Genomic DNA, 112,508 nt, shown 5'->3' on the forward strand with positions numbered 1-112,508 from the left:
AGGGGTTTAGTGCTCACTGAGCAGGCCCTTGCTTCGACTAGTGGTGCAGATGGTGGCGCTGTTGGTGAGGAGCAGGTAGGTAGCTGGGTAACAGTTAGAAGGGGAAACGGGCAATAGGAAGAGGCAAGCCAGTTCTGAGCTGACTCATCCCAATAGATTTGCCATATTGAGTGAAGATATTGGGAGTTTCAGGGCAGAAAATGGCAAGGCTGGGGGAGACTGATTCCTCTAGCCGTCAGGGGAATAGCATTCCCCCAGCACAGAGGGGACTCTGGATGCTCAGATACAAAGAAAGATTGTGGTGGTAGGGGACTCCATTATTAGGAAGGTAGATAGGGCAATCTGTTGCCGTGACCGCATGAACTGAACAGTTTGTTGCCTCCCAGGTGCTCGGGTTCGGCACATTGTGGATCGGTTAGACCGATTTGTTGGGAGGGGCTGGGATTGACCCGGCGGTCTTGGTACATGTTGGCACCAATGACAAAGTTTGAGAAAGATGGAGGGTCCTAAAGAATGATTTTAGGGATCTAGGCCAAGAGCTTAAGGCAAGGACCTCCAAGGTAGTATTTTCTGAAATACTACCAGTGCCATGCGCTACCCTAGGGAGACAGTCCGAGATTAGGAAGGTTAATGCAAGGCTAAGAAAGTGGTGTAGGAAGGAGGGTTTGGGTTTTTAGAGCACTGGGATACAAGGTGGTATGGAGGTAGAATGGGGGCAAGTGCGAGTTTGACAAGCAGTGAGACACAGAGTAAACAAAGATAATACTAGAAAACTTCTAAAGACTAAACTAAGTTGGCGCAGGAAGGAAGGAGAAGATAAGATAATAGTACAGGCTGAAAAAAACCTTAAATGCATGCTTGCTAATGCAAGAAGCCTAGGACGAACCAGGGGAGCGTTGATACCTTAAAAAGAAATAAAATACATAGTGCAACACTGTAGCAATATGAATCAAATGGAGCTCCCAAAAGAGCACCTCTACTATTAAAATATAACAGACTAGAGGGCCACGGATGGAGGCTATATGGAGGAGGTGTAATCTCAAAGAAGAGAGACACACACGGAGCCCAGGTAAAATCTCACAATTTATCCAAACACAAAAAGTGGAGGCTTACAAGATCCCAATGGGATAACAGCATAGGATGTTGGTGATCGCAATATCACATAACGGCGTCTCTGCTGCTTCAAACCGCCAAGGTGCATCACAGCCTGGAGCCGGCACGTCACTTCCGGTCTTGGAGCCGATACGTCACTTCCGGTGTCGCCGCCGGTTGGAAAATGACTTCACGGGATTCCAGGCAATCTCTCCCTCTCAATCGTAGGGTCACGCTCTACGCGTTTCGCCGTTCTAAATGACGGCTTCGTCAGGAGTAGCAGTGACCTGTTACAGGTGTCCTTATATACCCATAGAACTATCAATACCCTCTCCTCCTATAGGGTAATTGATACAACATCCCTAATTCGTGGGCAGATGAACTAAATGCCTCAACAAGCCGGGATATATACATATTTAAACATTTATAACAATTTATTTATACATTCATAATAAAAAAAGTTTTAATAAAATGGATAAATCAACAAATATAAAAAGATTCTCCTTTGTATTCATAAGGAACGAATCACAAATGGAAAAATAGAAAAATAATTCACATTAGTTCTATCACATACATAAATCGCTTGATTCTGTCCTAATCTTATTGGCTTTCTACAATACATAAGGGACGGCAATAGATGAATCTTGAAAATATGAGACAAAGAAAATTTGATTAAGAGACAACATAAGATCAAATTTCAAAGTCCTCATGTATAAACACACATGACAATGGACCATATTCTTAAAAAGCTCTTGGCCATATCTATGAAACCAGTATGTAAACAATAATATTCTATCAGACACAGGCCGGATCACAAAAATGGATTCAAGTCAAAGTAAAAATACCCAAAAACATGTGAAAAGTAACAAATGCATATTCCCATAAAAAAATCATATAAACATTAATATGTAAAAAATATGTAAAAGTCATTAAAGAAAAACACCTAACTCAAAATCCACATTCAGGCCTTGAGGCACTAAGGTTTTTAAAGAAAAAATCCAAAAACTCTCTCTTTTTCAGTGCGACATTCCTGTCCCCACCTCTCCAGTGGGGCAGTACGTGTTCACAGCAGGCCGACGGGGAGACGATGACGACGCTGGAACGCATGCGCAGAAGAGGATCGTGATGTCACTGGAACGCAAAGACCGGAAATGGACAAAGAAACCGGAAATAGACTCTCATGGACTATTATGACTATGCATGAAGGTAGCACTGATCAGGGGAAGCGGATTGGGAGTAGCTGGGGTGATTATTTAACTGTTTTCACTTGTTATATTAATGTTAGAGGGTATATATACTAGGTAGATCCTCATTTGAGTATGCCTAATCACTTGAAAAAGACCTGTTGGTCGAAACGTCGTGTGGCACAATAAATTCATTTATCTTGAAATCCGTGGAGCGCTGGATCTCTCTTTTTTCCTCAGTGTACTTTGGAATTTGCTTGGCAGGTACTTCCTTGAACCAGCAGCACCGTTAAACTGTATGTATTTATTTATATTGTGGTGTGCAGCCTTAAACACCCTTTACAGCAGTACGTGTTCCAGCACTGTGAACCTAAGGCCTGAAGTGTCACCCTGATGTTTTGAAATGAAATGGTGTGATAAAAAGTGCGTTATGACACCTCTTCTCACATTACCAATGTGTTCCAGAATACGTTTTTTTACCGGCCGAGTGGTCTGGCCTACATATTGTAGCCCACATGGGCATTGTATAAGGTAAACCACGTATTCTGTCCTACACGTAATGTGTTGTTTTAAATGAAACCTCTCTTTTGTAATATTTGACTGGAATTCAAATTTGTCATCAGATCTATGTCTACATGCTAAGCATGTTGTACAGCCAAAAAAATACCTTAATTTGAGGTAACCATCTGTTCCCCTCTTTGGAGAACTTTTTGCAAAGCACTGGGTGCTAATGTATTCTTCAGTGAATTAGCTTTTTTGAAAATGACCGTTGGTTGTTCAGGAACTATTTCACCCAAAATTGAGTCACTTTGTACAATGTGCCAGTGTTTACGTATGATTTTAACTATTTTGTCAGATTGTCTATTAAAGTTTGTTAGAAAAGAAAAGTCAAAGTTTTTATTCGTCTTAACCTTTTCTGAGTCCCTCAGGAGATCTTTCCTTTCTAGAAACCCTACTCTCTCTACTGCATCCTGAATAGTCTTTTCCTCATACTTTTTTTCCCTAAATCTGTCCTGCAAAAAGAGAGATTGTTTATGGAAAACGTTGGTATTAGAACAATTCCTCCTAACCCTACGTAGTTGACCATATGGCACATTTTGTAGCCATTTTGGGTGATGACAACTTGAGGGTGTGATATAATTGTTTATGTCAACATATTTAAAGAAAGTCTGTGTACTAATTGCTCCGTCTTCTATGAGAACAGTCAGGTCCAGGAAATTAACTCTTTCCCGACTGTACTCACAGTGGAATTTGAGATTAAGCAAATTATCATTTAGACAGTGAATAAATCTTACTAGACTTTCCTCATCCCCTCTCCAGATGAAAAATATATCATCAATGTATCTTCGCCACAGGCACAAGTCCACACCCAGCTCTGCAACAGACCAAATGTGGTCTTCCTCCCATGAACCCATGAGAAGATTTGCATAGCTGGGTGCAAACTTTGTGCCCATGGCGGTGCCACACTTCTGGAGGAAGTATACTCCTTCGAACAAAAAATAGTTATGCTCTAGGATGAACCTTATCCCATCTAGGATAAAATTTGCCTGTTCATGAGGCATATCATAATCTTTTGACAGAGCTCTGTCTATAGCGTCATGTCCATCTTTGTGGCTGATACATGTATAAAGGGAAGTTATATCACATGTTGCAAGAAACCACCCTTCTTCCCAAGCTTGACTATCCAAAACACGTAGGATATCAGTCGTATCATTCAAGTATGATGGAAGTTTTTTCACATATTTTTGCAGGTAGATATCTATATATGCGGATAGATTGGACGTCAGGGAATCAATACCCGCTATTATGGGTCTTCCTGGGGGGTTAACTAAACTCTTGTGGAGTTTTGGAATTTAATAAAAGATGGGTCTAATTGGATGTTCTCTATACAAAAAATTGTACTCCCTCTCATTTATTACTCCATCCAATTTCCCTTTATCTAACAATTTCTTTAACTTGCACAGAAAATCTGAAGTTGGATCTTTTTTCAAAGGTGTATACGTTTGTTTATCACGTAAGATCCGATATGCCTCAGTGATATAGTCCTCCCTATTAATAATCGCGACTTCTCCCCCCTTATCAGCCTGTTTTATAATGGAACGGAACCAGGGGAGCGTCAATACCTGAAAAAATACATACAAACTACCATAGTGTATACTGTATATAAAGCAACATATAAACGGTAGGGCTCCAAGGAGCAACAGAGTGCTGGATTAAGGAATATAGTCCATAAACAGCATATAATTAGGGAGAATAATATCCCAGAAGAGAGACAACAGAGCCAAGAATAAAAAAGCCAAATCAAATTTATCCGGAAATGGTAAAATTCAAGGCTTACAAGATACCAGATTCAAACAGGCGTGGGTAACAGGTTTAAAGATGGAACGCCGAGTCGCGACCTCGTGGACCTCCTGCACGTCTGACTTCTCCACCGGTATCTCCTGTACTGCAGACTGGATGCCGATACGTCACTTCCGGGTTTCACGGAACAGTTGGCGCCAACGGAACATCAGCTGGAGACTGTCTCCCTCAGGATGGCACGTTGAGGGTTACGCTCTACGCGTTTCGCCGTATAGGGTAGACGGCTTCGTCAGGAGTTTATATATAATTTGTTTTATTTTAATTGATTGTTTATTTCACTGTTATTTGCACATAGGTATAGTGTTTGAGCGCCATCTAGTGTCCTTTATATGTAAATTCTGTTTTATAACTACACTGCTATCTTTTTGAAGGGTTTTGAGGGCTTCTCTTTCGCTTTTACTTAGGTTACTGCTACCTGCAAAAATATGTGAATAAACTTCCATCGTACTTGATAGATACGACTGATATCCTACGTGTTTTGGATAGTCAAGCTTGGGAAGAAGGGTGGTTTCTTGCAACATGTGATATAACTTCCCTTTATACATGTATCAGCCACAAAGATGGACATGACGCTATAGACAGAGCTCTGTCAAAAGATTATGATATGCCTCATGAACAGGCGAAATTTATCCTAGATGGGATAAGGTTCATCCTACAGCATAACTATTTTTTGTTCGAAGGAGTATACTACCTCCAGAAGTGTGGCACCGCCATGGGCACAAAGTTTGCACCCAGCTATGCAAATCTTCTCATGGGTTCATGGGAGGAAGACCACATTTGGTCCGTTGCAGAGCTGAGTGTGGACTTGTGCCTGTGGCGAAGATACATTGATGATATATTTTTCATCTGGAGAGGGGATGAGGAAAGTCTAGTAAGATTTATTCACTATCTAAATGATAATTTGCTTAATCTCAAATTCAACTGTGAGTACAGTCGGGAAAGAGTTAATTTCCTGGACCTGACTGTACTCATAGAAGACGGAGCAATTAGTACACAGACTTTCTTTAAAGATGTTGACATAAACAATTATATCATACCCTCAAGTTGTCATCACCCAAAATGGCTACAAAATGTGCCATATGGTCAACTACGTAGGGTTAGGAGGAATTGTTCTAATACCAACGTTTTCCATAAACAATCTCTCTTTTTGCAGGACAGATTTAGGGAAAAAAAGTATGAGGAAAAGACTATTCAGGATGCAGTAGAGAGAGTAGGGTTTCTAGAAAGGAAAGATCTCCTGAGGGACTCAGAAAAGGTTAAGACGAATAAAAACTTTGACTTTTCTTTTCTAACAAACTTTAATAGACAATCTGACAAAATAGTTAAAATCATACGTAAACACTGGCACATTGTACAAAGTGACTCAATTTTGGGTGAAATAGTTCCTGAACAACCAACGGTCATTTTCAAAAAAGCTAATTCACTGAAGAATACATTAGCACCCAGTGCTTTGCAAAAAGTCTCCAAAGAGGGGAACAGATGGTTACCTCAAATTAAGGTTTTTTTTGGCTGTACAACATGCTTAGCATGTAGACATATATCTGATGACAAATTTGGATTCCAGTCAAATATTACAAAATAGTGGTTTCATATAAAACAACACATTACGTGTAGGACAGAATATGTGGTTTACCTTATACAATGCCCATGTGGGCTACAATATGTAGGCCAGACCACTCGGCCGGTAAAAACACGTATTCTGGAACACATTGGTAATGTGAGAAGAGGTGTCATAACACACTTTTTATCACACCATTTCATTTCAAAACTTCAGGCCTTAGGTTCACAGTGCTGGAACACGTACGGCCCCACTGGAGAGGTGGGGACAGGAATGTCGCACTGAAAAAGAGAGAGTTTTTGGATTTTTTCTTTAAAAACCTTAGTGCCTCAAGGCCTGAATGTGGATTTTGAGTTAGGTGTTTTTCTTTAATGACTTTTACATATTTTTTACATATTAATGTTTATATGATTTTTTTATGGGAATATGCATTTGTTACTTTTCACATGTTTTTGGGTATTTTTACTTTGACTTGAATCCATTTTTGTGATCCGGCCTGTGTCTGATAGAATATTATTGTTTACATACTGGTTTCATAGATATGGCCAAGAGCTTTTTAAGAATATGGTCCATTGTCATGTGTGTTTATACATGAGGACTTTGAAATTTGATCTTATGTTGTCTCTTAATCAAATTTTCTTTGTCTCATATTTTCAAGATTCATCTATCGCCGTCCCTTATGTATTGTAGAAAGCCAATAAGATTAGGACAGAATCAAGCGATTTATGTATGTGATAGAACTAATGTGAATTATTTTTCTATTTTTCTATTTGTGATTCGTTCCTTATGAATACAAAGGAGAATCTTTTTATATTTGTTGATTTATCCATTTTATTAAAACTTTTTTATTATGAATGTATAAATAAATTGTTATAAATGTTTAAATATGTATATATCCCGGCTTGTTGAGGCATTTAGTTCATCTGCCCACGAATTAGGGATGTTGTATCAATTACCCTATAGGAGGAGAGGGTATTGATAGTTCTATGGGTATATAAGGACACCTGTAACAGGTCACTGCTACTCCTGACGAAGCGGTCATTTAGAACGGCGAAACACGTAGAGCGTGACCCTACGATTGAGAGGGAGAGATTGCCTGGAATCCCGTGAAGTCATTTTCCAACCGGCGGCGACACCGGAAGTGACGTATCGGCTCCAAGACCGGAAGTGACGTGTCGGCTCCAGGCTGTGATGCACCTTGGCGGTTTGAAGCAGCAGAGACGCTGTTATGTGATATTGCGATCACCAACGTCCTATGCTGTTATCCCATTGGGATCTTGTAAGCCTCCACTTTTTATTGTGTTTGGATAAATTGTGAGATTTTACCTGGGCTCCGTGTGTGTCTCTCTTCTTTGAGATTACACCTCCTCCATATAGCCTCCATCCGTGGCCCTCTAGTCTGTTATATTTTAATAGTAGAGGTGCTCTTTTGGGAGCTCCATTTGATTCATATTGCTACAGTGTTGCACTATGTATTTTATTTCTTTTTAAGGTATCAACGCTCCCCTGGTTCTTCCTTGTCTTTGTTCGTGTGGACCTTGAAACAGTCCTTCCAAGGGTTTGAGTTTTTATTTGTTCCTTTTTTTGCATATGATTTCATTTGCATTTTCTTTCACATTATGTTTGTTTATAATTTATTAGTATACACTTGCACTATGTTTAGTTGATAAGATATTGAGCACCATCTAGTGTGTTTGCTGTAATGCAAGAAGCCTGACATATAAAATGGGGGAGATTGAATTAATAGCTACAAGGGAGCATTATGATATAATAGGCATTACTGAAACATGGTGGGATGAAACTCATGACTGGGCAGTTAATTTAGAGGGTTATTCCCTTTTTTGGAAGGATTGAGCAAATAGAAAAGGAGGTGGTGTATGCTTATGTTAAACCGGCTCTAAATACCTATTATAAGGGAAGATGTTTATGAAGGGAATGATGAAAATGTAGAGACCTTGTGGATTTAAATTAGCAGCGGAGGTAAAAGTATAAAGAAAATGTTTGTACAGATGTGCTATAAACCACCAAATATCTGTGAGATTGAGGAAGCGAAAATACTTTTGCAAATGGAGAAGGCATCAAAACTAGGTCATGTTTGCATAATGGGTGATTTTAATTATCTAGACATAGACTGGGGCAATGAGATTAGCATTACAACCAAAGGAAACAGGTTTTTGGGGATGCTTAAAGACAACTATATGACCCAAATTATTGAGGAACCAACCAGGAGAGGGGCAATAATGGATTTGGTAATATCAAACAATGTAGAAGTAATAGCAAATATTAAAGTCCTGGAACATTTGGGAAATAGTGATCGTAACATGGTCTCTTTTGAAATAAATTATCAAAAAACAGATTACTTGGGTTCAACAAAGACCTTAAACTTTAGAAAGGCAGATTTTAATAAATTGCGGACTAATCTACAAGCAATACATTGGAATTATGTTTTTGCAGGGAAAAATGTAGAAGATAAATGGGCAGTCTTTAAAATATTGTTGGTAAAGCACACTTATCAGTGTATATCCTTGGGAAATAAATATAAAAGAAATAAGTCAAAACCAATGTGGCTAAATAAACAGGTAGGGGAGGAAATGGAAAAGAAGAGGCAGGCGTTTAGATTCTTTAAGTCAGAAGGGACGGAGGGATCGTATCAGAATTAAAAGGAATGTAACAAAAATTGCAAAAGGGGAATCAAATGAGCAAGAATGGATAATGAAAAAATGATTGCAATAGAAAGTAATACCAAATTATTGGCAGTCAGATTACTTCCTGGATCAATATTCTTCCCATGTTTACTTATTTGGTGTATATCTATATACTTTTGCTTTCTAAAAAGATGTCCAACCTTTTTTGAACATATCTGTTGCATCTGCCATCACAGTCTCCATGGGTAATGAATTCCACATTTTAACTGTCCTTACTGTAAAGAACCCTTTCCTTTTGTTGCTGGTAAAATCTCCTTTCCTCCAACCTAAAGGAATGACCCTATGTCGTTTGTACTGCATTTGGGATAGTTCTTTTGAAAGCTCCTTGTATTGTACCTGAATATATTTGTATATATAGTTATCATATTCCCTCTTAGACGCCTCTTTTCTAATGTAAATAAATCTAGTTTAGCTAGCCTCTCCTCATAAGTTAGAATGTCCATACCCTTCATTAATTTGGTGGCTCTTCTCTGCACTCTCTCTAGTTCCATAATGTCTTTTGTAAGGCATGGTGCCCAAAACTGTACTTTATATTCATTGTGTGGTCTTACTAATGCTTTATAGAGGGGCATAATTATGTTTACTTCCCTTCCACCCATTCCCCGTTGAAGGCAAGCTAAGATGGAGAAGGAGTGACTCCATGATTAAAGACACTGACTCTGGCACTGAGTTTGAAGCAGGGGAACCTGGTTCAGTTCCCGGTGTCGACTCCCTGTGACCTTGGGCAAGTCACTTTATCTTCCTGTGCTTCAGGCACCATAAAACATAGATTGTAAGCTCCACGGGGCAGGGACTGTGTCTGGAAAATGTCTCTGTAAAACACTATGTAAAACTAGCAGTGCTATACAAGAACAAACCATTAATATTATTGTTATAAGATCTTGTTTGCCTATGCAGCGACTGCATGAGTTTGGACACTATTGCTAAGCCTGCTGTCTACAAGCACTCCTAAATCCTTCTCCATCAAGGAGTCTTCTCATTTATCCCCTTTATTTGTGTTACCTGTTCTTATTTCCCAAATGCATAACCTTACATGTATCTGTATTAAACCTCATCCAGTCTATCTAAGTCCTTCTGGAGAAAAATTACAACATGTTCTGATGTTATAACCTTACACATTTAGTATCAGCAACATAGACTTTGCTCTCTATGTCAACCTCAAGGTCATTAATAAGTTAAAAAGCAGGGGGCCCAGTACCGATCCCTGTGGCACTCCACTCACAACTTTAGCCCAACCTGAAAACGTTCCATTTACGTCAAGTCTCTGTTGTCTATCCTTCAACCAGTTTACAATTCGCCCAATTTGCTTTATTTTGTACACTAACATCTTGTGTGGAACCGTATCAAAAGCCTTTGCAAGATCTAAGTAGACCACATCAACTGCATTACCCTGGTCTAAATTCATACTTGCCACCTCAAAGAAACTAATAAGGTTAGTTTGGCACAACTTATCCTTAATAAATACATGCTGGCTATTACTAATAATTTTGTTTCCCCATTATTCCTGAATATTATGCCGTGCTAAACCTTCAAGGATCTTCCCTACTATTGATGTCAGGCTTACGGGTCTGTAATTCCCCATTTCTGATCTAGCTCCCTATAAAAATATAGGCACCATGTCTGCTTTATGCCAATCTTGTGGCACTGAGCCTGTGGAAGTGGAATCCTTGAATATTAATTAATGAAAGTGATGGATGGGAGGGAGAGGAGGAGGAGGGGAAGGGATTAAGTTGGTTTCATTGACTCTCTATGGAGCCTTTTGCAAGACTTGGGGCTCCATAGAGAGCTGGATTGTTGATCTGTTTCAATACAGTTTTTGTATCTTTTACATGTAGCCATGACTGGTTCTGGCTATACTGCTGCCCCCGGTCATGCAAGTCCTGGTAGCTGCAGACTATCATCTTGGGCTTACCCCTCCTCATGCAGCCTCCTTGAGTGGCAGGACTGGAGGTGGGACTTGGCCTGTTTTTGCCAATCCTGGGTACAGACCTGGTGCCCTCCCGTTCTGTACTAAGGAGGAAGCAGTTCTAAATTGTAGTGAGTCTAAGTTTCTCCCTCTTGGGATAGAGACGTGTCCTTAGCTCCTCAGTGGGCTGAAGAGAAACATCAGGCCTCAAGTCTGACAGCGGGCATAGGTACCATCCCGAAGGTCTGGGACCTGATACAGAAGCATGTATCCACTGTAATACCATCTGCAGTAGATGTGAATAAAGAAGACCCAGTTTTATATACCCCTGTCTAAGTCTACAGTCTATTGGGTAGGGTTACGCTTGATGAGTTCCACTGTGGGGATTGTCTCCAGCCACGCTGGAGCCTGCAGTGGATGGAGGCGCTTGTAGCAAGGGAGGAATGAAGTCTGAGACATCCAAAAGCCTGTCCTCTCAATGTCATCGTGGATCCTCAGCATTTCCTGGAACCTAACAGGTACTAAGCACTACACCACCAGTAGTAAAGGCCAGATCTCCCAGAGAGAGAGTGGGGGGGAGAGAGAGGGGGGGGGAGAGAGAGAGAGAGGGGGGGAGAAAGAGAGAGGGGGGGAGAGAGAGGGGGGGGGGGAGAGAGGGGGAGGGGGGGGGGGAGAGCGCGAGCGCAGTGCTACATCAAGTCCTAGTGAGCCTGTTTCTCTACCTATCTGTATTACTATTACTTGTTGCAGCAAGCAATCAGGCAGATAAAGACTTTTTTCAGTGGTCTCTCTGTGTCTCTCTGTGTCTCTCTGTGTCTCTCTCACATTTTTATGTAGACGCTGAGAGTAATGAAAGCAGTTAGTGGAGGAGGTATAGAGAGCTGTTATAGGCGCAATTAGCAGAGGAGTTATAGGGAGCAGTAGGAGTTAATCTGTTACAATAAATATATAAAATTACTCCAATATATGCACGCATGCTAATAATAGTTCCAGCACTTTGCTTTAGGGATCAGCAAAAACGTCCATATGGTGGTTAGCAAATACAAATATCACTTATGGCCACATTCAGAAGGGTCTGCCACCCTGATTTTCACAATTATCTCTTAGCGTACAGTACTTCCACTGCAGTCAGGGATTTTAACATAGAGCCCTATAAACTAATGCCTGCTATATTACATAAAGAAACATGGGGTTTTGAGAGCTCTGTACATTATAACCTCATCTATGAAAAACTCTAATGTTGGTATCAGAACCTACATTGGATCTACTTTTCTACAGGACCAATACGGCTACTACTGTAGATGTTGGAACTGAATTTTCACATAAAGCCCTTTTTTTTGTAAATTATATTATACTTCTCACTACTCTGAGGGGGGTTGGTGCCTGAGGTGCATATATATATATAGTGTATGTATACAAATGTGTAATAGATCAAAATAAGCTGATCAAACAAATTACACAAAACATCATACTTTTTCAACATTTATTTTTCCATAAATGATTCAACATTCAATATCCATGTGTGAAAAAGTATGTGCACCTTTAGATTCAGTACCTGGTGGAACCCCCTTGAATAGCAATGATTTTAAGTAAGCGTTTCCTGTAACTGCTGGTCAGTCTCTCATATTGGTTTTGAGGAATTTTGGCCCATTCCTCCTTACAGAACTGGTTCAACTCCGTGACATTTGAAGGCTTCCTTGCATCGACAGCTCGCTTCGGGTCCTGCCACAACATTGCGGTGGGTTTTAGGTAAAGACTTTGATTAGGCAATTTTAGAACACAGAATTTCTTCTTCTGCAGCCATTCTTTTGTAGATCTGCTTGTATGTTTAGGATCATTGTGTTACTGCATGACCCACTTTCAGTTCCGCTTCAGCTCACGGACTGATGGCCTGGCATTCTCCTCTAGAATCTTCTGATACAATGCAGAATTCATGGTTGTGTCAATGATGGCAAGCCGTCCACGTTCTGAGGCAACAAAGCAGCCCAAAACTATCACACTCCCACCACAATGCTTGACGGTTTGAATGAGGTTCTTCTGTTTGAACGCAATGTTTGTTTTTTGACAAACATAATGTTTCTCATTGAAGCGAAAAAGTTCTATCTTTGACTTGTTTGGCCAGAGAACCTTGTTCCAGACGTCTTGTGGATCATCTATGTGCTCTTTGGCGAACTTCAGACGGGCAGTGTCTGTGACGGTAGGTGGTAGCCAGTCTTCATAATAAAGGTGAAGCCTGACTGGTTACCCCTGAAAACCGTGGGTCCCTGGTAGCTAAGTAGCACCATAAGCCGGGGACACAGTACTGTATACCTAAAACCTGTCCTGTTACGTGTTTTAACTTTTCCCCTTCTCCAATAAACATGGAATTCCAGGAGCAGGAGTTTCAAGGTGGATATTTGGGGCAAAATGTATTTAGATGTTGTGTAGGACTTCGGGGGACAAAGTTACCGGTAGTCCCGTAAATCTCCCTGACGTGCAGGCAGGATTGGGTAGAACTTAGGCCTGGTTCCACCTCCTCCCTTGTCACTCAAAAGTACTGGCAGGCCTGGTCTTACCAGGACTTACTGCCAGGGAGGCAGACTGGTAGCCAAGAACCAGTCCTGGCTACGCATGTTTTTTTAGTGACGTTGTTTAATACATTTTTCATATTCCTGTATATCGAGTTCTTATTTGGGATACTTTTTCTCTTTTTTGTTTACATATATAAACAAATATTTTTTTTATATATATTATATAATAAATATATATATATTTATATAATCAAAAAATAAATAGATGATACCGTTCTGTGGCTAACGAAATGCTTTTATTTGTGCGAGCTTTCGAGATACACTGATCTCTTCTTCCGGCGATGTTACAATGAATGAAGCAAGCAAAAGGTATACTTAAAAACAGTGTCTCTTGGAATGTTATCTGTGCTAGCTCTTCCCCCGGTGTGGATGTGTTTTATGGCTAGAGGTGTCAAAAGGTTCCTGAAAGCAAGTGATGTAAGAGTGTGTGTGTGTATCTGTGTGAATATAAATGAATGAAGAGCCCACAGTATATACAGTGCTTTACAAAAGGTGTGTGTGGAGTGGGAGTGGATATAAATGGTGTGGGTAGGTGTGGAAATGTGAGAGATTGTAGCACAACTAAAAGTGTGTGTGGATACTATGTGGTCCCTATAGGTGTATAGGGATGGAAAAACAAGGAGTATTAGTATGTGTAAGAGACAGCTGTGTGTGCATACATATAGCACAGTATGTACAGACATGGCCTATAGCGCTCATGGGAAGAGAGTTCATTTGTGTCAGTAATGACTCATAAAATTTCGATCTCTGTTTAGGCCACCGATAAGTGTCCCGAACAGTTGCATAAATTAGTATTCATGCAACCGTCTCTCTTTCGGTGTTTTAAGATTACCTTTGAGTATGGCAACCCTCAGAACACCGAAAGAGTGACAGTTGCATCATTGCTGACACAAGTGAACTCTCTTCCCATAAGCGCTATAGGCCATTGTCAAGAGAGAGGGGATATGACCCGGGATTAAAGGGGTTACACCCCATTTGGCCACCCTCTACTCTCACCTGGGAAGCAAGGGGTTAACTGGACTGGGGTCCAGTAATGTGTTTTTGCCTTGCTTCAGCCATCCAACTGTTTATTCCCCTGTATAAATGTATTGTTTCTGGGCCAGTGTCTGCATCACACACACACTGGGGCTTTAGGGGTTAATGAGCTGCAGTTTAGGAAAATACATTAGGATGCGTGGTGCCGTTTCAGAAATATCTGGGCTTCAAAAGGCTTGATTGAAGTTGGGTGTGAAAAGTACAGAGGGGGTTTGGTGTATATGAACACATCTGGCTGGTAGAGACAGCTAGGACCCAGGCTGGGGCATTGGGTGTGAAATATAGCACCGGTGACAAATGTTCACTACCCACAGCCCTGCTTCAAAGGATTTCTTGATGGGGGCCAGGGGGGCGGTTACGCAAGGAGATCTCAGAATGAGTGACCTTATTAAATATAAGAATATTATGAGATGTCCTCGGCTGAACATGCTAAGAGTTACATATGTGTAACCGGGGGACCGAGCTGCAAATAATGATTACAGACACATGATGTCTCGCCGGTACTAAGAGACAGATATTAATATCTCTCTTAATTTTAGTATTACACGGTAATATTTAGTCTTATTGGGAGCGTCATGCGTGGCGGAATGTATTAATATGGCTCGCGTGCCAGTAAGTACTGCTGAACTGAAGTTATGAAGTTATTTAGATAGGAAAAGCAGTTTTTAAACGTCCTTGGGTGGGAGGAGTTTTACTCTGAGGAAAACTGTCAACCTCACCACTGATTTATGAGAGGGGCTGGGTTTAGGTTGTGTTCAATGGGAAATAATTGTATAAGAACCAGGCTCAGCCTATGGCTATTGTCCTTCATGTCTTTCGTGTCTTGATGATTATGAAGATTGTTGTATGAACTGCCAGTACAGATATGACTGTTTCATCATTCCATCTTAAGTGAATGTCCATATTTTGTCTGTTATTTGTATAATCTCGTGTGTTCATCTTTTTCAAGGAATAAATTATATTTTATCATATCTAAGCCTCGTCCAGTTCAACCCAGTTATATCTTTGGTGGTGTAGTATTTATAGCCTGTCACAAAGCTCCCATCACAGCCATGTCTGTACATACTGTGCTATATGTATGCACACACAGCTGTCTCTTACACATACTAATACTCCTTGTTTTTCCATCCCTATACACCTATAGGGACCACATAGTATCCACACACACTTTTAGTTGTGCTACAATCTCTCACATTTCCACACCTACCCACACCATTTATATCCACTCCCACTCCACACACACCTTTTGTAAAGCACTGTATATACTGTGGGCTCTCCATTCCTTTATATTCACACAGATACACACACACTCTTACATCACTTGCTTTCAGGAACCTTTTGACACCTCTAGCCATAAAACACATCCGCACCGGGGGAAGGACTAGCACAGATAACATTCCAAGAGACACTGTTTTTAAGTATACCTTTTGCTTGCTTCATTCATTGTAACATCGCCGGAAGAAGAGATCAGTGTATCTCGAAAGCTCGCACAAATAAAAGCATTTCGTTAGCCACAGAACGGTATCATCTATTTATTTTTTGATTATTGAAGCTCAGCTAACACGGTACTGATACATATATATATATATATATATATATATATATATATATATATATATATATATATATATATACAGTGTTCGACAAACCTATACATTTGCTCGCCCCGGGCGAGTGGATTTAACCCCCGGGCGAGTAAATATTGGCCCAAGCAGCACACGTTTGGTACTAGGTGGCGAGTAGATTTTTTTGTGATTTGTCAACCACTGTATATATATATATATACACACAAATCACACACTGTATATTTATAACACAATTATACACTTTGTGTGTATATGTGTACTCGCACTCGCTTACTGTATTGTTTTGAATTGCCGTTTTAAAAAGAGTAGGTAGTGTATGGCCACATCGTCCATAACCATGTCAGCACTACCATATACCGTATATATATTTATACACATTTTACAATCACAAAAAGACACACAGACACAGGTATATATAATTAATATTTATACATCCACATCATGTTACCACTTTGTGTGGACACTTGTTACCTCTTGTGTGGCTCACTGGCATGGCCCCTGACAGAGGCCAAACCCCTGCACACAACATAAATAAATGTATATTTGTGTGTGTGTGTGTATATAAATACATACATACACACACCATACTTTAAATTACAATATCATTTATAATATAAGACACTATACGATACCGGTTGCAACACGACAGCACGCAGGTAAGTAAATCATACATTTTCTATATTTGATAGAAGACACAAAAACCGACGTTACGGTCCCCCAGTGGGACCTTTCTCAAGGTAATAATTTATAATATAAGAATATAATTAAATAAAAAAAACATAATATAGTACATGAATATAAATATTTAGTTTTACGTATAGAAAATCTATAAATATATAATGAATATAAATTTTAGTAAATCAAATAAATATATAATGAATATAAATTTTAGTAAATCAAATAAATATATAATGAATATAAATTTTAGTCAACTAAATCGTGACAAAAAGATGAACTCCTTTGAGCCGGAATCGAACCAGCGACTTAAGGGTGTCTGTGTTTCTCTATAGTCCTCCGCTCTAAGGGTACACCACTCCTGAGCGTGACAAACGACCTCAGACATGTGGTTTGCGTGTAAGTCCTCGCCTCCATAACAAAGGATCCAGCATCTTCCAGGGGGCGGAGTTATGATTCGCTGGTACGTGGTTACGTCATTAGCTGGCATGGTTATAACGCAGTGACGCAGAAACTTGTGGACGTGGAGGGCTAGGAAACTCCAGGATCCCCCGGCAGTCTGATTCACCTCATGCTGCGTGAAAGAGGGAGCCCAACATTCGCAGGACTCCGGCAAATTGCAGGAGTCTTGACAGAGCTGATATATATCATATTATGATATAATGTTAAATTATCCAATTAAATTAAGGGCCATCGGTATTAGCTCATTCAGTGATTGATAATGCTACATTAATTTACGGAAACATATCTGCAAGTTTCAGTAGCTAAGATATGATGAAAAATTTTAAGTAAATATCAAATGATAGAACATCATTTAAAAGTAATCAAATACAATGTTTCATAATTTTTTTTAGTGATATAATTGTGTTTGACATTCAAAAACGTAAATATATTCTATATGTAAAGTACTGAATAGAATATGTAATATAGAAATAAATATGCAATATTAATTTGCACACTGTATATCAGACACAAATGAAGTTAAGGTGAGTAAAAAAAGTGACAAAAAGCCTCCACCGTACAGCAAATACAAATACCACTTGTGAGCACATTCACATGTCTCAGACTGGTCTGCAACCCTGCCTTCCCCCATTATCTCCCAGCATACACTGCTTCCACTGCAGACAGCAGGGTTGCAACCTTCTGTTAAATAATAACCCGGACACTTTTTTTCTTTTTAAAGGTTTTTATATATTTAACTCTCTTACCTTCTCCAGCGGCGGAAGCAGCATCTCCCCCTGCATGATCCCATCAAGATGGCTCTGCGACGTCAAACGGTGTTGTGTTGCCATGACAACGGGGCGTCACCTGGCGTCGCAGCGCCATGCTACATCACTTTGCCCTGACAACGGGACGCCTCATGGGGCCATGACGTCACACAACGTCCCGTTGTTATGGCAACACAGCACCATTTGTCACGGAGCCATCTTGACGGGACCATGCAGGAGGAGATGCCACCGGATGAACAGTGCTCGATGCTGAAACAAACGTGCTCTTGAGTGGTGACTTCAGCCGAATGGCCCTCCGTCATCCCTCTCAGTTTTGAGAAGTCTTCTTTACCCAGGCAATCCAGGACATCCGACCATCTCACGCCACAACTCCCCGTGGAGAAGATGGCAAGTGCAAAGTGCTCTGTGAAACACAGTGCTCAGTGCGTGATAAAATGCCCCCAGCCAAAAGGCTAGGGTACTAGCTCTGCAGAGCCCCATCCAGACACAACGACCTTTCGGCTGCGAGTAATTGGTGCGCTGTGTAGTAAGAAAGAGCTTTAAAAAGTTTGTGGCCAAATGTGCTCGGTGCCAGTTCAATGCGTGCCTTGTGCAGGGTGCCCCTTCTCACCCCACTCTGGTGCATCTGTGCAGGCCCAAGAAAATAAATGGAAGATGAAGAAAGTTCATTTCGTGTATGGATCCTTGTGTAAACACCGGACAGATATCTCAGCAGCAGTTCCTAATTGTTATTCGTAAAGGCAAAATAATAAAAAGCTTCAGATATACAGGTAACCTGCAAAAACATCCATGCAAGCTATGAGAACATATATGCATTTGTTGCCTCTGATGGTATCGTTCGTTCTGAAGAATATATTCTCAAACAGGCGTGATATAACCATTTCCTACGTACAAATAAACCTTTACATGGTTTGTTAGTATAAAGAGGCAATTATAAAGAAATCTGAGTACAAAGAACAAGACATAGCGCTCTATGCACTAAGCGCTGAAAAAGTGCAATCGCCAAGTGTTTCCTATCGGCATGATTTTGGCGATTTGCCCTCGCAGTATTCAGGAACGGCCGAATCCTTGCCGAATTCCTGGCGAATCACTGCGAAAGCAAAACGCCGATGAGCCAGTGATAAAAAAGCCTGGCTCCCGATAGCCTGGCAATAGGCCGTTTCTGCCGATATGTGTTTGCAGCAGAGAGAGACCCGCCGCTCTCTCTGCGCAAACATCGGCACATTAAAAATCTTTCTAAACAACTTTTACTCATAGTGTACATGTGCAGGGGGTCTCCGGAGCTGAACCGCATTGGTTTCAGGTCCGGGGACCCCCTGCTTCCCGAGATACAGGCCCCTTTATGAGGTGCCGGTATCCCTCTGCATTAAAAGGTCCCGATCACGTGACCGCGGAATGTAAACAAAGCAGAGGGATACCGGCACCCCCTAAAGGGGCCTGTATCTCGGGAAGCAGGGGGTCCCTGGACCTAAAACCAAAGCGGTTCAGCTCCGGAGACCCTCTGCACATCTACACTATGTGTAAAACACACATATAAATAAACAATAATTCCTTACCTTAGCGGCTATCCGCTATGGTAATTAAGCAGCCTTAATGTATTTTTAATAATATTGTGTGGGAGCAGGGGGTCCCCTGAGCTGAACCACATTGATTTGTGGCTCAGGGACCCCCTGCTTCCCGAGTTACAGGCCCCGGTAAGGGGCATCAGGTGCCAGTGTCGCCGCCATCTTTATAGAGCCCATGTCGCGTCTTGGAAGCTATAAAGATGGTGGCGACACTGGATCCAATGCCCCAAACCGGGGCCTGTAACTCGGGAAGCAGGGGGTCCCTGAGCCACAAATCAATGCGGTTCAGATCAGGGGACCCCCTGCTTCCGCACAATATTATTAAAATATATTAATGCTGCTTCATTACCATAGCGGATAGCCGCTAAGGCAATGAAGGGGTTAAGACATAATAGCATGTTTATTGGGGACAATTGTCCCCAATAAACATTGCAATACACAACATACACCCCCTGTGCCCCCAACAACCCCTATGCGCCCATTACATATATCTCATTTTTGGGATGCACAGCAATGACACTAGAGGCCGGCGGGGGCCCTCGGGTGTTCCCCGCAGGCCTGCAGTACCAATTATGTGCCCCCCCCCCTCAAAAAAAATACAACAACACAAATACTTTAAAATAAATACACCCCCCCTAAAACATACAATACAGTAATGGGCAAAATTACTATTATCCACAAATGGATAAAAGTGCATTTGTCCATTTAAAATACATAAAGAACAATAAATACATTAAAATCATATTGCACTCACCCATGTCCGGCTGCCACGATGAAGGCCATCCTCATCTTCATCACCATCCATGCCCCCTCCGCTGCAGCAAAACAGAAACAAGAATAAAAACATCCAATGTAATGTCCCCTAACCCCTTAATCACCATAGCGGTTATTAACCGCTACAGTCATTAAGGGGTTAACCCACCCTCACCCACCACTCGGGAGGCCTACATACCGTCCCCCACTACCCCCCCACCCCGTGAGGCCTAACCACCCTTACCCAATACCCAGCCGGGAGGCCTACCCACATACCCTTGGAGCCAATACCCCCTCCCCCCACCCCCAGTACCAACAATAAAAACAATACACAGCCCCACAATAAACATTCTATTTATTAAATACATAACCCACCCCCTGTGCCCCCCCATAAATACATGATTTATTCTTTTACATACAGGGTTCATACCCCAGGCCCACGTGAGTCCTCGGTGGGCCTGACGGGTCACCTCACAGACCTACAGTTTACCAGCAACTTGTTTCATACAGGTTCTGGAGGCCTGTTGGTGGGTCCCGCCAGGCGCCATGGCCACCAGGTGGTCTCCGTGGGTCACCGTGTGCCACAATTGGGTCCCCACGGTAGGCCCGCAGATGTCTGGGAGCCCCGGGTAAGACCCACAGGTGTCTGCGGGGCCTCGAGTGGTTCCCACGGGGGTCTGGGTTTGTTCCTTTTTGTTCTGCGTGAGACCTCTGGAGACCACCTGCGGTATCCTCAGGTATCTCACTGGTATCAGGCTGGAGGGTCCACGGGGGGGCACCTGCGGGGAAGAACCGGTGGCCCCACATCTGTGGGGGCACCGCGGACCCGTAGTGCCCACCCGTGGGTCCCCAGACCCCCATGGGAACCACCCGAGGCCCCGCAGACACCTGTGGGTCTGACCCGGGGCTCCCAGACATCCGCAGGCCTACCGTTGGGACCCAATTGTGGCCCACAGTGACCCGCGGAGACCACCTGGTGGGCCATGGCGCCTGGCGGGACCCACCAACAGGCCTCCAGAACCTGTATGAAACAAGTTGCTGGTAACCTGTAGGTCTGTGAGGTGACCCGTCAGGCCCACCGGGGACTCACGTGGGCCTGGGGTATGAACCCTGTATGTAAAAGAATAAATCATGTATTTATGGGGGGCACAGGGGGTGGGTTATGTATTTAATAAATAGAATGATGTTAATTGTGGGTCAGTGTGTTGTTTTTAGTGTGGGTAATGGGGGGGGGCGGAGGGGGTATTGGCCCCAAGGGTATGTTGGCAGGCCTCCCGGCTGGGTAGTGGGTGACGGTGGTAAGGCCTCACGGGGCTTGGGGTTAGTGGGGAAAGGGTATGTAGGCCTCCCGAGTGGTGGGTGAGGGTGGGTTAACCCCTTAATGACTGTAGCGGTTAATAACCGCTATGGTGATTAAGGAGTTAGGGGACATTACATTGGATGTTTTTATTCTTGTTTCTATTTTGCAGCATCGGAGGGGGCATGGGCAGGATGAAGATGAGGATGGCCTTCATCGTGGCAGCCGGACATGGGTGAGTGCTATATGTATTTATTGTTCTTTATGTATTTAAAATGGGCACATTCACTATTATCCATTTGTGGATAATAGTAATTGTGGCCATAACTATACTTCTATGTGTTAGGGGGTATTTCTTTATAAGTATGTATGTGTTTTGACATTAATTGGGGGAGGGGGGCACAGAATTGGTACTGCAGGCCTGCGGGTAACACCCGAGGGCCCCCGCCGGCCTATAGTATCATTGATGTGCATATATGTGTATGTTAGAGGGGTATAGGGGTTGTTGAGGTTATTTATATATATATATATATATATTTATATATATTTATTTATTTAGTGTGGGGCTTTTGTGTGTTTTTTTTTTTTGTGGATAGCGGGGGTGGGTGAAGGGGGCATTTGGCCCCAACGGTGGTTTGTTTAGGGCTTGCGGGTGGGTAGCGGGAGGGCTTAACCCCTTCATGACTGTAGCGGTATTAACCGCTACGGTCGTGAAGGGGTTAAGTGCACCCGCAACCCTCCCGCAAGCCCTAAACAAGCAACAAGGGCCAAATACCCTCCTCACCCACACCCGCTACCCACAATAAACCTCGCACAGCGGGTTAACCCCTTCATTGCCTTAGCGGTTAGCCGCTATGGTAATGAAGTGGCCTTTAAATGCATTTTTCCTGCCTCGGATGCATGCCGGGGGGCTCCGGTGCTGGTATTAATGGGTATCAGCTCCGGAGACCCCGGCATCAATCACAGACAGGAAAAAGGCCTGATTTTTTCTAAGTGTCGACCTTGCTGATGCTTCTCCACCACCAACCCGCCAACTTTAGTTGGCGGGACGGATTGGCGTAAAACTCTCAATTTTGGAGTGCCGATCAGCAGCGAAAAGCTGATCGGGGCTACCTGAATTCAGCCGAGTTCAAAAAGTGCCGATAAGTGGCTTATCGGCACCCGGCTGCCGATAAATTTTTATCGGGAACAAAAATTGCCGATTTTGGCCACTTATCTGCGCTTACTGAATCGGGAAGGCATTTTCGTCGAGAAAATGGCAATTAAAGCCTTTTTGGCGCTTACTGCATGAGGCCCATAGTCATCGTTTACCCGCTGTGTGCACAAGGCAGACTTATCTCGTTATGGTATCCTCCTACTTGTGTCATGTTTCTTCTCTATCATATTTGTTTCTTTTGCACTCCATAAAACTGTTGTATGTTCTCAGCAGTTTCATAGAACTTGTAAAGTTAACCCTAAAGATGGGAGTCTTCAGACAAACAAAATGTGGAACCCTCAAAAATCTATCTACACACCATCTTAAAACTCACCTCTTTAATGAAGCATTTGACAAATTTGGCAAATGCTACATAGTTACATAGTAGATGAGGTTGAAAAAGAAATGCGTCCATCAAGTTCAACCTATGCTAAATTTAGACGAGAGATACTTTATCCTATATCCGTACTTACAGTATATTGATCCAGAGGAAGGCAAACAAAAAACCTCAGTGACATATAATCCAAAGATATCTCATAAGGGGAAAAATAAAGTCCTTCCTGACTCCAAGAATTGGCAATCAGATTATTCCCTGGATCAACATCCTTCCTATGTTTACTTATTTGGTATATCCCTGTATACCTTTCCAAAAAGATGTCCAACCATTTTTTGAACAAATCTATTGAATCTGCCATCACAATCTCAATGGGTAATAAATTCCACATTTTAAATGCCCTTACTGTAAAGAACCTTTGTTGCTGGCGAAATCTCCTTTGCTCCAACCTTAAGGGATGACCCAGTGTCCTTTGTTCTGCCCTTGTGATGAATAGTTCTTTTGAAAGCTCCCTGTACTGTCCCCAAATGTGTATTTAGTTATATCCCCTCTTAGATACCTCTTTTCTAATGTAAATATATTTAATTTAACTAGCACCTCCTCATAAATCAGATTATCCATCTCCTTCATTAATATGGCAGCTCTTCTCTGCGCTTTTTCTAGTTCCATAATGTCTTTTCTAAGGAGTGGTGCCCAAAACTGTACTCCATATAAGGTTAGTTTGGCATGATCTATCCTTCATAAATACATGCTGACTATTACTAATAATTTTGTTTTCCATTAGGTATTCCTGAATATTATCCCATATTAAACCTTCAAGTAGCTTCCCCACTATTGATGTTAGGCTTACAGGTCAGCAATTCCCCAGTTGTGATCTTGCTCCCTTTTTAAATATAGGCACCACGTCTGCTTAATGCCAAACTTGTGGTACTGAGCCTGTGGAAATGGAGTCCTTGAATATTAAATGTAATGATTTTGCCATTACTGAACTCCTTGAGAACTCTTGGATGTATGCCATCGGGGCCAGGTGCCTTATTTACTTTAACTTTATCAAACCGCCTATGAACTTTTTCCTCAGTTAAGCAATTGTTCATTAATATGGAGGTTGTGGCTTCCTCCTGCGGCACTAATGAATTTGATCTTCCCTGGTAAAGAGGCAACGAATTTGTGTAATAACTCTTTTTCCTTATCTCTAATAATTTGCCTGCCCATGTCACACTAAAATGGTCCTATATTCTTTTCTATTTTTTTTTGTTATTAAGATAAAAAAAACTTTTAAGGTTGATCTTACTTTCTATTGCAATTCTTTTTGTCATTATCAATTTTTGCTAATGTGATTGTCATTTTACAACTTTTGTTATATTCCTTAGAACTCTAGATATGATGCCTCCGTCCCTTCTGACTTCAAGAATCTAAACGCCTGCCTCTTCTTTTCCATTTTCTTCACTACCTCTTTATATAGCCACATTCGGATTTATTTTATATTTATTATGTGTGCTTCTCTAACAATGTTTTAAAGACTGCCTATTTATCTTCTACATTTTCCCTGCAAAAACATCATCCCAATGTATTCCTTGTAGATTAGTCCTCAGTTTATTAAAATCTGCCTTTCTAAAGTTTAAGGTCTTTGCTAAACCAAAGTAGTTTTTTGATCATTTATTTCAAATGATACCATGGTATGATCGCTTGCAAAAAATCACAAAAACTGTATGGTGCTCTAACATGAGCCACTGGCCGCATAGCCTATAGACATTAAAGCATTATAGTGTCCCTTGGAGGTCCCATGTATTCCCAGACCAATCACATGAACTTCTAAACAGATTCAAAGAAAGAGGTTATTCCAAATATGTTCTCCAGAGGTCATTCGAGGAGGTGGCAGCAATGAAAAGGGATGATCTTTTGGACAAACAAAGAAAAACCAACAAAAATACTAATTTATGGGATGAAAATGGTCCTGTTTTTGTCACTCAACATAATACACAAGTTAAGGCGATATAAAGCATAGTAAAAAAACACTGGAATATCTTGTCGGCCGATCCTTTTCTTAAAAAAGTACACTCTGAGGGTCCACGCTTTGTCTTTAAAAAGGCAAAGACTGTAGCGAACTATGTGTCCAGAAGTCTGTTTACCTCCACATGTAACACACAAGGGGAAAATCTCCCAAAGGGGTGCTTTAAATGTTTAAACTGTATCTCGTGTGGTTATATGGAACCTTCTTCTTATTTTGTATCTTTCAGTACAGGACAACAATTCCCCATTACATCATTTATTAATTGTAATGCCACATTCATAGTCTATCTTTTGGACTGTGGATGTGGCAAACAATATGTTGGACGCACATCCCGTGCCCTAAAAGCAAGGTTGAGGGAGCACATAAGATTAATCAGACTCGGGGATTTAACTCATCCGGTATCCCATCATTTTTCAACATGCAAACAGGGAGACCTAAAAAAACTTAAATACAGAGGAATTGAACATGTATCTAAACCGATAAGGGTAGGTAACAGATTAGAGACACTAGACAAAAGGGAACTTTACTGGATATTTACCCTAAATACAAGAATACCTTATGGTCTGAATTCAGAGTGGGATTTGGGCCCATTTCTTTCGTAATTTCCTTCAAAATTAATTAATAAAATAAAAATAAATGTAATTATACAAATACAATAAACTGATTGATTACATGAAAATGGAAATTTATATATATTTCACTACTTATATGTGTATATATATATATTTTTTTTGATTAAATTTATAGACAAAGGGAAGGATTTCATAGATTTGAAGAAAATAAATTAAAGTACTTATATTGCTATTCCGTGCATACACATGTACATCATCCTTAACTTCAAGTGCATCTTTACATCTACATTATGTGAATTACTGTTACTTTCACTCTATAATCGTATAATTATACATATATATGAAATACATAATTTAAAACATGTGTGCATATATTATGTTTGCACCTGATCGATTATGTAGGTTTACATTTGAAGAGTGGTGTTTCAATAATTTTCACACAAGATGCTTTTTTTACTATTTGTTTTAATCATCACCATTCCTGTAAATGGTTAGTTTTTAACATATTTTTGAAGTGAAACTTCCTTAGTGGCACCTCATTCGTGATGGGGCAAAAATGGATTGTGGAGACAGAAATGAAACGGATGTGACGTCAGTGCTGGCAGTTGAGGCCAGGCTGTGTTCTGGCTCAGCCCGACCCCAACTCTGACAACACACCCGCTCCACAAATCAGATGCGGCGGCGATAGCCACCGGCGCCGCTCCTAATGGCCACCGCACCCCCCACACAGCTGCTGACATGCGCGATGGCGCCAGTGACTCCTGGCTCCTGCTCGGGTAAAGTGGGAAGCGGGGGGGTTTGAGCGCGCCGCTTCCCACGCATACGGCGGGCCCGGTGCGGCCGCGTCTGAACCTTCCCCCACCCCTCTCCCCCCAATTACCCCCTCTATTCCTCCCCCCACCGGCATCATGGTGTTCTTCCCCGGGGGGGGGGCGTCACACTCACATGGGCCTCCTCGCCGTATGTGCCGTCCTCCCTGCCCTGATCCCCGGCACTGCGGGGCAACACAACCTGTGCCCATCCCTCCTCCTACCACACTGCTCTGCCGCCGTGCTCGCAGGTGCAGGGGGTGATCGGAGGTGCAGGGGGTGAGGGGAGGTGCAGGTGAGGAGGTGAAGGGGGGTGATGTGAGGAGGTGAAGGGGGGTGATGTGAGGAGGTGAAGGGGGGTGATGCGAGATGCAGGGGGGGTGATGTGAGGTGCAGGGGGGGTGATGTGAGGTGGGGGGGTGATGTGAGGTGGAGGGCGGTGATGTGAGGTGCAGGGAGGTGATGTGAGGTGCAGGTGGGTGATGTAAGGTGCAGGGAGGTGATGTGAGGTGCAGGGAGGTGATGTGAGGTGCAGGGGGGTGATGTGAGGTGCAGGGGGGGTGATGTGAGGTGCAGGGAGATGATGTGAGGTGCAGGGGGTTGATGCGAGGTGCAGGGGGTTGATGCGAGGTGCAGGGGGGTGATGCGAGGTGCAGGGGGGTGATGCGAGGTGCAGGAGGGTGATGCGAGGTGCAGTGGGGTGATGCGAGGTGCAGGGGGGTGATGCGAGGTGCAGGGGCATATGCAAGGTGCAGGATGGGTGCGCATACATCACACACGCACACACACAGTCACACGCACACACACTACACAGTCACACGCACACACTACACAGTCACACGCACACACTACAGTCACACGCACACACACACAGTCACAAGCACAGTCACACGCACACACAGTCATACGCACGAGGAATTCACGCTTAGTGCAAATAGCTAATACAGGGGATGTGTGCCAAGCATTCTAAGTCCAAATTTATTTGCGTTTTGTCAAAGAAATTGTATTTTGATTTTTAATTAAAACATCACAAACACAATTTCTGTGACAAAAGTCAAAGAAGTTTCACTTACTATGCGCGTGCACAGCACACACAGCTTTTTTTTTCTATTATTAGCATTAATATACTGTTGCTCGTTTTGAATCCCTTTTTAAACAAATTTGAATAAAGTTTTCAGGTTGTCACGTCGTCGTATAGTAATAAAGTTGTTCAGGATTCACTACAGTATTTTAACAAAATGATCAATAAAGTTTTTGTTTGTACTCGAATTGCGCGCTGACGTCACCAGTCCAGGCCACGCATGGCGCGTCATTCATGACGCGTTTTTGCGACGGATGGATCGCGGCAAATCAGAGTATATTAGGTAAGTTTATTGTAGGCATCACTATGCACCTTGAGAAAGAGCTACTAGCTCGAAACGCGTTGGTGGGTGCCTGAGGGCTCAGTTTTTGTATTTTGCACTGATCCATTAAACATTTTTTACCTGGGTCCCACTCTACGTAACAGTTTATTTACTACCAGCTGTGCTCCATCTCTCCTTTCTGTGGATGATGGTATGATCACTGTTACCGGAGTTGAATATTTGTTAGTACTTCTACATTATTTGATATGACCAAATCCAGTGTTGCCTCTCATGGTAGGTTCCTCAATAATTTGGGTAATTTAAGTGTCTTTAAGCACACACAAACACCTGTTTCCTTTTGTTGTAATGCTAATCTCATTGCCCCAATCTGTGTATGGATAATTAAAATCACGCATTATGCAAACGTGACCTAGTTTTGATGCCTTCACCATTTGCAAAAATGTTCAGAAAAATAATGTATCCAGAATGCAATTGCAGAATTGTTTCCTTTTGCTACCACATTGTGAGTTCTATTTGTTGCCCTTTCCATATTTTTCTTTTCTTATATAGCCAATGTCCTAAAACATGCCTTTATCTACCTAATCAAACCTGGTTACATCCTCCTCCACAATGAACCATTTCTCAAGCTTAAAGTGAAACAGGATAAACTGTATTTTATACAACACCAAGGCTCGTTAAGGCATGAGGAGGTGTTTCATTAACTTTTGTACCCACCAGTGCTTGTTTTCCTTATTTGGTAGGTAATTGTTTATGATAACATTTTGTTTATTGATAACATGCCTACATTGTGTCATGCTGCAGAATGTTCATGCTTTAATAACTAACCAATATGGCACCAAATGTCCAAAAAAAATCAAATTATTCATAACTTAAATGCTTTAGCACACATGAAACCATGTATTTTTCATACAGACACCTCCATTCTCTATCAAATTAATTTATAAGTTTTGAACCCATTGTCATAACTTGCCTTTCCCTAACTCAGGAGTGCTCAACTCCATTTCCCCCCTGAGCCTCTGCTTGAGGACTGAAGTTGAGCACCCTGACCTAACATTTACACGTTAATCAACCCAATTTTTTTTTAGCTTTACTGCTGCCAGTTTTCTAAAATACATTTCCCTCTTATATGATTGAAATCACAACAAACAATAAGCAACTCAGAATAATGTACTACTGAAACTCAAGATTATGGAGAGCAACGCGTTATTTATAAATCTTTATTTTACAGTCCAAAAAAACCCCACAAGATCTTGGTTGTTTTCAGGTCATCTGGGATGGAACAGGCTTCAGATTTTGATCTCATGTAGAATTATTTCCACGATCTGAAATAGAGTGGTTTGTAAATGAACAGAGTTTAACCACTATCAAAATTCAGCTGCAGCTACAGTAACCAAGCTTAGCTTATACATGGAATGGTACCCAGGCCAAGAGATTCTGTAGGAGGCATATCCAACTATTTAAAATGTTCCAACGGCATTTGACAGAAACCCCTATAACAGGTGTGGGAAAAATCCAGTTCACCACTGGTAAGACGACCCCCCCAAACCACCAGTGAGGATCTACATTAAGTGTCCTGCAAAGCAGCCAGTCAAAATAATTGCCCACCCCCACCACGTACTAATCAACAGTGGGCCCACAGTGCAGTGCAAGTTAAAGCAGGGGCACGTAAACTTTTCCCCCTGTGCCCCACTCCATACTGTGTCTGTCATCAAATGATGCTGTGGGTGGGGAAGAGGGGTGTCACGCCACGTTACCCACAGCATAATTTGCCACGCCATAGACAAGGGAAGTTAGAGGCCTCTTGCGATCCCTCAGCATTTAATTTAAATGCCTCGAGTGCGGGGCATCAAACTGCTGCCCCCCCCCCCCCGTTTGCACACTCCCGAGTTAAAGGATCCCTTAATCGTCAGGGCTACCTGCGAAGTGGGTCCTTATGCAGTGATGGGAGCCCACAGGCAGTGATTGCAGAAGTTGTGCCTGACTTCCAGGCTAGGATCACTTGTGTGGACTGCATCCACCACCAGGTACAACCCCTTACCACAGGTAAGGCATGTGGAGAGGGCGCTTTAGAAATGCCAGACCACCGTTCTAGCTGCTAAAATAAGAGCTGAAACAGCATTCCGGCATGTGGAGGATGGGCCTCTAAAATGTGGTGGGCCCTAGGGCAGCTGAACTGGCTGTACTTATGGTAGCTCTGCCATTGACCTATAAACAACGCCCATTTTAAATTAATTTTGGCCAACGAGTTCCATTTAATTTGAGTGCACATTACAGGGAATAAAATTTGACATCCAATTAAATTTGCAAAAAATAAAAAAACTCTAAACTTGAATTGTGAAAACTCAAAATTAGACCAATAAAATTGACCCTTTAAACGATCTAGACAAATTGAATTACATTGTAGCACAAGTTCAGCGCTTCTACTTTTACATTTATTTTAAAGCTGAAGTTCAAGCTGCAGTTTAAAAAATATATATTTCTTTCCCATTCAATATGTGCATCAATACAATCTGCACACTGACACGTGATTAGCTAAGCGGTAGATCGATCTGTGTTCCTGTAATCAATCACTTGCTCTGGGTTATTTAATTCAGTTCTTGCACAGCATTTTGGGCAATGTAGTTCAGTAATATGATTGACTGGGCAGTTACTAGATACAATTGGTGCACTGCTAGAGAGGGGAAGGGGCTGTTACTTTGGAAATGCTTCCGACATTAGAAACATTCAAAAGGTCTTTAAAACTTTTCATTTTTAAATGCTACAAGTATTTTCTCATAGTACAGAACTGATTTAAAAAAATAAATTAAAAAAAAAAAGTAGGATATTGCTTGAACTGCTGCTTTAATGAGGCCACGTGGAAAACAATATTTGGAAAGCACTGGTTGACAATACATGTATCCAATGCATTCTGATGGGAGAACCAGTGGTTGCCACTACAAGGATGAGAAGGTAAAGGAAATACTGACTGTTGGTAAATGTTCTATTACCATAGCCATTATGTAGCTTAAAAAGCAGAGAAAGATGCCTCAAAACATATAGCGTCACCTAGATGTTCATAGCGCAAGAGCATTGCCGATAGTCTTTTGAACCAAAAGTTCAACATCAGGAGACCAGGGTATTACCAGGCAAAAAAAGTACGTTAACGTAATCTTCTGGCTTCACGCTCAGATTCCAGCAGAGTCAGGACATCACCCTCTCGGACAGGGCCTTTCACATTACGGATGATGGAACGGTTGCTGTCATCCATAAATTCAACACGAACCTGTTTGGGAAGCATTGGACTGTTTGATTCTCTGGCTGTGACTGATATTAATGTTAAACAAGTGCGAGCACATGCTTTACTCAATTTTTTATTAACTTCCAGATAGGAAAGAGGTGGGATAAGGGTGTATATATATATATATATATATATATATATATATATATATATAAAAACAAAAAAAACAAAACACTATTGGACCTTTGAATAAATGAGTTTTGCCAATAATAATTTAAAAAAAAAGTAATCATGCTTAATGCCGAAGAAATTACATTTGTTTAACACCTCGATTTTCACCCTCTGGCAACAAAATCATGTTCTTGCACCTACCATTTCAACTTCTTGCCTTAAATGTGAATGCCAATAGCCATTTTAATCTCCCAGAGAAGCAAGTTTCCAGCAATTTATCTCAAGATCTTGGATACTGAATGTCAACTGTATGAAACAGGACATTGCAATGTTAGGCCGCGTCCATGGATAGTGCTTGCGGGCGGAGGCGCGCTTCTGCTCGGCACTGAGCCTCTACAGTCGCAATGAGAGCGGCTTTAGAAGGGGCTCGCCTACGCTTCCTCAAGCGCGCGGAATCATAGGTCTTAGGGAAATTTTAAATCTTCACGCTTGCCGGACGGAGCGCAGGGCCGCTCACGTTAGCGGTTCGCCCAATGAGGGCGAACCAGCTCCATGATATCACTGGCCAGCCCACCGACACGCCCCCGGCGGCGCGCTGTCTAAAGCCAGGGAAAGCACCCGCTTTCCCTCAGCCTCAGCGCGCCAGCAAAAACCATGGCCGAGGCCTTAAAAGGAAAGGAGACTTTAGTAGTGTTTTGCAGTTTTTAGGAAGGCATTTCAATAGGTTCAGGTCAGCTATACCATACTCCACATTAAAAAGATCAGATATAATCTCACCTGAGTACACTGACCCTGAGATCCAGTTCTTCCCAAAACCTTTGTAACCTACAAAGAAAAACAAAACAAGATTATAACCTTCAATAGGCATACGATAGATTAAACGCAAATGTAAAAGTTGGAATACTTTTACAGTATCGACATGTAGTTAGACGCTGCCCTAGACAAAAATAGTTTTTCCTTACACGACCCCCATAAAATGATTTTGCTTATGTATGTGATATATAGAGATATATATATATATATATATATAGAGATATATATAGAGATATATATATATATATATAGAGATATATATAGAGATATATATATATATATATATATATATATATATATATATATATATATATATATATATATATATATATATATATATATATATATATATATATATATATATATATATATATATAAGGACAAATATAGCTGTATGCTCATCTGCATGTCTTAGGCAGGTCTGCAACCCCGCCTTTCCCCATTATCACCCAGCATACAGCACTTCCACTGCAGCAAGGGATTCTGGGAAATGACATGCAAATGAGCACACAGTGTCACTTTTTGCCTCAATAACCATTTTTAACATGGTTCCCTATAGGCTTAAGCTTGCTGCATGGTCACAGCTTTGAGCACAGCCAGGGTTAAGGTGCATACCCAGAAAACCACAAAAAACATATTTATATATATATATATATATATATATAGAGATATATATATATATATATATATCTCAATAGTCGGCAGAAAGCCCCTAAACACATTTGGGAAAGAGATGGAAAAACTGCAGACTTGCATTGTAACAGTAGTTAAAGAGCAACCACGCAGATTATAATGTAAAAGATAATTACATTTGGGGAAATAGTTGAGAAAGTAAAAAGCTATTTATACAGAATACATGGGGAGTGTTCAACGTGTAAAGACTGCTGTACAGCACACTAATATAATTACAACACAGCAAAGGAAGACCAGTTTAAAACACTAGATTTAAATTTGATTGCATGTACATACACATATTACACCCTAAAAAACAGAGGGCTGATCGCCTTCTACACAAGTATGAAGCAGACATCTACCTCCACAAAAAAAAAGGCTTTTTTTGTCTGCATAACATTACATATTGTACACATCATGCAGAACAGTCCAGTGCCACATGCAGGAATGGCCCTCTCTCTTGATAGAAAACCTATATACACACGTAAAACTCTAAATACAGGACAGTGTACATAACATGAAAGAAACATACATATCTAGCTATATGCACAACATATACTTATAGTATGCATATCTATTATATGTATGTATAAGGGAGAGAAGGGAGTGTAGAACACCCTACAGGCCTGTACCGCAGCCGGCTAAGCAGAGCGAGCCCCAGGCCGGGACACCACACACAGCACAACTCCCGGCTTCCCTGACACACACACACGCCGCCTCCCCGCAGTCCCGGTCTCCCCGTTGCTCCCTTCTCAGTTACCCGAGCGAGCTTGATGGGCTGCACGCGGCTGGCTTCCATGATGGCGGCTGGATGCAGAGAGAGGGTCACGTGGTGCCAGGTCAGCCTTTTATAGTCTCTGTGGACGAGCGCATTTTCATATCAATTAACTTTTTTTACAATGCCTGAAAACAAATGATCCCAAAACAGGCAGTTTAACTGAAAAATAATGTCATAGTCATTTTATTAAATCGTTTTAACATAGCAGTCGGTACCATGAGCCTCTACGCGGGCAAACATACGTAGCCAGATATGGGCGGGGCCTCAGAAGCTCTCGGCGGCCATGTTGAAATCTGGCAACTTGAATGGACCCGTGTGCGTGGCAGCCTTTTTTGAAACTGGCACCTTTGACAACTCGAAGGCAGGAAAACATACTGAAGCACCCGGCAGCCATTTTGGAAGCTGGCATCTCCAATTGCGGTGTTTCAACAAACATGTCAGTGGCTTTAACGACTTGTAAAATAAGGGCCTTTTGTTTTATTAACTTCAGTAAATATGAAACCTAACAGAATACAATGCACAGGAGTATTCTATATATAAATATATATATGTTTTATATATAAATGAGTTCGGTGTCAGAGGTGAGTTGACGTCTTCACCCCTCCCATAATACCCCGCGGCTCCTCCCCTGTCCTTGACAACAAAGATGGCGTCTGCAACCAAATTTATCCAGTGGTTGAGGAATTGGGCAGCAGGGGTAACACTTTATTATATTTATACATACACTGAGTATTACTTTATTATATATACATATATGTATTTATGTTCATAACCAGGGGAATTATATAGTATGGTGCAATGTTATTCAAAACGGGTTCACACTCTCACACTCACTCTCTAAAGTCTAAACCTTTTAAGGGATTCTGTGAGTCATGATGCCTTTTTAAAGGGTTCAACTGCTCTACATTTTGGTAGTATTTAGGTCTCAAGTTTTGTTTTGTGATTTTTCAAGACTGTTTGAAAAGTATAACACAATATAAGTGTTTACGTATGTGATAAAGGCGCATTCACACGTTTCCAGCATACAAGCGGAATAGTAGATGAAAAGATTAACAATTTTACTGGTGACACTAAACAGATATAACTATGGTAATAGCTAAACTGGATGCATTTTGTGGGAAATTAATTACAAATTACATTTCTTTGACAAGACATCCAGAGGTCCCCAATCAAGTGTTTTCTTTACTCCTTACTCCTAGCCGAGCTGGTCCTTATCAGAACTCTTATAAAAGAAGGGGGTGTGCCTGTGCAAACGCTTGGTGAACACAGTGATATCAGAGGATATCAAATCCCCCTCCCAGGTCTCAGCTCACACGGTTTACAAACTGACCGTTAAGTGGCATGCCATTGAAAAAGACTTTAAGACCACCCCAGACAGGAAGCAGGAGGTCTCTGGAGCTGGACTGTGTTAATTTCAGCTCCAGGTACTCCCTGCTTTACGAAATACCTCCATAGGTGCTGCCAGTGCTCCATGGCATTTAAAGCCGTTGCGTCACGCGGGACAATAGAAAGCTGCGACGGATGACGTTGCAGCTTCCTATTTGCTCCTGTACCGCAGGAGATCTAAGCCTCCATATTTTTTATCCAGCCGGGGATGCTAATGGGGGTACGTCCGGAGCTAAGTATCTCAGGAAGTCGGGTCCCAAGAGCTAAAATGAATGCATTTCAGCTCAGGAGATCCCCTGCTTCCCAACTTTAAGAGAAACAAAGAATCCTAGCCGGAACTGTGTCTTTAAATAATATACAAATATTTATAGGTTTCAGATTGTGGCAAGAAAGGCTTGGATCACCCCGATGTAACCTCTTATCTTACCTCAACTGGGTGGGGGTTCTCCTGTGCTGATCTGTGCTACCCCTGCTTTTCGAGATGTTTGTATTTTTTTTTTTTTCCGTCCTGGCATTGACCTAAACAATACTCCAACTACGCTCACCAGGGCTACAAATGCAACATCATCTCTTTATGACATTGTTGCTTTCTATTTGGTGCCGGAACGAACCTGTGGTCATTTTGAGCCTGCCAGTTTGCCTGGTGAACAGCCGGCTCGCTACTCCTGAAACAGGCAGTCCCTAGATGTTGGTCGGTGGTCCACAGATGACCTCCTCGGGAGGTTTTAAAAATAGAAAAGTGATAGGGTGGAACTTCTGCTTTAAACTTTTTACTAGCATTAGTGCACTTTAGTCCTAGAAGGGGTTGTCCTATTAAGAATCTGGTTATGAACAAGATGCAGTATTGATATGTATCCTACTGACCACATACGCTTCCTTTTCTCTTGCAGCGTGATCTCCAGACCAAACTACAGCTGCGTTATACTGAAATCTCAAAGAGGTAAGGATTGGTCAGTCTGTGCTTGTGGATTTATTTTTTTGCAATTTATTTTTATATTGCCTGATCCGGTGAGGCCACGGTTTGCGAAACATTGGTAGTTTCTTTGTGATTTTAAATCTTTTGTCCGAAAATCAGACACCTAGAAGTATTATTTAAAGTCTGGTTGTAAACAGGGTGACCCAACGCTTGGGATGTTTTTGATTTCCTAGGGCTTCTTTTGTGTGTTACACTGTGTTCACCAAGAGTTTGCACATGCAAAGCCCCCCTGTTTACAGCTAAGTCCCTCCTAGGACCAAAGTGCACTAATCGCAGTGACATATTTGAGGTCACATCTGGGTAATTTACTCCTTTTACACTATATGCTAATACAACACCCATTTAGAGTTCCCTAAAAAATACTATAATTTAGAAAGAAATAAAAGCAAACTCTTTCCTTTTAGCATCGTTATATTAGTTTAGGACAACTGGGCAGATACATTTGTTAAAGTAGATTGTTTTTTTTGACTGGCTAGTTACTTGGGATTGCACCTTAACCACTTTGCAGTCAAAGGCCTGCAACGCAGCGAAGGGGTTCAACTATCGGGGTCCCCTCAAATGTAATCCTTGAACGTCCTGTTGCCCCCTCCACTGTCAAAAAATGACACTTTCTTTTATCAAAGTGACCAGGAGATAAAGGTGCAGTTCCCCCCTACATTTTTTTTGTTTTATTCGTTAGGTAGTCCTTTCCCAAGAAAGTTTATACCGCTAGTTTTTACCTGAAGACCGTTTTACTGTATTCAATATTTAATTTATCACGACAAAGAGGCAGTGAATATAGACAGTGGTCAGTAATTGTTTGAGCTGACCTATGCAAATCAGCAGTTTATTGCACTTTGCAAATGCACGTATAATTCTTATAGTATGTATATCTTTACATGGAGCCATCCAGGTACATTGCACTTCCCTGCAGTAATACACGTTACATAATATTATAACACATAGTGGGAAAAAGCGCTTCATAAATGAAAGTAACAATATGAAAGGGAGTAACTGCCCCGAAGAGTTTACAATCTAAGTAGAAAATAAATGTATCGCTGCAAAGCAATAATGTCCTGTTATAAGAGCACTCAGAATACTGTAGTTTACTTTACCACGGGTGCACGAGCAGCGATATCATCACACCAAGGGGAATCCGCATAATCCATACATCACAAAGAGATGAAGGCACTCTAGTGATCGCAATACAAAAAAAGCTATTTATGCGTTAAAAATAATCAACCATGGAAAATGTGACACTACACACTTAAATTGATTTTGCATATACTAATGACGGCTAGATGCGCTGTAGCAGCAGCGTGGAAAAAGACACTCCGCCCTCCACAAGAGAGGTTATTAGAAGGGTAAATGAAGTCCAAATTAATGGAAAAACTCACCTAATTTCTGAATCATACTACAGGATAGTATGATAGGGTCTGGGATCCCTGGGGTGCTGGATAGGGGAGGGATCTTGGTAGGAGATAGGGTTTGGGAGTGTTGGGTGTAGAATGTGCTGTTTATAAAATGTTGTATGATATGTAATGTGACTGTTGATGCTTGTAAGAAGCCTGATTTTAAATGGTTGTTCCCTCCTCACCCTCCGTTTTCTTTTTTTGTACCCCCCCCCCTTCCCCATTTATGTTTGAAAACTTTTATAAAAATATAAGTTTAAAAAAATTAAAATAATCAACGTTTCAGTTCAATCTTGGACTGAAACGTTGATCATTCATAATGGATAAATTCCTTTTTCATATTGGTACCACTGAAGTGCCTTCATCTCACTGCAAAGCAATACATTTTGATGAACACGAAGCAATGTTAACATACTTTTATGGAATCTGGCCCTTCGGGACATTTAGTAGATGGCAAACTGACGCAGGAGGAAATTCCTGTACCACATTAAGAAGCAAATTGCATTATTGTCATACATACCCCCTTAATATTCTTGTGTCGCATTTTAGGACTCAGCCTCCCCCGGTTCTGCCAGTCGGCCCAAGTCACAAGTTTGCCGATAACTATTACTGCACACGAGATGGACGCAGGGAGAATGTCCCTCCCACCATCATCATGTCCCCTCACAAGGCTCTAACTTCTGGGGTTCAAGCTGCCAGGTCAGTAACTTATTAGGATTTACATTTTTTTGTTGTAACAATCATTATTTGGTCATTATCAGGAAAAGAAGAAACATTATCTAAGTGTAGGTGTCTTGATTAATGAGTGAGTCATTTTTGGAATGCGAATTATAATTCACTGCACTGTGAGTAGGCATTCTATAGGAGCTAAGGCTCTGAATACTCACTCACTAATCAAGACACCTACACATATTTTTTCTTTTTGTTGAATCTCTCCCATGCTCCCCCTGGACTTTGAAGAACAATCCCTTGACCAACCCTGAAGATTCACGGCAATCAGCCCAGAAACAATTGGTAAAAGAGTTTCTGCACGAGCAGGTCAAGCAAACTGACCTAATACGACAGAATTTTCAACAGCTATCCCAGAGACGGAAAGGCAGGCTCAACTGATGACGGCTCTGGAGACGGCAAATGCTTCTATTACCGCCATGGACGAGAAACAGAGCCGCTTCGACAAAGTTATTGGTGACTTGGAGGTGGCTCAAAAGAAGGCTCCTCATCTTGGTGTAGCGTTTGGACTATCCCAGGAGTGTCTCAGTACAGAGCTTGGAGGCTCTCGAAAGGAGTTTGACAGCCTCAGTATGGAGCTCGAAGTCTCTCGGAAATAGATTCACAGTCTAGATACCGAGAGGAAGTTCTTTAAGAAAGAGGTTCATACTCTCAATATAGAGCTGGATGTCTCTCGCTAGTAGGTCAACAGTCGCCGGACAGATAATAAAGACACAGATATCCAACAAGCTCTGAGAAACCCCAAACATTACCACATAATATATATATGTATATAACTGTCAAAAGGATTACTAGTGGGAGTCGCTAAATGTATACAACAACAACAAAAAAACGGTCATGCCTTGATGTTGGCTAGCAGGCTTAAGACGCTTTGGCCAAAGGGTTGAACTAAATGACCTTTTTTCAAGAGAATATATAGGTATTGCACTGTGTATTTTTGTCACATTGGAAGTAGCTTTGGGCATTTTTGTTTGATTTTTTTGTTGTATACATTTAGCCACACCCACTAGCACTCCTTTTGACACGTGTGTGTGTGTGTGTATATATATATATATATTATGTGGTAGTGTTTGGGGTTTCTCAGAGCTTGTTGGGTATCTCTGTGTTTATTAACTATCGGCAGCTGGTCTCAACTGTTTTTGGGAGGGTAATGGCCACTCCCCACTTTCCAAGTTGGCAGGTCAGTTTCATTTTGCTGGGTTACGACAGATCCATTGTGATTATTCTTCCTGTAATTATACAGGTAAATAAGAATTTTAACTTGGGGTGTGTTAGGACCTGCTAACGGTCATGCCTTGAAGTTGGATAGCAGGCTTAAGACGCTTTGGTCAAAGGGTTGAACTAAATGACCGTTTTTCAAGCTAATATATAGGTATTGCACTTTGTATTTTTGTCACATTGGAAGTAGCTTTGGGCATCTTTGTTTGTTTTTAAAAATAGGAAAGGTTCCAAAATTCGGTGCTCAGCAATATTGAGACACTATAATGCAATCATGTCTTAAAGAGTGCTGATCATGAGTTACGGGAACAACCTTCATCCAGCCTCGTGAGTTAGATAAGATCCAGTGTGATTGTTTAATTCCTTTATGTGGGGACATGTGGTGTATGAACTCCAATGCTAGAGTCAATGTGAACAAACAGATCTCTGTATGAACACCACTAACCTATGTTGTCACCCTGGAGAATGGCACTCATTCCATAATAGATAAATAATCCTCCAATCCTTTGTGTGAAGGAAAGAAGTACTCACAGTTCTGAGGCGGTTGATCCGTCGGCGTGCATCACGCTTGATGAGCAAGACAGCAGGAGGATTACACGAGGAAAAAGGCGGAGCACAGCAACAAGATGGGGGCTAAACACCAGTTAATATATAGTTTAAAAGCACTTTGTTGCATGGTAGACATCATGGTCCAATAGCAGGTCAAATCTCTAACGCGTTTCGGGCAGCAGCCTTTTGTCAAAGAGTTTGTTTTTAGTCGCCGGACAGAGTTGGACATATCACAGACAAAGGTTCATACTCTCCACATAGAGCTGGATGCCTGCCTCACACCAAGAGATCAGTGGTCTCTGCACAGACCTGGAAAGCTCTAAAAATGAATTTCACAGTCTAGCGGCGGAGCTGAAAGTATCTCAAAAAGATGTCCGCAGTCTTAGTACTGTTGTTGAAGTCTCTTGGAAAGAGCTTCACGCCTTCAACATAGAACTAACAGTCTCACGCTAGGAGACCCGAAGTCTCCACTCAGATGTACGTAAATGGAAGGAGGACTACAAGAAGGCCCCCGAGGGTTAGAGAGACTGTGGAAAGAAAGAATAGAAACCTGTCAAAAGAGGTTTCATATCTGGCTGATCAAGCTAGTAAATAAGTTAAGGAGAATCAACAACTCCAATGAGGAAAGTTGAAAGTACAGTTAGTACTGGAAGCATAGGGCACTCTTCACCAGGAAAACAGCAACTCCATGTGACTGCAATCGAAACTCTCTCAGGTCAAAGCAGGCTCTGAGAGAAGAAATGCGTGCTAACACTCCAGAAATATGGCCGAGCTCTCATCCAATGAAGATTGGAAAGAGATGGGTATCTGCGAAAACGCTCTGCGACACTCGTCATACAGGCTGCTTATCGAGGAATGAAAACTCGCCAGCTTTATCTCCAAAATAAAGCCGCCTGCCTTTTCCAGTCAATATGGAGAATGCAACTACAAAGAAAGAAGTATGAACATTTGAAACAATCGATACTTGTGGTCCAGTCAAATGTGAGGAAGTGTCTGCAACAAAGAAATTACAGGAAAAGGAAGGAAGCTGCTCGTGTTATTCAGTCCAAATATAAGAAATACGTCACAACCAAGCAAGCAGTGAATTGCTATAAGCGCATCCACAATACTGTCTCAGTGCTACAACAGGCGGTCCATAAAACCCAGGGCAAAAGAACTGAATTCAGGCTGAGACGGACAATACAAATTCAGTCTTGTTAACGTACCCACGGGGTCCAAACCAGTTTCCACACAATGAAAATAGTGGCTATAAAGATTCAGTCTTTGGCTAGATTAAGACAGACTTGTGTCAGTGATCACGCCCCTAAAGATGCAACCGTAGTTGCCCACTCTTCTTTGCAAGGGGAAAACGCACAAGACTGCAGGTTTCCAAACTGCAAAAAGGAGAACAACAAAAACACTGATGTACTGGAATTTAGGGATCCTAAACCAGCATGCAATTGACCCTTATACAGATAAGGGGTCATACTTTTTGCGGGTAAGCCAGTGAGGGATAAGAAAGGTATAGGCCGGGGTCCCCAGGTATGGAAGGAGATTCCAGACGGTGCTACAGCAGTAGAGAGACCCTGCCAGACATCACTGTGGACTTCGCCATACATTGAGGAATCGGTCAGCTTAGAAAAAGTAATACGTCAAGAAAGGGAGGCCCAAGACGAGAAGTCTGCCGACTACCAAACACAGATGCCACGGTGGTCAATCAGAGTGGATAAAAACTCCATCCAGGTTCATTGATACTGAACCCAATGCATGTGGTCACCCTAGTCTCAGGGAAGAAAAGATAGCCCAACACATGGAAAAACCCATGGCCAAGCAGTTAAAAGACTTGCTAAAATAGAAAGGGGAGCTTGAGTGAAGAGTCCTCCGAGATGAGGAAGCTAAGCACATCATGGAAAGACTGTGCTTGAGAAAAGTCCTCTGCACTCATCTCTTTCACATACGCACACACCAAGATAACGCAAACATTTTTTGCAAAAAAAAAAATAATTTGGCTAAGGTGGTATGCTGCAAAGGAATCCATCACTTCTCTGACACTATACGTTTTCAGATAAAAAAAAGTCTGTTACGAAAAATATAGCAAAAACAGTTTATAATATTATATGCAAAGAACTAACCCACAATAGTGGATTATTTAACCCCTAGTAGGCCTTTAAATCCATGTGAGTGATTGTGTTAGTAGGGGGATATCCATAAGCAAGATATTTCGGGTCCATGGCCCATCTGGAAATATTTCATTTTAAAATTCCCTTAGAAGTATTCTTCTGTATGAGAAACACTATGGACAATTGTGTCAGCCAATAGAAAGCCGTGGCATCGTTTTTCCCCTAGATATTTTTGATTTTATTTCTTTTTCCTTGTTTAACTTTCTAATAAATTACTGCAATCACATTATTTTCTTACCTTGTTTAGGTATCCTGATCCTTGAACCCTTAGGATGCTTTTATGATGTTCAGTGAATGTCATATCAACATTGCTTATTTCCTAGGCGGAGATTGTGTTGACCTAAGATTGGTGAACGGAAGAGGAGTATCCTCCAACTCCGTTGATGTTGGTATGCAGCTGGTCACAAAAACGTGAACGGGCAAACTAGCCTCCCTTAACAAACCCAGTAACTATAGTATATTCCAGTGAGCTTTTATTGTGGGTATTGAAATTTGAAGCCTAAATTTGAAAAGCTACTTACATCTTAATCTGTGAGACTGTTCAAAATGGTTGAGAGGTTGTTAAATGTGTGCCATATGCATCACTGGATATTTTTTATATTTGTTATAATATTATGACGTACTGAATGATTATAACTTTATTCACTTTTATATATAAATATTTTTTTTTCTTTTTAGTCCTGACACAGCAGTTGCAACATATTCGAAAAAGCCGGTGACTCCTGGAATTCCTCCTCGTAAATGGGAATTATCTACTGATGAACCGTATTTGTAAATACCAAGAAGAATGGAATAATATTAAACTGAGATTTTCAGACCATAACATCTGGCTGATGAATGACAGTTCAGTGTATATAAACGTCCCAATTGCACAAAAAAAACGTTTTTTCTCCTGTGGGTTACTCATTAAATTTATTATATGGTTAACTTCTCGTCTCGGCATCATCTTTGTAGCTTTTATATTGCATGTTGTATAGAGAAATTAAATATTGATAACTAGCATTGTATGCGTACATGCACAGATGTGAACCGCAAGTGATATGCATTTCAAATGATCAGACTGTAGTTTGTAGTGATTTAGTAAAAAGGTGAACAAAGGTGCACTGCAGAAACCAGTAATAGAAACGCTGGATGTAATACTGGACAATTTTTTGTTCACCTTTTTGCATTATCTACTGGAAGCACACCAACAGGATAGGATTTCACTGCCAATCCGGACAAAATCAGAGACTCCAAAGTAGCGATTTTTAAAAAAAAATTATTACCTATTTGGGTTGTTTTTGGCCAGTGTGTGACAGCAGGGGGGGTTTCAGAGGGGTGCAGGCTGGTGGCGAACAGTGTCAGTGGACTCCCCTTGCGGTGGGATTGCCGGCCGCCGGTCTATAATCCCTCCCCATATCCTCCATGTATATTTCATTTTCGTCCACCCATACATGGGCTTTATGAATATCAACACGATACCTACAAATCCTGTTCTTTCATGAAAGACTTTATTTTCAATATATACATTGGATGTCGTCTTGATTTCTCTGTGTCTTTGTAGCACCGGAGAGGGTCCAGGTTCCCAATCTTCGTTGTTGTGATTTAGTGCCTGCCGTAACTTGTAAGCTGCACATTCATTTCAAAGATGTCTGGAAGGCGGCGATGTAATAAACACAGCCCGATGATGGGAGAATGGAGATTAAAATGGTGTGGCAGAAGTTTGGGGTGTAAATTCAAAAATCCAATAGTTTTCTTGGAAAGTCTGTGCCGGCCTCGGATTGCTGCTGGGCCCCAGCAGCTGCTGCTTTGCCAGGCCATATGAGAACAGGGGAAACACTTGTTAATTTTGGAGAGAGGCTCCCAGGTCTATATCCACATTGTGTCCATTCGGGACTAAGGTTTTTAATGTGCGGATTCATTTGGTCTCTAATTTTGACATTTGGTAGACATTGTCTCCTCCCCAATTAGGCTCTAATACATCTATACCAATACACTTGAGTCCTGCTGGGTTCTGGTTGTGACACTCTTTTTGAAGTGTCTTGATAAGTTATGCTGCATAAACCCTTTCTAAATATTTGTGATGTGTTCAGCAAATCTTAATTTTACGTTTCCTGGTCGTCCAACCGATTTATATTGTTTTGCACACGGGCATTGTATAAGACATTACTGCATTTTGTGAATCACAATTTATAAAATTATTGATAGTATATTCCTTCATAGTTTGAGTGGAGGAGGACCTTTTTGACCTGTTTCGCCTCTTGTGGATTTAGTTTGCACATTTTGCATTTGAGGCATTTATAGAAGCCTTTAATATTGAGAAATGATTGAGATCTATTATCCTTAATGGATTTAAGACAACTAGGAGCAATAGCTCTTCTGAGTGAATTTGCTTTGAATATTATTCAATACAATTTTGAATAGAATCCCAAGTTTGTAAAGTCATTATTTGCCGATTTCGCTCTGCATACACTGCCTATACCCCGATCAAGGATTTCCCGCAGTGAGGTGACGTCTTTGCCAGTTGGGAGTCGGAGCGACGCAGGAACGTGATCCACGACTGGAGGCGACGGACGACTCGGCAGAGAAACTGAGGTGCTGAAACACCGAGACTAAGCGGCACAAGAGACTGGATATGATCCGTCTCATCAGTGTGAACGCCTGATCATAACCTGGAAGCCAAAGTGGAGCCTGGATGCGGTGTACAGCCAGAGGTGGAGGACGAAAGTTTTTATTCAGCAGAGGGGCAAAGAGATCAGCACCAGCCTGATTTACAGTCAGAGGTAACTGATGTGTGGTCACAGAGGTAGAGACGCCAAGATGCCAGGAACAAACAAGCACACTCAAATGGGATCTTTTATATATTTATTTATACAGTGTATGTATGTAATATATATATACACACACACACACACACACACTGACAGGGGTAATGGTGGGCTAAATCTTTATTCAGAGCAGCCAAATCTACCCGTACTATCAGTCATGCAGTAGCTGCAAAGGCAAATCAGATCTTATCTTGCATTAAACTGGGTACGGATGGAAAGGAAGAAAGCAAAATGATGCCACTGTATAAAGCATTAATAAGACCACACCTTGAATATGGAGTAGTTTTTGGGCACTACGTCATAAAATAGACATGGATCTAGGAAAAGTACAGTGAAGAGCCACCAAATTAATAAAGGGGATGAAAAATCTGATTTGATTTGACAAAGTCCCTTGCGGGATGAAACGCGTAAGAGGTTCTTAGCTTCATGATGTTTGTTCCCTTTTTTTTCAATAAATTAGTCGTTTTTTGTTAAAGCTGCGTGTGGTTCTCTACTTACCTCAGTGCACCGCTTCTTCGTTTGGCTGATTTGAGGAGAGATTAGCTAAATTAGATTTTTTTACATTCAAAAATTGGTATCTACGAGGGGATATGATAACTACATACAAATATTCAGGGTCAACACAAGAAGTTTTCAAAATAACTATTCATTCCAAGCGCAGTATAAATTACACAGGGTCATCCCTTTAGGTGGGAGGAAAAGAGATTTCACCAGGAACAAAGGAAAGGGTTCCTTACATTAAGGGCAGTTAAAAATGTGGAATTCATTACCAATGTTGACGGTGATGGCTGATATGATAGGTATCATTAAAAAAAAAGTTGGACATCTTTTTAGAAAGGAAAGATATATAGGGATATACCAAATAAGTAAACATGGGAAAGATGTTTGTCCAGGGAGAAATCCATTTTTTATGTTAGGAACTAATTTATTTTGTGACTCGGTTGTCGGTGGGTAGACTTTTTTTATTCAGAGCCTCTAAAAGTGAAACTTAAAAAGAGCTTTCTTTCAGCAAAGTAGAAAAATAAAACAGCACTTATTCCCTCGCCTGTTGTCTCTGTAAATTCCCCTTAAATCTTAGATTGTAAGCTCTTCGGGGCATGGATTTCCTTTCCTATTGTCTGATTTTGCTGCAATTATTGTATTATTATAATTCCCTGTACTGTATTCTTTGTGAAGCGCTGAGTACACTTTTGGCGCTATATAAATAGACATACAATACAAGTCCCGATAAGGGCTATACCCTTTGCCAGAAAAAGGGGAGTTCAAGTTGTGTTATCATAGGGAGTGAAAAACAAAGTGTCCAAAGAAACAGAACTTGTGGAGGGTTCTCTTGACTCCATCGTCAGAGTTCCAGGGTGTTTGTCTCCCTGGTTCCCACTAGGGTTTAGCAATGCACCGATATTTAGTAATATCGTGAAAACATAATAACATAATCTCCTGGAGTGCCGATATGGGAGATTACCTGTTGTTGCGATATTACGGGATGCCTGCGGTCAGAGGTGCAGCTTTGAAGCTACTGCTGTGCTGTCTTTCTGCCTCTCTCTCCCTGAGTCCACCTCCCTCCCTTTTTTCTGAATGCTGACTCAAAGGGTAGGGGGATGAGCTTCAGGCAGCATGGGGAGGGAGAGTGTGGAGAGCAGTGGGCTGCAGCAGGGAAAGGTAGGAACTTCTCTCTTCACTTTTCTTTTGTTAAGCCCTCCATCCCCCTCCACCTGGGGCACTTAACTCCTTCCTCCCCCTCTCTCCCTTCTGGGAGTGGGACCCTTAACCCCTTTCCCCTCTTTGTCCTGTGACTCTTAACCCCTTCCTTCCCTATAGGACATTTAAACCCGTTCCCCACCCTCCACATGGGAATCAACCTCTTCCCTAACCTCCCCATGGAACCCTTGACTCCTTGGTCTCTCCTCTTGGGACCCTTAGGCTGAGTCCATAGAGACTGCAGCCGTGCGGAGGCGCGCACAGGCTGAGGGAAAGCGGTGCTTTTCCTGGCCTTAGTTTGCGCGCCGTCCGGGGCGCGGGCCAGTGACGTCACGTAGCTGGTTCGCCCTCATTGGGCGAGCCGCAAACCAAAAAAATTTTAAGAGCTACGCCTCCGCACGCCTGCGGAAGCGTGCGCGAGCCCCTGCTAAAGCCGCTCTCATTGCGGCTGCAGGAGCTCACTGACCAGCATCAGCGCGCCTCAGCACGGGTCAGCGGATAAGCGCTGACGATGGACTCAGCCTTAACCACCTCCTCTCTCCCCCCTGGGATCCTCAACCTCCTTTGTCACCCCTGCATTTAATCATTTTTCACCTCCACTGCTTCCATCGCCATAACACCCCCCTCATCCCATCACTTTTGCCCTTTAATTCTGAACATTTTTATAACCAGATTTTTTTGACAATTTTCAATTTTTCAAACGCTTAATCTGTTGGTAAGAAAGCACCCCAAGTTAAGGCTTTCATTAAGAACTTTTAGAGAGATTGTGTCTAACAAATGTATCCATTCTGCATCAGTGTGTAATAATTAATTGGATCGATTTCCTCCATGTATTAGGGGCCCCACTTGATCAATGATCATGTGTCTTAATGTAGGCAATAGATGCCCCTGTTCTGCAAAATGATGAGCAACCATTTCTTCTGATGTTACATTTCTCAGTGCGCTCTAATGTCTGACAATGTAAGGTCATTATCTCCTGGAACACCCACTCAGTTTTTCCAACTTAAAACAATCCACAAGGGCACTTGATATATATAACAAATGTGCTCATACAACAGAGTCTATGTTTAATAGTGATTTGTGTGCCACAATGTGAGTGTGCGCGAGCAGCTCCTGTCAAGATATACCCAGTAGTGGAATTCAGAAATTTTAGCAACCGTTCTCTCACCTTACAGCCCTTTCATAGTGAAAAATCACCATCATCAGCTCTCCCCCTCATCATCTTCAGATCGCCCACTCATCATCAGCTTATCCCCCTCAACATCCTCAGATCTCCCCCAGTCCCCCTCATCATCCTTAGATCTCCGTAAGTCCCCCTCATCATCCTCAGATCTCCCCAGTGCCTCTCAAACCTTCCCCAGACCACATCAGATCTCCCCCAGTCCCCTCATCACCCTTAGATCTCCCCTAGTCCCCCTCAGATCTCCACCAGTCTCCTTCAGCATCTTCAGATCTCCCCCAGTCCCCCCTCAGCATCCTCAGATCTCCACCAGTCCCCATCAGCATCCTCAGATCTCCCCCAGTCCCCCCTCAGCACCCTCAGATCTCCCCCAGTCCCCCCTCAGCATCCTCAGATCTCCCCCAGTCCCCCCTCAGCATCCTCAGTTCTCCACCAGTCCCCATCAGCATCCTCAGATCTCCCCCAGTACCCCTCCTCACCCTCGGATCTCCCCCAGTCCCCCTCAGATCTCTCCCCTCTCCTCCTCCATGCCTACCTGGGTGGACACAGGCACGGGGAGATGGTATGCGGCGGCTGGCCCCCGGCTTAAAGAATTAGCCAGTAGAAGAATCACGTGAGGCAGAGCAGGAGCAGAGCAGCACGAGAAGAGGAGCGCACTCTAGCAGCAGATACTGGAAGTTCCGGGTCAGACTGCTAGGTGGCGCTCCTCCCCTGCAGTCCTGCGCTGCCTCAAGTGATTCTACTACTGGCTAATTCTTTAACACCTGGGGCCCTCTGCCACCGTCGCATACCATCTCCCCGTGCCTGCTTCAAGAATTAAGCACCGGTTCTGCAAACTTGGGAAATTCCAGGAACAGGTTTGCACGAACTGGCAGAATCCCACCACTGCATATACCTACACATGGTATAATTTGTGCACCGATAGCAACCCGTTTTAACAAAAGTTTTAGGTTGTGTCGGTATATCTGTGGTCTGTGCAAGCCAGTCTCTGAGGTTTTTAGCCCTCCTGTAGCTCATGAGAAGTATGTTGCACATTATTTTGGGTAACTGTGAATCAGTTGAAAGGATTTCCCAATTGGTGGAGATCACTTTCGAGGCAGAGTATGAGATTAATAAACAATTAGTCCATATGGTGCAGTTCTTGAGTAGTCCAAATCAATAATCCAAATCAATAAACTGGGACGCTGATGATTCTGAAAGTTCCCCCTAGAATGGGTTAAAAAAAAACACACAAATTGCGCAGTATAGCTGAACTGATGTGGTCTAAACACAGTGCACCTACTTACAAGATTTCTCTTGTTGTTTTCAATTGAGAGAATCTGTGCTTTAACCTCTTCTTTCCTGCTGCAGTCACGAATCCCACGTGAAATTCCTCAATCTTCCTTTTCTTTTGCCACTCCCGGATACCAGATGGTAGATGGCATAAAAGAGGAGAGAATACAGCAAGGATAGTGTAGTAGAGTATAAACAATTTATTAAAAAACAACTAAAACAGCCAAATGGTAACTCACATGCGGATGTGGTATAAAATCAATGCTAGGATGCCGTCCGCTACTTGTTCTGAAGTCCCCTTCCTTCCCGCAACTCAGACAGGGCGATATTGCCTCCTCTCTGCAGTAATATTCCAATACGCAAACTCCCCTAGACACCTGGCACTCATGCTTGGAGAGCTGGTGAAGTCACCACTGTCAAGCATGAGCGCGGTCAGCGCTAGCGGTCCCGCAGCCTAAGGCCTGGGACATAGTTGCTTGCCGAGTGCGGAGGCGCGCTGAGGCTCAGGGAAAGCGGTGCTTTCCCTGGCCTTACACAGCGCGCCGTCATGGGCGTGTCGGGGGCGGGTCAGTGACATCACGGAGCTGGTTCGCCCTCATTGGGCGAACCGCTCACGTGACCGGCCCTGCGCTCCGGCAAGCAGGAAAATATGAAGACTCGGTGAGACACACGCTTCCGCAAGCGTGTGGAAGTGTGCCCGAGCCCCTGCTAAAGCCGCTCTCATTACGGCTGCAGGAGCTCAGTGCCGAGCAGCAGCGCGCCTCAGCGCGCTGACCATGCCCGAGGCCTAAGATGTTGAGCTGTAGAAGTGCGTTATAGTAGACATTTTTTATGTCCCTCCTCTAGGTGCTTTTTTTTTTTTTACCAGGACAGGGAGGTCGGTCGGGGGTTCCCGATTCTCGAGATACTTAATTGGAAAGATGGCGCTGGTACTTTCTTGTATTTAAGTCCTCCATGTGATACAGGACATTTCTTTGTGGCTTCCTATTTGCCAACCTGACTTGGTAGGTTTGAACTGCCATTTTGTTAGATCTGTCAGTATCTCAGGATCCAGGGGTCCCCAAAGCTAAATAAATAAACGGTTGAGCTCTGGTGACCCTCTGCTTTCCATTATTATAAACAAAAAAAGGGGTAGTAGTTACTTCATAAGTGGAACTGCACCTTTACCCAAGACCACCTCAGAGCTGTTTTAGGAAGCCGCAACCACGTGTAGATCACGCATGCGTAGTTCGCTTCTTGTGCCTCAAGTTCAAGAGCAGGCTTCCACTCAGAGCAGACTCCGCCCAAAGACTTAGCACGTGATATGACGACACGCCCTCTCCGCTGACACGCAGAAGTGAGCGGCTCGGAATGTGGAGCGGTGACTGGTTCCTCGCGTGCATCTGGCTGGGGACCCTGCAGACGGAGCCGCGCGTGTCCGGTGAGTGGAAGTGACCCGTGGTGGGTGGGGGATTGCACGGACCGCGAGTGTCCTGAATTCATTCATTGTGACAGCCGTGAGCAGTGCGGCGAGTCCCCGCCTACTCTGGATGGGTATTGGTCGGAGTCTGGTAAGTGTCCGCCTACAGGGGTAAAGCGAAAGTTATGATTGGTAGGGACGCGTGTCAGTCACAGCACCGCCCCCCTCTAAGGCTTGTGTTCAAGAGTTAGGTGATCACAGAGGTGACTCGGGGGGTATAGGACACGTGCTCATGGGGAGAGAGGAGAGATTGATTTAGATTTTTTTTAAATCACCCCCTATACCATTATATCTATCTTGCATATTATATATTACATAATTGCCCACTTAATTGGATGCATGAGGTGCAATGTACAATTATTTGAGTGTATACTTATTTTGTTTTAAAATACAATTATTTTTAGTGTGTGTGTGTGTATATATACACACTGTCACACCACCTTTGGGTGAAAACGAAGTGTGTTGCATCATCCCAGCCTGGGCACTATATAGAGCAGAGCATGTGGTGAGGGGCTTTCCCAGGAAACTGAGACACCCATGGGTGCTGCAATGCTGGTCACGAAGCAAAGACCCCATAGCGGTGGAACCCCGGATTATGAACCATTGTTTCCAGGGGACCTCTCGTGATGGGTGAACCTGATGAGCACCCGGATGTGGAATTGTCATCAATTGTCCATGAGGTCCAGGTCCCGGTTTTCCAATCTGGCTGTTATATTTCTGCATGGCCATTGCTACAGTCCTTCAATGCGCTTGTCCTAGCATACAGATAATCAGTGTTAAAAAGCTGTACAAACAATAGTATTCCTAAACCAGTAGGAGATATTGATCATTACAACAAAGTCCAGGTCAGTTGAAAAAATAATATAGGGTAGATGGCCCAAATAATTTCTGGGGTCTGAGCAGCTTATGTAGAATAAACCACATTTCAGGGGATCTAAAAAGCAGACGCGTATGCCCCATAGTGCATAATACATGTATTAGGTTGATTATAACCTTACAAATGCGCTCACAAACAAAGGTGTTAAAATCGCATAGTAGAAAAACCTGATAACAGGTAGGAATCTCTGCTGTGGCTGCAGGAACACGCTGGAACCAGGATAAATCGCCTCCAGTACAGACGGCCTCCGTAGGGCTCAGTTGTGATGTTATTCAGTGTTGCAGGGGAAGGGCTCCAGTGGCGCAGTTTAAAAGAGCGCACTCGCCGTTCAGCTGATCTGTATGCTAACACAGCTGAGCAAGGGATTCCCAGGTTGGGGGGTGGGGCTAGAGGAATTTGCTTGCCTGCGACGAAACGCGCAGAGCTGTTCTGATTGATGGTTTTGGTAGTGATTTCATTTGATGTGGTGGGTCTAGCCCCGCCCCCCGATCGTAGACAGCCTGGGAATCCCTTGCTCAGCTGTGTCAGCGTATTCATCAGCTGCTGAACGCCGAGTGCGCTCTTTGTCACGGCGCCATTGGGGCCCTTCCCCTGCGACACTGAATAACATCACAACTGAGCCCTACAGAATGGAGATCGGCACGGTACAACAGGCGGAAAATCGGCGTCCACTGAAAACACACCAACAGGTGATGGTCCGTTTATGTAGTCCGCAAGAATTTTTCAAAGCCGCTGTTTATTCCACGATTGGAGCTGTGAAATCCTGCTTCTCAAAGCAACTCTACTCCACAACAGCTGGTGTATGGACACCTCTGAACGTCCCTACGCGTTTCGTCACAGTGTGACTTCATCAAGGGAATTTGTTCTTAACAGAGTTACGGTATGGAGCGTGCACTTCTCTTTTCTTTCGAGGTTCCTTTTTGTGATTGGGCTTAATCATGTTTTGAAGCTGCAGTACAACTCCAAATATCTACAGAATCTGTTGTGGGACTTCATATTCAATCTGAACCCCTTCAGTCTACAACTGTGTCGCCCCAAAGGGTGTGAGCCGTTTGCTGCCTTTCGCTGATGTGTGGTGATGTTAAAGCTGCTCTGTTTCAATCTGAAACTCACCAGCCCTTTTATCTCCTGTACCCAATTGTCCAACTCTGTCCATGAAATGTAAGTGAATTGACTGTTCAACTCTGTTAATTTAATGTAACCATGTATTGTTATAACTCTGTGCCCAGGACATACTTCAAAACGAGAGGTAACTCTCAATGTATCTTCCAGGAAAAACCTTTTTATAAATAAATATTAATGTTTTTTTTTTTTTATCTGGGACTTGTTTGAACAATTCTTTCACCAATTACACTGTTATACCACAAAATGTATAACTAGTGATAGTTATCACTTTAAACATTTATATTTATGAATATATATTCACTTAGTAACAATTTTGACTGTGTTCTAGCACTACTTATTATATTTTAATTTAATAATATATTTATTCTTTCTATTTTCTCTTTTTGAAATCATCCAATAGTTTTCTCTTTTTGTAGAAACATTTTCCCTGGGGCTATTTACAGATGTTAATACCAGAACCCTAAACTCTGTGGCATTTCTGCTGCAGGCTTCCCCTAGTCAGGTCCCAGCTCCTATCTCATACTTACCAAATTCAGTGAATATCGTACATTCTGTGACATGTTACTGAGTTTTCTGTGGTTTTGGCTCCGGAATGTGCAAATTGCAAAGCGAATAAACTTGCCTTACAGTAAAAGTTAGGCGTGTTATTGCCAAGCACTTTCTATCCATTGTAGTTTCAGTATATACTGCACCTATTTATGTTTGCGTTGGTAGCTAGTGATCACATTATACTACACTTAGGGCTATATTTACTAAGCAGTGCTACTCCATGACATGAACGGCAAACCTGTGAGCATGTGACCTGTGTTTGTGACGAGGGTTAATACACACAGCTATCCAGCTGACTCGCTTATCTCCCAGAAGGGTCACTAAAATGCGTAATATCTCCCCTCAATCTGTCACAAATATAACCTTAAACTCGTTTCCACCACCAAGGATAAAAAAAAGTCTTACCACTAGGGTCCTTGGTCCCCTGTTTACTAGGAAAAAATATGATTAACACACAAACATCTATTGTAGCAAAATGTGTTCGAAAATGCACTCTTCAAAACGTGCAAAGTTTAATTAGGGCCCAAAGACAGTACTTATTCAATTTTTTATTTAATATACAAAAGTAGTAGAGTGCTTAATTACAGAAAAGAAAGTTACAAGAAACAGAGTCTGATATGCAGACAGTTTAATAAAATAATGGTAAAACAGAGAACCTATACGTTACCAACGCACATTAGTTCCCTCCCAAAAGAGATCTTTGAAGTTTGCAAGATGAGAGTTCGTGTATTGTTGGCATAAAACACACCTTGTTGAATTCTAACTTCATATCTCAAATACATGGTTTTTATCCTAAAACCCCTGCATTGGAAATTGAATAAGACCACCTTCTGGGACATGTCTGTAACTCCCTAACATAACTCTAATTACATTTTTATCATTTGAGGAGAGAAAAGAGTATTTCTTTTTAATTAAAAAAATGCTGGAGTATAAAATGATCCCATAACTTCCTTTCTATCACGCATGGAAGGATGTCATCTTCCCCGTTGCATTTGTATAATTAAAATACACGTGTGGACACCCATCTTGATGCGGTAACTTTTAATCTTTGATGGTGAAACATATATGTAATATCTCACAAGCAGGGACATCATTACCTCTTTATCTATTTGGGCATGTTTGTCCTTATTTGTATGTAACTGTTTCTGTAATTATCAAATCTATGTACCTCCATTGTACTGTGCTGCAGAATATGTTGACACTTTACAAATAAACGATGATAACATAGTCCAACCTGTTATATTTGATATTCATTTAATCAGCTGAGCTCACTTGTCACAAATCTTTCACATCCTTGTGATTTCTACCAAATACCAAATACCTTATATTAGTGAACTCCTACACGCGCAGGTACCGCGTCACCAATCTCCGTCAGTAATCCTTCCCACACCTGTCTCCTGCACCTCTTCAGCCAATCACAGCAGGTACTCCTGACGCGCCCCCTCTCGCCTTGTTCTCATTGGTCCCAGTATGCCTTGTATGCTCAGCTGTCCCACTGATTCATCGGCTGAGCATAAACCTTCCTACGTGCGAAGTGTTCTCTGCTGTTTTGCCTCCACAGTCTTGTCGTGCTTCCTGACCTTAGCTGTTCCTCCGGACTCCGCTCTTATTCTGTTCGCCTGAGCTCGGCTACGACGACATACGCACCTCTCCATCCCGACCTCGGCAAAGTACCACGACAATCTGCCTCTCTCCAATACTGACCTTCGCAAAGTACCTTGACGATCCGCCTCTCTCCAATCCAGACCATGGCTAAGTACCTCCTACGATCCGCTACTCTCCAACACTGACCTCGGCAAGTAATACTGACCATCCAGACCTCTCCTACCCTGACCCGACTACTTCGACCAATCTACACTCCAGACGCGCCCACGCGGCTGTGGGTTTGCTGTAATATGATATCCCCACCTCGGGCTCGCGGTCACGCCTTGTTTGTGGTGAGCACTCCGTTACACTTGGCTCCTTCGTTGTGATGTCATGCTGCAATGACAACGCGGGCGTCATATGGCCCCGCGGCGTCAAATGCGCAACGCGTCTCCAGAAGCCGCCTGTGCCAAGGTAAGTGAAGTTTACAGAGGCCTTCACCGTTCCCCCGACATTTAATTTAAATGCCATCGGGAAGCGTGCGGGGCCTCTGTAAACCCCGTGACTCCTGCAGAGAATCTGTGCCCCCCGTTTGCACAACCCTGCATTAACTCACTAACACGCACACCCAATAATACACGTACAGATACTGATGAATGCTCATACGCCTACAGACACTAAAAATGAAAGACTAAATAAAAGTAGTACTCCGGTAGATGCTGTAACCTGTCCAAGGCAAGTGGTTCTTTTTTGAATATTTATTTTTAAAAAGACCAGTCAAGATTTAACCCATGAAACATTTCACTGACTGTCTTTAAATCACCTTTGTCCTACATAGGGCTGAACCTTGAATCCATTAAACATGTCGCTGTCATCTGGTCGCTTTGGTCCTACATAGAACTGAGCCTTTAACCACTGCACTGCCACAAAGACCTGCCACATTTTGGAGGGGACAACATTGTAATCCTATTTATAGGTTCTTCGTTTACACTTTGACATGGTGCCATCTTCCCCAGATAAAATCAAATGAAAAAAAAAATCCTTGTTTGTAATGTGACCGTAGTTAACTTTGATCATAAACCGTATAAGCCTCTTAACTGCAGTCACATGGTATAATTCATGGCAGAGGTTAAACTAGATACAAAAAATACAATCTTTGTGTATCACAAGCATTTTTATCCTGATGTTAAATGCGCTTTCTCAAGTAGCTGTTCAGAAAACAACCTTTTGTAAAGAATTTACCAGTCTAATTATGTTCCACTGTACCCTAAACACATTGAACCGTGCTAATATAACTGAATTTTGGCTTACATTTTTGGGACATTAATGACAAACTGCATTTCTTTATGGCTTCTGCTGTAATATAGTGTGTGTGTGTGTGTGTGTGTGTGTGTGTGTGTGTGTATTTATATAGCACAAACTGTGTATACAGAGGAAATATATTACTATAAATGCGTTCAAACATAAAAACGGACAGAATTGAATTCATGTAGTGTCCGTGCTCATTCGGCCATTCCTGTATTGACCCACATCCTCGCCATTCCTGTATTGACCCACATCCTCGCCATTCCTGTACTGACCCACATCCTCGCCCTCTGTCACTGCGCCACATTCCTGCCCTGCAGCCACATTTAGGATTATTGGCTGCTTTTACCTAAAAACCTGCTCCACTGTTCTAGGAAATCTTTCAGAGTATTTGCTTTGATTATTAAGCTACACAGTTAGGGATCAACATCCTCTGTTTGGAAGAGATATTGATGTTAACGATAAAATATATTTTCTTTTTTGTGCTTTTTATAATTGGCCATCATAGGGATTTTCCTAAATACAATGTGTGTGTTATATTATATTTTTGAGCAAAGGACATTTATTACCAGGTAGGTATGTATGTAGCCGGTCCCCCCCTTTTTACCTCCTGGTCCTCGGAAGTGGGATGGCTGCAGAGGCGCACGGGTGCTGCAGGGAGTGCGGCTGTAGGCTGACAGCCGGAGCAGCGCACCCGGCAAGCGGGGGCCGCTATTTTGGATAGGCGTGCATGCGCAATGTGCAGCGGCCATTCGAAATGCTCCGTACGGGACTACAGGTCCCAGCAGCCCCAGGTGCTGCTTTCCATGTGAGGGTGCACAGCTAATAGGGCTGCTAGATCCTCGGCAGAGAGATAAGTTACATTTGGCGCGCTAGGAAGACCACGCGAGTTGGAAACAGGACAGCAAGGGTTGAGGTAAGGTCCAGGGATGAGTGCTCCGCTGGACTGGGCCAGATATCCCCTCAGGTCCCAGATAGGCCTCGACCACCAATAGCTTGTGTGCTGTAGGGAAGGCCCCCAGATAGGGATGCATCCCATGGCACATTAATATCAGTATTAGCACATTCGTGACGGACGTCACGCGGTGTGTGCGGTCTGGGACCAGACCACAGGCAACTATAGACATTTTAAAGGGACACACTCCAGCGGGAGCTCCCTCCAGAGGCGGACTCCTGTGGACAAGAGCGAGAGAGGATCCAGCAGACCGCGGCATGGGACCACATTGCGGTTCGGCGGATCCATCAGCCAAGTCGGCCTGGTCGGGCCTAAGACCAGGAAGGTATCAAAGCGCACCAACGGCCATACAAGTGGGTAGCGCTACTCAACACACACTATTTGGTCAGCCTTGTGGACTCTGGGGTGGTTATTTGCCCAGGTCACCTCAGTACTTTGTGGGTTCCACCAGGGTGGCGTATGGTGTGGGTATAGCCTTGTGGGGCACTGCCTGGTATTGTATTGTACTGCTATATGTGTTATTGTGTATGTGTGTTCAGTAAAAACTCCTGTTATATACCCTGTGTGTAATTACTGAATGTATTGGCTCCTGTGAGGAGCTATCCTGCTGCGCTAACATCCATCTCAGGTGGAGGCACTGTAAACAGAGGATAGAGACCACCCCATGCTCCCAGCGACGGAGACCTAGGCCTCCTGTAAGCCACGCAGGTAATCAGCAGCACGCGTAGTTCCCTTAGACACGGGGAAAAGAGGATATGTATGTATGTGTGTATGTATGTATGTATGTATGTATGTCTGTGAGCTGACTCCTATCAATTGAGAGAGAATTGATAATCTAATTAACTATTTGGTATGTCTGAGTTGATTAGGCAAACCCCTCCCTTAAGAGTTAGTCAAATGCATGTGATTAGGGTACTTAAGTCAGTGTAACTTGGCTGTGAGTCATGACTGTGTAACATCAAAAGAGTCACATCTTAAGTGTCATATCTAAAGTGTCTGCAAGAGTTAATATTGGAGTTGAAATTGGAGGAAGATCTGGACTCTGCATTACAACTTTGCCACTGTGATACATTCACTTTTAACATCTGTGATTATTTGTTCACTTTTATCCTCCATTACCTGTGAAGTCTCTCCTCCTGCATCTCACTATGCCCTCCCTACTGCTTTTTCTGTTTACTGTTTTCTCACTCCTTTGTGAATGTCTCTGTTCTCTCCAACATCCCCTCTCCCCACTGCACCATTATTTATAGACCTCTCTCCCAACAACTTCTATACCTTGCAACAAAAAACACCCACACAAATCCTCTAGTCACACCCTCTATCTACTCCTTCCCGCTACTGGGGATCTCCCCATAGCCTAAAGTCAGACATAGACACCTGATCTCACTCATGCCTCCCTGACATCTCTTCCCCTGTAAATGGTGTTAACCTTTTCATTTAATACTGACCAGCCTTAAATCTCACCCCACAAATCAAGTATCCCAATAGCCTGCACTCATGGCTATTGCCCCACACTCAGTCACTCCTACCACCCATTGTGACCAAGCAACTGCCATCTACAGCACTTACTCCCTCACCTACTGTCTCTGTAAGTTTCCCATTAAACCTCTTAGATTGTAAGCTCTTTGGGGAAGGGATTTCCTTTCCTATTGTCTGATTTTGCTGCACTTATTGTATAATTATAATTCCCTGTACTGTATTCTTTGTGAAGCGCTGAGTACACTTTTGGCGCTATATAAATAAAGACATTCTATCTCTATCTCCACATAATCAGATGATTATATGCCGGAAATTAAGTTAAGCGTTCTGGGCCATAATTCTTTCTGTGCCTGAAGCACATTATAATGTGCTGATCTTCTTCGCTAAACACCATTTTGTAACTATGCACTTGATGAGGTCATCATGCTGTCACCAATTCCAAATAATATTTATTAGATTTAAGAAGCATTTGATAATCTACCATTACAGACCTATAATTTCTCAAATTTTCATGAAAATGTGAGGATGTTTCTACAAGATATGATGAAAAATAAAAGGGGGTCCTGTTTTTTTTTCCCTGAATACACTGTATCTGGATCCATCTATCCATATGTATTTGTATGTGTATATATGTTTAGGATAATCTCCGCTAGTTAAAGTATCAGGTTCACATAGAACCATGGTCACCTAACCTTTACAGTGCCATGGGTTTCAGTGGCACCAGAGTGCTGCTACTGGACCTCTGACACTTATGCATCATGTGAACTCTCGTGATACGAACAGACCTCGGATGACAGAAACTAAGGTGGAGGTAGCTCCAATTTGGTTCCGATTTTTCTGGCCACTCTGTTGACTTGGGTATTCCTGAACTATCCCCCCCCCCCCTTATTCTTTGTTCTTTCTTAGTTGATCACCATACTTGGACAATAGTTTATACATCTTAGCTCGATCCTACTGCCATGTAAGTCAATAGAAGTTAACACCGGACCAAGCTCGATATCTCTTATTAGAGCTTTGTGAATCCTGGTCACATTGCCTTATTACTATTACTACATATTGCCGCTGTTGCGTGTATTTCTCGTATTAAACATATCTATGTCATAAATGGGATACATTGATCGCCAAAATTTATTTTCAGTCTTGTATTTAAATTCTAGGATCACCAGTGACATGTCTCCATAACCAGTACAAGTGTCCGGATGGCTCCTGCATCCCTGGTCTCTGGCGCTGTGATGGAGATGAGGATTGTCCTGATGGCACTGATGAAGCAACATGTCGTAAGGAAAACGCATTAACCAATCCGTCTACTACAGTACAGTAACCCTTTGTGAACTAGTTAACCTAGCATTCCCTCCTGGGAGCAACGTGTATGAATGGCAGTGATATGTTTAAGGGGTCACATCTGGGTGGTTGACTCTTTTGTACCAAAATTTGACACCTACAGTATAAGTACTGTTAAACCAAGTTTGTTTGTAAACATAGTGGAGGTGAGGCTCGGGATGGGTTTGCTTTCCTCTGGCTGCTCCCTTTTGTGTGATTATTATAGCAATAGTTAAGAGTGTGGCAACTACAATTTAAATTTTAATTCTAAGAAGTGTAAAATCTTGCACTTTGGCCATAAATACCCACAGACAGAATTAATGATACTATATAATCAATCTCTATAGAGAACCTGGGTGTAATTTCAGGTGATTTAAAAGTAGGGAAGCAGACAGAATTGTATCAGTGTTTATGGAAAGAGCGTGTTAGACACCTATAGATAAGACTTCACACAGACTGTGGAGACTATAACTCCAGAAGGACATAATTAGAAATGAGAGATTGTGCAAAGAAGTGATACAAAAATAGTCATCATAAAACTTTTCAGGAAAGATTAAAGGAACTAAACCTGTACAGCTTGGAGGAGGGAAGGGAGAGGGGGGTATGAGCGAAACTTACAAATACATCAATAATTTGCAAATATCCTCCTTTCTCTTTATTGGCTCTGAAAGGGATAAGGTGGGCTAGAGGTTGAGTAAACACTTAATATATAAGCACACATTCTCTTCTCTCCCCCCCCCCCCCCCATTTAGAGATCCAGGTGTCATGAAAACTTTTATCAAGTTCCAAAACAGCAAAACGTTGTGGAAATGCCTTCTTTTCTGTCTAATTTCTCCCCAATTAAAAATGTCCTATCGGCAAGTCCATGAAAAGTCTCATATCCATCCGAAATCTCACATGCTGGCCAGTTAGAGAATAACTGCAAATGCACTTCGGTTATGTATGTGTAGCGGTGTTTCCCCCAGCCTCTGGGAGATTTCCCTACTACATGGTGTGGTGCATACCTGCTGGCTTACAGTAGATCTGAGTCTCCTGCGGTGTTGTGGAGGAGAACAGGACAGGTTTCTGGGGGTGGGATCTGATTCTCTCGCTCGGTGTCAGCGCCTCCATCTCTTGCAGGCTCCAGGTATCTGGAGACAATCCCTGCAGGAGAACTCGCTTCCACTCCCCCTGATAGATTGCAGTCTCAGGCAAGAGGATATATTTCAACAGGATCACATTATTTAGTTCACTGGCAGATGTTACAGCTCACACAGCATACACAGCTCACTTCTTTGTGCTTCACCCTCAAGATGTACCCTGGACCTCCACTCCAGGCCAAAGGCACCTGAAGCAGTCCATGCTCTTCCCTTACTCCCTTCGTCCAAATTTTAGATCACTTGCGGTTCACTTGAGTTACATCATGATACCCATGTGCACGGGCAGTGCTAGTTACTCAAGGGCATTTCCTGTTCACTGGCAGAAAATTACAATATTTTTAGACAATTCATCAATGTAATTTTTCCATCTATGGGGCTTATATTCTGTATCTGCTGAAGTGACTGCTTGGGCCATTTTGGTTAAAATTACCCATAAACTACAATGAAGAATTCTGTCTGAAAATGTCCCAAACAGCCGTTTCAAAGTATATATAATGTACCCCTTAGTGCAAAATGTTTACTTATTTGTGTCCTATAAAGAACCTTTTTGTGGCACTTTTGAGTGGGTCACTGTCACATTAGCTTACAGGGTTATAAAATACACCAAATAACTGGGTTGAATTGAATGCGACTGTGATATGAAAAAGAAAGTTTATTCCTTCAGAGAAGGTGAACATACAAGATTGAATAAATAACAAAATGGAATATATACACTTACGTGGGGATGGGGCAATGAAGTAATCAGGATTCAGATTAGCAATTCATCAGGTATCATTCAGATGAAATAACAAAGAACACTGGGCATAGAGCTTACCATCGTTTTTATCTGATTTGGGCTCTATACCCTAACATTGGGTCTCAGGTATTGGTTAACAATTATTTGTACCCTATCACCTTTTGGCAGCTAACGTGGGAAGCACTTTGTTACCTGCCCCCCAGGTAGCTGGCACATGCGCACAATCCGTTAGTCAGGCTCCCATTTTCCTAACCCCACTCAAAAGAGTTGGCGTCACTAAGTCTGCCAGATGGGGATTTGGGCCGGGGAAATCTGACCAAAGGTGTGAATTATGGCACTTCATGTGAAAGGCCATGTCCTGCGTTCTTTCCACCCTGTATATACAAACCGGGGGGATGAGCCTTTGTGTAAACATACTGTCGCCCCCTGACCATTAACATACTGTATGGGCCAGTAGTTTTCGTGGGCTTTACACTAGGTATAAAATACAGTGAGTTCACAATATTTTATATACATAAAAATATTCCGTTCGGTTGGGCCGAGCGGGCTACAAATTGCCATACCCTCATGCCGGAAGGGATTCTACATGGTGGCCAATTTTTAGCTCGCTGGGACCCACCGAACCAGAGATAACAATATATCACTTTAACACCACATGTTAAACATATTGCATTTCTCCACCATTGGAGTCAATGGCAGAACCACATTTTAAACAGTTACCCATACTCCGTTCAGTTGATCGGAGAGGGCTGGAAATTGCCATGCAATCATGTCGGAGCAGTGGCTGCATGGTGTCCAAATCCCAGCCCTCTAGTCCTTACCGAACCGGAGATCTGGGTTTTACACTTTCGCACTTGGTGTTTTTAAAACCAAGCGGCTTTTCTCTGCCATTGCGGTCAATGGGGCGACCCTCGTGGCGGCCGCGACCCTTTCCCATGGCCATTGCCCGTCGGACCCTGTTTGGGTCGAGTAAGGGGGGTCCCCTGAGCTAGGGGCAAAAAGAACTGGACCGCTACCTGCCCTAGGACTGGAGTTACAATTTTAATATGAATGAACTTGGCCGTGACCAAGTTCCCACGGCACTTTAGTGTTCAAAGGCTCTTTCATTGAAATTGTATCCGCTTTCGGCGATTGCGGTATGGCCGGCAGCCAACTCGTTCTTGGAGAGCGGACTCGAGGAATCCCCATTGAAAGACATTACGCCATTCACTTCAATGGAGAAATTCCGCTCAACCTCTCGGGCGCCATCTGCTGGTCTTCTTTGATATCAGGCCCAAACCCTTGAAATCTCCATAGACTTGCATGGAGCTCCAATGGCGACCTATGGGACGGGCTGCAAACTGGGATTAAAAAGGCGGGAAGGGAAACAAAGGGCCATAAACATGTAAATACAATTCACCCTTTCCCTCCCGACCTGATCCCAGTGTATGTGTTTGGTGCATACACTGTATGGGGAAAAATAAATGTAACCAGGGGAAAACACATTTTGCACTGAGGCAGGGGAATAAAAACACATGTAATCATTATTACAGTTAACCCCTCGCCTCCCACATGATGATAGAGGTGGCCAGCTGGGGTGTAACCCCTTTATTACCGGGCCAGCCACCCCCTTTTCGTGACAGTCACACAGCCCAGTATATTGCATTACATTATATTGCAGTTAGCAGAGCGAGTCTCTGATTCCCCGTCCTACTCCTCTCTGATCTGACATGTACTTCTCTTTGCAGCAGAGGAGGCACCGTGTGCGGGTTTCAGATGCACAGATGGGCACTGTGTCGCTCTTACATGGCGGTGTGATGGTCATTTCCACTGCGCAGATGGGTCCGATGAAGATCCACTAATATGTGGTACAATTACAATCATTTTATTGGAGAATATAAGTGTGTATATATTTTGATTTTGTTTTCTTCTGCAGAGCTGTGCAGGGAATTTTCCAGATAAATGACTCTTCCTCCTAGAGCTTACAATCTAATTTATTGGCTGGGAAATGGGTAGTTACAGATTTAGCACATGGACACTATATTTCAAACCAGAATTACCCACTTCAAAGGTTTCTCTCTTTTACCCCTTGCTCTCTTCCCCCTTGCTCTCTCTCTCTTCCCCCTTGCACCCTCGCGTCCCCCTTGCTCTCTCTGTCTTCCCCCTTGCGCTCTTGCTCTCTCTTCCCCTTGCTCTCTCTCTCGCTCTCTCTTCCCCCATGCTTTCTCTCTCGCTCACTCTCTCTCTCTCTCTCTCTCCTTCCTTCCTTCCCACTTGCTCTCTGTATAAAAGAATATTACATGTTGCACCATTAATGATACCTATTGGCTTCTGAATATTTCCCAGGGAACAGCACTTGCCCCCCTGCTAAATTCCAGTGCCGTAACAGGCAGTGCGTGTCTACAAAGCTGGTTTGCAATGGACATAACGATTGTACGGATCGTAGTGATGAGGAAGCGTGTGAACCCGCCTCGTGTTCCCCCAGCAGTTTCCCCTGTGGCTCCTCCTGTCTGCCTCTCAGTCTTCTGTGCAATGGGAAGATCGACTGTCCCGGCGGCCTTGATGAGTCTGAGGGGAAGTGTAAGCCCGTTCACCGACCTCACTGCTCTGCAGAGGAGTTCAGCTGCGATCAGCACTGTGTGCCGCAGACCTGGAGGTGCGACGGTCACACGGACTGCGAGGACGAGAGTGACGAGGACAAGTGTGGTACGGGAGGGTCTGACTCATGTCTGTACTGGGGGGAGGAGGGACGTGTGTGTGTGTGTATATATGTATGTCTCTATCTCTATCTCGTATTTACTCAATTCTAAGACGCACCTTTTTTCACATTGTAACATGCCTGAAATCGGGATGTGTCTTAGAATCAATGTCTTTGAAAAAAACGAGGCTGTAAGGAGGCACTGCTAGAGAATTTCTATAGCTTTATTCAGCAGCAGGGACCGTAAGTCTAGCTACATTTGTGTATATCTCATTCTTTGTTCAGCAGTCCTTCCCTTAAAGTCAAACACCATGTTTTAATCAATATCTGGTAATCTAGTATTTACATGAATACTTATTTGACAACCTTATTAGCCTTTTGGGACTTTGCTAAACATTTCACTTTTAATCAAATTTTGGGGTAAAACGCTTAACATTTTGTGAAGGAACTTTTGGGCAGTTTTGCACATCTCAATTCATTACACTGATTTGTGACCCATTAGTACTTAATGACGTTTTTCAGTTTTCCTCTTGGTACAGTATATTCTATTTTCACCTGGGTTAGTAGAGTTTCCTGTTCCTGAAGCACATACACAGCGCTAACTGCACTGGATTCATCTATGATAGTTTGAGCTACAGCATTCAGTACATTGACATGTGACTTGAAAGACAAAGATAGACCTTGTAAGTAAAGGAATGATTCCAAACTCCCTTCTCTAAGGACCTCTAATTTCAGGTTTTTGTTTTTTTAGATATCGCTGCATGAGCACATGTAGTGCTTAATCAGTGTATTAATCATATTGTAGTTTTCTCCCCCCTCATCCCCCCCTTGAAAATGTTAATGAAATCAATGGTGTGTCTTACTATTGATGGCGCCTTAGAATCAAGGAGATATATCTTGTTTGTTTCAGGTTCACAGCCGCTCCTGCTCATATTTAACAACAGTGCGATTCATAAACTGAACCTTGATGGTGAAGATAGTGGGGATGTTGAGTTTGGACTGGAAAAAGTCTCTGCCCTAACTGGGGATTGGGCATCATCTGAAATCTTCTGGCCTGATGGGGAGCGGAGAGTGATATTTGGGTAAGCAATTCCAAATACATTTTTCAGGCTTTGTGCTGGGAAATTGTTAAATAACTATGTTCTTTCTTTCTTTATATATCTCATTCTTTCTGTCAACCTTTTCCCTTCTCTCTTTTTTTTCTTCTCTTTTGATCTTTTTCTCTGTCCCATTTTTTCTTTTTATTCTGTCATTTTTTTGAGCTTGGTCACTTGATGCAAGGTGTGTTCACATCTGATTAGTTTATCTAGATTAGCACCATTGCAAAATATACAGAAATGCCAAAAGGGATTTAAAAATACTTAAATGTATCTGCTTTTTAATTATGTCGTTCTAGTAGGTATATTGGCCTTGGCGAAATGCAGATGCCTTCTAGGTTGTGAAACCTTTTATGGCCCCAACATTAACGTGCTTCATAAATTAAATTCTAGTGTTTACAGCTTTCAAACCCTCATAGGTTTATTCAGTGCACATTTATGAGGTTTGGCAACTTTGTACACTATAATTTCATCAAGGAAGAACTTTGATGTTGGTCTCAAAATATATCCCAAGCTACAAGAAATCTGCTTTGTAATGTGGTGCAGTGAGATGGGTAAGCAATTTCAATCATAATGAACTGGTATCCAACTTTCTTGTTTTTAAACACAGAAAGTCCCTAGACATGGGAACACAGAGAAGAGAGATTATCAAACATTTAAGACGACCAACGGGCCTGTCTGTGGATTGGATTTATAAACTTGTCTACTGGATTGATGCTGAGTCTCGGACCATATCTGTGGCTTCTCTGGATGGATTGAAAACAAGAAAACTTTACAAAGACAACATCTCTCAACCTGCTTCTTTGGCTGTGGACCCTCAAACAGGGTAATTATACCATCTTCCGCAGGTGCAATCTCTTATAGCTGCTAATTGTACCACCCTAAAGTGCAATCTCTTATAGCTGCTAATTGTACCACCCTAAAGTGCAATCTCTTATAGCTGCTAATTGTACCACCCTAAAGTGCAATCTCTTATAGCTGCTAATTGCACCACCCTAAAGTGCAATCTCTTATAGCTGCTAATTGTACCACCCTAAAGTGCAATCTCTTATAGCTGACAAAACATTTTCTAAAGAAATTAAGGGTGAATTCCTCCTACAGAGAGAACAAAAGTGAACCACGGACAGTAACAAGTTTACTGTAATAAGTGGAGCTGATTTTAAACTTTTTAAAATAATCGGACAAGTAGAAGTATTTTTGTAAAATATATATTTTTTAACCATTTCCATGGTAAAACAAGTGTTTCTCCCCCCCCACCCCCCATGTAAATTGCTATTGCCAGGAGTCCATGCAGTATGTATGTATGTATGTATGCATGTATGTATGTATGTATGTATGTCTCATTGTTCGCTGAGAGTAAGATTTTAATTGTCTATTAACAGGTTCATTTTCTGGTCTGATATTGGCGAGATTGCTAAAATTGAGAAAGCGGCTATGATTGGTAACAGCAGAATACAGCTAGTTTCTGTGGACATCCACAAACCTCTTGCATTGACCTTAGGTAAGTAATGTTTATCTTTCCGTGGCTGAAAAACCTCTCAATCATAGCCAAGTGTTTTCTGCTCACTAGATATTGTTATAGGTTGAACAAGGCACCAAGGTCCAGATATACTGAATATTGTTAATCCTTAGTTCACGCTAAGGACCATTGACATGAATGGACTTTAAAGTTTGCTATGGCTCAGTCTTTAATTGAATAAATCTAAGCTTTTGACCCTATGATGGAAATAGACTATCATGAATGAGAACTGTATAGGGTCCGTCTCACATAGGACCAAAGTGACCTCATGATGGCAACATGAGTTAAAGGCCTGAAAGTGACCTAAAACACAATGGCACGTTTAAAGTGGCATTTCCGACTGGGGCGGGAGCTTAAATATTCAGCTCAAAGGGGCCCTCCTGCTTCCCTAGATACATACCTCCTGAAGGGGCTGCCTTTAGCAGCTCCCGGCTGGGCATGCAATTTGGCCCTTTAAAGGTCCCACAAGGGATGACGTTGTTGCTTCCCATTGGCCCGCGTGGCACTGGACATCTAAACCTGCATTAGATACCGGCATCACCATTGAATGTATGTACCTCAGGGAGCAGGAGGTCACCAGAGATTAAATTAATGCGGTTCAGCTCCGGATACACCTTGCTTCCCACATAGGGGGTGAAAGGACTTTTTGTTTTACTGGAATATATCTACATCTATATCCAGTGGTTGACAAATCACCAAAAAATCTACTCGCCACACAAAAAAATCTACTCGCCACCTAGTACCAAACGTGTGCTGCTTGGGCCAATATTTACTCGCCCGGGGGTTAAATCCACTCGCCCGGGCCGAGCAAATGTATAGGTTTGTCGAACACTGTCTATATCTATCTGTATATCTCATTCTCATGTTAAATGGGCAAAATGAAAATGCTTCAATTTGCTACAAAATTGCTTTTGATTCATAGACCCTTATTCAGTATTGTGAGTAGCTGGGTAACTAACATTGAACAATGCATTAACTTCCCCACTACACAACATATTGAAGTCCCTGAGACCACTGATTTTAATGGCCTTCTAATAGCTATGTGTATGTAATGTTTTTGCAGACGTTAAACACAGCTATGTATATTGGGTAGACTCTGAACTAAACACTATATCCAGGATTGGGATGGATGGCCAACACAGGAAAGTAGTCCTGCAATCAAAACAATTCTTATCTAACCCATCTGGAATTGCAGTGTTTGAGGTCAGTAAAATATACACAAGAACTGTATTTGAAATCATTGCATTTAATAATGCTTAGCAGTGTACAGTCTAAATTCTCTTTCGTTTCCCTAATCACATACAGTATGTCAGTGTGAAATCCTCATGGAGAAGCATTGAATTCCAAACAATATTTTTTACAGTCACCCTTTAAAAATGGCTGATCGCGAAAATCAGGCTTAGATTATAAACACTTTCGAAAACTACTGTTGTGATTTTTTTATTTTTTGTACCCCAGCATAAAATGGTGTTACTTCAATATTTCTTTAGAATGTAACCATTAAAAATACTGCATGGCTTCTTCGTGAGATAAGGGAGAGTAGAGGCAATCTGTAGAAAAAATACAAATTGTCTGGTTACGTTTGAACAATATTTTTAGTTTTATATAGAGTCCTTGTTCCCAAGAGCTTGCAGTATGAATTTGGTGTCCGACTTGCCCAATGCCACAACTTCTCTTTGAAACGGGTACACCCACTTCGGAGACGGTGCTCTTACCACCAAGCTACTCCTTTGTCCCAATATAAAATTATCTCCTATGGCACTGCAGTGCTATAAATAGAATTTTACTGGGTCAAAAGTTTTTGTCCCAAAGAGCTTGCAGTGTAAATGTTGGTGCCATTATCACTCGGCTTATCACCTCTTCTTCTTTCTTTTCTTTTGTAGGACTTGTTATTTTGGTCTGATTTGGAACGTGAGGCTATTTACAGCATGCAGAGACGGGTCCATGCTAATGTAACCACTGTGGCATATATGAGGAACCCTGCCGGTCTTATCATTCTAGCTAGAGAAGTGCAAGCTAATAGTGAGCATTCTTATCATTTTGTTAAACATGGCATTGATACCAATTCAACATCTCTAGGCCTTGTGGAGGGCAGTGTTTCTCACCCTGAACTGCACAGGGTCTTGCGATGTTGAGCTCCGTACTGCTGTGTTATTTTAGCTTTGTGTTGCTGTGAAAGAGAGAAGAGACCCACTATATAGGCATCAAGCTTCTGGAAGTTTTGTCTTGGCTTCTTTAGTTTGCGTCTGTAAGAAACATCTTGAAGCTGAACATATATCAGATGTTTATGCTGCTACAGATATGACAAAGTTTTTGATGCTAAAAGGAAAAAATAATGAACTAAGATGTAGAATGATACATCCATTATAATGTATGTAAATCCTTCATATTGCTTCATATTCAGATTTAGAACCTGCCATCCCAAACGCATTAAGTGTGAAATAAGGCGATATTTATCACATGAATTAACTATTTAAATGGGGACATGATAAATCTTACATTAAAACTTTAACGCGAACATGTTTAGAATGACGAGTGCTTCCTATAACTCCTCCTTTGCTCCATATAACTTCTCCCTGTCTTTCTATTGCTCCCTAACTCCTTCCTAACTCCTCCTATCATTGTTAAACCACTCCCTATAACTCTTCTCGATCTGTATAATTGATCCCTATAATTCCTCCTATTGCTCTGCATATGCGCTCCCTAAAACTCCTCCAATAACCATTCTCTGTCACAAGCTGATGCATATGGGGAACAAGTAGTTGGAAAGCACCTTAATACTTTGACATTTTTGTTTTAATTGTCTTTCTTGACAACAATTGAATGCCCAAAACACGGTCTTCAGCTTGATACAGAGCCCTCAACAAGAGGTCCTACTCTAGGAGGCCTTTATGATTCAAACCGCCTCCCCCCCCCCCCCAAAAGGCAGATGTCAACAGAGGGAACACCCAAACAATGTGACCCAGGTTACCTAAATGTTGCTAAGCTGTAAGTTACCCCTACAAGAGAAACAATATACTTAGGGCTTCGCACCATTTTCTAAGCAGCAATATATTCAATGTAAAGGTTCTATCTACCATATTTTTTTAATTTAAAGCTGAATTCTGTTTCATAGTTTATTTCTGTGCTTCGGGTTACAGAGCCTCTCCACACCCTTAATTTACTGCACCAACTCAACTGACCTCTTAAACCCCAGGTCATTGCCACCGGCATGAACTAACCAGCATGTGCGGGAGGCAATGAAGCCTCTTTTGTCTGATAACTTCTGGAAAAATCTAAATCCAGTGTAAACCCCTCCTAAGTGATACAGGCCTGGTCCTGGAGGAAACCCAGTTGTCGGCACTCCTGCGCTCTGCGACCGGCTTAGAAGACTAACGAATCCATTGTGATCCAAACTTGCTTTCCTTCAGCACTTAATCCAGAAAATATATAACAAATTAACCCTCCATTTACACAACGCTTATGTACCCTTTATATCTGTTAGACCTTCTGCACCGTATACACCGCACTGTTTCCCTGTTAATACCCAAATGTATTGCTTGCAGAAACTCTACTGGGGTAATTGGCAAGCCAAGGCAGGATCGCGCCTGCGCTCACAGGGCTCCGGGCCATATGATGCCGCGTTGCCTACTGCTAGCTTTACCCTTTGCTTTTTTAAAGCATCTCGATATTGGTTATTCCCGAAACGGTTAGAACAATCATGTCTGAAACTACACGATGTTCCCCACCTATGTGCACCTTCGTTGAAGGCCCAAAGGACATTAATTTTAATGTTTATTTGTGAAGAGCCAACCTATTGTGCAGCGTGGTACAATGGGGTACAGTTATGTATATTATATAAACCGTTACATACAAGTGAGGGCAAACTTGCACAAACAGATACAAAGAAGTAATGGGGGCCCTGCTCGTGAGAGCTTACAATGTACAGAACATCTCCCTTATACGTGGTCCGGTGCTATGACGCCCCTGCCTGTTTGAGAAATGGGTAAAGTGGGCGCTGTGCGTCAAAGAAAGCCACAACTACATATCTCTTGGACCCCAGTGTATTTGAGGCAGTGCAGCCATTTTATGCCGGAACGCCTAGTCATATGCCCACCATGATGAGCCCCCATACACCCTACAAACTTCCCAATATTGTTGAAGTATTTGAACAAGGAGGAACATTGATTCTGATCCTTCTCCCCTATCACGCTTGCTAAAATAGTGAATGCTTCAACCAATTCCAAAAACGTCTTCTAGGCTACCTTGCCAGGGCCGGCCCGTCCGTTAGGCGGTCGCCTAGGATGCAAAGGTCCCAGGGGCGCATTAATAATAATAATTTTTTCCTCTTATTTTTTATTTATTATTATTTTTTTTGTCTGTTATTTTGGCGCCCTTTTTTTATTTTGCATTGCGCTGGGGTGTGGTCGCAGCCCTGATAGCTATGCCACTGTTTATTTATTTTGCGCCTAGAGCGCATGAATCCCTTGTGCCGGCTCTGCTACCTTCTTATTGGCCTTGTTAGATTTTCCTCCAAACCGTCTTTCTCCTTTTTCAAAAATGTTCCGGGATCAAGGATAAGATTGACACATTCACAAATCTTCTCTCTTGTAGCCTTGGGCAAGTGCATCCTCAGAGGATTAAAAGTAGTTAGCTATGCATCGCTGTAACTTGTGCCTGGAATGACTGTGCCTGGAATGACTGTTCTATCTGCAACTAATGGTGCAGGGTGAGGGGCTACCGTAGACATCTGAGTATTACCTCTTGTATGTAAACCGACCAACACACACACTGTTGACACGCTGGAGACTTCTCTCCCCTGTGGACTAAATAGTTTGCTCAACTGAGCAAAGAAATCCCCAGGCTTGTCAGCTTGCAACATACCTGACCCTCTTCCAACCTCTGGGCCACAGCTCCTCACAGTCTGCCACGCCTTGATGCGACAGGCAGACCATTGCCCGTGCCCTTGGCACCCCATAGCGAGGAGGCTGAACCTACAGGGTAATGTGGTGTAATAAAATCATTCATACCCTCATTCACCAATTCCCTATCAGGCCATAAATCCTCCTCTTCTGCCTTCCTATGCTGCTGAGCAGCCTGGCCTGCACATACCCTACTTAGTGGAGCACAAGGAAAGAGAGCCCTTCCTGCTTTCCCCTGTCTTAACTATCCTTCCCCCCTGTGACCCACCTTATGGGGATGCCTCACTTCCTTAACCCTCTCACTTCCTTCCACACTGACTGCATTAGGGGGCAGAAAGGGGTAAGAAGCCCCAGCACAAGCGCCAACGTTATATTATCCATCCCGTACATCAACTGAATGTTGATGTAAAAAATTATTTTGCCGTTCTTGCTTTCTTTGTGACTGGTTTTGAAAGTATCCCTCTTCTCACATCATCATAGTTCACTTCTTATACATCATAACTCCAAAATGCAAGCGGTAAAATGAATAAAACGTAAATAAAAAAAGTACTTCCTTGGCCATTCTCCTATTTGTTGCAAAACCTCACAACTTCCTCACATTTCCCTAAACCTCCCACCCTTCAACTTCAGAGCTTGGACCTCTTGTTACAGCACTTTTTTTTTCTCTGAAATATGTTTCCCTCCTGCATCTTGTTGAAATACCCTTGATATATTTGGAAGTTTCTATTATACTCCTCCACCCACCCCCTTCTTTCTTCTCTCCTGCATGCTGTACATGTTCAGGCCCTTTACTCTTTCCTGTTTTTTTTTTTTTTATAGCCATGCACCATTTTAGTAGCCGTCTTTTGCACAGATTGTGGTCAAACAGCAGTGACATTTATAGGAATAATACTGATTCTGCTGCCACTGCGGGAATAGGGACTCGAGTATATTGGTTGTTATTTTTCTATTGTCACTTCTGCATAACTTTTCTGTGCCTGGTCCTTAGGTGTAAACCTGTGCTTGGAACAGAGAGCTCAGTGTCCCTTCCTATGCGTCCCTTCTCCCTGGACCTCAGAACACTCACCGACCTTCTCTTGCCTGAGTGCTGATCACACAGAATCTGACGACATCCAGCATAAATCCGGTAACTATTTACCAGTGCTGGTGACAGAAGAAAACAGGAACAGAGAGAATCCCTCAGAATGTACGTATTTGATTCTCAGAGGATTACATATTAAAATGAACCAGGATATATTTTTCAAATTTATATATACTGTGTGGGTGTATATATGTAATACATACAGCTGAACCCAGTTATAATGTGGTGCTCGGGGGTCCACATAATGAGACCGTGTTATAACCGGGATCGTGGGGGAAAAAATGGCCGCTGTGATCAGGACTTACCCGGAGCAGGGTGCAGGGGATCCGACACCACGGGTCTGCCCCGCGGGGGTGTTGTGTGTGTGGGTGTCCGTGTCCATCTCCGTTAACAATAAAGCTTTGAATAGATGTTTGCTTTTTTTTTTTTTTTAAACATCTATTCAAATTTTTATTGGTAACAGACGCACACGGAGACAGACACACACACACTTACATTGCGTCCTCAGCATGGAGGTGCAGACGGCCGGGGAAACAAAGGTAGGTGATGTTTGGGAGCCAAGCCCAGCCCGCGTTATAAGCGGATCCGCGTTGTACCAGATCGCTACTTGGTGTGTGTGTGTGTGTGTGTGTGTGTGTGTGTGTGTGTGTGTGTGTGTGTGTGTGTGTGTGTGTGTGTTTTTGTATTCTGGTCCATTCATTAAAAATATATAGCAAAGGAAAATCTCAATTTTTTATTTAAATTAAACAAAGTTTTTATATTGAAAATGAAATTACTTTTTCTATTTCAGCGATTTTGGCAATTGGTAAAGAGAACGAAATGTCTTATAACAGGAGTTTGGTGATTGCTGTGTCAGGTAAGTGAAATTCTGAGTGTGCCTAAACCTTTATCTCACTACTGACATCATTGCCCCCTTATTATACATAATAACTGAATCCAAATGCATGAAATGTGGGGGTTCTGGTCAAATAAACTGACAAAATAAAGGAGTTTAGTATTAACTGTAAATTAATCTTGTATGTGTGTTTTTTTTGTTTTGTTTTAGTTTTTTTCAGCTTGGCTCTTCTATCCTGCATCCTCATCCGGTGTAGGACAAAAACCAACTGGGGTTTACTAAACAACATCTTCTTTGAAATGTCTAAGAAGTATCTGAAGCAAGATATGGATCGAACAGCGTCATCTGCTTACATGGTGAGTGATTGTCTCAATAGAACAATATGTTTTTTTCCCTTATATTGTGATGAACATGTATACTGCACTGTGTGTAGAAGTTTGCAGGCACAGTGAAGGAGCTTACAAACTAATTTGTTACATGAGGCACAGGGAAATAAAGTGACTTGACTAATGTTACAAGGAGAGCTGACACAGTGATTTTAACCGATTCACCATATTAAAGGCAGTGTCTTTATCATCAAGCTAGTTCTACTAATATTCCTTCAATGTGAAATCTGATTGTCCGCATTCCCGTAAAATCCACTCCTATCATTTATTTATTTTTTGGAGGGGAGGAAAGAAATTCCATAGGAGGAAGCCACAGCCTCTATATTAAGAGTTCTTGGGGAAGCTACTTTAGGTTTAGTACGGGAAAACATTCAGGAATACCTAAGGAATAACAAAATTATTAGTACTAGTCAGCAGGGATTTATGAAGGATAGGTCGTGCCAAACTAACATTCGTTTCTTTGAGGAGGTAAGTAGGAATTTAGACCAGGGAAATGCAGTTGATGTGGTCTACTTAGATTTCGCAAAGGCTTTTGATACGGTTCCACATGAGGTTAATGTACAAAATAAAGCAAATTGGGCTCTAAAAATATATGCACCTTGGTTGAAGGATAGACAGAGGGTTGTCATAAATTGAACTTTTTCAGGTTGGGCTAAAGTTGTGAGTGGAGTACCTCGGGGATCGGTACTGGGACCCCTGCTTTTTAACTTGTTTATTAATGACCTTGAGGTTGGCATAGAGAGCAAAGTCTCCATCTTTGCTGATGACACTAAATTGTGTACGGTAGTAAAATCAAAGCAGGATGTAATTTCTCTCCAGAAGAACTTTGATAGACTGGAAACTTGGGCAGGTAAATGGCAGATGAGGTTTAAGACAGATAAATGTATTGGGAAAAAAGAATATTCAGGCGACTTACAAATTAAATGGGGGGGAAAAAATAGGAGAATCCTTGATGGAGAAGGATTTAGGAGTGCTTGTAGACAACAGGCTTAGCAATAGTGCCCAAAGTCATGCAGTAGCTGAAAAGGTAAATAAGATCTTATCTTGCATTAAACTGGGAATTGATGGAAGGGAAGTAAGCATACTTATGCTCCTCTATAAAGCATTAGTAAGACCACACCTTGAATAAGGAGTACAGTTTTGGGCACCACTTCATAAAAAATACATTATGGAACTAGAAAAAGTGCAGAGAAGAGCCACCACATTAATAAAGGGGATGGAAAATCTGACTTGCTGTATGAGGAGAGGCTAGCTAAATTAGATTTGTTTACATTAGACAAGAGGCATCAAAGAGGGGATATGATAACTATATAGAAATATATTCGGGACAATATAAGGTGCTTTTAAAAGAACTATTCATTCCAAGGGCAATACAAACGACACAGGGTCATCCCTTTTTAAGGTTGGAGAAAGTGTGATTTCACCAGCAACAAAGGAAAGGGTTTTTTGTTTTGTTTTTACAGTAAGGGCAGTTAAAATGTGGAATTCATTACCCATGGAGACTGTGATGGCAGATACAATAGATATCTTCAAAAAAAAGGTTGAACATCTTTTTAGAAATAAAAGGTATACAGGGATATACCAAATAAGTAAACATGGGAAGGATATTGATCCGGGGAGTGATCTGATTGACAGTATTTGGAGTCAGGAAGGAATTTATTTTTCCCCTTTATGAGAATCATTATATGATATTTCACTGTGGTGTTTTTGTTTGCCTTCCTCTGGATCAATGTACTGTAAGTACGGATATAGGATAAAGTATCTGTCGTCTAAATTTAGCATAAGATGAATTTGATGGACGCATGTCTTTGTTCAACCTCATCTACTATGTAACTATATACAGCAGTGCTTTTACATTCCATGTAAACTGAATCAAACCCACAGCTTTATATATTCCTGACCCCCATCTTCCTTTTACTCATCTTATTTCTGTCTCCTGATTTTCTTTTCACTTTGCAGTTGACTGACCTGAAAAATGAAGAGGAAGATGCTTGACCGTATGTTTTGCACAGACTACACAGTGGTATTCATGGAGCCAGAAGCAAAGCTCTCCATCCTAGGGTTATGCTACTGGTTGTTGATGGATCAGTGGAGGGGGCATGTTTGTCTGCAATGATGACACTATATATTACAAGGTACAGGTGTCCTCTGGGACAGAGATGCAAAGGAGAGCTGTACTCAGAAGTTCATAATACGATTCTCCATTTAATGTGATAGCCAGGAACAGTGGAAAGACAATGTTTCAGGTCCCATGTGAACCTTTCATCAAGTGATGAAAGATTCATATGGGACCTAAAACGTTGTCATTACACTGTTCTTGGCTGCTATATTAAATGGAGAATTGCATTATGACCTTGTGAGTAGGGCTCTACTTTGTACATCCGTACCAGAGGAGACCTGTACTTTGAAGAATGTATTTGTCTATGTTGTGTTGGCTGCACAAGCAGGATTCTCCTCGCCTGAAACCTTTCCCATGCGCTCTGGTACTGTACTATATTACATGGGATTGCAATGACCAAATCTGACCAGCAAACTCCCATAAGTCTGCTTTGGCAGTCTGAAAAATGTGACATTAGCATCTAACACACTGCAAGTTGACCAACCTACTCTCAGTTGGTGCAGCTCCATCTGTCAATGGTCACCTCTGTTACAGAAAGGGGATCAATCTGAATTTCTGTTAGTCTCACTGATTTGAACTCAGTTTAATTTATTTTAGCATAAGTGTCTCATAGAGTTTACTCTAGTCTCAATGATTAGAAATTAGCACTTTTCCAATAAATAAATATATATATTTTGATCTAAACTCTCCCTCCCACTGGTGTCAACTTCGATCCTTGGAGGTTGACTTCTTTGCAAATCCCTCTGCTTCTCCACACAGTTCCCTAAATATTTACCTATTCGCTGTCGATAAAAAGTCGGCGTCGTTGCGCAATGACATTGCTGCTTTCTATTGAGTGATCCCAGTAGTTATCCTAGATTTAATGTACATATTTTGTACGGGTAGCTGGACCTATTAATATATTGGAAGCTGTAATTAGATCAGATAACGGTAAAAGAAAAATTTTGGGGGGGAGCGCGGTGTATGACAAGATGGTCAATGATCAACTTCCTATCCAAGAGGCCTTTTTATAGGTTACGTGTTCAAAGGCTCAAAGGCAGCTGTGCAGAATGAGCGGGGGTATCTCCGGGACTTGGTGCCCCTTTTTGATAAGACAACTTTGTAATACTAACCCTGTAAGCCTTGAACTGTATGACTATCAATACTTAACCAGTCAGACTACCTCAGTGGGTGTGGCTGTTAACGATCATCTCTGTACAAGGTGTCAATCAGCTACATTTAACCTATCAAACATCACTGTCCTTTGTTCACTTTGGGTTTAGGATGGACTTACACTTTCAAAATCTTCATATCGGAAGGAGAATTGATCTCCTTTTTGAACATACATTAATGCTTTTGAAAATTGGAAGCAAAAGCACATTGTTGTTGCTTTCCTTTTTTTGGTGCTAGCATATTATAGTTCTTTTAAATACATACACTATTCACTAACATCAGTGTTTTGTATCTGTTTTTAGCTGTCTGTAATGAGGAGACGGTTAATATTACACACAGAATTGCGTTTTGGTATTCCATGACTGAAGCTGTTATTAGACATAGGATAACTGATATTTTATCGTAATATGTATTACAATTTTAAAACAGACGCATTAATACCAAGTGACCATTATGCCATACAAGAGTGTCGCACTTGTGGCATTTCTGGAAGTGAGAAGTTTGTGTATATAGACATACAATTTATATTATACAGATAAAGACATACATATATACTGTACACACATACTACAGCCATTAAAGGTAGAAAATTGATTTTGTTAATTTCGGACATAATCTATTGAAAATTTGCACCAAGCAGCTATGGACAGAAAACCGAGCCCCATTTTTCATCATGTATCTGCTGCAGGCACGCTCCAATACGCATGCTTAACACAAGAGGATTCTCCCTGTAAACATGAACCTACTATACTGATCTGGAGTTCCTCTGAAGCCATTTGGAAAAGATAAACAGAATTGCAGATATATGTATTTATACTCCTAGCTAATATTTTTTTTTAAAGAACATACGATCAAGTTAGTGTAAATATGGATACATTTTTTATGTGTTTTCTCAACCCCTTTGTTGTAATGAGTTGCTGGCCCGCCAGACCACAAAACGATTAGTAGCAGTGCCTTAAAGGTAGTGGTTTGGGGGTTTAATGTAAGACCTACTAAGCTTGTTTAAATGGCGTAGCAAAACTGACAGTTCATTTTAGCATTTTCCTCTATAAAAATACATTGTTTGGTGTTTTTTAAATCTCCAACAAATTGGTGCACTGACTGCTGAAAGTATAATGCCAAAATGAGAGTTTCCCGTTGCTTGGATTTCTGTAAGTGAGGATTGTAAAACGGAACCATTATAAATTCCCAGAATCCCATGGGCTATCGTATTACAGGACCTCTTCAAGTCGGGCCACACCTCAAGAAATGTAATTGAATGTTTTCATCTCGGGTAATAACTTTGTGTGCTATATTGACATTTAGGTTCACACTAGGACCTAGATAGCCAAGAAAGAGGACTATTGATAATAATGTGGCTTTCCAAATTTATATTGACCTTCCCTGCAAAGCCCTTAATGAAAGCCAAGCCCCATTTTGCATCGATCTGCTGTGAGTGTATTTCCTCCTGCAGGTTTAAGAACAGCGCAATTAACCAATACAATATCACACATTTATCAAAAGAACTCCATAATTAAAGAAAAAATGTAATTAATTCTTTAAAACCACAAGATCAGCTGTTCATTATTTGGTACATATAAACAGAATTACAGGTGGCTGATGCAAAGGATAATGATTTGTATATGTATTTATGTGAATAGCGTATTTATTTTTAAGGCTATATGAAATTCTCTAGTGTACTGTAAATACATATTTATTTTGTATGCTAGCAACTACACATTTCAACCCAATTGTGAGAACTGATTCAGCAAAGCAACTTACATGTAGCTGTAAAAAAAAACAAATAACTTTTTTTCCCTTGTGCATTTCAACCAGCATTAAAGGAGTTAATGTAACATTTATAGTACATATTATAGAGATGGGGGGGGGGGGGGGGAGGAATCAGAATTATATTTTATTATTTGGGACTTTACAAAGAAATTAGTTAAATGTAATTATGAAATTCCTTTTAAGGTTGTAGTTTTTTTGTTTGTTTTTTGACTTATGCTGGGGGAAAAGACCTGTATGTTTGTTAAGTTGCCTTTAAACTATAGTTCTACATTTTAGGGTCATTTTTTTTAATACATAAGTTGTCAATAAAATTTGTTTAAATGGTAATATGCAACTTGTGTTTTTTCTTCCTGTTAAATACATTATTCTACATATATTATTCTGAGTATATGATATGGTTTTTAGAAATTCTTTATATGGAATAATCAGAAATAAAGGATAAATTGTACACTTTTGGCATATTTATATTATCGGGGAGGATGTGGGGGTAGGGATGGGATTTCTAGGCAAGGGAGCTTGCTTGTACTGATCTGTGTGACTAGTTGATTTCAAGTGCTGGTTGTATTAAGTATGCAGCTAGAACCAGAAGCAGTTTGAACAAGGAAGGGGTTAAACAAGGTATAGTATATTGAAGTACAATTTATTGTTAGTACTTATAAACTTCATAGTTGCTATAATGAGCAGGATTTAAAATGCCACTCAATGCACGTCTTGCCACATGTATGTGCACTTGGAGCAGCTGTTCCAAGGAGCATACCACTGTGAGAAGTGTGAGCGGGTGGTCTCTTTAGAGTCAGAGATTGCTGATCTGAAGAGGAAACTGGCAATATTGTGGGACATTGACAATCTTGAAAGGGGTTTAGTGCTCACTGAGCAGGCCCTTGCTTCGATTAGTGGTGCAGATGGTGGCGCTGTTGGTGAGGAGCAGGTAGGTAGCTGGGAAAAGTTAGAAGGGAAGCAGGAGCAATAGGAAGAGGCAGGTCAGTTCCGAGCTGACCCATCTCAATAGATTTTCCATATTGAGTGAAGATATTGTGAGTGTTAGGGCAGAAATGGCAAGGCTGGGGGAGACTGATTCCTCTAGCAGCCAGGGGAATAGTGTTCCTTCAGCAGAGAGGGGACTCGGGATGCTCCGATAACAAGAAAGATTGTGGTGGTCGGGGACTCCATTATTAGGAAGGTAGAGAGGGCAATCTTGCCATGACCGCATGAACCGAACAGTTAGTTGTCTCCCAGGTGCTCGGTTTCGGCACATTGTGGATCGGGTAGACAGATTGTTGGGAGGGGCTGGGATTGGCTTTGCGGTCTTGGTACATGTTGGCACCAATGACAGAGAAAGATGGAGGGTCCTAAAAAATGATTTCAGGGATCTATGCCAAAAGCTTAAGGCAAGGACCTCCAAAGTAGTATTTTCTGAAATACTTCCAGTGCCATGTGCTACTGCAGAGAGAGTCAGAGATTAGGGAGGTTAATGCATGGCTAAGAAAGTGGTGTAGGAAGGAAGGTTTTGGAGCACTGGGGCTCCTTTTCTGAGAGGTGCCTTCTTTATTCTAGGGATGGATTGCACCTCAATGAAGAGGGATCTTCTGTGCTAGGGGGGGGGTGTGTGTGTGTGTGTGTGTGTGTGTGTGTGTGTGTGTGTGTGTAATAAAAAGATCACTTGTGAGATATTCACATGTCTTAGACAGGTCTGCAACCCTACCTTTCACCATTATCACCTGGCATATAGTGCTTCCCTGCAGCAAAGGATTCTGGGTAATGACATGCAAATGACCACACAGTGTCACCTTTTGCCTGAAATCCATTTTTACATGGGAACCTTATAAGCTAATGCTCGCTGTTCACACAGCTTTTAAAGCACAGCATGGGATTATGTGTAAGCCAGTAAAACCACTCAGACAGCTTTCCCCCCCCCCCTCCCCTCTTCCCCTTCAGACTGTCCTCTCGTAGTCAAACAAGTCTTTGTTACTTTTCCCCAAAAATCTTCAGTGGGTAGGCCTATGTCTTCGGGTTCTTTGGCACTGTCCTCCATCAGGATTCGGCACGTCCGTCTCTTCCTCCCTTCGGCCAGAAGGCCCGCAAGAAAGTCCAAGTCTTTTGGTTTTCAGCCGGAGCCTAATCACCCTGTCGTTTTCCCTCCGAAGAGGGACGGTGACCAGCCATAGTGCATAGATCGTGCCGGAGCATCCCGACCCACATAGACCGGGCGGGTTAAAAACTCGTCCCTCCACAGCCAGAAGGCCCGGGAATGAAGGAAGATAATTCTCACAACCCATGGGGAGCATGTAGGAAAAAACAACAAAAAACACAAAACTAAGTGCAGACTGTAAACTTCAGTATGGCAATGTGTGAGGAGACTTGGCTCTTGTGTAAAGCCTACTCACAGGATGGCAGATAGGTAAGGGCAAAAGCTGGATCTGGTGGATCTGTGCTGTCGTCTGACTATATACAGGATGGCTCTCACACATGTACATCAGGTAGACAGGAACATGTGATTCTGACACTTTTTCTGCGTGGAGAGGAGAAGCAGCTGCAGTGCGGTGAGCGGTGGCCATATCCAGACACACCTGAGTCACTTGTCACAAGTGCTAAATGCTTTTTATTGATTTTGTTATTGCAAGTGCACATTTTTAAACCTACATTATAAAGTTATCCCTTTTATATTGATCTGCACCATGGAGATTTCTTCTTATCCTTTCATGTTCCTGTCTACCTGATGTACATGTGTGAGAGCCATCCTGTATATAGTCAGATGACAGCACAGATCCACCAGATCCAGCTTTTGCCCTTACCTATCTGCCATCCTGTGAGTAGGCTTTACACAAGAGCCAAGTCTCCTCACACATTGCCATACTGAAGTTTACAGTCTGCACTTAGTTTTGTGTTTTTTGTTGTTTTTTCCTACATGCTCCCCATGGGTTGTGAGAACATATACCGATCATCTGGGACCAGTGAAGACAGTCCCTTCCAGAGGGTCTGAGCAGGGGTTACAACCATTCATATATGTTTTTTCACTATTACTAGTAATTTATATACATTCACGGGAGTTATCATAAAGTTTTTATGCACTTTATTAATTATTCACTTATATATCGGTGAACACTAGTATTGTTTCAGCGCCTATTTTGCACTATCACTTTGTCACATTTGGAAGATAATTCTTGGCATCAAGGGTCCATGCTGGGAGCGGTTCCAAGCACCAGTATGTCGTTGCGATAGGGCTTAACCTTGCCCACTTTGAGCTTCACACAGACGGTACTCTACTACGAACTCCCACACCGGAATTCTCCAGCTGGGGGTGCACGGAACCAAGAGAATCTTGGTCTCATCCCCCCTCTCTGCCAGGCCATAGGACCAAACGTGTGCCACTGTCCATCCTACTCCTGCCACCGGTAGGATAGAAACTACACTTGATCTTATCCAGCTTTTTCGACCTTTTGGGTCTCATCAGTGAGAGGCTGGTTGTACTGGCTCTGCAATTTTCAAGGCTGGGTAGGTTTACCATACTTTATAAAAGTTATGGTGGGTGAAAAAGGTGACAAAAAACCTCCACCGTATCGCATATAGCAAATAAAAATATCACTTGTCAGCACAGTCACATGTCTTAGACAGGTCTGCAACCCTGCCTTTCACCATTATCACCTAGCATACAGTGCTTCCACTGCGACAAGGGATTCTGGGTAATGACATGCAAATGAGCACACAGTGTCACCTTTTGCCTGAAGTCTATTTTTACACGGAACCCTTATAAGATAATGCTTGCTGTTCACACAGCTTTTTAGCACAGCATGGGATTAGATGCAAAGCCAGTGAAACCACTCACAGACAGCTGTTTTGACCTATTGGGTCTCATCAGTGTGAGGTTGGTTGTACTTGAACCAAAAAGTGCTCGTGGCGCAAAGTGACCAAATATAAACAGTGCAATGTGCAAATAAACCCAGTGATGTATAGCACTGAAAACACACAATACTGTCACTCCATATGTGTAACTCCTCAGGTGCGTGGACTCCTGGTTAACGTCATATGAAGAAAAGAACACAAATGCAGAGGGTATAGTGTATTAACATTTACTCATGATGACAAACAATAGGGGGGGGGGGGACAAACTCACACTCCCCGCTGGTGTATAAGCAAGAAGTGACTTCGGACGCACTTCAACCCTTCTCCCGATGAATGGTTGTACTGGCTCTGCAATTTTCAAGGCTGGGTAGGTTTACCATACTTTTATATAAGTTATGGTGGGTGAAAAAGGCGGCATATATACAAAACACAAGATGTCCAGGGTACTCGATATAACATAGAAAAAATGAGTACAAATAACTTAGCTTAGAGTCCGGGGGCTTGCAGTGCTGCCGGGACCACCATCCAGGAACCGAATAGATAGACCGGAAATCAAAATGATCTGCAGCACTCTCTGGTAAAGTAAATGCTTAGAGAAGGATTAATGCATCAGACAAGCACAAGGGGTCAGTACAAGACAAGGGGAGCGACACATGAAACCCTTTCTAAGCATTTAGCAGAGTGCTGCAGATTTTTTTTTCATTTTTCACTTTCAACGAAGAAAGGCAGGGTTGCAGACCTGTCTAAGACATGTGAATGTGCTCACAAGTGATATTCTTTATTGGCTATATGCTAATGGTGGAGGATTGTTTGTTGCCTTTTTTACCCACCATAACTTAAAAAGTGTATGGTAAAACCTACCCAGCCTTGAAAATTGCAAAGCTAGTACAACCAACCTCACACTGATGAGACACATTAAGATTGAAACATGTCTGTGAGTGGTTTGACTAGCTTTGCATCATCCATGCTGTGCTTAAAAGCTGTGTGAACAGCAGAGCATTTGCTTATATGGGTTCCATGTAAATGGATTTCAGGTAAAAGATGGCACATTGTGTGCTCATTTGCATGTCATTTCCCAGAATCCCTTGCTGCAGTGGAAGCACTGTATATATGAGACCCATTAAGGTCGAAACAGCTGTCTGTAGGTGGGTTTACTGGCTATGCATCTTAACCCTGGCTGTGCTTAAAGCTGTGACCATGCAGCAAGCTTAAGCCTATAGGGAACCATGTTTAAAATGGCTTTGAAGCAAACAGTGGTACTGTGTGCTCATTTGCATGTCATTTCCCAGAATCCCTTGCTGCAGTGGAAGTGCTGTGTGCTGTGTGATAATGGTGAAAGGTGGGGTTGCAGACCTGCCTAAGACATGCAAATGAGCATACAGTAATATTTCCATTTGCTATATGCTTTGCAGTGGAGGGTTTTTGTCACTTTTTTTACTCACCATAACTTAACTATATATAATCTCCTTTGATGTGCATGTTAAGTGCAAAGTTTAAGTTCTTTGTGTTTTCCATTGTTTCTATATTACAAAATTAATGAAATAGGGCAGAGAATAAAAAAACAGAACAATATTTTATTAATATAATATTCTTATACGATAATAGTTTTTTATACATACTATTCAACACTTCTAAATAAAGTTTATTCATTTAAATTATTTTAAAGAACTTCCAAGAGTTGCCTTTTTATGTATTTTCTATATGTACATATATATTTTTTATTTTGAACAACCATTTGTCGATATATAATTATACAATACGCATTGTTGTCCTTTAATCTATTTAGATTGTTTTTGTAGATAAAGACACTACTTAAATCTCCTCCCTTATATTTTGGAGGCATCATAGGTTTCATAGGTTATCATGGTGACCAATATTTTGGTTACTATAAAAGTCCATTTTTGTGTACTTAACGATATACCCCCGAGAGTATTACCTCACAAAAGGAACCAGTGTGGAGAGGGAGCCAGCAACAAGAACAGACGCCAGCACTGGGATGTCAGCAGAGAAGTGATATGCTTTGTACTGTATTTGTTGCGCTGTTTGTGAGTAGTTCAACTCTGTTCCTGTTAGAGCCAAGAAATCAATCACCGTGTTCAGCACATAGTGATATAACATAAAAGGGAGGAGCCGCAAGAGACCATACCCTTCCCAAGTCATGTTTACAAAATCACTTTACAAAATGACTGCAAAATACTTCTAGGTGTCTGATGTTTGTGAAAAGCTTTTAGTCGCCCAGATTTAACTCCTTAAACATGCCACTGCCATTTGCTCATTTTGGTCCTGACTATGAGGGACTGCCCCTTGAAAAGATATCACAACCTATAGCGAATTTACACTTCTTCTGGACTACAGCAATAAAATATTTACCAACTATAAAAGTGGTAGACAATACAGTATATGGGACTAAGTTACATAGTTACATAGTAGATGAGGTTGAAAAAAGAGACATGTCCATCAAGTACAACCAATGCTAAATTTAGACGACAGATACTTTATCCTATATCAGTACTTACAGTATATTGATCCAGAGGAAGGCAAACAAAAAGTCCCAGTGATATCATAAGGGGAAAAATAAATTCCTTCCTGACTCCAAATATGGCCAATCAGATTACTCACTGGATCAACATCCTTCCCATGTTTACTTATTTGGTATATACCTGTATATCTTTCCTTTCTAAAAAGATATCAAGAGTAGTGATGGGTGTATCTGTGGTAGGGAGAAAATATTTATTGTTTTAGGATTTTAATAATGCAATGCAAACCTCTCTAGCAGCTATGAGGTTAATACAAATTCATCAATCAACTCTGCTCTTGAAGCGTTAATGTGGTACTTAAGCCAATCCTATTAACTTCTTAGGCTGTCTGCAGCCACCACAATGGCAATTACTAAATCATTTTAACAATCCTCTTCTGCCCCAGAAGATTATGTTGGGACAAGGCAGACCAGCAAGTTTGTAAACCAAGGATAATATACCAAACGAAAAGATGTTCTCCACTGTCTCCATATGGCAATAGATCCTGGAGGCTCAAAGTTGTGAAAATTTATTTCACAATCTAAGCAGCTACTTCTCTTAAATTGTTGAGCATCTCAACGGTTGGGCCATGAAGGAGCTAGGCGTGAGAAGACAAAGTCTTTCTGCCAACCTAAAGTTTGGAGAACACAGTCAGATCCATCCTTATGAAAGTATTTACTGCATTCCTTTTGCACAAACAACTTTAATTAAGAAATGGAGCTCCGTGAAAGACATCAGTGACCAAGAAGCCACCAATTTCCCCAAACCTTCTCCAAAAATGAATCTGTTCTTCCTCAACCTCAATGTTGGAGGTAAAATATTCCAGATTGCATGCAATATGGCAGCACAGTATCCGGTCACTAGAATCGGAAAGATGGCGACATGTATTGATCCTGTGAAGAGACTGGATTTCTGTGATGACTTTTCAGTAAAAAGGAATGAGTATTTCTTTGACAGAGACCCTATTGTCTTCTACTACATATTCCATTTTTACCGCAGTGGGGTCCTGTGGATAATGGATGAGCTCTGTCCAACCAACTTTGTTGAAGAAATAGACTACTGGGGCATTCACTTAAACTATTCCCAGAAGTGCTGCCGTAGCCTCTTTGAGGAACATCAAGATGAGCTCAAGGAGCATCTAAAAATTCAGAAGGAACTGCAAGCTGAGGTGGAGCCTCACGACCATGAGAAACATTTTGAAGGCAAATGGCTGGGGGAGCTGCGGAAGAAGATCTGGAATCTAGTGGAAAACCCATACTCGTCCGTCTCATCCAAGATCATAGCAATATTGTCCAGCTTTTTTGTCTTAATCTCTGTCGTGGCTATGTGTCTGAGTACTGTAGAAGAACTTCAGCAGGTGAATGTAAGTGGCAAATCATGCATGGAACAAGTGGAAGTCATTTGCGTCATATTTTTCAGCACTGAATACATCATGAGACTGTTTTCCACCGCGGACATGAAAATATTCTTAAAAACAGTCTTGAACATTGTTGACTTGATAGCCATCCTGCCATTTTACATTCAGATTATATTTGAGAGGTTTTCTGAAGAGGCAGACCTTCATCTGCACCACAATGATATTGAGAAGATGGAAAGAGTGGGACAGCTAGGGAAAGTGCTGAAAATTATCCGGCTCATGCGTATATTTCGAATCCTAAAATTGGCTCGTCATTCCACAGGGCTAAGAGCATTTGGGTTCACTATCCGTCAGTGCTACCAGCAAGTTTGCTGCTTGTTCTTGTTCATTGCTATGGGCGTTTTCACCTTCTCTGCTCTCATGCATTCTGTAGAACATGATGTACCTGGGACCAATTTCACCAGCATCCCTGGTGCCTGGTGGTGGGCAGCCGTAAGCTATGATTTACTGCAGCTTTTTATATTAATTTACTCATAAGCTAAACACAAGCTAAATTCGCTTGTATATATTTTTTCCTATCTTCTAAACATTTTTCCTTAATATTTATATAAGGGCTGTAGAATAATGATGGGAACACTGCTGTTAAACCCAGTTAGCATTCCCACTATTTAGTACCGGTATATAGTATTACTATTTGGGGCAAATTTACTAAGCAGCACTCTGTCACGAATACCTCCATTCACTTGAATGGGCCACAACGTGTCTTTCAGCACCAAAAGGTGGAAAACTAGTGCCCAGTAAATATGGGTTATTATCTCTCCGTGCCTCAGGCACCTAAATGAGATTTTAAATAAGCAAGAATTCATTGTTACTGCAAAATTCTATTTACAGCGCTGCTTATAGTGTCAGCTCTATATAAGTAAAATATTATTATAACCTTTTCTTAAAGCAGCAATATGCCAGAAAATAAATAAAAAATATTTTCATTAAAAATGTCAGTCACCTGTATTTAACCTATGAAGTATGGCACTGATATTAGTTCACTTTGATCCTCCGGTTTTTAAACAAGGCAGGCAAGTATTACTTTGTTTTCCATGAAAATTTTTTTTTTTAGACTTTAATGTCTTATTAGTAACCAAATGCTTTGGAGAGGGTTGACAATTGTTACATAATCTATTTTGTGATCGTGTTCCACTTCTGTTGATTTGTGTGGCTAACGATGGGACTATGATTAATTTAACAATTTAATAGAACGTTAATTACCAGATAACATTATTGAATGGACCCAAAGAAAATAGAAACATATTAATTTTACACTAGTAGAAAATAAGTGACAATGTTACTTAAAGGGGAACTGCATATTTCTAAAGAAGCTAATTACATTGATCAGTTTGTTTTTTTACATAACTACAGTTGGACTGAACCTTTAACTCAACTAAGTTAATATGAGGAGCAATAACGCCTTTTAATAGATTTGAGAGAAAGTGTCATAGATATCACTAAATTAGTTTTTTTCTTTTCTTCAGGTCAGCATTTCTACCGTAGGATATGGAGATACAGTTCCAGATACAGTTTTAGGACGGATCGTAGCATTCCTCTGCATCTCTTTTGGGATCATCCTAAATGGGATGCCCATCTCTATACTGTACAACAGGTTCTCTGACTTCTATGCAAAGCTAAAAGCTCACGAAACTACGAGTACTTTGAAACTCGGAACAGAATTCAGATTTAAGGAGAGAGTCCTGAAGAAGGCTGTTGCCTGTTGTGCAGTGAGGCAAGGAATCCAGCAATAAAAAGACCATTAAAATAAACCCAAGGCCACTGTCATTGGTCCTTATTCGATGTGTTGCTAAGCTGCTTCCCCGTGCTGGAGAAGATTTTACTCCCATTCATTTGAAAGGAGCTAATCTGTTGTCTAGCACACAGCATAATAAAGTTACAGCAAATAAAGAAAAACACGAGTGTATGTGCATGTCTTCTACAGGTCTCCAAACCTACTTCAAAAAGGAATCTGTTCTTCCTCAACCTCAATGTTAGAGGTAAGACATTCCAGATTGTATACCATATGGCAGCACAGTATCCGGTCACTAGGATCGGAAAGATGGCGACATGTATTGATCCGATGAAGAGACTGGATTTCTGTGATGACTTTTCAGTAAAAAGGAATGAGTATTTCTTTGACAGAGACACTATTGTCTTCTACTACATATTCCAGTTTTACCGCAGTGGTGACCTGTGGATAATGGATGAGCCCTGTCCAACCAACTTGGTTGAAGAAATAGAGTACTGGGGCATTCACTTAAACTATTCCCAGAAGTGCTGCCGTAGCCTCTTTGAGGAACATCAAGATGAGCTCAAGGAGCACCTAAAAATGTAGAAGGAACTTCAAACTGAGGTGGAGCATCACGACCATGAGAAACATTTTGAAGGCAAATGGCTGGGGGAGCTGCGGAAGAAGATCTGGAATCTAGTGGAAAACCCATACTCGTCCGTCTCATCCAAGATCATAGCAATATTGTCCAGCTTTTTTTGTCTTAATTTCTGTCGTGGCTATGTGTCTGATTACCGTAGAAGAACTTTGTTAAATAGTTTTAAAAATAATGTAGGCCTATTTTACATTAACAATTGCAAATATTAGCCTTCACAGAAAGAAATCTGTCAGAATTTGGGCTGTTCTGACCAAATGTAATTTTAATGCAAAATTACTGATATCTAGAATAGGACTCTATTGAAGTCTAAAAGATACTGATGATAAAAATCAGAGTGACTCCATGGGGTCTATTTACTAAACTTTGATACATTTATTGCAACATCGATTTTTGGAGTGGCATGTTCCTACCGAATGGTATGACATTTGTGTAAAAATGTGTAAAGAAAATCATGTTTTTTTTACTATTTGGTAAAAAAAAAAATGCCATACCGCTTGGGTTTCTATTTGCTTGACAAGTAAAATAAACTTTTCGTTCGATTTCGCACCAGCAGTCTGTTAGAGCGAGCTGCATCTCCCTGCACAGCTCTTACAGGTGATTGCACAGTTTTTATTTTAATGTTAATAACATAGTATTGAAGCAGGGGGTCTCTGGAGCTGAACCGCATTAATTTCAGATCCGGGGGACCCCTTCTTCCTGAGGTACAGGCCCCGTATCGGGTGCCTGGCAAGTTTAAATTACCCACGTCACGGCCCACATGACTGGGACATTTAAACTTGCAGGAGATACCGGTACCCCATACTGGGGCCTATACCTCAGGAAGCATGGGGTCTCCGGATCTGAAAGTAATGCGGTTCAGCTCCAGAGACCCTCCTGCTTCAATACTATGTTATTAAAATGAAAACACACCTTCATTACCTTAGTGGCTAACCGCTGTAAGCTGAACCCAGTTTGTTGGTGGTAGAGGGGATGGGTGAAGGTTGTAATTGCCACAGGGTGTGTGTTTAGGCCTCCCTGGAGGGTTGCTCGAGGGATAATACCTTCATTACCGTAGCGTTGACTATCGCTAAGGTAATGAAGGGGTTATCCCCTCCCGCGAGGCCTAACCACGCACTCTGGGGCAAGTAACCCCCTCTTCCACCGGCACCACCACACAGGAATGGGCAAACGCGCTATTATCCATATTTGGCTAATAGCACGTTTGACTATTCCTTTGTGGTGGTAGAGGGGGTGGATGAAGGGGGTTTGTAGCCCTAGGGTGGGTGGTTAGGCCTCGCAGGATGGGTTAACCCCTTCATTACCTTTGTAACACTTAAGGTAAGAGAGGGGTTAAGCCCTTCCGGGAGGCCTAAACACCCATATTGGAGCTTTGTGAATAGCAGTAACTGACAACAAATGAAACGAGTTTCAGCATTTTTTTGGAGCTACCGCACAGCTTGTCAGAGAAAGAGTGCTAACAATCAGTAAAAAGCATTTTTCAAGCGATATTGACATGTTATCGAAGCTTAGTGAATAGCTACACATGCGAAATCACTTGAAAAGTGCACTTTTCAATACAATGGTTAAGGCACATTTCGAAGTTTAGTGAATTGACCTCCATATAATTGAGGCTCACAAGAAATCAGTGAGAATTGAGTTCTAAACGATTTATCAGTATGATCAGCTTCTTATCAAAATTCAATCCCCCTTAAATGAAATGTATTTCATGAACAATGAATGTTTTCACTTTTCTCAGCAACTTCTGTTTATTTGTTTGACTAACACATTGCAAACAAAACAAGTAGAACAATGTACATATACATACTCTGGGGACTAACAAACAGTCTTATCACCAAAATGCATAACAAAAGATTGCAAAACTTTTGTTTATCATGGAAATGGTAAAATGGTAAAATGTGAAAAAATGACTTAAGAATATTTTAAATGTGTCAATCATCTCCATATAACATAATAATGATAGTGTCCTTAGTTAACTTTTATTCTAGAATGTGCTGAACCTTTTAAGATGATTGGAAGCATTATAAACAAGGGGCTTAAATAATATGTACAGTACAGTAGTAAAGATTTTTTTTAAATTACATACATACATTTCAGCAATTATATTGCAGGGCCCTGGCCCCTCTAACAAGCTCAGAGTTTAATCAGATTAGTGCATTTGTATGCAGTCTTCTTGGACGATTAAAAACCAGTCAAACAAGGTTATTCTGCCAATTACATTAGTGTTTTAATTAGAAATCCTGCTCCATTAATGTCACCATTACATTATTTTTCACACAGGGATTAATTAGTAAAATTAGTGTAGTTAAGTGTAATTATTAGGTCTGATATAATGCAGCCAATAGTGTAAACTTCAGGTTTGTCAATGAATGGGAACTTTATTTTCTTTTTAAACCTATAATCACCTTTATGTAAACCCTACACGTGTTTAGGAAACATTCAAATAAACATATTCTAAACATTTTCTAACAGGACCAAACCAAACGACAGCAATGGCAGTTACAGGTTTAATAGGTTCAGGGACGGATTTAAAAATAAATAAATAATAGCAATTTCATTACTTTTATCCCCTACCTATTACAATTACTGTAGCTTCCCATATCAGGGCAAATCCCAACATCTTGGGTATCTACTAACTCACAGGAATACAAATTGGCACAATTTACAGACAATATACTTCTCAACATCACAAACCCTTCGCGTCCCTTCAGAACCTCTTTACTTACTGTATTTACCAATTTGGTCTCTATCTCAGGTTTCAAAATTACATAGTAGATGAGGTTGAAAAATGTCCACGAGTTCAACCTACAGTCCACTGAGATATTTATCCTATATTTATATTGATCCAGAGGAAGGCTTACAAAAAACCCCAGTGAAACATTGTCCAATTATGGGGCTTATTCCAAGGGCTTTGAAATGTTACTTAATGCATCTAAAGTACACTTTACAAGCGATCTTGCATGTTTTTCTATTCTGTAAGCCATTATCGCATGTCCAAATCACCTGCAAATGGCTTTTTATCATGCGTTGTCACTCTTGCTTTGACAATCTGATTGGTAGGTCAAAAAAGGGCGAAACTCGCATTTTTTGCCAACAGCTGCTATTCAAGTAGCGCCAACATGCAAATCGCGGCTGAAATACTCACTTATTTTAAACACCTAAAGGGGGGAGAGGTAGGCTCGATATATTCGCAATGGTATGCCAACAAATAAAACATGGGAATTCTAATTTACTTAGCATGCACTTAGTAATAAAAGAGCTCTAGTCAAATTTCTAGTTGCATTTATGCAATAATGCTGCACTTTATAAGTCATCATGTACTTTCTCCAACATATTTCGAGCTGTTAAAATATTTAAATATATATATACATTCTTAGGAAGTACCTGTTTCAAATTATATCACCTCTTGTCTTGTTAAAGAGGCAATCCAAGCAGTTTAAACAACATTTAAAAAACAACATTTTTTTAAATATATGCAGGCTTTGATTACCATTATTGAAAATGAATTACTTAAGCTGCTCATCTATTCATTCCCCGTCATCGATCAGCAAAATCCATCTTCCATGGGGTTCACTAAATGACTGCCTTTCAGTTTCACTCAATACTTCAGTCAGTGTAACTCAGCAGCTACAATGTATTCTTATATTACTAAGGTAATATTATCTATTGATAGTTTGCAGCTCAAACTGCTCAGAATATTTGCAACAAATTAACACAAACAGGAAAGGGTTACAAAGATCTTGCACTGCTTGGGAAGTGTGCTAAACTCATCAAAAATGGAATTAACACTTGAATGTTTTAATTTTTTTAAAAAAGGTAGTAACAATGATCAAACACCACAGAACTGATTTCTTTTAAAAACACATACGTAGGATATTGCTTGGATTGCTCATTTAAATACTAGCTGGCCTCATTCAAAGTAACATAGCTTAATTAGGTGGCTACTTAAAGCACCCCAAGTAAACACTTCTTCATTGCGAACAGTGATGCATTTGAGTTAGCGGCTGGTAGGAGATAGAGACGAGGAGCCATAGATGGATAGCGATGTTGATAAGAGAGAGAAGGCACAGGGAGGAGAGGGATGTAATGCTTCACAGGGTGGGGCTGATGGTGAACGGACCAAAGTTGTACCACCACAGAACCACCTTGGAGGGCCTGACTGGGCAGGAGATAATTAGTTGATATAGATTGAGCTCAGCAGCAATCTTCGAACTCTATGCAGAGTTAAGAGATGATTTAGAGCCCCAGACAGGAAGAGGTTGTGCAGTGTCTGGCCTTGTTAAAATGCTGAGCTCATTACATTTTCTTGCTTCTGCGTCTCTTCAGACAACCGTGGGCATAGTAGGCGGCGTTTCACAATCAACATGTTCGCGGGCCCTTAGCCAGTTTCTATGTGCACTGAATCAACGCGCTAGGAATTATATACATTTTCCTAGAGAGCAGACAGAGTGGCAGGAACTCGGGACGGGAAACCGCCACGTGAAAGGGAGGAGGTGAATCGTAACCGGAAACACTATCATTCCCTTAATGTGCAGGTCATATGTGATGTGCACTTGAAAATTCTGAGTATGGTAGCCAAATACCCTAGTTCCTGTCATGATTCCTATATACTGTGTTGCTCATCAGTCTTCCGTGCATTTGAGGCGGGGAGATTTTACACAGCATGGCTGTTGGGTGAGTACATTGAATATGAATTGGACAAAGACAAATAATGTAACTTTTGTTGATGCACTTGCAGATGTCCGTAAGTTTGATTGATTGGTGGATGTGATTATCTTTCCCATCGAAATTACGGGAGAGACGCCTGCATCCCTATGTGCAACTGCTCTGGCTGATTGAAGGACCGTGTGCAACTGCTGTTTGAACTTTATGTGAACCAGCTCACACACGGCCGTGTGAGTAATATTATCTTATTGCCCCAAACCCTCCTACATTCCATCACCTAATAGCTGCATTATACTAATACTGTACCTTATTTTTGGTTGTTTTATCCCCATATCCGGTATAATTTATCATCTGGATGTCTGATTCAAGCACATGCGCTGACCTCAAACCACACAACCTCTTACGCTTTACAAGAGGATCCAGGGATGATCCCTCTGTGGTCTAGCAGTGTGGCACAATAAATTTGTTTATTTAGAAATCCGTGGAGCGCTGGATCCCCTTTTTTCCTCAGGAGTAGGAGGGCCAGTTCTATCTGCACCACTGATAAACATTAGGATCTATCCAATAACTTCCAAACCGGTAATATATTCACTACACTTATATCCAACACACAGAGTGTATACGGGACTCTAGCTGATATGTATCATATAATGCTAGTGATTACACTTGTACTCACACTGACTTTATCTTCAGCCCCAGAGACATTTGAGCCCTCCAGGCTATATGCATCTTCATCCCCCCATTGTGGAGATCACAGCTCTTTGGTGGATTTAGACTGATATCTCTTATTTCATATGCATTTGTATGCATTTTTATATCTGCTAGCGGACATAGGTTGTCCTATTTTAATAAATTGTTATTTACATTTATATACTGTATGCACCAGCAGTGTGTGCTCATACTTTTCCTTTCTACAAATGTGCATTGGGATTAGGTTTATTCCTGGAAGAGCTGCCTTTCTCCCCAGCTAAATACACTCCTCCACGTAATGCCAGTAGTGATTATACTGGTTGGCATATTTGGGACTTAACTCATTCTATTTGCATATTTATTGATTCCACCATGTAACAGGGGAGTTATCCCTGTTCAGGTAATGTGCCTCTAATCCAGCAGTGTGGTGGTTAACTTATGGTAGTCAATTAACAAACACCACCTGCCTGATTAGATTGCTTAGAAAAGCCTGACTTTCAGACAGGAAGTGAGACTCCTTAGCTCACACCTGAGCTGAACTTGGAGACAGAGCAGAGATTCCTTTGTCCACAACTTGGCTGAACCAAGGCAGGACAGATGTCTTGAGCGACAAGCTGACCACAAGATAAAGGGGACAAGATTCTAACCTGGAGCTTGACATTTCCTGTGCACACAAGGGAGCGGTTCCAAGAGAGCAGAGAAGCTTCCCCTACAGCAGCCCAGCTAACAGATAAAAGTCATTTATAAGACTTTTTATATCTGTTCATTTCATGTTATATGTTTGGGGCTGGGAGATATGCTTATCTAAAGGGAGTTGTGGACTGCATAGTATTTCACTAGAAATACTCCCAAGTGAATAGAAGCTTTGTTTACCCCTTGTTTGGATGGTTTCCTGATGTTAAGGAAACAGGCGCAATAAAAGCCTTATTTAATTTCACCATAACCAGTCTCCCTTGCATACCTCTGTGAGCGTCCACCTACATATGGTGTCAGAAGTGGGATGAGAGGTGTTCTTTGAAGTTAGAAGGGACCGGAGTTGGCTGTGAAATTTTTTTTGTGCTTTTTTGTCTACAAACAGTCTGAGCAACATAAACAAAAAAATCTCATGCAGCAGAGACCAGAATTAAAGTGATACACACCCAGGCAGGAAATCTAACCTGCATTGAAACTTACAAAACCACAGATGGACTCTTTTTCCCAATCCCAAGAGGAGAGAGAGAGAGACTGCTGAAGCAGGTAAACCTTATTTGCCTATCACAATAAAGTGTAATATGGTCATTTAAATAGGGAGTTTGCCTTCCAGCCATAGTCAGGGTTCAAGAAGTGAGTTAGCCCTTAAAGGGATAGGCGTTTGTTGTTTTCAAATGTTTAGCTGAAGCAGTGAATACAGATGGTGACCCACGAGCAGTACTGATTCTGCAAGTAAAGGCTGCCACACCGCATAGGACTAATAGTTGTTAATGAAGTATATGCAGAAAAATGTGAAAATTGATGCAAGACTGTGCTGAAGCAGGGGAATTTTCAGTAAACAAGTGCTGAGGGTAAAATTGCCTACTAAAAAAAATAAATTAAAAAAAAAAAGGAATTGCTGTGCTGAGTAAAAGGTATCCCAAAGTGTGAAGAGTGAATGTCATAATACCCAAAGTTGAGACTGAACTCAAGCAGAAAATCACATTATTTGGCTGAAGCAGAGAGATTGCACCTAGCAATTAAATGGTGTAAAGCAAACAGAAGTTTTTTCCTAGCAACTGCACATCCAGCATACCTAATGAGAGATTATACCTAGCAAGTAAATGGTGTAAAGCAAATAGACTTTTTTTACCTAGCAACTGCACATCCTGTATACCTTATGAGAGAAAATGTGTGCACAGCACTGCTGATATTGTAAACTTACCCAAGAGAGAAAAAAAAGTCTACAGAGATGCCTGTGAGAGCTACGACCTCTACAAGCAAAATAGGCCCACCTGTAGGACTACCACAATTGGGGGTTCTAGCAAATACAGTGGCAACAGCTGCAATAGCGCCTCCTGAGGTCAGGAAGAAAATTACACCTGATAGCCCCAAAATGGAGGACAAGATGCAGCATTCCTGTAATGAACCCTACCCCACGGAAGAGTGGCCCTTCCAGTCCGATGAGGAGGAAGACATCTCTTATGGGGAACCCAAACCAAGTCACACCCACAAAACACCCCAAGAATGGTGGGGGTGCCTGAACTCGGTACGAACCGAAAAGACCGCTCCCTATGATGACAAATATGATCGGCAGGAGAAAGAGCGGGAGCAGTGGATCACCGAATATTTCCGTCAGCTGTTACAGTTGCAAGAAAAGCCAGGTGGATCCAGTAACGCTGCTAAAATTTCGAATGAAGATGGAGACCCCAGTTTCCCTGAGGGGACGGTGTCATCCAAAACAAAAAGGCGAAAAAAGAAAAAAAGCGGTTCTTCACTTACCATGGGAGGAACAGACATGTCTGCAGATCCTGTGGAGAAAAAGGGGGACCGAGATGCCCTGCAGCCTAGAGAAAATGGAGAATTCATCCCGCGGTTAACCGAATATCCAGAGGGCCCAAGGCAGAAGTCGTGTACCCCAAAGAAGTGTCTGTCCGGTGCCAATAGTGAGGAACCCCCAACCAACCATCCCAGGGAAGCGGAGCCGGAACCAGTGAGTGTCGATCCCTTGACCAGCCCTGAGGATGCCCTGAAAAATGCCAGGCGTGACTGTGATCGGCCCCTGGAAAATAACGTGAAGCTACAGAAAGATGTGCTCACAATGTACTCTTTGGCAAGGACAGAATTGGACGATCTCAAGACTGAGCTAGATACTGTAAACGCTACTATTTCTGCCATGGATGAAAAGCAGAGCCAATCTGATATAATGATGGCTAAGCTGTAGCGGAAATATGAGGAGGCACTGAAGCAGATGACAGTCTTCCAGCAAGAGGTTCACACTCTTCACATAGAGCTGAATGCCTCACAACAGGATGTCAACAGTGTCCGGACAGACGTAGACGTATCTCAGAAAGAGGTTCATACACTCCGCAGAGCACTGGATGCCTCACATCATGAGGCCAACAGCTGTCGCACAGACCTGGAAGTTTCTAGAAAGGAACTACACAGTCTCACTGAGGAGCTGGACATTTCTAAAGAAACGATTGTCAATCTTAATACAGATCTCCAAGTCTCTCAGAAGGAGCTTCAGACCCTCAACCTAGAGAAGGAAGTCTCACGCCAGGAGACTGTCATTCTCAAAGCAGATGTGCGTAAATGGAAGGAGGACTGCAAGGAGGCCCTGAATAGTACAGAGACTGAAAAAAGAGAACATTTAAGATTAAAAAGAAAAAAATTAAAACTCAAAGAAGAAAATTTTAATTTGACAAACGACAAGGAAAAGAATGAAAAGCTGCACGAGCTTAAAGAAATAAATAGACTTTTGGAAGGTGAGAAGTTTGAAGCAGAGCACCGACTGCAGAACCAACTGCAAGGTCTGCGTACGCACCTCGAGAAGGCCGAGGAGAAGCAGCGAACTCTGCAGGAAGACAATCTGCAGGCTGTTAAAGAAATTCAAGTGCTGCAGGAACGTCTGATTACCCAGTATGTCCTCGCAAAGCAGCATGAGAAACTGAAGGCTACCCTGAGCGTCACCAAAGCATCGCTAGAGGCCAAGCTTAGAACCCAGATGAACCGGCACAAAAGGGAGCACAAGAAGGTCCAGAAACTAAAACAAGTAACTGTGGCCCGAGCAAAGAAATTCATAGTGCTTCACAATGCAATAAAAATGTGGAAGCAAGCTCAGAGAAAGCAAAGCGTGCAGATAAATTCCCTGAGAAGAGACTTGCAAGTCGCACTCAAAAAAGAGGGATCTCTCGCGGATGAGATGAAAGTTCTACAAGGACAAGTATTGACCCTGACTAAGCGTCAGTGTCCCACAGCCACAAAAACCCATGAAGACAAGGGTACAGTGAGAGCTGGGAATACCGCTCGTCTGAAAGACAAGGTTGCAAAATTTGAACCACCTAAACAAGCACTAGCAAAACCTTCAGCCACCCAACAGGCAATAAAAGAAGGTACACGTGCTGAATCAAAACCAGAAGAATCCTTAGCTGATGAAGCTGAAAAGATGGGACATTCTCTGGAAGTGGGTGTGGAATTACAACTTGATCTCAAAGAGGCTGAACTAGCAACCCCATTGAGTGGGAAAAGGGCAGAGAGACAGCTTCAAGAGCAGAAAACTCAAAGGGCTGTTTTTAAACGCTCTGCAACTACTGCCATACAGTCTGCCTACAATAAGATGAGCACCCGACGCGAGGGAAATCTCATGACCGCGCACATAGCAAAAAGACTATACTTAGAAAAAGTCCTCCTCGAGCGACTGAGGAGTGCTGATCTCAAGCACCTTCGGGAGCAGACACGAATAAACTGGAGAAAGGGCTCCAATCCCAGCGGGACTGAGGGTTCTCTTCCTCCATCCACTCTCATTCAAGTCACAGAGATATCTAGAATGAGAGTGGAAGGATGGGCTTTGGCCGTGGCAAGCCCGAGCTTCCCACAAACAGGGGAGGTATGTAACAGGGGAGTTATCCCTGTTCAGGTAATGTGCCTCTAATCCAGCAGTGTGGTGGTTAACTGCTGGTAGTCATTTAACAAACACCACCTGCCTGATTAGATTGCTTAGAAAAGCCTGTCTTTTGAGACAGGAAGTGAGACTCCTTAGCTCACACCTGAGCTGAACTTTGAGACAGAGCAGAGATTCCTTAGTCCACAACTGAGCTGAACCAAGGAAGGACAGATGTCTTGAGCGACAAGCTGACCACAAGACAAAGGGGACAAGATTCTAACCTGGAGCCTGACATTTCCTGTGCACACAAGGGTGCGGTTCCAAGAGAGCAGAGAAGCTTCCCCTACAGCAGCTCAGCTAACAGATAAGACTTTCATTTATAAGACTTTTTATATCTGTTCATTTCATGCTATTTGTTTGGGGCTGGGAGATATGCTTATCTAAAGGGAGTTGTGGACTGCATGGTATTTCACTAGAAATACTCCCAAGTGAATAGAAGTTTTGTTTACCCCTTGTTTGGATGGGGTCCTGATGTTAAGGAAACAGGCGCAATAAAAGCCTTATTTAATTTCACCATAACCAGTCTCCCTTGCATACCTCTGTGAGCGTCCGCCTACACACCATATTTATAGATTTGTGTTATGGCATGTACTATACTATTTCAACAAATTATATATTTTGAGTGCTGGTTTTTCCTTGTATATATAAATGTATGTATATATGCAGTGGTTGACAAATCACCAAAAAATCTACTCGCCACACAAAAAAATCTACTCGCCACCTAGTACCAAACGTGTGCTGCTTGGGCCAATATTTACTCGCCCGGGGGTTAAATCCACTCGCCCGGGGCGAGCAAATGTATAGGTTTGTCGAACACTGTATATATGTATGTATAAATATAGATATGTATGAGCACATGCATGTGTGAAGATTGAGATAATGTGAGTGGCTATCATCACCTCCATTTTGGCCTAAACCACCATTTTCTGAGTGTTTGCTATATGAATGTTTATTTGTCTCATTCGTGAATGAATGAACTGTGAATGTTTGAATCTGCAGAGTATCGCTCCTAGATATAACTAACCCTTTTTAATTCCTACAAGGCAGGCAAGAATTGAAATAGCATTCGTAAGCGATTAGACATTCCTGCTGATCTGAGTTCTTTCTTATCTGACAGCCACAGCATACATACAGGGCTGGACAGAGTAACTCCCTTATGTCACAGGGTTGGGAGGCCCACATTATGGTAAATTATCGATTAGAATATAGCAATGTAAAGCATATATATGTATCAACTAATATATTTTTGCATGTCATCATATCATCACTTATCTGTAAGCCAGCCCCCTTAAGGGGTGTATTACTCATTTTGAAATGTATAAAAATCTGATACTAAGCAATATGTTTTCAGAGGCTTGAGTTCTTTCTGAATTCTTGTCTCCCAAATTGTGCCTTGGTACAGATAAACTCATGTGTTACTTTGTTTGAACCCTTGTCTTATTGATCTTATTTCTAAGCTTTGACAGATGGCGGCCCTTGAAAGGGACACCCAACATCTCGGGACCAGGAAACCCAGATGGAGAAACTGCCTACATTACTCAAACGTGCACACTTGGAATAAGGTATGGCTTTATCCTTTTTAACAGAAAAAGCCGTTAGATTAATTGTTTGAGTAATCTGTAGACAGTTTGTTCTTTATGGGCAACCTACCTGAGTGACGGGACACCCTGTATCACGTGAGTTTATCAATATTATACTGATCAGGTATTGTTATTGTTGTTTTTATATTATTGCCATAAACTCAGGTTACACCTTATGCCAAATGGCAGGCCAATTCAGGGCTCAGAAGGTGTAATAGTTAATAAGGTGGAAAGTTTCCTAAGCTTGGGAAGAGAACTATTGTTAAGGAACAGCAGGTAACTATTTTTAAGGCCACTGTTCCTTAACTCTATATTCTACTTATATTATACCAAGTGGTGGGGCACCTTATTGGAACCCGATCGACTGGCGTTGATCGGGGATAGGTCAGATTATACTTTATGCTAAATGGCAGGCCAATTCAGGGCTCAGAAGGTATAATACTGCAGTTAATAAGGTGGTAAGTCTCAAAAAACTTGTAAAGAGAAGATTTTGTTAAGGAGCAACAGGTGACTATTTTATTTTTTTAAGACCACTGCTCCCTAGCTCTATATTCTACCAAGTAGTGGGCACCTTATTGGTACACGATCGACTGGCGTTGATCGTGTAATACAGGAGAATTATGGGGAACCTACATTCTCAGTCGCCGGCGCAGGGTACGTCCCTTGAAATTATGTGTGGACTTTATGGCAATAAAATGTTTTAAAAATGGATATTTAGTGACGCAGAATATATTGAATAAGAAGGAAAGTGAAACATATCAGGCTCTGTTTTAAAAATAACTGCAGCATTATTGGACCCCCCTTTTTTCCTAATCCCCTTTTCCTCATCTCCCTTCCCTCACCCTTTTTCACTGAAAGGTCACAGGAGTTGCATGTTTGTGAGGCAAAGGAGTTGCATGTCTGTGAGGCACAGGAGTTGCATGTCTGTGAGGCACAGGAGTTGCATGTCTGTGAGACATGGAAGTTAATTAGTAACCTAGGAAGAAATGGCTTGAATTTAAGAATCTTAAAGTAGTTTTTTAGGAATTAATGCATTAATACTGCATGGAAGAAAAAGAGGACATCCTCTTTAAATGTTTTTTGTTTGTTTTTATCTTAGAAAGCTCATAGAAACTAGTTTGATGGCATAATAATATACATGTCATGGAGTAAAGTGTTTGTGTGTCACTCTGATAGTTAATGAATGTATGTATGTATGCATGCATGTCTTTATTCATTTAGCGCCATTAGTGTACATAGCGCTTTACATTGTCACTTGTTGTACTAATCATAAAAATAACAAATAATCTCTTGTAAAAGGGTCATTTAAGTTTAAACCCTTTTGTCAAAGTGTATTAAGCCTGCTGCCATTTACAAGGCATGACAGTAGCATTTAAAATAAACCTAGGAAGTATTGTATGTTAAAGTCTGTTAGTGTAATATTTTAAAAGAGAATGAAAATTTGGCAGTTGTAAAAAGAAGTCATTTCACCCTGACTCAAATATGAATTTGTATTTTTTTACTGTAGCACATTTTTTCCTGGGCGTAGGAAATACTGTGTTACAATATTTAAATGAAGTTTTAAATTTAAATTTTATGTGCTGATTTAGAGGAGTCAGGACTAAAAGCAAGGTATATCTATAAAGCAAAGTTTTAAAAAGTAAATGTTTATTTTTTATTTAAACAGAAAGAGTCTGATCTTATGGAGTAAGGAAGCTTTATTAAGTTTTACTCTGGCCCACAAGATTAAGATCGTGTTGGAGTTTTGTAGAAAGAAGAATGAATGTTGATGGAAGATAAACTCAGAGAACGTGTGTATGTGTCTGTGTGGGTGTGTGTAAGAAAGATAAGGAATTATAAATATATAGTAAATAAAACAATAAGATTTATGTTTTATAAGAAGGGTTGCAAAGATGGTTTTGTGTTTGTTTTTGTGTTATCAAGGTTTTTCTGTTCAAACTTATAATAGGAAACTAACGGTTTGTTTTCTTAAATACACTGCTCGTCTGATTTTTGAACAGCAGTTATTTAAAAGAGGGAAGGTTAAAAGCAGCCAAGTGGGCTGGCCCCCCTCCTCCAGCTTAAGGAATGTACAAAAACCACGTTCCAGACATGAAAAGTTAACTAGAAGCTGAGAAAAAAAAAAAAAAAATTGTTTAAAAGCAGCTTAGTTATAGTATGGGGAAAGAGAATGATACTGTAATGTATTTATTTTTGGGACTAAGTTTGCAGGATCAAACAGGTCTGTTTTGGGTTTTTATCTTATTTTTTGTAAAGTTCATTTTGCTCTGTATCAGAGAAATGTGAAATGATGCTTATTTATTGTGCTTTCTGTTTTTTTGTATCTATTTTAGGACAAATACCTCATAGTTTATGAAATGCTTTAGATGGCATAGCTCCCATTATGTAGGAATTATTACAAGAAGTGGTTATAATCCCCACATGCAGTATCCAAATTACCTCTACGCAGAAACCAGCAAACACATTTCAATTCTATTTGTTCTAATTAGGAGATGTTTTTTAACGCTATTTGTTATAATTGTTTAATTAACAATACAATAATATTAATATGTATTTCCGTATTTGAATAGTGTCAAAAGTATACTCAGTACTTCACAAAGCGTACAATATAAACAAGTAAGCATAAAATCAGATATGAAATAATTTTTCCTATAAAGTTAACTGCATATGTGATGTATTTTTATAACTTTTAACCATTACCTCTCCTTTCCCTCCAAAAGGTGTCTTAATTTGAACCCTGATCTATAGCCTCTCATTTTAAAGAATGCAACTGTAGGCTATCTAGATTTTATTTTTTAAAAAGCAGTAGCTATTGTCAAATTCATGATAAATATATATTTAAATCTCAAGCTGCTGATATTTTAAATACCATAATCCTTTGTCGTATGTTGTTCACATGTCATAGGATTTGCATATGAACAAAAGAGAGGATAATTTATATGATTTTCCATACCACACCTGTCTATATGCGGACTCTGCCTATTTTGTTCATTGCAACATTACCTTATGTGTGTTGTTTTGTTATTTATCCTTGAATATTTCTTGCCGATATGACTCCATTCATATTGTGTTGTGTTTTGGTGCTGTCTACTCATTGCTACACATAGCAACATGTTATTTCATGAATATTCATGTAGAGAGGGATATACCCCATCTCTTTACATTTTCCAGCATAACTATTGGATAGCTTTATTTTGAGTCTGTTTGGGAACTAAGTATTAATGTGATAAGCTGCTACTACACAGTGTTTTGTGGTGAAGCTAATTAGCATTGTTAGTATATTATGGTCACTGGCCCCTCATGTTCTGATAGGGCTTTGTGTTCATATTAGCATTTTTGTTTACCGTATACTGTCCGTTTCGTTCACATGGGGACTCTTTTATTTATGATTTATTAGTTGTCATTTTTATGCATTTTGTAAGTTTTTAGCTTGTAAAAAAGTTGTATACGTTTTAGTTGTGTTATAGTTAAGTTTATGTGGATATTTCCCATTTGGTCTGTAATAAATTTGATATTAGTGGTATTAGTTATTTAACTGGTACTTTATGTATATTTTACAGTTTACAATGAGTGCAAGCTTTAGGGACTTTTAGTGACAACCTCTTGCCACTTATCAGTGTTCTCTTACGATACTTTCCTATGCACCGTTGATTTCTTTCTTTTGTAAGTTGGTGAGCAATGTATTTTTGTGTTTATTTTATACGCGGATGCCAAGATAGTGGTGAAAAACAAAAAAAAATTTTGAGCTGATACTACATTATAGTGGCTAAAAGCGCTCTCCTTGTGCTTTTATTAATGAAATGTTTAAGTCTCTCCAAACTTAGGTGCAGCTTATACAGTCTACCAAGGAGAATACAAAGCAGCATCATTGCAAGAAAAAAGTGCCGGCACCACCGTAAACAGCTAACAAAGACAAAGAATCATCAAGCCAGCGTTTTTTACCAACTGTTAGTGTATCTAGGCACAATAATCCTAGAACATTTAACCACTGAGGAATTAAGACTTCAGGCAAGGCCCGGTCTTAAACAAACAATTTGTTTTTTCTGAACTCAATATTATCAAGGCCCGGACTTAAATGAACAATTTGTTTTTACAGGACTCAATATTATTATTTTTTTATGCTTTAGAGTGTGTTTTTAAGATGTATGCCCCACTAGGCAAGATCAGCCTACACCATCCAGATGATGATAAGGGATGATCAGTTTTGAAATATTTGTAATGTTCATTGTTTTATGGTCACATCAGTTTGCAGACAATCATACAATCTTGCACAATGCTGCACAGGTTAATGGGTCACAAGGGAATATATACAATGTATCCCTCCCATACTCTAGTGGCCCCCAATGACGTAAAAGAGAATTACATTTAACCCCTTGAGTATGGATACCGTACACTAATGCCGAATTTAAAATGATGAAATGTTAATTTGAATTTGTTTACAGGAAACTTTTCTAAACCGAATTCCACTGGTAAATGAGGTTCCTGTAGGTGGAAATTACACTGGGAACAACAATCAATTTATGGGTCAGGTGTCTCCACCAACTAATGAAACTTGTATGAAAATGTATTTACAGCCCTGAACTAAAAATTTACAGGGAGGATGTAGCCTTAATTTTTCAGTTTTAATTAAGATAGTAAAAAGTGCTTGCACAAATTCTAGTTTACCTAGGGGAGTGTATTGAATTTGTGGAAAATGGGCCTACAGAGTATTACCATGTGGTTGGACAGGGTCTTGCTATCTAGGTACAATTGTACCTGCCTTTACAATGACCCACTGGCAGGATCAGGAATGGCAGAGCCACTTCCAACGCACAGGGGTTGAAAAGTAGTCTATGGAAAGAACAATTTTGGGCTAGCTTATTTCCTAATGTAGGAGTTGAGTTGCTATATGACAGGCTCAATGTACTTACGGATGTACTGGATGATGTTCTCAATCATACAACTACATTCATTAATTTACTTAATCAAGAACAGGTACAGATTAGATTAATGGCCCTACAGAATAGAATGGCTCTGGACTATATTTTAGCGTGTGTGCCCGAGTTAAAGAGCAATGTTATGTTATTTAGAGATCAAAGTGGTAAGATTGAGCATGAGGTAGAGAAGATCGCAGAGATACAGGAGAGATTAAGGAAAGGTGGAGATAAGAGGTGAGTTTCGTTAGGAATTACCATGTTGGTTGGTTTTCTAGAAGCGAAACTGATGGATGGATTTGTCTGTGTGCTTGCAGTTCTGATTGTTTTGTATGACTGTGTCATGTGCAGTAAATCCATACTGCAAAGGTGTGTAAAACCCTCTACCCAGGCCATGCCACTGATCACAGACGACACTACGGAAGATGCAATCTCAGAAGGAAAAGTCAGTCCTCCTCAATGGAATACAGATGAAGATGATGGCAGAAAGACCAACCTGGCTGAGATGATAGCCAGCAGCTCTGTGAGTTTCCAGAACTATCGGAGCCATGCAAATTGGGGCCCTCCAGGCCAGTGCAACGCTTCTGAGTTTTATCTGAATTATCCTTAAAAGACTATGTTTTCAAGAATAAAAAGAGAGGACTGTGAAGATTGAGATAATGTGAGTGGCTATCATCACCTCCATTTTGGCCTAAACCACCATTTTCTGAGTGTTTGCTATATGAATGTTTATTTGTCTCATTCGTGAATGAATGAACTGTGAATGTTTGAATCTGCAGAGTATCGCTCCTAGATATAACTAACCCTTTTTAATTCCTACAAGGCAGGCAAGAATTGAAATAGCATTCGTAAGCGATTAGACATTCCTGCTGATCTGAGTTCTTTCTTATCTGACAGCCACAGCATACATACAGGGCTGGACAGAGTAACTCCCTTATGTCACAGGGTTGGGAGGCCCACATTATGGTAAATTATCGATAAGAATATAGCAATGTAAAGCATATATATGTATCAACTAATATATTTTTGCATGTCATCATATCATCACTTATCTGTAAGCCAGCCCCCTTAAGGGGTGTATTACTCATTTTGAAATGTATAAAAATGTGATACTAAGCAATATGTTTTCAGAGGCTTGAGTTCTTTCTGAATTCTTGTCTCCCAAATTGTGCCTTGGTACAGATAAACTCATGTGTTACTTTGTTTGAACCCTTGTCTTATTGATCTTATTTCTAAGCTTTGACACATGTATACATATATGTATGTAATAATATATGTATGCACGATTTTTGTACATCTATGAGTGCATGCATGAACATACGTATGTATAGTATTAGTGTATGAGCGTATGTATGTATGAGCACATGTAAATATAAGCATATGTACTGCATGAGTCCATGATGAACTAACACTTTATGTTTTACCATCATATGGATGTTACTTTAATTAAAATGAGCAGCAGCCAATATATTAAAACATTAAACAGATTGTTACATCTGTCAGCTAAAGAACCTACAGTATGTAGTTTATGCACGAATAAAGCTTGTGATCAGCTTAAGAACACAATCTCCTTTTCTCTGCTGCCTTGATATTCTTAGCTCTACACTTGACTGATGACATCTCAAAATGCCGATGCTGAGTAGCAGATGATACATTTCTAACAACTTTAGAACACATGACAAAGACAATGCATTATTTGGGCATACAGTTCTTGTATTGTAATCAAATGGTTTAATGCAGTGTGGATACCCAGGTGCCAATTAAGGTATTGAATATTGAAAGCACAAATAAGAAGAAAAGAAAAAACCCCGAAGATCACATTGAGTGTAAGATATACCGTACGTGTAATTGAAATAATACGTGTACTAAAAAAAAAAACTTTTATTAGTGCTTTAACTAAAATTATTAGCATATTTCAAAAAAAGATACACTAGCAGGGGTTTAAGTAGCACTATTGTCTGTTGACAAAAATAAGTAAGAAATGCAAATGATATTAAATGCATGAAATAATGAGTGAGCATCATTAAAGCGCCAGGAACTGGTGAAACTGTAGATAGCCCTAGCAGCAGTCGTGTTGGAAGCATTAAAAGATAAAATGTGTTTAGCGGAAGAGGTAATGTAATAAAACACAATTTTGCAAAGCAAAGGGAACAAAAGAAAGGTAATGATGAGCGATAGATAGAATAAAGGAGAGAAAAAGAGGATTAATTTAAATGGTTAGATCCTGAGAAGAGCTTAGTGTATACTAGGTGCATATACAGTAATACAGGTGCAAGGTCAGGGGCTAATACATGAGCATGCACCAAGCTGTTTGGAGGCAGTAAGGGTCACAAAAAGGTGTTCTATTTCAGCATCCAAGTAAAGCTACTAGGGAAGCGTTAGAATAACAGTAATAGCTCCTTGACAGTTTAAGAATCCAATTATTGTAGTGAGACAGGAGAGTTAATGTTATGAGGCTTTTTACTCAATTACTAACAGCGATCTCTACTCCTAGAATTTGGTTCATTTTACATTATACTGACAAGCTTTAAGCATCAATGTTTGTGCATTCACAGTTCATTGACCCTGTACTTAAAAAGCTTGAAGCTGTTAAGTGACCATTATAAACTTAATCAAGCAAATAAATGAGTGATTAATGGCTTAGAGTTAGTTGTTATAACTTGGTTTTGAAGCAAATAAACCAGTTATAAGCAACAGAGTGTCAGTAGATCTCTTGCTACACTTAGATCCATTGAAGTGGTTTAGTTAGAATAGTATGTAGCAGTATGTGTGACATATAGTCGCACCACAACATAGGACGACAGTTATTTGCATAGCAGTATGTTGTATCGTCCACTGGTGGGACTCGTCTCAAAGATCCCCATGGGGCAGCTTGCCTCAGGGTTTGTACCATTAGTCTGGATGTAGCGACAAATTGTAACCCGGTACTGATCCGGGTAGAGACGGGGAACCGGCATTAATGTGGATCGATATAGAGACACAGATACCCAGCAAGCTCTAAGAAACCCCCAAAATTACCTATATATATATATATATATATATAGCAAATGTAAATATACTGTATGCTCATCTGCATGTCTTAGAGAGGACTTGAGAGGCTCAGAGTGTCCATCGGGGCACTTTGAGAACCTGTATAGCCACACGAGCAGGGAACCGCATCACCTCGCAGTCTGAGACTGTGAATGCGGTGAAGATCAGACCCCTGCGCGTGCACGTTGGAAAACAGAGTCCTCTCTAATACTGGCATCTGTTGCTCTATTTATGGTAGAGGTACTATGTACTAATTAGGTCCCTTGCTTTACAGCGAGCTGCATTGGACACTATTACCATTCAGGGATTCCCTGATAGCAGCCCATAGGGACTCTACAGTTCACAACAGCACTCAGACTGCTTATATATGTAATTTGTTTTCAATGATCCCTGGTTTAAGGAGGTATCAGTCACTGTACATGAGTATACCTGTCCTCAGGGTCACAACATTTACAGTTTATCACCTATTAAGCAGCTGAGAGCTCACTATTGCCGATTATCGCCTTTGATTTTTATTGTGTACCAGCTCATGTATTCTGATAAAACATACTGTTTCTTTGGTTGCTACCCACAGCTAAATGTGTCAGTGTGCTCTTCCCTGCATTAGTCTGCACACGTGCACTTAACCTGTGTATACCACCACTGAGGTTATTAGAGGTCAGACCCTCACTATTACTCTACATTATAGCAGGGCACTACAGGTCAACCAGACCAAGCACCTTCACCTACCTATAAGGTCACTATAATTACTGACTGGAGTCTTAACTCCTCACTTACCTTATTAGCATTGTGAGTGACTGGTAGCAACTTACCTGATAGTCCCTGAGCACACAATAACTATCTAGCCTTACCTGGTTCGCTATAGGCGCCTACGGCTATTAGTACTCACCTCAGAGCCAGTGAGTATAGATTGGATAGATCCTCATAAGGATTTTAGCTTAATGTGCTATCTGTAATTCACAGAACACACTCACACTCTAGACCCTAAACCTATATGGTTCTAGTATTGAAGGTCACTATCCCTTCAGGTCGTCAGTTTTTAACACCCATTATTTTATATATGTGATGCAATAAAGTTATGTTTTAAATCATTCACTTTACACACAGAGCGTGAACCTGAGTGCTGTATTTGGGTTCTATCTCTACTCCACCCTCTATTGTGCATATACCCAAAGCACCGTTCATTTATTACTTGTCTGAGGCAGTAGCAGGGGCTCCCCTATTATTTGGCAGTTCACTCAGAATTACACTGCCTGACTGCCTGGGACCCCCTGATTTGTTTGGAGTGACTTTAATTTACTTTTGTGAACCTCTATAGGTAATGTTAAACCCTTGGGGTATCCCTGGATTTGTTTATATGCCTAGTTTTTCCAGCATATACTATATACCTCAGAGACAATTACTCTGGACTTTAATTAGCTTATTTTTTGGCGGAATTTATTCTGGCTAAACCATTGCCCTTAAGGCTTTTCTGAGCTTTTCCTTCCTTGGCTTATCCTAGCTCTGAGTTTGTTACTACAGTCTTGCAACTGGTTGCCTTTAATACTATTCCCCAAGAGCCTCTCCTTAGCTCCCTTACCCCTGATTGGATAAGGGGAATACGCTCCCACTCCCCCGAGGGAGGCAAGGAAAGACAGAACCGGAGCCCTGGCTCCAACAACCAACATAATTTGAGCTGCAGCCCCTTTTATTACATGGGGATGGTCCCAGATCTTAGCCCAGGTAGGTGGGCAGCACCTCGGCCATGGGCCCACCCCCCTGTCACTACTGGAGCTTAATTTACTGCAGAAAGAAAGCAAGAGATTAACCCTAAGGCTTTGGTCCTGCTGCGTCCGGCAGCGTGCGCGCGCTACTCACCATGTGATGGTGTCCTCCCGAGCAGGTCCCAGTCCCTCCTCCCTGCACGGCTCACTACACGCTGTGACGCGTCAGCCGGCAGGGGATGCAGGAGAATTGTAATCCCAAGCGGCAACACGTCACGTGGTGTGGCTGTGAGCCAATGAGGAGAGGAGGGCTTCGGAGAGGAGGAGGGGAGGGCTTCGGAGAGGAGGAGGGGAGGGCTTTGGGAAGCGGGGAAAGCACCTGCAGCACCAGCACCAAGGGAGCCCCCCTGCTCCCTCCCACAGGCTCTCTCTTCAGGGAGGCTTCGGGGAGCAGGGAGCGGGGGGGAGGGATCCCCCTGACACACTGTGATGGCCCTGCCCCCCAACCTCATTGCCACGCCCACCCGACCCATTTTGGCCACGCCCCCCGCTCCAGCTCCTGCTCCCTACAGACCGCAGATAGCGGTCAAGTGCCTCTCCACACGCTGCCAGTCTGCAGTGCGGGCGCGTGGTCTGAGGCAGCGGGGCCTTAGCCTTACACTGCCTACGCTGGTACCAGAGCTCATGTTAGGGCAGAGGATTTTAGTAGCCAGGGCCTTTATGGCTACACTAAGTAGACCACATCAGATTTAGTCGAGGATTGTGGAGTGCACATGGGAGCAAGAGCAGAGAACTACAGTGGCAGACATGGTCAAGAGTTAAAGCGCCGTCGGATGTGACCCTCAATGGCTATAAAGCACAGCGGTACTGAAGTACTCTTTTTGAAGTACAGGCCTGCAACAGTTAGTACACAACGATGTGCTCGCACTATCACAAGCCAACATACCCAGGATTGGGTGGCTAATACCCCACTGAGAGTGATTCACAGCCACGCAACATTCTTTGGGGATTGTGTTGCATTTGTATACCATGTGTAATGATCCTCTGCTGAGGATCAAAAAGTACCTGAGTTAGTAGTGGATAAGTAAACAGTTGTATACCCCATATACAGTGTCCATATTCTTCTTGCGATCTGATTAAGCTAGTTGTCAAATTTCATTCCACAATTTAAGACAGTCTTTTGACAAGGACAAGCTCGCAGCTACGAGAATATCCCCCACACATGCAAACCCATCACCCAAAGCAGCTTGGTGCTGCAGTTTATCATTTTATAAATCACTCCTTATTTCTCTTGCAACACTTCTGGGCTCAGTAAAGACAGGAAACAGTCCTTTTGGAGCCCAACACTAATGTGAGAAGTGCCCCAGCAAGCACAGAGTTGTTGTTGCTGCCTGCCAGTGAAATGAGGAGTACTTTATTTCTGACATCTCTAACATCAGGTGAAAATAGAAGTGGTATCTACTATTGCAGAATAAGGCTACGGCCCGCTCCCTCCGTCAGCGCTCCCGCACTGCAGACAAGCGGGGCGCTGACATACACAGACCGCGATATGCGGTCTGTAGGGAGCGGGAGCCGGAGCGGGAGGTGGGCGGGAGTGGGAGGGAGTGGGAGGCTTGAGCGGGAGGGGGGGCGTGGCTTGAGCGGAGGGACCCGCTACTCTCCCCCCCCTCCCTCCCTCCACAGGCTCGGGCTGGAGCTGCTGATTGAAGTAATCACAAGCAACACACACACACACACACACACTCATACACACACGCAGGCACTCATACACACACGCAGGCACTCTCTCTCTCACACACACACACACACGCAGGCACTCTCTCTCACACACACACACAGACAGAGGCAGGCACTCTCTCACACACACACGCACGCACGCAGGCAGGCACTCATACACACACACACACACAGACAGAGGCAGGCACTCCACACTCTTCCCCGCTCCCCGAAGCCTCTCCTCCTCCCGAAGCCTCCCCTCTTCATTGGCTCACAGCCACACCACGTGACGCGTCGCCGCTTGGGATTACAATTCTCTTGTATCCCCTAGCGGCTGACGCGTCACAGCGTGTAGTGAGCTGTGCAGCCAGGGGGGACGGGCACCGGCTCGGGAGGATTCCCCTGCTGGTGGGGAAAGCCCGTGCAGCCGCCCACGCCGCCGGTCGCAGTGGGTCCCAGCCCTAAGCCAGTGGATGGCGTTAAAAACCTCTGTGCTCCTCAGCCTTCCAGTGTCATATGACATCACAAATCCAAGATGAATATTTCTTAAGAGGGAAATAACGATATCATTTTTT

The 112,508-nt window shown here is 41.7% G+C and overlaps 4 protein-coding genes and 1 long non-coding RNA gene across 9 annotated transcripts; 4 read left to right on the plus strand and 1 right to left on the minus strand.

Annotated features, from left to right (window-relative positions):
- Positions 1-29,004: 29,004 nt before the first annotated feature.
- Positions 29,005-33,539, minus strand: RPS28 (ribosomal protein S28). 2 transcript variants are annotated; one of them, XR_012803526.1, is made up of 4 exons: positions 33,435-33,539; positions 31,967-32,014; positions 30,847-31,063; positions 29,005-29,123 (listed from the first exon to the last, which is right to left on the minus strand). XR_012803526.1 is itself a non-coding variant. In XM_075611698.1 (4 exons), exons 1-3 carry the CDS (start codon positions 33,471-33,473, stop codon positions 30,941-30,943), a joined length of 210 nt encoding a protein of 69 aa, XP_075467813.1. In that variant the 5' UTR covers positions 33,474-33,539; the 3' UTR covers positions 29,005-29,123; positions 30,924-30,940. The 2 variants fall into 2 exon arrangements, 1 of the variants encoding a protein (XP_075467813.1); XM_075611698.1 differs by having other exon boundaries at positions 30,924-31,063.
- A 465-nt stretch (positions 33,540-34,004) lies between these two features.
- On the plus strand, positions 34,005-42,787 carry NDUFA7 (NADH:ubiquinone oxidoreductase subunit A7). Its single transcript, XM_075611695.1, has 4 exons — positions 34,005-34,149; positions 35,729-35,778; positions 37,755-37,904; positions 42,539-42,787. Exons 1-4 carry the CDS (start codon positions 34,099-34,101, stop codon positions 42,633-42,635), a joined length of 348 nt encoding a protein of 115 aa, XP_075467810.1. The 5' UTR covers positions 34,005-34,098; the 3' UTR covers positions 42,636-42,787.
- A 7,314-nt stretch (positions 42,788-50,101) lies between these two features.
- CD320 (CD320 molecule) lies at positions 50,102-76,031 on the plus strand. 4 transcript variants are annotated; one of them, XM_075611699.1, is made up of 13 exons: positions 50,102-50,237; positions 59,308-59,427; positions 63,073-63,192; positions 63,671-64,030; positions 64,933-65,104; positions 65,730-65,945; positions 66,502-66,620; positions 67,702-67,841; positions 68,522-68,660; positions 72,528-72,725; positions 73,411-73,476; positions 73,666-73,811; positions 75,801-76,031. In XM_075611699.1, the coding sequence occupies exons 1-13, from the start codon at positions 50,168-50,170 to the stop codon at positions 75,834-75,836; spliced, it is 1,902 nt and encodes a 633-aa protein (XP_075467814.1). In that variant the 5' UTR covers positions 50,102-50,167; the 3' UTR covers positions 75,837-76,031. The 4 variants fall into 4 exon arrangements, with proteins under 4 accessions (XP_075467814.1, XP_075467816.1, XP_075467815.1 ...); XM_075611701.1 differs by having other exon boundaries at positions 72,528-72,665; XM_075611700.1 differs by having other exon boundaries at positions 63,076-63,192.
- Positions 76,032-85,614: 9,583 nt separating this feature from the next.
- Positions 85,615-95,552, plus strand: LOC142501610 (potassium voltage-gated channel subfamily V member 2-like). Its single transcript, XM_075611703.1, has 2 exons — positions 85,615-87,087; positions 88,122-95,552. Exons 1-2 carry the CDS (start codon positions 85,828-85,830, stop codon positions 88,386-88,388), a joined length of 1,527 nt encoding a protein of 508 aa, XP_075467818.1. The 5' UTR covers positions 85,615-85,827; the 3' UTR covers positions 88,389-95,552.
- A 4,310-nt stretch (positions 95,553-99,862) lies between these two features.
- Positions 99,863-106,693, plus strand: LOC142501611 (uncharacterized). The gene is made up of 2 exons (XR_012803527.1): positions 99,863-100,667; positions 104,396-106,693. It is a non-coding gene; the product is annotated as an uncharacterized LOC142501611 (long non-coding RNA).
- The last annotated feature ends 5,815 nt before the right edge of the window (positions 106,694-112,508 follow it).

Source organism: Ascaphus truei, chromosome 8, assembly GCF_040206685.1.
Source record: "Ascaphus truei isolate aAscTru1 chromosome 8, aAscTru1.hap1, whole genome shotgun sequence".
In the NCBI taxonomy this organism is placed as follows: Eukaryota; Metazoa; Chordata; class Amphibia; order Anura; family Ascaphidae; genus Ascaphus; species Ascaphus truei.

Excerpts from the sequence above, each read along its gene's own strand:
- RPS28 (XM_075611698.1), bottom strand. The coding sequence starts at position 33,473 with ATGGAAGCCAGCCGCGTGCAGCCCATCAAGCTCGCTCGG. Across the intron at positions 32,015-33,434 it reads AGCCCATCAAGCTCGCTCGG|GTTACAAAGGTTTTGGGAAG; the intron begins GTAACTGAGAAG and ends TTTTCTTTGTAG. Across the intron at positions 31,064-31,966 it reads CTCAGGGTCAGTGTACTCAG|GTTCGTGTTGAATTTATGGA; the intron begins GTGAGATTATAT and ends CTTCCCAAACAG.
- NDUFA7 (XM_075611695.1), top strand. The coding sequence starts at position 34,099 with ATGGCGTCTGCAACCAAATTTATCCAGTGGTTGAGGAATTGGGCAGCA. Across the intron at positions 35,779-37,754 it reads TATACTGAAATCTCAAAGAG|GACTCAGCCTCCCCCGGTTC; the intron begins GTAAGGATTGGT and ends GTCGCATTTTAG. Across the intron at positions 37,905-42,538 it reads TCTGGGGTTCAAGCTGCCAG|TCCTGACACAGCAGTTGCAA; the intron begins GTCAGTAACTTA and ends TTTTCTTTTTAG.
- CD320 (XM_075611699.1), top strand. The coding sequence starts at position 50,168 with ATGTGGAGCGGTGACTGGTTCCTCGCGTGCATCTGGCTGGGGACCCTG. Across the intron at positions 65,105-65,729 it reads GAGCGGAGAGTGATATTTGG|AAAGTCCCTAGACATGGGAA; the intron begins GTAAGCAATTCC and ends TTTTAAACACAG. Across the intron at positions 73,477-73,665 it reads TTTGGTGATTGCTGTGTCAG|TTTTTTTCAGCTTGGCTCTT; the intron begins GTAAGTGAAATT and ends GTTTTGTTTTAG.
- LOC142501610 (XM_075611703.1), top strand. The coding sequence starts at position 85,828 with ATGAAGGAGCTAGGCGTGAGAAGACAAAGTCTTTCTGCCAACCTAAAG. Across the intron at positions 87,088-88,121 it reads GTGCCTGGTGGTGGGCAGCC|GTCAGCATTTCTACCGTAGG; the intron begins GTAAGCTATGAT and ends TCTTTTCTTCAG.